This window comes from Onychomys torridus, chromosome 3 (genome assembly GCF_903995425.1).
Source record: "Onychomys torridus chromosome 3, mOncTor1.1, whole genome shotgun sequence".
Taxonomy (NCBI): domain Eukaryota; kingdom Metazoa; phylum Chordata; class Mammalia; order Rodentia; family Cricetidae; genus Onychomys; species Onychomys torridus.
Window position 1 is genome coordinate 157,948,202 of NC_050445.1, and position 140,685 is coordinate 158,088,886.

At 43.8% G+C, this 140,685-nt stretch overlaps 2 protein-coding genes across 7 annotated transcripts; both read left to right on the plus strand.

Moving 5' to 3' along the window:
- Nucleotides 1–2,595: 2,595 nt before the first annotated feature.
- Nucleotides 2,596–66,105, plus strand: Stk38l (serine/threonine kinase 38 like). Of its 3 annotated transcripts, XM_036181607.1 has the most exons (15): nucleotides 2,596–2,682; nucleotides 30,171–30,265; nucleotides 44,538–44,682; nucleotides 46,536–46,587; nucleotides 55,297–55,419; nucleotides 55,800–55,883; nucleotides 56,409–56,532; nucleotides 57,247–57,401; nucleotides 57,757–57,859; nucleotides 58,030–58,091; nucleotides 60,452–60,569; nucleotides 60,984–61,107; nucleotides 63,000–63,095; nucleotides 64,945–65,036; nucleotides 65,140–66,105. In XM_036181607.1, the coding sequence occupies exons 3-15, from the start codon at nucleotides 44,549–44,551 to the stop codon at nucleotides 65,265–65,267; spliced, it is 1,395 nt and encodes a 464-aa protein (XP_036037500.1). In that variant the 5' UTR covers nucleotides 2,596–2,682; nucleotides 30,171–30,265; nucleotides 44,538–44,548; the 3' UTR covers nucleotides 65,268–66,105. The 3 variants fall into 3 exon arrangements, with proteins under 3 accessions (XP_036037500.1, XP_036037499.1, XP_036037501.1); XM_036181606.1 differs by lacking the exon at nucleotides 30,171–30,265; XM_036181608.1 differs by lacking the exons at nucleotides 2,596–2,682; nucleotides 30,171–30,265 and adding an exon at nucleotides 43,937–43,984.
- An 8,681-nt stretch (nucleotides 66,106–74,786) lies between these two features.
- Arntl2 (aryl hydrocarbon receptor nuclear translocator like 2) lies at nucleotides 74,787–121,172 on the plus strand. Of its 4 annotated transcripts, XM_036181403.1 has the most exons (15): nucleotides 74,787–75,079; nucleotides 86,924–87,071; nucleotides 91,651–91,808; nucleotides 95,452–95,531; nucleotides 98,425–98,517; nucleotides 100,954–101,068; nucleotides 102,133–102,276; nucleotides 107,287–107,527; nucleotides 107,998–108,104; nucleotides 108,512–108,662; nucleotides 109,530–109,588; nucleotides 111,578–111,686; nucleotides 115,559–115,646; nucleotides 117,065–117,170; nucleotides 119,969–121,172. In XM_036181403.1, the coding sequence occupies exons 1-15, from the start codon at nucleotides 75,052–75,054 to the stop codon at nucleotides 120,103–120,105; spliced, it is 1,764 nt and encodes a 587-aa protein (XP_036037296.1). In that variant the 5' UTR covers nucleotides 74,787–75,051; the 3' UTR covers nucleotides 120,106–121,172. The 4 variants fall into 4 exon arrangements, with proteins under 4 accessions (XP_036037296.1, XP_036037298.1, XP_036037297.1 ...); XM_036181405.1 differs by lacking the exon at nucleotides 102,133–102,276; XM_036181404.1 differs by lacking the exon at nucleotides 98,425–98,517.
- Nucleotides 121,173–140,685: the final 19,513 nt, after the last annotated feature.

Sequence of the window (140,685 nt, forward strand, 5' to 3'; positions counted from 1 at the left end):
TTAGAAATATTAATGTTTGTGTGTATCTATCTGTGTGGTTTTTCTATGTATGCACATGTCGATGCAGGTATACATTCATGTGCAGAGGCAACTTCCTCAATAACTCTCCACCTTATTATAAAAACAGATTTATTATATGTGTGGTGTGTGGCTATGTTCATGTGAATGCATTTGCCTGTGGGAACAGGAAGGGGGCATCAGATACCCTGGAGCCTGAGTTACAAATGGTTGTGAGACACACAGAGTACTGGGAAGTGAACTTCCCTCTGCCAAGCAGTGATCACCTTTAACCACTGACCTACAGGGAAATCTGTTTTGTTTTGTTCCTGATACAGAGGACTGAACTCAAGGCCTTACTCATGCTAGGCAAATGCTCTACCACTGAGCTATACCCTTTACAGACGGAACCATCTCTTCAGTCCTCAATTGCTATATATTTTAAAATTTAGGTATTTTATTTGCTTATGTATACACGTCTCTCTCTCTCTCTCTCTCTCTCTCTCTCTCTCTCTTTCTGTGTGTGTGTGTGTGTGTGTGTGTGTGTGTGTGTGCACATGCATATGTGTGTAGGTGCCCATAGTGTCTGAAAAGGGCTTCAGAGTCCCTGAACTGGAATTACAGTGTGAGCCATCTGCTGCAGATGCTGGGAACCTAACTCTGCTCTTCTGCAAGAGCAGCAAAAGTTCTTCATTTCTAAGCCATCTCTCTAGCTCTTGTGTGAAAATTTTTCTGCTGCATATACTGTTTTGTTTTTTCAAGACAATTTCTCTGTGAAGCATGCTCCTAACTAGTCTTATCAATAAAAACCAGGAGTCAAATATCAGGGTAAAGGCTGAAAGATCAGAGAAGCAGAACTGCAGCCACCAGAGACTTCTTACCTCTCTGAATCCTCAGACCAAAATGGCTGAGATCCTGTCTTTGCCTAGCTTTATCACTTCCTGTCTCCTGTCTGTACAGACCTCCAGATCTCTATGGTTAACTGGTGGCTAGCTCCACCCTCTGATATATAAGCAAGCTTTATTTGTCAAAACACAAACAAAATACCACACAACACTGCCCTGGCTGTCCTGGAACTCACTTTGTAGACCAGGCTGGCCATGAACTCAGAGATCTACCTGCCTCTGCCTCCAGAGTGCTGGGATTAAAGGTGTGAGCCACCACCGCCTGGCCATGTACTGTTTTAATAGTGTAAAAACTAAGAGTATTTCGTAAAACTCCAATGTGTACATTATAGGACAAATTCGTCAACAATGATTGTGAATGATTCTATTTGTCCTATTCAAAGGCCAGTTTTATCCTATAAAGCAAACTTTTCCAAGACACTCCTCTGTGTCATCCTGTAGGAAAGTGGTTTTTCCAAATACAACAGCCTCTTCTCTGATGATCCACAGACTCACTTTCCCTCAGTCCCAGCTACCCACAGTCAACCATATTCTAAAACTATGAAGTGGAAAATTCCAGAAATAAATGATTCATAAGTTTTAAATTGAGCGCCATTCTGAGTAGCCCAATGAAGTTTTTCATCACCCCCACTGTGTTACACCCAGGAGGCGAGTAGTTCTCCTGGCTGGAGTGTCACTGCAATGTAAGCTAAGGTGCTGGCCAGCTATCAGGGCAGGGTGCTTGTGTTCTAGTTACTCCTGTTTCATCATAGACCCAAGTGCAAGAGCAGCTGGCAGTCTGCATATGCCAAAGACAAGCTGTAGCCTGCTTTTGTTGTCGTTAAGATTGGGTCTCATTCTGTAGCCCCAGCTGGGCTCAAACTCACTATGCAGCCCAGGCTGGTCTCAAACTTGCTGCAGCTCTTGCCCCAGCCTCCGGAGTTGTGGAATTACATGCATGAGCCACTGTACGTGGCTTTAGAGTATGTCTTTCCAATGTTGTTGGTTTAAATGTGGGGCGGACCAGATGAGGTGCTTATTGTTACTCTTACTATGAGGGATGTATGTTAACCACAGGTGTGTAGGGCACACAGTGTATAGTGTTTGTCTCTATGCTCACTTTCAGGCACTCCCAGGGTCCTGAAGCCTGTCTGTCTTTGATGAGGAGGGAAGGGAAGACAATGATGGCAATTTTCCGACCTAATGTTGTATGTTATGCTGCCAGCTGTTCTAAGATCTTAAAGTAAGTCAGCAAGTTTTTCAAGTATGCTGGCAGGTTTCTTGCGTTTTCCTAAATCCTAACTCCTTCTAGGCCTTCGGATCCAGTCCTGGAGACACGGAAGTCACAGAACTGCAAAAACGTGTGACCTCACCCTCTTAAGTCTAGCCATCTTCGCATTACCCTGAGGAGTGCTGAGGGCGGGTGAGTACCTCTGCATCACACCAGGCCCCTCTCAGGGTAAGGCAGAACCAGTTCTAACCAGAAAGGGCCAAGAGGCAAGGACGCCAGATAGCCTAGTAGTCACAGGCCTGAGAACGCAGGCGCCTGGACCAGCCAGGACTTCCGCTAGAGAAGGTGGGAGGGGCGGGATTGGCGTTGACGCCAGAAGACTACTTCCGCCCGGGTGCGTATGACGTCAGGGCCGACCCTTTAAAACCCTGGAGTCAAGCCTCGCGAGATTCCAGAGCGGTCGCTTTGGCCCCGCCTCACGGGGCGGGGCGGGGCGGGGCTTGGCGCGGTGGACGCGCGCCGCGGGCTGCGGTGGCTGAGGAGGTGAGCGGCCGCTGGCGACCCGGACAGGTGAGAGCGGGCACGGTGCGGGTGCGGGGCAGGGCCGCGGGGCTGCGGCTGCGCTCGCGGTGGGGAGGCACGGCGGGGTCGGAGCGGCACGGCCCGCGGCGCCCGGCCCTGGTGTCCCCGGCGGAGCGGAGAACCGCGGCGGTGCGCGGCGTCCCCGGGCTGCAGGCGGGGCCGCGCCCCCAGCGCCTGTCAGTCACCGGGGCCTTGGCTGAGGCGGGTGCGGCATCCTGCGCACCCGGAGCGGAGCCTCCAGCCCCGCGCCCGCCCCTGCTCCTGGCCCACCTTCCCGTCCGCTCCCGACGCAGAGGGCACGGGCGGCCGGCACAAAGTTGCTGGTGCACGGTGACAGCAAACTTCGCAAGCCGCTGGCCTGCGGGTCACCGATGCTACTTTTTACAGTACGGGGTCGCTTTTCGGATCCCGAAGTTTGGAGAAACGCTGTGGAGAGATGCGAGGTGTGGCTGGGCAGCGGCTGCTGCAGAAGCGCGCTGCTGCCGCCCCTCGGGACTCGGGGCAGCGCGGACGCGCTCTCCGCCTCCTAAGTGCAACTTGGGATGCGTTTTGCTAGAAGCCACTTATGGAAATGGCCCTGGTATTAGCCCCACGACTGCCAGGAAGCCAGACGAACAAAGTTAAGTGGGTTTGAGGTGGTGATTGACGAGGAGATTCTTGCCCTTGTTTGGCAGTGGTGGCTTAAATCGGTCAGTTCTCCCTTCAAGTCAAGATCTGCTGTTCTTAAGCCTTGCTATTTGCATACCAAGTTGTCTGTCTGCCTCTCTCACTCTCTCTGTCACACACACAGAGTTTTTCTTTTATGCCTCAGGATATATAAAACAATTAAGTTTATTACTCTCTCCCCCGTGACCAAGAGGCATTGTATCTGAGTTAGCTGCTCCGCTCCTGTGTCTTATTTGGGGAGAGAAATTAGTTCGAGATATGGTAAATTATGATATGGTAAATTGTATAAGTTTATAAAAGTACTTTTATTTGGAAAATCCTGATCCAAAAAGAAGTACAATGGATAAAAGTTTGGGATATAACCTCATTCTGCTCAGTGTTTTTCTCTGAGTTAGAGGACTGATTAGGTTTCTCGTTCTATGGGATGTGCTTAGAATGAGAAGCACATTGGGTGTAGTTTTTGTGCTCTTTTGAAAGGCCTTGCTGTTAAGGAATGAAACAAATCAGACCCAGAAAAGCCACAGTAAGTTAGTACAATACTGCAAGTTCCAGCATTTGTTTTGGAGTTTGCTTAAAAATAAGTCAAAGAATAGGAACTACGATTGTGCAAATAAGGTGTTCTCTGGTTTTTTTTTTTTTAATTATTTAAAACAATTTTTAAGTTTAAATATATTTTGATCATATTCTTCTCCTCTTCCAAGCCCTTCCAGATCCTCTCCTTCCTATTCACCAGACTTTTAAGATCTTTCTCAAAAGCAACAACAAAACCCGGCAGTTTTTATAATACTAGGTTTTAATTTCAGAAGGTGGAACATTAAGAACAAAGGAAAAGAGGGCTGGGGATTTAGCTCAGTGGTAGAGCACTTGCCTAGCAAGCACAAGGCCCTGGGTTCGGTCCTCAGCTCCGACAAAAAAAAAAAAAAGAACAAAGGAAAATGTATTTTATAGAAAATGAGAAAGCATTAGTCTCAGTTTGGCCATTTTTCTTTAGAAAAGTTTTGCTCCTTCAAATAACAGAGGCATCATTGTTGGTAGGGTTGGTAACATGCCTTAGCCTTCTCACAGCTGGGATCTCACTGTAATGTTAGAAGAATTTATTTACATAAGTAAATGCAGGGCCAGTTAAGCAAGCATATGACTGCTTGAGAATCCTAGCATTGCAGTCAAATCAACAGATGGGCAAGTTATGACTGGGTTAGATTTGACATATGCAGAAGCTTGCCCCTGAATTTTTATGAAATGCACCAGAGGCTGTTTCAGTGAGGTGATGACGACAAGCTTAAGGCCGAAGGGTTTTGTTTAAACCAAAACAACAACGACAACAAACCACAAACAGAATAAGCATACATCTCCTTTCATTCTTCCTTGATCCTCCAGCAGATTTGGTTGAGTCTCAAGAGAATACTTCGTGAGGCATGAGTGATGCTTTCATGTACTGGTTACATAGGACTCTGTCTCCAGGTCAAAGTTTTGCTGATTGGGAGGATATTATTGTTTGCAAGCATTGGAAGGGGATGAAAGAAGAGTTGGTTGCCTGCTATCCACAGATGTTGTGGTCTGTCCTGAGGCAGGTGGAGCCTTGGAGAGAAATATGACCCTGCCTCCAGTAACTAGAATATAAAATTCATGCTGAAGCTAAGGAAGGAGAGATTCAATCTTACCAAACAACAGAAGGTTTCAGGAGGAAAAGGCATTTGTAAAGATGATTTGGGTGACCTGATAGGATGGGAAGAGAGTAAGAGAATAGTTTATACAGAGCCATTTGCTGCCAAACCCATGTTTACCTTCAAGAGTGTTTCTGTTACTCCAACCTTGCTGATGGAATAAATGAGGTGCCAAGGTCGGGTAGACAGGAAGTGACAGAGTCACCTTGGCCTGGACACCTGAGTTTACCCACTGTCCCCATTTCCTGCCATTCAGGAAGGTCTCACTCAGGTCTGTAGTTGCAAAGAGTGGATTTTGGAAAAAAGCTTCTAAATTTTGCGATTGGCTTTCTGAAAAACTCCCAAGGTAATGAAAACCTAGGGAAATTTTGAGTTGTGGTTTTGTTTTAGTTTTTGAGACAGGGTCTCCCTGTGTAGCTGCATAGTTCCAGGCTGCCCTGTATCTCACTGTTTAGACCAAGCTGGTTCTAACTCACAGAGATATACCTTCCTCTGTCTCTCAGTGTTGGATTAAAGATGTGTGCCACCACACTCAGCAAGTGAGTTATTTTTGGCATGTAAAATATTTTAGTCCATTTTTGGAAGTTGCTTTTAGTGCTAGTTGGTTGTAACCATTGAGTAAGACTTTTGATAATTTTGAATTACTGCCTGTCAGCACCCATGTGGATTCAGAATGAGAAATTAGAAGCACACTCACCCTTACCCCACTGCAACATTTCAGTTGTTGTGTATTTTATCTTGTGTTTTAAAGGTTACTTGGCTTTAAATATTGTTTGGATTGACTTATGAAGCTGGAATTGAGTTGATAATGTTAGTCTTGCTCCTGGAGAAAGCTTATCTCAAGATTTGCACCTTGTATTGTGTTTCATGGTTCTGTGAAGCACTTTTATATATGTTCTTGCTCATTTGTGGATGTATAGGGAGGATAGGACTGTTACATCCATTTACAGGGAGAGAGAACTCAGATTTGAGTGACTTACCTGAGCTCTTAACATAGAGCCAACACCTAAACTTGAATCTAACATGCATGCTAGTTGTCTTAATAGATTAGAAGCCATTGTAAGCAGAGTGCTTGCTGAGAACTCTACAAAATTAGTTGATGAGACATGGTTCTTGGCCTCAACAATTAATCCCAAATAAACAATACTATCAGCCATCTGACTTAATTAAAACCAATTAGGGTTGGCTAAATATTATAGCACAGCATTTTCTTTAACAGTCATAGTTTTGAGCCTCGAGCATTGTTGTTTATTTTATCAAATTGTGAGGCTGGATTTTATTTTTCCATTTTTAATCATGAAATGCTCAGTCTTCAGTTCTTAGTTAAGTTGCTTTCTGCTGGTCCTAAGCTCAAAGGCTTGCCTCCTAACTAGAAAATCATGTTGAAGGAGTGGATGAAGCAGAACAGATAGAAACTGAAATAAAAATCCTAGGGTCGGAGCTAGGCTTGGTGAGGAAGGGCAATCTTACTTTTTAGTGTGTGTGTGTGTGTGTGTGTGTGTGTGTGTGTGTGTGTGTGTGTATGCATGCAAGTAAGTAATTTTGGCAGGGTTTCACTTTGTAGCCCTGGCTGGCCTGGAACTTGAAATGTGTACCAGCTGGCCTCAAGTTAAAGAGGTCTGCTTCTGTCTTTCCCCTGAGTGCTGTGATTAAAGGTATGCACCACTAGGCTTGGCAATGAGCTATCTTACAGTGGCCCTCTTGTAGGAAATTCAGTATGCATTTTATAGCATGGGAAGATGGGCTCTTTGAGAGATCAGAGAACCTCTTTAGTGATCCATTTATGGAAATATTATCTTGTACCAGTATCTTGTTCCATACAATTTAAATTTTAGAAGTCATGGGCATTTTTTACTTAGTTAAACATTGATGACATGCTGCCAGACCCCCATTATGGAAACACCATGCAGTATTTGCCCTGCAGGCTCTTTTGTATTTGTCCGAAGGTGCTGGGTGCCTGGTTTATAACACTAAGGAGTTACCGTTGGCTGCATTTTTTGCAGTTGAGATCCATTTCATTGCTTGTGCACACCTTTCACATCTGGTGAGGAGATTCTCCCCATATGTCCACCATTATCAAGCCAAACAGAAAAATTTTTTCCTATTTCTGTGCCTGGTGTGGAAAAATTGCAGTACTGAATTGCATGCATTTCCCTATTGGTATTCTTAATATGAGTTAGCACTCAAGGAGACTCCTGATGCTTCTAATCAGGTTAATTGTAGTTGGGCTTCTTGTCTAGCACTGTGAGGTCCTGGCAAAACAGACAGTGTGATGTATTACCCTCCCTTGTAGACGGATTCTATCTTGTAAGTGGTATGGTGAATAGGTACAAATAGCTACAGTTCAAACACAATGGGACATCTAGAATACAGAGGAAGCAGAGATTGCTAGTGAGTGGGCAGATTAGGAAAGTGTCTTTCGTGGACTCAACTTCGAATTGACCATTTAAGAGTAAAGGACATGCCAGGCAGAGGGATTAGCATAATTTGGGTGTGTCCTGATAACACCTGGTAAGTTATGTGCTAATTATGTAATTTTTTGTTGTTGTTGTTCAATTGGATTTGAGGCCTTTGAGCTTGGAGAAAGGTGGTTTTCAGTATCTCAGCCTTTTCTTCAATAGCCACACAACTTGGTACATTTAATTAAAGTTGTGCTTCAGTAATATTACAGTGATAGGAATATATAGGGAGTAAGCCAAGAGAAGAGAGACCAGAAATGAGAAGACCACTGAAGGGACTAAACACCTTAGGCAGTCATGATATTTTCAACTAGATGAGATGGAAGAGACTGGAGTGGTGGGCATTGTCCTTGTATTCAGGCCTAGGGTGTTCCTTCATGCTGAGGTACCTGCCTGTGCTGCAGGTGATGTGGGGTTACAGAGTTTTGGTGCTCTCTGGCTGGACAAGCAGCCAGCCAGCCAGGCGTCACTCTGTAATGGTGTCATAGGTGTGATCCTTTACAAGGGCACAGCTGCAGGAACAGTGAGATGATAAAGAAAAGGAGCCTCTGTTTAGGAACCATGAGGTTTTTCCAGGAAGGGGTAGTGTTTGAGCTATCATTTGATGGATAAGTAGGAGTTTTTAAGGCCAACTAGCCACAGGAAAACATCATAGAATGATGTAAGACAATGAAGCATTCGGGGTGCCATGGGCCCTGGGTTTTTTAGTGTTGGGACATGAGGCTGGGCAGGATAAATGAGCCTTTTATTTGCAGTGCTTTTTGGTGTTATTTTGTCTGGCTTGAACACCCTGACCTTTTGTAAGTGTTTTGTTGCCTCATATAGGCCTGATGGAAGAAGCATCCTTGCTGAATGTCCTCCCTTCTGCATTTGGAGTTTCAGCAAGAAATGCCTTTTACTTCTATTTTGGGAAATTAGACAGAGAAAGTGACAGCACCATCAGCTAGAGAGAGAAAGAAAAAAAAAGTTTACTAAATGCCTTTAATGAATGCACGGACTTACTCTGGTTCTTGTATAAAGAGACTGTCTCAGCAAAGCACAGCTTCAAGACCAGTTGTCCTGGGGAGGGGCTTTGTAGGAGGGAAGCATTATCTTTTCTCTAAGGCTTATGAAACACTGAATTTCTGTGGGATACCTTCAAGTGATGCTGCTGGTCATAATGAGTTCTGGTGCCCATTTCACTGTTGCAGCTAGAAGCTCATCAGTGTACTTTCTGCAGTGCTGTTCTGTTCTATGGACTAAGCCCAGGAAAAAATACATTTAAACAATTCTCTGCAGACAACCAAAAAGTTAATAGCAGACTGCAAGTAGGAAATGCCCATTGTGTTTCCAGGCTATGGGTCCTCAGCTGTGTTAGCTTTATTACCATAACTGGCTATAATAAACATTTACAAGGAATAGGCATGGCAAGGGGGAAGTGAAAGACAAAAGAGCAGAAGAAGAAGTCCTACAGAGCAATGGGGGAGGCCCTGGGTAGAGAGGGGCCAGTTCATGTGTTAGAAAAGACCAGGTACTTCTAATACCTTCCCAGGTGAGAGTTAAGGTCAGGTTAACTCACAGTTGCCTCACAGTGCCCTGTGGGGATCATTAGGGCAAACAGTGGCAGTGTGTTTTAACCCAGTATTTATAGATTCGATTTAAAATGTGCCCAATAGAGACTCTCTAGACTTGGACAGAATGGGAAACAAAAACCAGCACGTTAAATAGTAGTGAACATTGTAGCCACAGTTCTGAAATGTAGAAAATAAATTAGGATATGAATCCATAGGTGTTTGACATTGGGCCATAAGCATGTTTTCTGATATGCCTTTGCCCACACTTTGTGGGTAATTCCCATGCTCTCTTCTTTCCTTCTGCATGTAGCACCAGTCAGGTGGAGGTGGGGGCAAGAGGTAGGACTGTTTGTATGAGAGCAATTTTTAAAGATTTATTTTTATTTTATGTGTATGAGGATTTGCCTGTATGTCTGTGCACTATGTGTGTGCAGTGCCCTTGGATGCCAGAAGAAGGCATTGGATACCCTGAAACTAGAATTACAGAAGATGGTTGTTGGTCTCCATGTGGGTTCTGGGACCTGATCCCAGGTCCTCTGACAGAGAAGCCAGTGCTCTTTTTTTTTGAGACAGGGTTTCTCTGTGTAGTTTTGGCACCTGTCCTGGATCTCACTCTGTAGACCAGGCTGGCCTCAAACTCACAGATAACCACCTGGCCTTGCCTCCTGAGTGCTGGGATTAAAGGAGTGGGCCACCACTGCCTGGCCAAAGCCAGTGCTCTTAACTGCTGCGCCATCTACAGCCCTGAGTTAGAGTTTTTACTAGTAGAAAAACTGCATTTTCTAGCTGTTGTATAGTATAGAACCTGTTGGTTCGAGGAAGGAAATGGATGAGAGTCATCTGGAGCTTGTGTTGTCCTGTCCACAGAAACCCTGCCACACACCTGCCCCTGAAAAACAGCCCCAGGGCTGCCAGAGCACTCATCACCAGACTGAAGAAGGCTTTAGTTTTTCTATGATGACAGTAAGTTATTTCACTTCCCTGTGGAAAGGCACTCTGCAGTTCATATCTAGTCAGTTCCAATAGGGAGTCTCTCTCTGTCACTGCCACCAAATGGATTCTGATTTCTGTCTAAATATTTAAGCTCCTTCAGCTCTTAAGGCAGCTGGCTTTCGTACTTTTAAATGGTTGCTATTCTCTAGTCTTCTACTCCCCACTTGTCCTTCTCCATATGCTCTGGGGTTGGTGATCTCATGTGGTCTGATATCTTTAGTGGGCACTGTGCAATGATGACTTCCAAACTTCTATATCTTTTTAAAAACCTTTTTAATTATATGCCTGGGAGTGAGGAGTATGTGCATATGAGTATGGTTGCCCAAAGGAACCCAAAGCATCAGATTCCCTGGAGCTAGAAATACATGTAACATGAATCTTAAAAGTTCTTATTAATAAAAGCAAACCTGGAGCCAGGTATTGGGGTGAATGCTGGAAGATCAGAGAAGCAGAACAAGCCACAGCTACCTTACCTTGCCAGTTCCTTAGCTGATCCTGTTTCTTCAGACTGGAAGCCTCTGAGTCCTCATCCAGAGTGAATCTCAGCGGAACTGTTGCTCAAAAGCCTAAAAGCTTAACTAGCTCTAGTTCCTGGTCCTCACACCTTAAATACCTTTCTGCTTTCTGCCATCACTTCCTGGGATTAAAGGCATGAGTCACTATGCCTGGCTGTTTCCAGTGTGGCTTTGAATTCACAGAGATACAGACAGATCTCTGCCTACGGAATGCTAGGATTAAAGGTGTATATGCCACCATTTTTCTGGCCTCTATGTCTATCTAGTGGCTGTTCTGTTCTCTGACTCCAGATAAGTTTATTAGAGTGCACAATATTTTGAGGAACACAGTATCACTACAGATACAGGCAGTTGTGAGCGACCTGGTGTGGGAGCTGGAACCCAAACTCGGATCCTCTGCAAAAGCAGTACCTATTCTTAACCCCTACATCTCACCAGCCTGGTGTGTTCCATGGATAACTTGGATTCCATTTGCCTCACTTTATCTTCTGTCCGAGCTCTTGCTCATTTCAGTATGTGATGTTATTCTATCAATGTGCCACATTGTTCTTGTATTTTGAGATGAGATTTCATATCTGTCTGCCTCAGCCTTCCAAGGTAATCTGACCCATAACCCTGGAAATTATCCTTGGTCCCTCCTTATTGGTCACTGTGGCCCATCATTTATGAAGCACACCTTGCTACCTGCCGTTTATTGTCTTTGCTTCATTCTTAGTGCCACTTTCTTGATGTCAGCCATTTCCCATTGTTGTGTCTTTTCCTCTTCCAATCCTTTTGCTGCCATAGAATTCGAATTATGTGATTCTCACACTTAAGAGTCATAGGCAGGAGAGAACTCACTTCCACAAATTGTCCTCTGATTTCTACATGAGGTCAGTACCCCCTCAATAAAAAACATATAATTTAAAAAAATTAGTATTTCCAGTGATTCCCTATAGCCTCCCTGCAGACATTCTTCTCAGTTTTGGTTCAATTTGGGAACCTCTAGGTTATTACATCCATGTATTACTAAAGTTAGTGGCTAATTTCTCTCCATTTAATTCATTCTAGTGTCATTTTTACAGTATGACTTAATCTCAGATCTTGAGGGCTTTCTTTGAAAACAACTACAGGACATGACCACATGTTGAAATTTCTCCAAGTTTTATCACATTTCGTCTCTACTCTAGCCACACTAAACCTGGAGATTTTCTTACATTGTGCCACATACACTGTTTCCTATAACCTTTCCAGCCTTTGTGGGTAACCCTGTGTTCTCTGCTTAGGTGTCCCCTCTGTAAAGAACATCTTACTTTCCTCTTTCTGGCAGTTAACTGTGTGCCTTACCCCCCCAAACCTTGGTTTTTCTAAGTGTTTTATACATGTGCCTGCCATGGTGTTTTACATCTTAAAGCAATGGTAAATAACGTGCTGGTCCTTTATTTACTATTCGTCAGCCTTGAAACAGTGTTAACTGGAATTTTCTCCTGTGTAATTTGGCCTGTTCTTACCACTGAATTAGGTAATTTCTGGGGAGAGCAAAGTAGTATTTGAAGATGACTATCTTACACCTCTGTTTATAGCTAAGCATCTTTATTTCCCGTGTTCAAATATGGGTTCTGCACATTTCACCTTCTTGGCCACTCCTCTCTGTCTTTTTTTGTCAGTGTTTGATTGGCATTGTCATAAGGAAGGCAGGATGTCCCAGATGTTTAGAACCTGGATTTGGATTCCATGTGTAAGGCCTGATGCTCACCTTTTCAGATCTGTTTCTGTGAAGGTTTGTTTTAGGTTTAGAAGTCATCAGGATTTGGGGAATTTGTTTAACTTACCAAGTGACTAAGAGCCTGATGTATAAACAGGGTTGCTAATTAGCAGCTTTGTTCATATGAGTATAATGAAACTGGGGTCAGCATACTGCCTCCTACAGGAGAACCACAATCTAATCAAGTATATAATCCCAGGAGGAGTCACTGAACCAGGATAACCTAATGTTGCCTCTTTGTAAAGATACTTGGCTTGTCTCACTCTGAGTGTGTGCAGTGCATGTGTTCTTCAGACAAACTGTAGGGTACAAAGCAAAACCTTGCTTGCTAACTCTTGCTTCATCATCCCAGACTGACAGGTTTCCTCTGTTGTCTTAATCTCTGTTCTATGTCTGAGATAAAATACCATGACCAAGGCAACTTATAAAAGAGTTTACTTGGACTTAGGGTTTCCAGAGGGTTAGTTTGTGATGGCAGAACAAAGGTATGGTGGCAAGCAGCTGGAGATGCAGCTGAGAGTGCACATCCCAGTCTTCAAGCAGGAGGCAGTGAAAGCACACAGGGGATGATGGGAGCTTTTGAAACCTCATGCCCACCCTCAGCGACACACTTCCTTCAACAGGGCCACACCTCCTAATCCTTCTCATATAGTTCCACCAGCTGGGGACTAAGCATTCAAGTGCCCAAGACTTACAGGGGCTTCTCATTCAAACCACTGCATTTATTAACACAGTCTTTCCTTCAGCAAGGTTCTTGTTTTCATATGCCAGAGTCTGCATCCTTCTCACTGCTGTTGAACTTGGGATGCTCAGGTTTCTACAACTGCATCTTGGAATTACTTGATGTTGGTGACTGGTTTCAGCCACACCTTGTGGTTCATGCGGATGTTAACTAAATTTTCAAGTCATAGGGACACTTACTCTGCCTCTGTATGCTGTTACATGAATCTTAAAAGGTCTTATTAATAAGATCAAACCTGAAGCCAGGTATTGGGGTGAATGCTAGAAGATCAGAGAAGCAGAACTAGCCACAGCCTCCTCACCTCACCAATTCCTCCGCTGATCCTGTTTCCTCAGACTGGAAGCCTCTGAGTCCTCATCCAGAATCAATCTCAGCTGAACTGCTGCTCAAAGGCCTAATAAGCTTAACCAGCCTAGTTCCTGGTCCTCATGCCTTATATACCTTTCTGCTTTCTGCCCTTACTTCCTGGAATTAAAGGCTCACTTTCTGGGATTAAAGGCATATGTCACCATGCCTGGCTGTTTCCAATGTGGCCTTGAACTCACAGAGATCCAGACAGATGCTAGGATTAAAGGCGTGAGTGCTACCATTTTCTAGCCTCTGTATCTAGTGGCTGTTCTGTTCTCTGACTCCAGATAAGTTTATTAGGGTGCACAATATTTTGGGAAACACAATACCACCACAGTATACCTGACTATGGAGCCTGGCCTAGTGTTGGAATACTTCCTCTGGTGTAAATTGACCTACTACTATGTGGTTCTCAGGTGTGAATTTTGTAGATGTAGTGTGGAAAAGTTGGACACATCTAATAGGTATGACACTTTCCTTGTTTCTGAACCATCTCAGCCTGAAGTTTAAGAATATGAAAATTTGTGTGGCAGGGTAGCTATCTCATTCTTCTCAGTAAAAATAGTGCACATAACAGTTTATGTCTTAGTGTTTGCTTTTGTGTGTGTGTGTGTGTGTGTGTGTGTGTGTGTGTGTGTGTGTAAAAACAGGTATTTGCACAGGTTTGTGCAGGTGAGTGTATATGTATGAAAACAGGCATTTGTACAGGTTTGTGCAGGTGAATGTATGTGTGGAGCCCCAAGGATGATGTTGAGTGTCTTTCTGTGTTCTCCCACTAAACCTGTAGCTTACCAGTTCAGTTGTCCTGGATTGCCAGTAAGCTCTAGGAATCTGTCTGTCTTCTGAGCAGTAGGACTACATGTGTATGCTACTGTGCCCAGCTTAGGTGGAAAGTGGGGATCCAAACTCAGGTCCTTATACTTATTCAGCAGCCACTTTATAGATTGATCCATCTTCCCAGTGCCACATTTGATTTAAAAAATTTAAGTCAAATATAATTTACATTTTGTGTATTAAATTTAATTTATTCTTCTGTTATAGTGCTTCAAATTTGGACTCTAGTATGCTATTTTGAATTATTCTTCCCAGATTTAGGTAGGTAACTACAGTCAGTATTGCCTAAGTCATATGAGAGTCTTGTAGAACTTATGGACATTCTTAGGTTTGTTTGCTTTGTTTTTGTGACAGGGTCTCAGTACGCAGCCTAAGTTGGCTTTGAACTGGCCTTCCTCTTGTCTTGGCTTCTTGAGTTCCAGGATAATGACAGGTGTTTGCTCGCATCCACCTTGTATTCTGAGTCATATTTAATCATTCACCAAATACATCTAATTCTTAGACACACACACACACACACACACACACACACACACACACACACACACATCGCCCACCCAATAGAGTGTAGTTTGTGAAATCCATTCAGACAACTCACAGAGGTTTGTCCCAAAGCTTTGCTGACAAGCAAAATAGCAGCATAGGTAGCATCCTCCTCTCTCAGAATTCTAATTCATCCTTTTCCACCTCTTGTAAACTTCCATAATGAAATCTTCCTTGATGCCCGTTTATAAAATTTTAATGTGTCTTGGAGTCCCTATGCTTTGCATACCTCTCCCCTATTAGACCAAAAGGGTACTTTGTATCAGTCACCTGTATTCCAAGAGCAGTGCCTGGCACACAGTGCTGCCGGGTATTTGTTGAGCTAATTAATCAAAGCTATTTCACTAGAATTCTATTCTTGAGAGCTTCTTAAAACATGACTCACACTTTCCTTTAGCATCTGAAGCAGGATTTGCTTTTCTTTGTTCTGAACATTTTGTAATTTGTGTTCTCTGATTGTGTCCCACATTCCCATTTCCAGCTAGCATAGCAAGCTTCAGAATTCTGTGCTTAATTGCCATCCATTCAGTCAGCTCACTTCCTCCCAGTGGTCACGTTGATGCCTAGAATATTTCTTTCACTATATGAGACATAATGGGCTATTTTAGCAAGGCACTCCTATGTGTCTTCATTTTAGCTGTGGGAGAATTCTAGCAGATATCCTCAAAGTTGAGGTCCTCATCACAACAGCTCATTTCTGCATCAGCTTCTGTATCTAGAGTATCAGTGCCTCTGCTGCCTCTGCTCTCCTGCCATTGCTGCACCCAGTGCAGAGCCCTGCCCCATCCCGTTCTTCTGATGCTCAGTGGTGCCATGTTAACTTGCTGGTGAAGGGTCAAGTACTTTCTTTGTTGAATACCCAGCTTCTAGTCATGGTCTCCTGGGCTTGCTGGGTTTTTGAGGGAGAGGATCCAAGTCACATTGTTGATAACACCCTTCCCATTTGTTTGATTCAACACATACAAATAACAGATGCCTTCTCTGAAGTCATGTTCTTCCTTAGGAATTAAGTGACAGGCAGGTGTTATACAGGGTACCCTGCTTGCCATCATTTGTTAAGTAATGGATGTATTCAGTCTGAATGGTATACAGTGCTCATGGTCCTTAGTATCAGTAGCAGAAGCCATTCTCTGGGTAAGCACATTCTTCTTCCTCTCAGTGAGATAGTCTCACCAGCAAGGTCCCTCCCTCCCTGTGTGCTTAAGTACAGACAGGTCAGGCTCCATTTCTCTCTTCTCTATGTCACCCAGTTGGTAGAAGAAAACTCACAGTAGTGAGTTCCTTAAAAAACATGTCTGCCAGGGTTGGAGTCCAGGTAATAGTGATGGCTTTATTGAGAACTCAGTCATTGCACATTGAAATTAAATTTAAAGTATCAATTTCATAAAATAGAAATGTCAACTAAGGCTGTCTCTCAGTAGTGCAGTTTTTGCTTAATATGTTTAAAGGTCTTGATTTGAGCCCCAAACTGCAAAATAAGTCTTTTTTTTTTTTTTTTTTTTGTAGTTACATTTGGTAAATTCCATGTATTTTAATTGATTCAATATAAAATAGACAAATTAAAATATTTCCTTAGGAAGGGAGAAAGCACTGTAAAAACTTTTGCTAAGTATTGGTAAGTTAAATATTCTAAAACATTATATTTTGAAAATTTTGTTATTAATTTGTTTATTGAGACAGGCTGGTCCAGAACAGTCCTCCTGTCTCAGCCTCCCAAGTGGGATGACAGGCATGCACCACCAGTCAGCATTTTTCTTGTGAAAATGAGTATAATTGTTGAGTATTTACTTTCTAAAGTGGCTCTTGGTTGTAGAATAATATGAAGAGTTCTGTGTTTAGTATACTCAGAATGAAACAAGTATTTGCTCTTTGGTTTTAATAGGGTACTTCACATCCTTCTCATCCTGTGTTTAGGAAAGGTCAGTCAGTGAAAGATAACTAACATACACAGGAAGCTCCAGGACTAAAAAGCATGGGATGAGTGCAGGTTGGTGTTACTGTGTGTTTGTGTGAACACTGCTTCTTCCCAAGCATCCTGAAGCATGGCTGGCCCAGAAAGATTCATGATTTAGGTAAGCAGCATCTCTCAAAGCAGTATCTTTTAGGGCAGTTCTGACTTTGTCTCCAGTCTAAGCACCCTTTAAAAACCTAGTCCCTTTTCTCTGGAGATGGGAAATACTTGAGATTTTCAATTACTATCTCTTTGGCAGATGCCTAGAGAAACCCAGTTGTCCTTCCCAAGAACTCCAGAGTGTAGGGCTTAGCGTCCCTGCTGTTACTGTTGTGACACTTGAAGGGCCTCCTACAGAACAGTGTATCTCAGCAATCTTCTGTTACACCCTTAGGGCAGCACTTGACCTGCCCAAGTTGCCTGCATGTGTTACAGAGAGGCTGAGCTGAAGCTGATTTTTTTTTTTTTTTTTTTTTGGCTACATATTTGAGTACTTCTGCACATTTAGTGTTATCCTGATTATCATGAGGAGTGGGTTTAGGATGGCTCTGGATATCAAGGAATTTGGATCTTCATGGTTATAGCAGATATGACTATAAGTTGGTCTGCTTGGGCTCATGATTTGACACCTTATTGTGAGATTGGTAATAGGTGCCACACAAGTTCTGAAACAAAAATGAAGTTGGAGACATGAAAATCTAGCAAAAGAGGGAAAATTCATTATTTTCTGTAAATATTATAGAAGGAAAAAGAAGGAACATTTTTGATTTTGTATTTGTATGTATGTATGTGCTTGTAGAGGCCAGAGGTCAACCTTCCTCAGAGTTGCTCTCTTCTGTGTGTTAGGGTAGAGTTTTAAAAATATTTTTATATCTATATGTATGGGTCTGTGTGTAGGACTGTGCTTACATAAGTGCAAGGGGAGGGCCTTTGGAGTCCAGAAGAGGGTGTTGGGTCCCCTGGAGCTGGAATTAAAGATAGTTGCTAGCCACCTGATATGGGTACTAAGAACTAGACTCCAGTCCTCTGGAAGAGCAGCAAGCACTCTTAACTAATGAGCCATCTCTTCAGGTTCTGTGTCTAGATTTTTACGTGAGTTCTCAGCATGAAACTCAGGTCTTCATGATTGTATGCACATACTTTATGGGCTGAGCTAGTTCCCTACCACAATTTTTATTTATTTGTTGATGGTACAAGTGATTGAACTTGACTCTGTACTTACTAAGCACATACTCCTCCCCTGAGCTATCCCTCCAAGTCCTGAGGAAGGACCATTTAAAATTTATATCATCAAGCCTTCATGGTAAGATTCATTATAGCATGCCATTAGGTTTTTGAGGGAGGGGACTAATGACTGGTAGAAAATAAAGTTACATATTTAGGGTGGGTCACATTACAGGATTTAATAAAAACCAAGCTTAGAAGTTTAAGTGGGAATGACTTCTGTGGCATCATCCCAGTTTTAAATTAGGACAGTGGCTTAGAGATGAGAGATGGGACCTGCAGCATGGTTGGGGATGGAGGTGAGAATGAAGAGGATGGTGGATGGTAGGATGCAGTGGGTAAAGGAGCGAACAAGACAGACTGCTTCCCAGGCTCCTTGCTTGGGTGGGAGTGGGGACACCACCATGGGCAGGTAAGGCATAGCTTGACTCTCTGGAGAAGTCAGGCGTTTACCTTGGGTGTAATTAAATAGATGTAAGTTAACTCTTAGATGTTTCAGCTGAAACGTACCAGAGAATAGAGACACGAGATTGGGTGAAAAGATGGATCCAGAACATTTAGGGGAGTTCCTCAGCTTTGTTGAGGGTTGCTTAGCTTAGGGAAGGGTTCCACTTACAAGAGTCAGAGACATAGACCAAGGGCACTGTCACAGTCACGTCTAGTAAAAGTCTGAAGAGCTCTTCTTACACATGCTGACTGAGTTACTTTGTAATTTTTCCCAGGAATATGGCATACGATGCTCTTTAGGAAATTAGGAAATGTCAAAGCTATGAAGGAGAAGAGATGATTGGGGTACCTCATACAGCTTCTCTCTTGACCTTTTTCTTAGAAGAGGATAACAAATCCGTGTGTGTGTGTGTGTGTGTGTGTGTGTGTGTGTGTGTGTGTGTGTATGTATGTGCAAGGTCATGCAATATATACCTCTTCATTTTTGTTGAGACAAGGTTTCCCTATGTAGGCTGGCTTGAAACCTCATGAGCTTCCTACCTCAGCTTTCCAAGGCCTGGGACTCACTATGAACACCAGGCTAGCCTTGAACTCAAACTCATAGAGATCCACCTGCCTCTGCTTCCCAAGTGCTAGGATTAAAAGTGTACACTGCCACACCCAGCCTAATAAAGTATGGTTTTAAACACAGTGCTTTTAGTCATTTCACATATTAAAGAATTGTTGTGTCTTTCCATAAAATACCGCACATGCCTACATTCCTTTTAATTTTTAAAATTAGATTGAATGAGGGGTTAGAGAGATGGCTCCCTGGTTAAGAGCACTTACTGTTCCTGCAGAGGACCCAACACGTACATTGGATACCTCATAACCACCTGTAACTCCAGTTCCAGAGGATCCAACACCCTATTCTGGCCTCCATATGCACTACATACATATGGTGCATATATAGATAAGTAGGCATATGCCCCCTGACACACAAAAATATTTTTAATTATTGAATAAAAGAATGTTAAATGTCCCTTTCTGGTAATTTCCTTCATTCCAACCCCTGCATGCCCAACCTATTTCTGGCTGTAATGAGGCAAGCTATATAGCTATAAGGGAAGCCTTGCCATGTCTGGCCATGAAGAGGCACTTCTGTTATGCTTATGATATTAATGAAGTTGTGTGCTGGTTTCTACTGAAGCTGAGTTAATTTTATTTCCTCCTAAAAGATGGTACTGCCCTGTTGATGTTGTTAAAATCATCTTTCTGAGTCAGTAAGGTTGATGATGGAGCCTAGGTTGTGATAAATGGCTAAGCTAACAAATGCATTGTTAAGAACCCTCTGAAGAAGTTAGTCACTGGCCCCTACCATGTGAGATCACAGAAGACAGTTAACTCTTAACAGTTAACTGTCCATGCATTTGAGGCAACAAAAGGAATGTCTTTAAAAACATACTTTATTAGGCTGAGTGGTGATGCATACCTTTATTCTCAGTGCTTGGGAGGCAGAGACGGGGGCTCTCTGAGAATTGGAGTTTGAAGCCAGCTTGTTCTACATAGGGAATTCCAGTTCAGCCAAAGAAAAGGAGTTGGATCCTGTCTTTAAATAAAATTGTTGTCTCTAAGGGTCTCCTAGAGGAGAGGGTCTCTTGCAGAAGTGATGAAAGTGATCTAGAGAATGTGCTGCTTTCCTATGTGTACTGTGAAGTTTTCAGGTCACTTCTACCAAAGGAAATTTTTGGTTTAAAAAACAAAACAAAACAAAACAAAACAAAACAAAAAAACCACCGAAAATTCTTCTCTTAGTTTTATTAGTGAAAAAATACTAGTTTTTGAAAAACAAAAACAAAAACTTTTAATTCAGAAGTTTGATTTGAAATAGAAATTTTGTACTGAAAGCCTCTATGGAGCTCTGCCTATATCAAATGCGATGCTTTGTCACAGTCTGCCATAATCTTGAAAATTCCTTTTGTGTTACACGTAGAATTTTTCTCGCTTTCTATATATTTTTTCTTTCTTTTTTCAGCCCCCAGTAGAATCATAAAGGGAAAAGAAAAGAAAAAATAAAAGTGTCCATGTTTATACAATACAAAGTAGCCATTTAGTTCCTAAGAATTGTGGGTGGTTCTGAGGTTTCATGCCACTGGGCCAGTGATGAGGCTGCACAGTCATCCCTAGGACCATAGTGTCTGGGCCTCTGTAGCAAGCTTTCTTGTCAGACAATCTTTGGATCACCAGCCCCCAAATAACAACATGGAGACTTATTATTAATTATGAAAGTTTGGCCTTAGCTTAGGTTTTTTTTCCAACCAGCTCTTAGAACTTAAATTAACCTGTTTCTATTAATCTACATTCTGCCACATGGCTCATTTACCATTGTTCTGTCCATGTGTCCAATTTCTGCAGAGTCTCTGGCTAAATCCACGTGCTTAGATTGCTCCTCCTCTTCCTCCCCCTCTCTCCCCAGAAATCCTGCCCATCCTCTCATGCCCAGCTATTGGCCATTCAGTTCTTTATTAAACCAATCAGGAGGTGTCTTAGGTAGAGACACATCTCTACAGTGTACACAAATATTCTGCAACATTTCTCCCTTTTTGTCTACATAAAAAGGAAAGGATTTAACTCTAACACATTAAAACTATATTTAATAAGAACAGTTATCAGGTTAGAATTATATTCACAATGTCCAGTCCATTTGTATTTGGTAATTTTGGAGAAAATACTCTGTTATCCATCCTATCCTGATGAGTCTAAAGTTTTATACCTAAACCATTTTCTATCATAACTTGTATTACCATCCTAAAAATATCACTTTAGATCTCAAAACATTTTCTTAGATAAATAGTTTAAGCTTTTATGTGTCTCAACCTTTATAAACTTTGCATCTCTTTTTTAAGTTTATTTTTTTTAATTTGGTAGCAAAGAAAATGGTATAACAATCTAGTTTTCAACCCCCATCAGAGACTCAAGAAGGATAAACTATTACCTGAATAAATAGGAAATATAAAGCAAATAACTTCCAAAACTACAGAAATGACAAAGACAGCAGGTTGCCTGGACAGTCACACAAGCTTCCTCTGTAATGTAGGGGCATCCATCTTTAGCCAACAAGCCTAGGTTATCTGACAGACTTTTCTGAGAAGCAGGAATTTTGAAGGACTGTTCTACTTGTCTTGGTAAAGTTTGGCATTCGCCTTCTTTTGTGTTTTCCCTGTCTAATTTGGGCAGCATACTGTCAGCAGTTGAGGCAAGGGCAGTTTTTTGTCCAAATGGCCAGCTTTGCCACATAGAAAGCAAGCTCCATATGGAGGTTCTTTGATGCCCATCATCCTTTTTTGAAGTAAGTTGGTGCTGCCAATCACAGATGTGTCTCATTGTCATGAAAAGCCTTGTTATTAAAACATCTTAAATAATACATTCTGTAGATTTCTGAAGTGTTTGAAGATCATCTACCTATTTAAACTGTATCTCTGTTTGACCTTGAAAGCATACCTAACATGGCCACAAATTTGATTGTTATAGCTGGTTTAACTACTAACCTGTATTTCTTATTATCCTAAATAGAACTTTACATTTTTAAATGAGCTGCATAGGTACAATACCTTAAACAAGAGTAGAAACATATATACAGTGTTTTATAACAAAAATAACCTTAAATTTGTATCAATATACAAAAACTTATATCAATGTAAAAATATTTGAGACTAGTGTAGCTGGAGATTTCTTCAGTCCCAGTCCCGCCGGGGCCCGCAGCCACTCAGACCCAAGTAAACACACAGAGACTTAATATTCTTATAAACTGTATGGCCGTGGCAGGCTTCTTGTTATCTAGTTCTTATATCTTAAATTAACCCATTTCTATTAATCTGTAAGTTGCCATGTGGCTTGTGGCTTACCATTATTTTACATCTTACTTCTCCTAGCTCAGCCTTCCACTTCCCAGAATTCTCCTCTCTGCTTATTCCGCCTGTTATACTTCCTGCCTGGCTACTGGCCAATCAGCATTTTATTTATCAATCAATCAGAGCAACACATTCACAGCATAAAGACATCCCCAGCAGACTAGTAGTTATTTTTTAGTCTAAAAGTAGATTCAATAATTTACCTTTCTTTCCTATAATTCCCATATCCCCTCCTTGCTTTTTCTTTTTGGAAAGAAATCCTTGAATTCAACCTCCCTTGTTTAATTTCCTCCCTTACCATAACCAGTAACAATTTGCAACCAAGCCTCCTAAATGATGACAAACATCTATAATCCACCAAATGACTAAAAACTACCTACCCCCACCTCTTGGGAATGTGGGCCTTGTGTACTTAAAATTACTTTTTATTGTCTGGGGTGATGGCATCTTTAGGGAACCCTGAGAAAATTGAGAAAATGGTTAAGTCCTGGGAAAACTAGTATAATATTTGTTGTCTAGTCTCTATTATGATAGGAAAGTACAGGGCTTATCTGAAGTTCTGGCTGGAGTCATCTGTGAGGCTGGACCATCTTGGCTAGCGGCTTTAAAGTTGTTTTGAGGAAACTGCAGCAGAGGCCTTCGGAGAGGCTGGGTCACCTGGGCTGCTTGTCTTCATTGGTGTCTGTTTTTGTTCTTGTTTTTGTTTTTTCCTGAAAACACACAAACTTTTAAAGGTAGCAGACATTCTGTATTCACACAAGTATGGAATGTGCAGTGTGCACAAGTCAGCTAAAGACGATTTTTGTTTGTTTGTTTTATGTTTTAGCAGGTAAAAGGCATCTGTTAACTTTATAAGTCTGTTTGGATTGGATAACCAAACCTCTATCCATGCCATATGAAAGGATAGCATGTAATAATAAGTCATGAGGACTCCTTAGTCAACAAGATTTATCATGTCTCATCCAGTCTCAGATCTGTTCCCATAGTAAAGGAATCAGCTTACATATTACCTGTCTTGTAGTCTTGTGTTTTTTCCCATATCTATAGCTAAGATTTTAGGAGGTTTTCCCTAGTCAAATATGGTCTTTATTAATTTTGAAGAAATCCATAGCTTTTTCTTTCCTATGTAAACAAAAGTACAACCTCTCCCCCCAACAACACATTTTCTAACTCCCATTCAGAAGTTAAGACATTTTAAAAATATATAGGTTGGTTTAATTTAGCAGTTTCTATAATCCAGTGTCTCTCTCAGCAGCTATTGTTTTTTTATTCATTAGCATTTTAAAAATTCAAAGTCAACAAAGCACCATACAGGATCCAGACACCCTGTGTATTTCCTATCCTTACATGGCTTTTTTTTTTTAATATTACTTTACTCCCTCTTTAAAGACTTCACTTTGTTATTTTTAAACTTTTTGTTTTCCTATGACTGTCTGTACGCATTTTCTTTTCTTTAGTACGTAAGCACATTTTTTAAGCATACTATTTCTGCTCATGTTTTCTGGGTCTTGACCTGACTTTATAAGTACCTGTAACAGTTCATTTGCAGCATTCTCTGTGTGAACCAAACCTGAAACTGCTAAGTACTGGTCAGGCCCTCCACCATGAGGCTCCACTTAGCACATGGCCTAGCGGCTGGCTCTGCCCCCTTTGGGTCAGTGAGTGTGGAGTCTTATGCCTGCAGGTCCTGGCCTAGAACAGGTCTATCTGCCCTAGCTCTGGGGAGTTTCTGGGTCCACATTGCAGTAGGTATTTCTGTCTAGTCTCTTGCAACCAAATTGTGAGCCTGCTGCTCATAAACCTATTTAAGTGCTCAGTTGCTGGGCCTCATAAGAGAGCTGCGCCTCTGAACACCACAAGCACTGAACCTACTCGGAACTTTTTCTTTCAGCCTTTTCAGGCCTTATGTGGATGCACATGCCAGATGTTGGGCACCAATTGTAGCAAGCTTTCTTGTTGGACTGTCTTTGGATTACCAGGCCCCAAATAAGACATGGAGACTTATTAATTATGAAAGCTTGGCCTTAGCTTAGGCTTTTTTCCAACTCATGAATTAACTTGTCTCTATTAATCTAATTTCTGCCATATGGTTCATTATGTCTGTTCTGTACCATATGTCCGACTTCATCAGAGTCTCATTGGCTTCTCCCTGGCTTTAAATGACTAAGGTAATTCCCTGTTTATGATCTGCTGAACAGAAAATATGCTGCTGCTTCCAACCGGGTTCATCTGGGTGGCTCTGTAGTTTAAAATGCTTCCCAAATTATATTTGATAAAGCAAAAACCCTAGAAGAATCTCTGTAAATCCTCATGTTAATGTTTCCCAGGGACTGGAGAGGTGGCTCAGTGCTTAGACCAGTGCCTGAAATACAGAGCTACCAAAGAATAGTCATAATATTGCTGCCATGCTCGGTTCTTCCCTCTGTGGCACACAGAGCTTCTGCTCATTTATGTGATCTTTATTGTATGACATTTTATAGACTTCTGTTACATGGAAATTAAACCTTCTACACACTTCAATATTCTTCACATCTGTGACAATGAGCTATTCATGGTACGTATATTTTATTACCCATAATTGTCAGCTTTTGGTATCATTGTTTGCTATGACTTACTTCCTCCCCTAGTGAAAAAAAAAATGCATATAATTGACTGTTTAGCACACCTTGTTCTAGTTGGGGTCACCATTGCTGTGATGAAACACCATGATCAAAGCAACATGGGGAGGAAAGGGCTTACTTCCCTGTAGCTGGAGTTTTCTCCAGTCCTGCCAGGGCTGTAGCTGCTCAGACCCAAATCAACACAAAGACTTATACTACTTATAAACTGTATGGCTGTGGCAGGCATCTTGTTATCTAGTTCTTATATCTTAAATTAACCCATTTCTATTAATCTGTAAGTTGCCACATGGCTTGTGGCTTACTGGCACCTTACATCTTCTCATGGCGGTGGCTAGCAGCATCTCCTGACTCAGCCTTCCACCTCCCAGAATTCTCCTCTCTCCTTATCCCACTTACACTATACTTCCTCCCTGGCTAATGGCCAATCAGCATTTTATTTATCAACCAGTCAGAACAATACATTCATAGCATCCCCAGCACTTCCCATGTGACAGTCCATCACTGAGGGAAATCAGGACAGAGACTCAAACAAGGCAGAAACATGGAGGCCATGGAAGAGTGATGCTTATTGGCTTGTTCTTCATGGCTTGCTCAGCCTGCTTGCTTGCTTGCTTCCTTCCTTCCTTCCTCCCTTCCTCCCTTCCTCCCTTCCTCCCTTCCTCCCTTCCTCCCTTCCTCCCTCCCTCCCTCCCTTCCTTCCTTCCTTCCTTCCTTCCTTCCTTCCTTTTCTTTTTCTGTATTGCGTTAATTTTTCCCCCCAGAGCTGAGTACCGAACCCAGGGCCCTGCTCTTTCTAGGCAAACGCTCTACCACTGAGCTAAATCCCCACTCCCTCAGCCTGCTTTCTTATTGAACCCAGAACCACCAGCTCAGGGATGGCACCACCCACAATGGGCTGGATCCTCCCACATCAGTCACTAATTAATAAAATGTCCTATAGGCTTGCCTACAGCCAGATCTTATGGAGGCATTTTTCTTGTTGTCTATCAATCATCTGTCTGTCTGTCTGTCTATCTATCTATTTATCTATTTATTGTTTTGACATTCTGACCAAGGTTTCTCCTCCCTTTTCTCCCCCCAGTCTCTCTGTCCATCCGATCTTCCTCTTTTTTTCTCTCCAGAAAAGAGCAGGCCTCCCCAGCATATATGCATATCAACCAGGCATGGTATATCAAATTGCACTGAGACTAGTCACCTCCTTTTTTATTGCCCGGATGTGGCAATCTAGTAGGAGGATGGGTCCCAAAAGCAGGCAACAGAATCAGACAGCCCCTGTTCCCACTGTTAGGAGTCCCACAAGAAGACCAAGCTACACAACTGTCACATATATGCAGAGGGCCTAAGTTAGTCCCATGCAGGCTCCCTGGTTGTCATTTCAGTCTCTGTGAGCCCCTACAAGCCCAAGTTAGTTGGTTCTGTGGGTTTTCCTGTGGTGCCCTTGACCCTACAGGCTTCTACAATCCTTCCTCTCTTTCTTCCACTGGATTCCCTGAGCTTCACCTAATGTTTGGCTGTGGGTCTGCATCTGTTTCCATCAGTTGTTGGGTGAAGCCTCTCTGATGACAGTTGGGCTAGGCACCAATCTATGAGTATAGCAAAATATCATTAGGAATCATTTTATTGCCTTTTTTTTTAATGGAGGCATTTTCTTAATTGAGGCTCCTTCTGCTCCAATAACTCTAGCTTGTGTCAAGTTGACATAAAACTAGCACACTGTTGTTTTATTCCCATGTGTAACCTGTTGAAGACATCCCTGTCTTACCAGATGTGACTTGGGGAATCTGTAGTAGTAGCCCAGGGAGATCAAATGTATTTTGCTTGCTGTTTTTTTGGAAATAGGGTCTCCAGTTAACTCAGACTGTCCATGAACTCCTATGTATGAGGATGAGCATGGACTTCTGTTCTTTCTGCCTCAGCTGAAAGTGCTGGGAAGATGACCAACTAAGATGAGACTTAAACTGATATTCTGCTTGGGTCTTATGGTGTAAAGCCATAGACTGAAGTTCCTTGGTATCTTAGTGTTTACTATTGCTGTGAAGAGACACCATGACTATAGCAACTCATATAAAGAAAACATTTAATTGAGGTGGCTCACTTACAGTTTCTGAGGTTAATCATCATGAAGAGGAGCATGGCAGCATGCAGGCAATGTAGAGCTGGAGCTGAGAGTGCTACATCTTGCAGGCAACAGGAAGTTGACTGACTGTCATACTGAGGGAAGCTTGAGAAAAAGAGACCTCAAAGCCCACCCCCACAGTGACATACTTCTCCAACAAGGCCACATCTCCTAATAGTGCCTCCCTTTGGGGGCCATTTACTTTCAAACTACCTGACTTGGTGTATGTGACTTGTTGGCCTGTCCATATGTTACTTCCTTTAGCTTATAGCTCAGAGGTCCTGATTACCCTGTGAAGGATTTTCTTCTTAGAAGATGGTGACAGGGGTCTTAACAGTGTAACCACACAACAGGGATGATGCCCTGGCAGTGACAGTGGCCATGTCTTCAGAGTGACCATTACCTGTGTCCAGTATCCCACAGGCATCCTTTCTGTCCTTGAGAATGCCAAGACCTAGACAGGTGTAGTCACTTGTCTAAGATCATACAGCAGTAAGAATGGGGTGGGACTCAAACTCAGCAGTGGCCTTGTGGCATCTTAGAAACAAGACACCTTTTCAACTTGTGCTCTGAAGAAATATTCATTTATAGTTTTAAGGCTTTAACTAAAGATGTCATAGCCAGATAGTGGGAAAACACACTACAGTGTGGTGCTTAGGGCCACACACTGTCAGGACAAGAGCGAAGCTTGAAGCTAGTTGCTGGAGGGTTCCACATGAGTAGTTGTTAGTTTTAGTGAGTTGACAGTAACCTGAAAGATTTCAGATGCCCACACCTTTAACTCAATCCTCCATAGGCTATGTGCCATGGAGATTAAGCGAGGGGTGGTAGACAACACTGCAGAGGGCTTCCTGAGAGATAGACACAGACTCTCCCTGCCTCCTCCCCCACCCCCCCGTGTGTGTGTGTGTGTGTGTGTGTGTGTGTGTGTGTTTCTCTGAAGCACCATCCTGAACAAGAGATAAAAGCTCTCATTGTCCTCGAGCACATTAAGTAGCCCAGGCTGACTGGCCAGCAAGTCCCATGGATCTACCTGTCTCCATCCACTAAGTGTGCTGGGACTACGAGCCCAGGCCATGCTGTGGGCCTTCTGGGGATGGACTAATGCCCTCATGCTTTCCTGACTGAGTGTCTTCCCAGCTTCTGCAACATATGGACTCTAACATAACTATGTGGGAGTCACTAAACACATCTAAAAGTGTCTGCTTTCCTTGACTTTGGGTTCCTCTTCACCTTAGTTTTGGATTTAAAGCATCTCATTGGCTTATTAGTTTTCTTTAAGCTGATGTTACTATGACAATTGGCTGTTTCCAGGTACAATTTTTACTGGTTGTGGTTTATTTACTAGTTCATCTGTAGATAGACTTCATGAGTAAAAGTCAGTACTTAGTAAAGATTATGGGGTGTTAGCAGAGGCATGCTCTGGTTTCTCATCCCTTCATTTTAAAAATGGGCAGAGCTGGAAGGACCATGGCTAGTGTGGGAGTCCATTTTCAGGTTTCCTAGTGGCTTTACCCAGCAGGTCTGCATAGAGAGGATGATTGGACCACAGGCCTGAGTGCAGGTGCCCGAGATGGTCTGCACTTGGCTGTGCTGTGGGGGATGGGGGGTGGGGTGTCTTTTGCTCCACCCCTTGGCATTTCTATAAATACCCTAGGGCAGAGAGAGTTGGGGCCCGATAGAATAGGTTCCAGGTCCCCTCGAGGCTGTCCTGTATTTTCTGTTTCTCCCCCCTAAATTCTTCTAATACTTCCTGCTGCTCTTACTCAGGAGCACCCTGGGGGAGATGTGGGGGTGGTGGGTAGCCCCCCCCCCCAGGCTAGGAAGGCCAGGACTGAGGTGGCTCACTGAGGGCTTAGGCACATGACTCAGCTGGGTGTTCACATTAATGGAAAAGTTTTCAAATTGTACCATCAACTTTAAATATTACATTTTTCCTCTCTTGCCTCCTCAAGGAAGGAGAGGAAAAGTCTCCCCTTTCCCGCCTTTGTGTAATCAAATAAGGACTAAAAATGAACTCGCTGTGTGGAAGGCATCATACTGATTGAATTCCATATTTGTCTTGGAAGGAAATCCAGACTTCTGTATATAATGACTCGATTACACTTCTGTGTATTCTAGGGTGGGTTCTCTTAACACTCTCCTTGAGATACAAAGTCACCCCTAATTGTTTTGTTTTTGTTTTCTCTTAGCCCACAGTCCCTGTGTGTACAGTGTATCAGAGCTGTTGAATCTGTTTGCTCTGGAAGGACTTAATTGTAGACATTCTCAGAGTCCAGTATGATAAAAACTTGACAGTTAATGTGGGTGATGAAAGGAATACTAGGAAAACAAGCTGACTGCAGATGAGAAAGTTGGGAGTCATGACTGGGAAGCTGAGTCTGGAGCTGGGCATGGTGGCACACACCTGTGAGCTCACTTGCCTGTCGGTCAGGTGTTTAGAATCTCATGTGGCCCAAGCTGGCCTCAAACTCACTATGTAGCTGAGACCTTGAAAGCTTATTCTTCCCATCTCTACTTCTCAAGTGCTAGAATTACAGGTGCACACCACAAAGTCTGGCCACAAATAATATTTTTGAGGAAAAAATTGCTATTTTATTTTAAAAGTTGAAGCAAAAATCCATGTAGTTTGTCATCTATACCGATTGCTTCTTTCTGATGTGCCTTTTTATGAGGCAGCGATACAAGACACTTGTAAGGAAAAGACCTATTGTGTCAACACATGGAGAGTGTTCTACATGTGGTAAATACAGAAGTGTATTGAGTCATCAGAAATGATGTATATACGCTGTCACATCATTAAGATATGCTAGTCAGCAAGGAGTTGCCACCTGTATCATGTGGTAGGGACCAGACAGAACAAGCTATTCATTTTGTGTGCTTAACATCTGTCACTTTCAAAACACAGTCCCTGTTAATTAGGCACCTACTGTGTGCAAGATGTTGTCCTAGAAGCTGCATCCCATTTGATGAGCTGTGAACTCTAAGGCTATGTCTTTTTCCTGAAAGTTTCTATGTATCTTGAAAGATTCAGAGGAGTATAGCTGAGCTACACATTTCTAAAGCCTTTCCTCTGTGGAGAAAGAACAATTACCTTTATTGCACATTAATTATTCCTTACACTTTTAACACACTGTGCTCTCTTTTCTTCCCTCTAAAACCACAGAAGCACTTTAATGAGGTCTCAGAACTCTCCACTGATGCTGCTGTGGCTCAGGCCCCCAGCCTGCTGGACTGTCCTCACTGTCTCCTAACTACCATGTAAGCCTCCCTTCCTTCCCTTCTTCCTTTCTCTGTCCTTCCCAAATCCTTGTTAACTACCAAATGCACTTGCTTATACTGTGAACTAGAACACCCCTCTCCTCCTGAAGTCTCTAGCATGGCTTCCTTAATTTCCACAGTGGTACTGGGGCTCCTTGGCTTTACATTCACAGTCCTTCCCTGTCTGGTCCCTGCTGTTCTATCCAGTCCTATCTGGCCACTGTCTGCTGTCTTTCCAGTCTACCAGGCTTAGCCTCAGACTTACACTGTATTGGTGGTGTCTGCATTGTGCTGACTGCATTCTGTCCATATCATACAGCACATGGGGTGCATTCTCTAAATGTCTGTGAAATAAATGAGGGTACTCCATGTGGTCATGGTATAAATTAATGACACTTGAGAGTTTAACTGTTTTATAAATCTAATTGTTATTTTGTAGCAGAAAGTGAACTGAAATATCTTACCAACCCTTTCACTTTCTTAGCAGGTAAACTGAAAGCCAGAGTTGTTACTGACTAGGGGCCACATGAAGACTAACCTGCCTGCCCCTTGCTGTGACTGACCAAAAATCTGAAATATGCCAAGACATTTATTGTGATAGAAGTTACATCATTTTTTTAGGCCTTTGGGATTTTTCTGTTTGTTTTTATTTTGAGACAGGATCTTGCTATATAGTCCAGGCCTGACTCAGCCTTGCTGGGGTTATAGGCATGTGCCACCACACCTGTTGTATTACTGTCATTGTGGCAAAATACCTAATTAAGATAATTTAAGGAAGGGAGGGGTTTGTTTTGACCCACTGATTGAAGGTACAGTCCACTGGCAGGCATAGCATGGAACAGGAGCCTGAGGCAGCTGGCCACATTACACCTGCAGTCAGGAAGGAGAGAGGGGTGAAGGCTGGTGCTCAGTTTCCTTTCTTCTTTTTATTCAGTCCAGGACTTCAGTATGTGGGATGGTGCTGCCCACATCCAGGGTGTCTCCTACCTCAACCTAATCCAGAAACCCCTCATAAACATTTGTCTCCTAGGTGATTATACAGATGGTTGTGAGCCACCATGTGGTTGCTGGGAATTGAACTCAGGACCTCTGGAAGAACAGTCAGTGCTCTTAACCTCTGATCCATCTCTCCAGCCCCCCTCCCAAATTTTTTACAGGGAAAAAAATTAAAAACATGAAAATGAGGAACGTGGTGTTTTGCATGTACCCATTCCTAGCTTAAACCGTGTGAAACTGTGGTAGATCTTGATTTATCTACACTGTGTCGACTTCTGTTTTCTCTTTTCTTCCTCCTGGTTTTTAGGACAGGGTCTCACTATCACCTAGGGTGGCCTGGAGCAATCTGCCTTTCTTCTACTGCTGTAGTTTGGATATGGATTGTCTCCCTATAAAAAGCCCCATGTGTTGAAAGTTTGTTCACCAGCTGCTGAATCCAACTCTCACTGAGAGGTGATTGCATCATGAAGATGTTGACTTGATCAGTAGATCAATCCAGTCCACTAATGGAATCATAATTTGATAGCACTATTGTAGGAACATGGGACTTTATGGGTCATTGGGACAGTGTTCTTGATGGCTGACTTGACCTGGGGGGCCCTTCTCTGTCTTGCTACTTCTTAGCCTCCATGTACCAGAGAGCTCTGCCTCACTGCAGGCCCACACTGTTTGTCACAGCAGTAGAATGTTTACTAACATACTTACCTCTAAGAAAGACAGAGACATACTCCATTCACCCTACTGTGCAATAAAATATAACTGCCTTCTCCAAGCATAACTTGGTACCCGGTTCTTCATTTCAGAAAGTAGTCATTCCTCTTTGACCTCAACCACTCTTTAAGTATGCAGGGAACTATATACTGTTGATCTTGTTTTTATTTTATTTTATTTCTGAGCTGAGGATTAAACTCAGGGCCCTGTGCTTGCTAAGCAAGCGCTCTACCACTGAGCTAAATCCCCAACCCTTTACTTTTTAAAATGTGTGCTGCAAAGCTATTGGGTGTGTGCAGTGTAGTGTTGTGTAACCTCCCTGTGTGTCTTAGTGGAAAGCATCCTGAGACCTCGTGTAAGCGCTGCACATCCTGCTGTGTATGCTGTGTTTACACACATTTAAAGCACCAGCAATGTTTAAAATTATAAATGAAGTAACAACAGGAAGTAAGCTCAAAGGGTTAAATAAGCATACTTATTTTAGTGAAGTTAACTTAAAATCAACTTAATGGTGAGTTTTCTATTTACAAACTAAAGAAGGCCATATTGTGTTCCCTGCCTGAGTGATGTTCCTGAGAACAAATGGGTAGAGAAACATGATTGCATAGGCTTTTTGTTTTGTTTTGTTTTGTTTTTTCTTTTTTTGAGACAGGGTTTCTCTGTGTAGCTTTGCACCTTTCCTGGAACTCGCTTTGTAGACCAGGCTGGCCTTGAACTCACAGAGATCCGCCTGGCTCTGCCTCCCAAGTGCTGGGATGATTACATAGGCTTTAAAAGTTAGATAGCTATCTTGATCGGAGCACCACATGGTATGTATCCAGTATTACATGGCACCCTATAAATAGGCATACCTTTTATGTCTATTAAATGAATAAACTTTAAAAAGGTAAAATAACTGTAGAGTTTGCATGTAATTGAATTTTTTTTTGTAATTTTTTTTAAAGTGAGTTCTTTCCCAGTCCCTCTGGAGTAATTTCCCAGCTGTGTGTAGTTTTAGATTTTGCTTCTTGGAAGGAGACAGAATGTTCATTCTGTTTACATAACTAAAAATTACCCCCCTTTTTTTTAACCAAACCTAGTGCTGGTAAAAATTTCTGACTAAGTAATCTTGGAAAAAACTACTTTCCAGAAATAGACAAGCTCACACACTGGGTCTTCTGTACTAGTAACTTTCTGTCATGTTAGGAAACTGGGTGGATGCAGGACTCATATGAAGAGGGACTTGTCAGGATCAGGCTGTGGTAAGAACTTCTCTACCTAGTCTAGAGGGGCCGGTTCTGGCCAGTGGGAGACACTTCCTTTTAGATCACTGCCCGGTGACTACGAGTGCCCTTCCAGTAACCCCAGCATGCCCACCTGGCATTTAGTCGGGCTAAAGCAGAGCCAGCTACTCTATTTGTATCTGGTATTGTAGCTTACATGCACCTGTCCTATTCTGGAGCCCACCCAGGCGTTTGTTTTTGCACCCAGTGTTTATATGGGTTAGCCTTACTTCAGGGTATTGCACATTCAGCTGCTGTTCTTATTTCATACCCTTACACTCTAGTGCCTAGAACACTGTCTTTATGGTGTGATCCTTGTGTCCCTCTTACCTGCTTTATTTTACTGCTGTTGCCCTGGAAACCCACATGGCATGCACACACTAATAGGCTTGTTTGTTATCTAGCTGTATGGCCCAGGCTGGCTTCAGACACATTGCCCTCCTGGAGTACTGGCGTTGCAGGAGTCACCATCTCTCCTGTTAACTAGTGGGTTTTTAAATACCTTATTGTGCCGCCTATAATGTTAACAGATACTGTCAGTTTGTATGTAACTTAGAAAGGGCCTTTAGAAAACCATCATCTTTTGTTTGGATCCTTGTGTCTGGTAGCAGAAATACCTTGGCAAAGGAATCAGAGTCAGCTTGAGGCTAAGACTAAGGCTGAATGGTAAGCCATACTTTCTCCAAGTAAAGGCCCCAGAAGGCAGGCTCACATTTTGAGGGAAGGTGCAGCTGAGGGCAGAGAGATGAGAGGGTTCCTAACCAGATACATCATACAGCTGTGAAAATGAAAGTTAGTTTCATGTGGTAACAGTGAAGAAGGGTATGTATCTAGGTCAGTCATCCATGTTCTGTAGTTGCTCATACCATCTAGTCTTATGTTAATGCACTTTCCCTTCGTTCGTTCGTTCCTTCCTTCCTCCGTTCATTCGTTCATTCCTTCCTTTGTTCCAACAGAGTCTCCCTTATATAGCCCTGGCTGACCTTGAACTTACCAGCTTCCCAAGTGCTGAGATTAAAGTCATGTGCCACCATACTGGGCTCCTCACCTAATTTTTAAGAGTGTTATTACATTCTTTTTTTTTTTTTAAATCTTTAGATTTGTTCATTTTATTTTATGTGTATGAGTAGCTTGCTTGTGTTTTTGTATATATACATGTCTGCCTGGTGCCCCTGGAGGTCGGAGGAGGGTATCAGAACCTTGGAACAGGAGTTGTAGATGGTTGTGAGCCACCCCATAGGTACTGAGAGCTGAACCCAGGTCGCCTGCAAGGGCAGCCAATGCTCTTAACTACTAAGCCACCTCTACAACCCCTTCAGTTAAGTCTTACGAGGTTTTAGTTTGAAAGCTTGGATTTGTTGCTTTTCCGTAAGTTTTAAAATGGAAAGAAGTCAGATAAATAAAATTGGTTATAAAGAACTTGGTGTTAAGAACAGATTCTGTTCTGTGAGAGAAGCTTGCTGGTGCTGGGTTGTCCACAGTGGAAGATTGCCTGTTTTGCATGCCCCAGGCCCCAGTTGGTTCCCAGCGCCACAAGGCTCACCACAGTGAGAGTGCCGTGGACACTGGCTGACTATGCCCAGAGCAGGGCTCTGGTGCATTTACTGGTTCTGTAACTCTTGAAGTGACTCAGCCTGTCTCTTCATCCCTGAATTTGAAAGGCACCTACTTCACACACAGCAAAGATAAAAGTACACTGCACAGTGCTCATTAAGCTCTGTGCCTGAGAAGGCCAACTAACGGTTGCTGTCACTAGTTTATCACAAGACCTGCTAGTGCTGGGGAGTGCCCCTTTTAAATCCTCAAGTAGCAGTTTTAGATAGATGCACATTTCGAAGGTTGGTATTATTTACACATTGGTTTCTTGAGTAATGGATGGAAGTTTAAGAACTTACTGATTGTGCAGTGAAAGAGAATCAAAACCAGTACAGACTCCAGTTTCCCCACCAGCATTTGAGTGAAGGTTTTCATTTTTATGGAAAATATGAAAAAAACAAATGAGTTTGAGTTTGAGTGGAAGAGAATTAGGTTAGCTGTAAGAAGAACTTTCTGACCACAGGCTGCCAAACAGATAAGAGGAGCTACTTTCTCAGTTCTGGGCGACAGCACCTCCCAGAATGTTCCTTTTGGGCCCCTGAGACTACTTGGCTCACAGGAATCTGTCTAAAGGTAGCTCAGTCCTGAACTTCCCCTAGTTCCCTGACAGGGCATCTTTGCCAGGGTTCTATCTCCCTTCCAGTGGTGAGTAAGCTTCCTGCCCAGACAGCGAAGCATTTGGAAACCAAGCATAGGCAGTATCTATTTTAAAACTCTGAAATATTTCCAGGGATTATGACATGAAAGTCCATTAAAAAGATGGGCTGTGAGCATGCTGAGCACAACCTGCAGCCCCCAGGAGGATAACAGTGACAAGGAGGCTGCTTGGGTGATGGCCAGCAAAGTATTTTCCAAACTGGGATGTTGTCATTATTTTAATAAAGAAAAGGGCTATTGAGATGACTCTGGGTGAAGCTCCTGCCATGCAAGTGTGAGGACCTGAATGAGATCCACAGTACCCATGTAAAGCCAGGCATCTGTAATCCTAGGTTTACTACAGTGAAATGGGATATAGAGACAGGAGAATTCACCAGCTAGCTTGGCCTATGCAGAGATGAACAACAAGGAGAGCTTGCCTCAAAGTGGAAGGGGAGGATTGACTTTCACACCTACCCACAGTCAGACACATGATAACTTGCCTATGTTGGCTCAAATAAGTGAATAATAAACGTTTAATATCTGGGTTCCCAAATCTTAGTTTATAATGATTTTTACTTAATCTTTTAAGTCTTTGAATTATGTTTAGTAGTTTTGATGTGAGCCTGTGGATTTATAAGAATATAAGCCGGGTGGTGCTGGCGCACGCCTGTAATCCCAGCACTCAGGAGGCAGAAGCAGGTGGATCTCTGTGAGTTCAAGGCCAGCCTGGGCTACCAAGTGAGTTCCAGGAAAGGCGCAAAGCTACACAGAGAAACCCTGTCTCAAAAAACAAAAAAACAAACAAACAAACAAAAAGAATATAAATCTCCTGAAATATAAATCTCCATTCTCCTGAAATAACCAAGTTCTTTTGTGAGCTAAAACATTGTCTTTTCTCATGCTGGGAACATTGAAGTTGCTTAACAACTGTTAGCGTTATGGTGTGACTTCAGCTACTTAAAATGGGATGTGATAGTTACAGAGTCCAGATGAGCTTTTCCATAGAAAACAGGAATAAAAGACTTAAGTCAGGGAGGTAGGCTTGGTGGTGCAAACCTTTAATCTCAACACTCTGGAAACAAAGCAGATAGATTTCTGTGAGTTAGAGGTCAGCCTGGTCTACATGGAGAGTTCTAGGCCTGACAGATCATAGTGAGACCCTATCTTGAAGAGGAGGAGAGAGAATGATTTACAAATCATAGAAAGATACTTAATTCACTGTAATCAAGAAACACATACACAAAACCAAGATTCTCTGTAGTGGGGATCAGTGTGGCTTTCAATAAACCTCATGGTTAATTTTCCTTCTTTGACCATCTGGACAAAGTGGGCAGATGTTAGTTTTTTTGATCCACAGATTATAAGGTAAGAGGGGAAGCAATAACTTGGATTACATTGGGATCTTGTGTTAGAGCAGATAAGGACCACAGAATCCATGGGCTGGTCCCCATGTCATGAGCTGCTCTGAAGGATGGTGTAGTGTCTTGGGATTGCCACTGCCTTGTGCCCTTAACAGCCTCAATGGAAGCTTCACTATAGGCTACCACATAGCTTATTGTACCACCCTTGTCTGTGGGTCACATAGCCTGTTTTTCTATACCACATGTGTGGGTTATCTAGCCTGAGCCTGTTCTCCCATACTGCGTGTGTGTGGGAGCTACATAGCCTGTTCTACTATACGCCATGTGTGTGGGCCACACAGCTTGTTTTTCCACGTGTCTGTGGGCTTCACTTCTGGAAAGTGAGGGGGATAGAGAGGTGGCTCTGTCCCTTAACAGATAAGATAGTCTTTACATCAGTTAAAATGACAGTTTTCTGTAAGCAGAATTGGCTTTTTAAGGTACTCAGCTGTATTTTTCATATTAGAACCTGTACTCTAGAAAACTCTGGAGAGACTTGAACTCAGACACTGTTTTATGGAGGGTTTCCTGAGTTCTTAAGTTGAATTAAAGGGTGTCCTTGATGACAGCTTGCTGCAGTTTATTTTTATTCCATTCTAGGTGGTTTTTTACACACACACACACACACACACACACACACACACACACACACACACACGTTTGTGCTTCCATGTTGTTCAGGGCTCAGTGGTAAATTGATCAGATGGTCATTAGCACTTACTTTGTTTAAGTCTTAAAGACTTGTACTCTGATGTGTTAACAGGACAGAGCCTTCTGAATCTTGTGTTGGCTGAAGTTGAGAAGTCTGTGTGCTTAGCATGGTGTCAGTCACAAGTCACATGTGTCTGTTTTTAGCTGGCAGCAGTTTCTTTGGTCACTTGTGATAGCCAAAAAAGTCTCTTGGGTGAGTTTAAATGACTCAAAATTAATAAAAGTCACTGGTGGCTACTTAGGTTTTAAGCTATATACTTGAATTTTAGTCCTAATTTCTTGCTCCCATAAAGGACCATGTGTAGTTCAGAATAATTCAGTTAGTCTGATCTCCTTTGATTTCAGTTGAAAGGACTAACACATACACACAAATTCACACCCTCTTTCTTAGTGTGAATGTGTGCTTGTATGTGAGTGTGTATGTGTGTGCATGTATATGAGTGTGTGTGTTCATGTGTATGTATGTGAGTGATTGTGTGTGTGTCTTAGAAGTTAACGTTTAGGAAAGTGAAGAGTGTCCCCAGATGCCCAAGCTTCACATATAGCCTGGTTGAGTCACTGGTTCAGGCTGTTCCCCAGCTGGCTCCTCCCTAACCAGGATGTCACACCACCGCTCACCACTCATCTCCTTTCCTTGCCTGTCCATTCATTGGTGGTTCTCTCTTCACACCAGGCCCTCACCTTCTGGCACAGTGCCTGCATCTGACGTCAGGCAGAGCTTCCTTGGAGTACAGGACACTAAGAGGGCAGGCTCCTCCTCTGATCCAGAGCTTTTCTGTTTCTCTTTTCTCTGTGTTAGAACTCCCCTTGCCTTACACTGCTGGAAGGTAGTTGAGCTCAGGTTTGTGCTGCCCTAGTTTGTGGCTTTAATGTAAGCCTTTGCGTCATTGGCAGGGAAGACATGTGAAAAGACTGGTAATTTGAGCCCCGTAAATAAAATAGTTTTGAGGGTTCCTGTAAAAAACTGCTACCCTAAAAGGAATCTGAGATGTGACTGAAAAACTCACTTCAGGATTTTCCTCACTAGGCATCCTCTTTGTTTTTAGTTTTGCTCCCATGACACCAACTCTTGTCGTAATCCTTTGGTTCCCAGGACAAAACCCAGGTCCACTGCGGTACAGGGTGCTGGCTCTGGGCCATGGTGCAGGTTCATTCCTTCTCTTGGCCCCACTGCTGACACCTGGAGGAGCATGCTCCTTCACCTCAAAGAGCACCTTGTAACCTGTTCAATTCTCTGTGCTTTCATTGGCTAGTCATGTTGAACGCTTCTTTTTATGCTCTTTTTATTTATTGTCTTTATTTGGGTCTTTGTTTACAGATTTAATGTTAAAAAGCAGTACATGACATCTACATACATGGTATATTTTGGATTTTTTAATATATACTTAATGCTGATTTTGAACCGACTGAATTTCTGCCTTTCTCATCTACTTCTGGGCAAGAGACTGTGGCTGGCTGCTCCCTCATTGGGGACCCTCATTACCCATGAGGGTAATGCCCAGGAAATCCACAGAATGTCAGGGTGTCTCTGTAAGCACTGCATGTAGCTTCATTTAAAAATACTGCTGCATGATATAATAACAGTATTTCTTCAAAATTCATAGTAATAGAAAGTACTCCAAGAATTGTCATAGTCACAAGATCTGTTAAGGACTCCACTACTTAAACTGAACCCTAAGCAAAACTTTTTTTAAAAGCCTCAGAATCCCAGGGCTCAAGTTCTGTTTCAAGATTAGATGTGGAAAAGGCAAAAGTAGGGAAAGAGAAACAGCTGTCACACAGCTAACATCTCCTAAGCCATGTCTGCTGTCAGAATTGTGGGGGTGGGGGGAGAGGGGAATGGACAAAGAATCAAAGCTTTCCAGTAAACTTTTTTTTTTACGTGTAGACACTGGTATTACTATTACTTTTTTTTTTTTTTTTTTTTGAGCTGAGGATCAAACCCAGGGCCTTGCACTTGCTAGGCAAGCACTCTACCACTGAGCTAAATCCCTAACCCTGCTTTCCAGTAAACTTAAGAAACCTAGGCCGGGCGGTGGTGGGGCACGCCTTTAATCCCAGCACTCAGGAGGCAGAGCCAGGCAGATCTCTGTGAGTTTGAGGCCAGCCTGGGCTACCAAGTGAGTTCCAGAAAAGGCTCAAAGCTACACAGGGAAACCCTGTCTCGAAAAACCAAAAGAAAAAAAAAAAAAAGAAAGAAACCTAGATAACAGTTAGGATGCTCAGGGCAAAACTTGCCAGCTGTCTTACATCAGCATGTGTGCACTTCAGGATGCTTTCTGTGCCTTTCCTTTGGCAACCAGTGGTCATGAAAGGGAAATGTCCAGCTGAGAAGACAACACCCAAACAGTACCAGTTCCCAGATGCAAAAACCAGGCAAGAGCCAACTGTACTACTCCAGGACAACAAAATCCTTTCACAAAGCTAAAGAAGAATCAAGCTTTTCTTAAAACCTCTTTTAAAAATGCAGAGTGACACTGATCATGGAGTTACATGACTTGTAAGTAATGCTTGCTTAAGTCAGAAAGAGGGTGGAGGAGAGACACCCTTGAAGCAAGCAGACTGGCTGCAGCATGGTGTAGCAGGAATCTTACACAGTCTTATTAATAAAAAATCTAACCTGAAGCCAGGTATTGGGGTGAATGCTGGAAGATCAGAGAAGCCGAACAAGCCACAGCCACCTCGCCTCACTATTTCTTCAGCTGATCCTGTTTCCTTAGTCTGGAAGCCTCTGAGTCCTCATCCAAATGGATCTCAGCTGAACTGTTTGTTGCTCAAAAGCCTAAAAGCTTAACCAGCTCTAGTTACTGGTTTTTCTCGCCTTATATACCTTTTTGCTTTCTGCCATCACTTCCTGGGATTAAAGGCGAGTCACCATGCCTAGTTGTTTCCAGTGTGGCCTTGAACTCAAAAGATCCAGGAGGATCTCTGCCTCTGGAATGCTAGGATTAAACGCGTGTGTGCCACTATTTTCTGGCCTTTATTTCTAGTGGCTGTTCCGTTCTCTGACCCCAGATAAGTTTATTAGGGTGCACAATATTTCAAGGAACACAATACCACCACAGCAGGGAGGTGCAGAATGCACTCCCTACTCAATAGTGGTCAATCAAAATCTGGAAGCTACTAAATCATAATCAGACTTACAGAAGATTGGCACACAAAACAGAAAAGCAGTGTACTGATTTACACAGTAAGAGGTGGACTAGGGAGGAGCAGGATCTGCATGTTGTCACAAAGCACTCCATTGTTGCAGGCCACCAAAAAAGTCTGAATTAGGATGGTGCTGTTGCCAGGAAACCAGGTTAGTGCCCAGAGGAACAGTCACTCAACGTAAACATTCAGCTACTTCAGAATATGTTGGGGAGCATGGCTAAAGAACCGATCCCTGTCTCCCTGGGGCCCCCAGTCACGGCCAAGTGCTAGAGGAGACAATAACATTAACTGCCACAGCTGACCAAATTTCCCTTTAGGAGCAGGTTTGTGGGCCACAGGAGAAAGGAAGACAGCTGAGTAAAATCTTGGAAGACATTTTTATGTTAACATATAAACATGTGACAGAAAATAAAACAATTCCCAAGTCCCAAAGAGTGCCTGCATTAAAAATATAGAGAGAACAAATGAGGTCCTCAGACACATATCTGTCTATCTGGATCTTTATAAAGAATAAGCGGATGAGGCCTCTTTCCTCCCCAGAAGATGATGTAATGAACTTTACTCCAAAACCCAAAACAGATGTCAATGAAAAATTATTTTTAGGTACTTTATAATTGTTATTAGCATATTCTTTCCATTCTTGTTAGATACACGTGGAAGTCCATATGGCTTGATTAAAAACCAAGTCAGAGAAAACGCTGTCCATCACCTCTGTAATCAATGCCTGCAGCACTGGATAGATGTGCTGAGTGCCATGTGAACAATATTTGAATTTAATGAAGTTCAGCCCACGCATATGTCCCACCTATATTAATTTCATTTGGGTTCAAAGCTACAAAATCACCTGGTGCTGTGTTTACCTTTAGAAGGAAGTTTTCCTTTTGAGATGGGTATGCAGTCTTTGGTGAGATTAGCTTTTACAAGAAAGAATTCTTTTGTTCTAACCAGAATACAAGCAGTCTTTAAATTTTTTAATTATACAAAAAACTAAGAAATGCTCAAACTTTTCAAAGAATAATCTAGACCAGCAGTTGTTACACTGTAAACCCACACCTTTAACAGACTTAACGGTCTTTGTCTTTTATTAAAGCCCTTTCTCTAGCCAGAAAAAAAGACAGGATACAACCTGTAAGCCTAGAATTGCCAGACTAGAGTCCTTCATCTTCCTGTTCACTTAAACAAGTGACCCCCAATTCATCAGGGAAATACTGCCAACAGTAAAGTCCAGCATTCCTTAGTTTAGTAGATGGGAGACACGCACACGCACATACATCTATAAACAGAAGTGTGTCTCCATTACCAAAACAAAGGCAGAAAGCAGTGGCTTCATCTGACCCTGAATTCCACCTCAGTATCTTTAATGCTACTGGAATGCCCAGTAGTGTGAGGTCTCCTAATCCACCCTGACTGTGGTACTGATGCCTGAAGCTGCCTGTGAAGTCAGCAGCAGAGCACAAGTTGCAATCCCCTCTTGGGAAAGGTAACTGGGGTCAGACTTACGATCTGGATGGATTAGAACTTTTTCTGACCCTACTGTCAGAGAACCTTGCTTTTTTCCAGCTCTTTCATCCCTTCCTGCTGTTCTTATTTATGAGGTAGTCTCCATCATTCATTACTGTCTGCTCTGTGTCAGATAGGATGCGGTGGTGAATGTTCAAAGAGGAATTGGGGAGATAGTGCCTGGAGAAGTTCTAGTTAGAGCAATGATCAAGTGATTGGCAGTGACATAGTACGCCAGTTCCTGAGATGCAGATTCAGAGACCACCCACCAAAGAATGAGCACTGTCTTCTCATAGAGAAGGTTAGAGACAAGGTAGAGCCACAGACCATCAGCAGGTGCCCATACATCTGAGTGGTTTAAGAGAGGTCATGTGCGGGGGGACTGTAGGCATGAGGGAGGGCTTGGGTAACACTCAAAAGCAAGTTGGAATTGATGCCTGACTCCATAGCCTATTGCTGTGTGAGCTTCCTAAGCCCCAGGTCCGTGTCCTAAGGACTCCATTAGGGCTTCTATCCTAATGACTCCATGAGGGCTGCTGTCCTAAGGCCTCAGTCAAAGAATAAAATACAGTTGTCCTGAGACACCCATCCCTGGTGTCTGCCAGCTACACTTTGTAAGCTAATTTGACATGGTGTGTGCAGAAGAATCTGTGGAAGTTTTAACCAAGGGCTGGGTCAGCTTCTCATAACCAGAGAGTTAACCGGTCTGCAGAGCAGCTTTGTAGTGAGTTTGAGGCGCTCGCATAGTAGTACACTGTCTGCTAAAGTCCATGAGACAGCAATGAAATGAGAGTTCACCATGGTTAGATTACATACTTCCAGACGGTGCTTGATGAACAGGAGTTCTTTGTTTCTTCCCTACCCCTGGCTTCCAGCTCTGCTCAGGTCTGCAAGCAGAGTCCCATGTCTCCATGTCTTTGCAGGGAATGCTGATCATTGGGATGCTCACCTGGCTAGCCATCTCTTGTCCAGAATGGTCAGTTAGGACCTTCTTCTAGGTACCAAGAATCCTTTATGTATGAGCTGCTCTTGTCTTTGTGGCTTATCAAAGCCTGTGGTAAGCAGATGTTGCAGAAGTGGCCTGTAGAGTTGTCTTCCTGTGAAAGGCTGTTTTACCAAATTCCTTGCCTTCCTAAGGATTGAAATGACCTTCATACAGTGGTGCGTCAAAGTTGGCACTTGGATGCCTCTGAGCAGACGTATACCATTCAGAACTGATTAATTTATATTTACTGTCTGGTTTTCAAAGGCATTTGAGCTTTATTTGAAAATGAAATGTACCTCATAGTCTGGAAAAAAATGCTACATCTTGTGCCATCTCAGAAACAGAATTTGGAATGGAAAGAGCATTTGTGACTCCATCCCAAAAACACATACCTGCATAGAGTGCTGGTACCTGCATGCATGTTTGATAGGACATGCCAAATTTCAGAGGATTTATGCAGCAGAAGCTGTGCTTACCATCGAAACCACATTCTATCTTAAGAGAGATATTTATTGGGAATGTAACTATGGGCAAAATCTTATAAAGTTTGACAAGTGGTCAATAAATCAGCAAAATGGACTAGTGCTTCCTTCCTTGTTTTGAACCCTGCCATATACAGCCTTTTGTGAGCTAGTGTGCCTGTTAATGTGTGGACTGCCACCAATACATCTTTCTGTAATTAACTTCTGTTTTTTCCAGGACAAAATTAATTTCTCTGGCTCTGGGACCCATGCATCTTTGGGGGTAGTTAGTGCTGTTATTACAGGTATGAGCCACCATACCTGGCTTACATCTGTTTATTAGTTTTGTGTGGGAGGCCAGCACCCACCTTTTAAAGTGTTCCTATGAGGAGGAGAGAGGAATAAGAAATTTGTAGAAAGATAGTGGAGATGAGACAGACAGAAACACAGGATAGCTTTGGGAGGACCTGGATCAATACCCAACAGTCCCTTCCATCTCTTCAGAGTGGTTTTTTATAATACCAAGGGGCAGGGCAAAAGACCTTCGCCTTACTAGATCAAAGCACACTGCACAGCCAAGTGCAGACTCTTCTAAACACCTGGTAACCACGTCCGTGGTCAAGCCATCCCCTTTATGTAGCCCTGCTGGGTAAAGCAAGCTCACTAGGAAACCTCTGTGGGCTCCCACAGTTTTATATTATTTTAATTAAGAAACCTGGGTTGTTAACTAATAGTAGTAGAATTATTCTTAGTAGAAATAAAACATTTTTAGAGTTTGATAAAAGAAATGGGAAGGGTTTTTTTGTTTTGTTTTTGTTTTTAAATTGCTGAAGAATTTGCTTTTGTATGTCATTTCAGTTCCAGTTACTATGGCAATGACAGCAGGGGCAACAACCACCTTTCCTATGAGCAACCATACCCGGGAAAGAGTGACTGTGGCCAAGCTCACACTGGAGAATTTTTACAGCAACCTAATTTTGCAGCATGAAGAGAGAGAAACCAGGTATAGTAGAGGCAAACATTAGTGTTCTGTGGCTGGATGGACCCACCTGCTGTTAAGTTTCCTGCACTGACAGTACACCTGGTTGTTTGTTTCATTTGCTGGATTCCCAGAGTCTTGTGCACGTATGCTTGTATCACACATTAGTTGTGTTTAGCACAGATCTTTCCAGCATTGTGTTATGCCTTTGTGCTTTCCTTTAGAGAGATGGCTTTGGAAATTACTGACTAATGTAGAACATTAGTGGTGATGTGTTATATTAGTGGGAATAGAGAAAAAAGAACGGCATGTCCTTTGCCTCAGTGAGACTTGGAGTGTAGTAAGAGAGCTGGTGTGCACAGATGCTCTGTGAGAGAGTGGGGAGTGCAGTACGGGACCAGGAAGGACATGTGCTTTGACTGGTGAAGTGGGAGCATTTCCCAAATGACAGTGACATTTGACCAGGAAGAGCATTATTCACACTATTATAATAAGAGGAAGTAGAGGAGGTAGAGCCGGACGTACCAGATCCCAGCATCCTGGGCTGTAGCTGCTCTACCACATGGCAGTGTTGCAAGCCAGGCTGGCCTCAGGAGTGCTGGGATAGGTTGCCAGGCTGGCCTTTATCATTCTGGCAGTCCTCCTGCCTCAGCCCACTGAGTGCTGGGATTGCAGTTGAATGCCAACATGCTCAGCAGGAAAGTCTTACTTTTAAAAGCCGTTCAAGGGAAGCTATGAATGGATCTTCCTGTTCAGATATGATAGGAATGAATATAAGTTTTGCAGATTAAGGCATGATTTCATGCAGTATTGCTCTTGTGGAGACTGAGGAAGGGATGCAGTAGATTTGACAGGCAGTAAGTCTTTCTCTATTGACAGTCCCTCCTGGAGGGTCCTCCCGCTCCTGCTATTCTGCATAAAAAAAAAAACAAAAAAAAACTGGAACTCACCCACTGTGCAGCCCTGAAGACCCTGTGGTGATAGCAGGCACAGAGGCCAGTACTGAGTGTAAATCTCACTCTGAGGGCAGGGCCTGGGGAATAGTACATCAGTGAAATCCAGCAGCAGGCACTCAGCCTGAGATAAGCACTGAGAACTAGTCCCTGGTTTCACCACTATCACTGGGCTGCTGAGTCTCTAACAGGGTTCAGATACAGTGGTAATGGATTTTCCATGGAGAGAAAGGGGGTGATCTTAGTACTGATTTAAAAAGGAGCTTATCTTTGGTGTGTTCTCATGAGTAGCAGATATAAAGACTGTGGTAGTTAATCCTCAATCCTTGACCCATTTGGGTAAATTCAGGAGTGTTGATCCTCTGTTATGTAATCCAAAGGTAACTTAGGATGAGTTGTCCAGATATACAATTAGGAAAAAAAAAAAACAACACTGTAGACATGAAATACTATTCACTTAAGAATGAGTGCCAAAATGTGTTCCACAGCCCTTGTTACCATCTGCAACCCCATCCAAAATACTTGGTTTAACTAACCGCGTTTAAAAAAAGAAGACTGGATTAGCCACACTTGGCTGTACCTAGGAAAGCAAAAGTTCTGATCAGTGGTTATTATCCTATACATATATGACTTTTCAATCTCCAAAGAATTTTAATAAAATATATGCATTTGCCATCAGAGTGTTGAGTTGGAAAAGTCATTTTTTATTGGGAGATAAACAATAAAGCTTTGGTCAGTATGAAAATGCTAAATCTAAGTATCTCAATAAAGAATCCTGATCGTAGTGAATAGTTGAATCTTGGTTTAGTTTGAAAGATTTTCTTAGCATAACATACTCAATGATTGGCTTGATTAAATAACTGTAGTTCTTATATGGAAATAGGAACATATTTAGAAAGTCTAATTACTTTTTCTTTGGAAAAGGCAGAAGAAATTAGAAGTGGCCATGGAAGAAGAAGGATTGGCAGATGAGGAGGTAAAGTAACCATCTATACTAAACCATGTCAGCTGATTGTGTGGCTTGGCTCTGGTAGGTTTTTTTCTCCATCTGAATATGGCTTCTTACTGTGTTGCCATTGTGAGTACCTTAGGAGGAGATGGCCTTTGCCCCCCAAGAACATCACATTTTCTGAACACCATCCACAATATTCTGTGTTTGAGACAAGGGCAGGCTCTGGACATTATCCATCCATGGTATTCTGTCGGGGGGGGGGGGGGGGGCAGGGTTAGGTGCTGGACACCGTCCATCCACCCTCTCCTATGTGTGGGGGACAGAGGCAGGCTCTGGACACCGTCCATCCACTCTTTCCTTTGTGTGGGAGACAGGGTTAGGTGACCTGGACACCGTCCATCCACCCTCTCCTGTGTGTGCGGGACAGGGGCAGGCTCCGTTCATTCCTTCTTCTCACACTTTTTTTCCGAATATTTTTTAAATAGTTTACTCCCTAATTTAGGTTCCCTTGCATCTTGCTGATTAATGTCTTGAAGTGATCTCTTCCTCCTGTCCCTAGTTTTTCTTCACTCTGAAAACAAGTCTGGCTAACTGTCCTTGCCTGTGATGGCTTCAGTGAGAGTCATGCCCTCCTGTGCCCCCCTCCCGTGTACCTTCCCCCAGCCTCCGTTTGTGTGCTTGGTTCCCAGTTGATGGTGCTATTTGGGGAGGCTTTGCTGGAGGAATGTGTCGCTGGAGTCTGGCTTTGAGAGTTCCAAGACTTAGCGTTTCAAGTTTGCTCTCTCTGCTTCTTGCTTGTGGTTGAAAATGTCCTGCTTCCTACTTCAGCTGCCATGCCTTTGCTCCACATCATGGACTTTAACCCTCTAGAGCTGTGAGCACAGAGTCTCTCGTGAGACTTGGTTGTGGTGTTTTATCACAATAGAAGGGTAGTCAATACGATACAATGCAGCTTCTTTACCAGTGGCCTGTTTCTGAAGCCTTAGCTGTTAGCACCCCATCCAGCCTTGACCAATACCGGTTGCTCTGATTTCCCCGCTTTTCTGTGGCCCCTTTCGTGTGCTAGTTCTGCCTCTTGAAGCACTTCCTCCTCCACATCTCGCTTCACTGGGAAGTCCTCCCTAATCACTCAGCTACTTGTCCTGTATTCTACTCTGACACTGTTCTGTCCTTGTGATAGCCTGAAAACACTGTCTTCCCAGAGAGTAGAGACTGCATCCTATCAGCATCACATCCAGAGCAGGAAGAGGGCAGAGTGAATACTTTGGTAGTGAGTGAACAGTGGGCCTCCTTGCCTTCAAGGACTCTATGAGTTGGAAGAAGAGATTATTATGTGCTTTGGAAGGAAGAGGGGATCACACATGCATGAAAACCTGTATACATTATAAGGGCTGCTAGTATAGTTCAGTGCAGAGTGCTTGCAAAGCCCGCTTCCAACAGGTAAAAAATAGGTATGCATTATGGAGTATAGCAAACTTTGAAGGTACACAGACTGTAGACGGAAGTTTCTCTGTCTCACCTAGCCCTGCAGTCCAGACAATCTCTCCCACCCGAGCTCTTGCAGATGCTTATAAAATAATCGTTCAGAGGCTTATATTAATTACAAACTATTTGGTCCATGGCTTAGGCTCATTATTAACTAGCTCTTAGAACTTAACTCAACCCATTCCTATTAATCTTATAGCCATGTGGCTTCATGGCATTACCTGTTCTCTCACATCTTGCTTCTGGCGGCAGCTTACAGCTTCTACCTGACTCCATCCATCCTTCTTTGTCTCCATCTTCAGTTTGAATGTACCACCTAGCCTTATTCTGCCTCTCTATTGGCCAAACAGCTTTATTTATCATCCAGTGAGAGTAAAACATACTCCAGCACACAGAAAGATATCCCACAGCAACAACCTCTTCCCCCCAATACAAGGGGTCAGGGAAGGTTTTATGGAGAATGTAGCAATTTGAATCTTAACTGATGGATAGAATTTACTTCTCAAGTTAGAACTGTATACAGAAATAGTGACTGTGCATGCAGAAAAATAAGTCTGTTTTAAAGTAGGCAATAGGAAAGGGAAGGGAAATTGAAGGCATGGAAAGGTAGCTTTAGGGCAGCTAAAAAGAAAACAGCTTTATTTTCCGGATGAGAATGAGTTATATAGCCTAGGCTGACTGACCATTTAGTAGTCAGAAAGCTTGAAATGTGAACACTGACCACCAAGTGAGACTTGAAACCAAATGGACTAATGTACTCCACAGCTTCCTTTGCTATGTGCCTGTCCTTTTAGCTGATATCTTATGGAGGCTAGCAAAGGTTAAAGTTATTTACATAAAATTAATAAGTAACTTAAAACCCTATTTTATCTTGTTAAATTTTAGTGAGAGGAGTAATTTAAGGCCTGCATCCTAGTCCATAGAAAAAGGTGAGCACATCTTCCCTTAGTTTTCACGTTAATATTATAACTTTCTCATACTTAATGATTGTGCTGACAAATCTTTTTTTTTTTGTTTTGCTTTGTTTTTATTTTTGTTTTTTGTTTTTGTTTTTGTTTTTGAGACAGGGTTTCTCTGTGTAGTCCTGGCTGTCCTTGAACTCAGAGATCTGCTTGCTTCTGCCTCCAGGGTGCTGGGATAAAAGGTGAGAGCCACCACTGCCTGGCCAATACAGAAATCTTAAACATAGGATCTTAATTTAAAGTCAAGGGAGAGGTTACCAGACTAGAAGCCCCCAGCTGAGCACAGTGGAGACTCTGTACATTGAAGGACAGCCTGCACTATACAGCAGGACCCTGTCTCAGGGAAAAAGGGGAAAAAAAGAAAGGAAAGGAAAAGGAGGAGAAAGAGATAGTTTTTTTGTAATACGTTTGTTCCTCACACTTTGTTAATGAAGACCTGCCATTTGTCAGATACTAAGAGCTCAGGAAAACAGTTGCCCCTCTGTTAGCCCAGTGTGGCCAGGTTCCTGTTGTACAAGATCTGGAAGTCTGGAATTTTGCATAAAATTTTTTTAAGCTGCTTTAAAAAATATTGCCAAGTAATGAGAGAGTTTAAAAACCAACTTGGAGTCCAGAACTGCCTGGGAATGCCTGTTGGCTCTTGGCGCCCCCTGGTGGGCACTAATGATTTTTTTCTTAGTTCTTGTAAATAGCTTGTAGAAAATGTCAAATCATTTTGCTTCTAAAAGTCAGTGGCTTATAATATGTTTTTAAACATCCCACTTTTTTCTGTAAAAGTATTTTAAAATTCCTGTGTTTATTGCTAGGCTCTGTGCTTGGTTTTGATTCTGTTGTATATAAAACAAAACAAATTCTCTCAGTCTTAATGTTGGAACTGTCATTATATAAGGAGTTAGAATTTCTTGTTTCTTCAAATAAACAAATAAATAAACTTAAATTTTTCTTGTGGCTGTGGGGTGCATGTGAGGCCAGAGGACAACTTGAGGTGTCTGCTGCAGTACTGCCTACCTCCTTGTTGACCTGGAGCTCACTAAACAGGCTAGGCTGCTTGGCTAACTGGCCTCAGAAATCCACTGTTTCTGCTTCACCAATGCTGCGATTATAGGTGTACGCCACCACACCTGGCGTTTTGCATAAATTGTGGGGATTAAACTCAGGTTCTTATGACTGCAAGATAAGCATTTTATCCACTGAGCTACCTTCAAGTGCAGCTTTTCAATGAAAATTAACACCCTTAATTCATTCTGTAAGAGAAAGTCGTCTGGAAATGGTTCATGAGTGAGCTGTGAGATTGTTAAACTGTGCACAACAGTGGCCTACATGAAGTTGTTAGCTGAACTCTTAGAAATATCCTGAGTGCTTTATAGACGCCTGGGCATCCTGCAGATTGAGAAATCTGACCCACTTGAACAGGAATGGAGTCTCTAATCCCAGCATTGGGGAGGGAGAGGAAAACTACAAAATGAGATTATCTCAAAACACAGGGGAAGATATATGTTAATCAACACAAGTCATAAAAAAATGGATGTTTATTAGTGGAAAAACCAAAATAAGTGATTACAGCCACAGAAGAAAACCATGAAGCAGTTGTCTGCCCACATTCTTTTCTTAGGAGAGGAAAGGATGTGTTAGCACAGGGATCTTGGTTCAATACACACTCTGAATAGGTACAGTAAGTGCTTTTTATGGGCTTTAAAAATGTGATGTTGCTCCAGCTACCACTGGACTGCAGTACTGACTGAAGGGCTGAAGTCACTGACTAGGCTTTACTGGGGCCAGTGCTCTGTTGGGAATGATGTGATGCACACTGTGAGTCCCCTTTTGCTGTTGAAGGGCTGTGTTCTGGCAGACATGAGCATCTATCAGATACTCAGTGACTAATTTTTTTGGTGTTACTGTTCTTGTTTGGGGGTGTTTGTTGTTGGTGTTTTTGGCAAACTCTTGTCTGTAGATCATAAGCACATTTTATGAAGCTGCACAGTCAGGTTTCTTTCAGATGAGACATGTTTCTGTAGCCAAATGCTACTGTGCTATTTTGTAACCATGAAAAGGAAAAATTCAGAATCATCTTCCACATTCTTGTGTCCATTTATTGTGTGTAGTTAGAATTAAAACAAGCCCTTTTATTGCCATGAGGGACACAATGCTATGGTGTCACCAAGTGGCCTTTAAAGGAGAACTCTATTCTGGAACTTAAACAAGCAAAGTCTCAGAGCTGCAGGTGGTGTTTTCCTGTAAGAGAAGAAAACATGGGACACTGCTGTGAAATCTATCTTCGCTTTGTAATGATATGGGTGAAGTTGGTTGTTTTTGTTTTTTGCTCTGTGGGGGCCCACCACTCAGCTCCCAAATAAATACAGAGACTTATTCATACTTATGAATGCCTGACCTTAGCTTGGCTTGTTTCTATCCAGCTTTTCTTAACTAATTATCCCGTCTACCTTTTGCCTCTGGGCTTTTACCTTTCTTTATTCTATACACCTCTCTTTCCTTCTTACTCTGTTGCTGGGTGGCTGGTCCCTGGCGTCCTCTTCTCCTCCTTTTTCACTCCTCCCTCTTCTCTTTTTCTTCCCTTTTCTATTTAGTCTCTCTGCATGCCAGCCCTGCCTATCCTTTCTCTCTTGCCTAACTATTGGCTGTTCAGCTCATTAGACCAATCAGATGTTTTAAACAGGCATAGTAGCATAGCTTTGGAGTTAAACAAATGTAACGGAAAGAATGCAACACATCTTTGTGTCATTAAACAAATATTCCGCAGCATAAACAAATGTAACACATCTTCAACTAATATTCCACAACATTTCTCCCTTTTGTCTAAATAAAAATGAAAGGTTTTAACTTTGACATAGTAAAACTACATACAATAAAAACAGTTATCAAGTAAGAATCACATTTACAAGAATCAAATCAATCCATTTGTATTTAGCACATTCAGAGAAAATATTCCATTGTCTATCTTAGTGAGTTCAAAGTTTTACACCTAACTTGCTTTCTATCGTAACTAAGGAAACTTATAAATCTGTTTAGTCTTTAGACCCCAGAAGGATGTAATATTACCTAACAATAGAGACACCTAGCTGCCTGGACAGTCACCCAAAGTTCTTCTGCAATGTTGGGGCATCCATCTTCAGCCTAGAATATCTTGCAGACTCGTCTGTGAAGCAGGAATCTTGAAGGACTGTCCTGCTTTGTCTTGGCAAAATTCAACAGTCTTTTTCCTGTGTCCTTGCCACATTGAAAGCAAACACCATATGGAGTTTTTTCTTTGCCTATCATCCTTTTATGAAGTAAATTGGTGCTACCAGGAGCAGATGTGTCTCATTGTTATGAAAAACAATAGGTTATTAAATATCTTAAATGCCATATTCTGTAGGTCTCTGAAGTGTTTGAAAATCATTGGTCTAAATATACCTGTTTAACCTTGAAAACATAGCTAATGTGACTACAAGTTTGATTATTATAGATCAAATACTAACCTCATTTCTTAATTGTACATTGCATTTTTAAATGAGCTGCATAAGCACAATACCTAGCCAACTTTTTCTTAACTTAAACCATCCCATCTACCTTTCACCTCTGGGCTTTTACCTTTCTCTATTCTATGTTCCTTTCTTATCTTCCTTCTTTGTGGCTGGTTGTGTAGCTAAGTGGCTGGCCCCTGGTGTCCTTCTCTCCTCCTTTTCTCATTCCTCCTCTTCACTCTTCTTCTGTTTATTCTCTCTGACTGGCAGCCCAGTTATCCTTTATCTCCTGTCTTGCTATTGACCATTCTGCTCTTTATTTGACCAATCAGCTGTTTTAGACAAAGTAACACAGCTTCACAAAGTTTAACAAATGCAACATAAAAGAATACAACACAGCTTTGCATAATTAAACAAATATTCCACAGCATAAACAAATGTAACACCTCTTAAACTAACATTCCACAACATATAGATGTGATTTTAGCTGCATTAGACTATTTAAAGGTTTAAAGTTTTCCAAACTCCAAGATAAGTGCAGTCTATTTTTTTTAAGTAAACATATAAAACAGAATTTGCTATATCTTCATTTTCTTTATTGCCTGGTTCCTACCCAAAGATTCACATGCGCGCGCGCGCACGCGCACACACACACACACACACACACACACACACACACACACACACATCAAATTGGGGACTGGAGAGAAGGCTCAGCAATGAAAATCACTGGCTGCTCTTGCAGAGGGCCCAGATTCAATTAATTACACTTACATGTCAGCTCACAACTATTTGTAACTTGAGTTCCAGAGGATCTGACACCCTCTTCTGACCTGTGCACATCAGGCATGCACATAGTACACAGACATACATTCAGGCAAAGTATCCTTATGTACAAAATAAAACAAATTTAAAGTCAAAAGCTAATGCAGCTTCAATGAACTGTGTGAACTGAAGACATTTCTTTCCCTCCTACTTCTGCTACAAGTATTAGAATTCTGTTTTGATGATACACAGACTTCTAATTAGATACCTAACTCTACAACAGACAAACAGGTGCAGGACAGGTGAGTGGCTCTGCTTTGAGCTGTGTTTGGGGGCAGTATGCCTGAGCTAATGGGTTGTTAGGACTTGTGTACCTGAACTCAACCTGTAAAAGGTTGAAGGGATTCATTCAAATATGAGTAGGAGTTGAATACCTCCAGTGGTTTTATTTCCCACTGTGGTGCCTCTGCTGGGAACTATCCCTGTGCCATGAACCTGACTTTTATTAGATTAGGAGTCAATAAGGTTAGAACAAGAAAATGAATGATTTCCAATGCAGCCTTTGGGTATTTCAAAATGTTGCTTATTAATAGTTCCTATTTTGTTATCTTTGCTGAATCAGATTATTACTGTGATAGTATTGACTTGGATGGTTTTGTTGTGTTTTGAGCAGGGTCTCTATATAGTCTTGGCTGACCTAGAACTCACAGTTACCCACCTGCCTCTGCTTCCTGAGTGCTGGAATTGAAGGTGTATGCCACCATTCCCAGCTAACTTGGATATTTTAATGATACTTTGTGATTTTTATTTTGCAATTTCATGTCATTAAAAAGTTGTATGAAGTTTCACACAGTTTGCTGAAATTTATGCAAGAATCAGTTTTACTCTAAGAAATCCCCATGGAAATACTGCTGTTGTTTGACTTTTGCTGGTCACAGGTTTCAGTAGCTATAATAGCACCTAGGAAAGTAAAGAATTGGAGCAGATTTCCTGACAAAGTAAAAATAAGTGTCAGGAAGCAGAGCCTGGTGACAGATGCCTTTAACCTCAGCACTCAGGAGCTGGGACAGGGGGACTGACATGAGTTCCAGTCAAGCCTGGGCTACTCAGTGAGATCCGGTCTCAAAAATAAGTAAATAAACTCATATCAGAATACTCTGGGCATTTATATTATATAAATTTTATTTTTGTGAGTTAAGTTACCACTCAGAAGGCAGTGCCTTAACACATATAATAAACTGGTTAAGATGACGTAGTCCATAAAGTCTCCTTTCAAGGGTACAGACTTAACAATTGTTTTAGAGCCTCGAGGTAGTGGTACCTTTAATCCCAGCACTCGGGAGGCAGAGGCAAAGGCAGGTAGATCTTTGTGAGTTTGAGGCCAGCATGGTCTACAGAGCGAGGTCCAGGAAAGGTGCAAAGCTGTACAGAGAAACCCTATCTCAAAAAACAAAAACAAACAAACCCAAAAACAAACACACACACATACACACACACAAAAAAATTGTTTTAGAAATGTTTTCTTAATAGTGTTTTATTCTCCCCTTACTTAATAAATAATTGATGTTGGCAAATAGATTATAGACAAGCATATAATAATTAAGATAACATATCCATTCATTTATGTAAAATTTTATGTGTGTGAGTGAGTGTGGATTTGTGCATGAGAGTGCAATTCCTGAGGAGGCCAGAATCACCTGATGCCCTTGGAGCTGAATGTGGATTCTGGAAGCTGAGCTTATGTCCTCTGCAAGAACATCACAGGTCTTAGCCACTGAGCCATCTTTCCAGTCACTATGGCTTTGTTTCTTGTTGTTTGTTTTGTTTTTCCAAGACAAGCTTTCTCTGTGTTGCCCTGGCTATCCTGAAACTCACTCTATAGATCAGGCTGGCCTTTGAGCTCACAGAGAGCCACCTGCCTCTGCCTCCTGAGTGCTAGGATTAAAGGAATGTGCTACCATCACCTGTCTTTGTTTTTATGTGTATCATCTTTTAACATTATGCATGCCTTTGAAACAGCATTACTCTAAAATCATCTTTTTAAATTCTATTTTTAATAGAAAAAGTTACGTCGATCACAACATGCTCGTAAAGAAACAGAGTTCTTACGGCTCAAGAGGACCAGACTTGGCCTGGATGACTTTGAGTCTCTGAAGGTTATAGGGAGAGGAGCTTTTGGAGAGGTGAGCTGCTTTGTTCATGTCAGCACTTTTGAAAGTAGATGCAATAAATGTTTAAATATAGTTCCTAGGCTCTGAGGTCAGAGGTCATAGGTCAATTGGTAAGAGTGTTTGCCTAGTATCCACAAAGAGCTCTGCATTTGACTCAGTATCATAGGAACCAGGTGAGATGGCACACCTCTATATTCTTAGCACTTGGGAGATAGAGGCAGGAGGATCAGAAGTTCAAGGTCATCCACAGCTGCATAATAATAAGTTCAAGGCCAGCCTGGGCTACACTAGACCCCTGCTCCTCATCAGTTGGGGGGGCGTGTAATTTTTTTGACATCATTGTTGGTAAATTCCAAGGTTCATTAAAGGAAGCTCTTATGTTTGTGCTGTAGGTGCGGCTGGTCCAGAAGAAGGACACGGGGCACATCTATGCCATGAAGATCCTGAGGAAAGCTGACATGCTTGAAAAGGAGCAGGTGTGTCTCATACTCGCACAGTACCAAAGGCCTCTTGTGAGAGGACCCAGAGTAGTGTTAATGTTGAAAATTATAAAAAGAAGTCTAGCTTACTAGATAGTTCTAAATTTATAGTCTATTTTAGTGTTTTCAGTTTACAGGTCAGATTTCAGTTTCTCCAACTTTATAATGTCTGTGTTAGTTTGCTCAGTTGCTATTAGAAAGTGACACAGGCTGGGCCATAAACAGCAAAAGCCATTGCTTTTTCCTGGATCTGTTCAAGGTCAAAAAGTTCAGTAGGTTCCCATGAGCACTGCTGCTGACTCCTCCTGTAAGAGCACTGGTCCCATCACGGCACACCAGAGTCTGACTGCAGAGAGGCTTAAGGAGATAAGCTGAAGTACACTGCTTCCTTGGTTCTGCATACTTAATGAGAGGATCAACATCTGCGTTTCAGTACTTTCTAAAACTTCAGACTTCCTGCATGGCTGTTAGGGATAGATGGTTGGAACAGGTCAGTTACCTTTTCAAAACATGCTCATCCAGGTGGCTCATATCCGAGCAGAAAGAGACATTTTGGTGGAAGCGGACGGTGCCTGGGTGGTGAAGATGTTCTACAGTTTTCAGGACAAGCGGAATCTCTACCTGATCATGGAGTTTCTTCCTGGAGGTAAATAAAGAGGCAGGCAGACCAGCGCTCATCTGAATATGGAATAATTTTATCTGCCTATGCAGCAAGAATGTCAGCTAGCTTTACTAGTGAATTTTATTGCATTTATCCATAGCCATTGTTTTCAGTGCTTCCTTTCAGAACAATGGAAGATGATTTGGCCACAAACCGTGTAATTTAAAGGACTATTGGGATGGCATCTCATATACTGCCGTTCTGGGTTCACTGCAGCCCAGGGTAGAGCTAGGGCGGTAAGCCTACATCCAGAAAGACAGAATTCTGGTTTCCAGGTGTGCTCGGTCAGTCTTCATGCTTCTGAACTCTGCTCTTCCCCTGGTAACTTCACATGCACCCCACTGACACCATTGCGTGCACTTTGCAGAGTGGTTTGGGGTACTGGGCAGATCATGAAACTGCAGATCTGACATAGTCTGTACATAGGGAGGGAGTCTGAAGAGAGTCCCTTTAACTAGGTATGTGCTATCACACACTCATAATACCAGCACTGGGGTTCCAGACAGTTACTAACGTTCATGAAAAGTGGACCTGTGACTGAGGCGTCAGGTCTTTCATCTCACACCAGCAAAGACTAAAGCTGTAGGTGAGCAAAGCAGGAGGAGGATATCAGAAAAGTGAGAAATTGGGGTGGATGCAGGAAGCTGAGGTGAACCACCTCAGCTTGCAGTACCTTGGTACTTTGCCTTCCTTACACAGGTGACATGATGACGTTGCTGATGAAGAAGGACACCTTGACGGAAGAGGAGACACAGTTCTACATCTCAGAGACTGTCTTGGCGATCGACGCAATCCACCAGCTGGGATTCATCCACCGGGACATCAAGCCAGACAACCTTTTACTGGATGCCAAGGCATGTGAGGGGCAAGAGAATCCTTAGGCTTCTCGCCATGAAGAACTACCTGTTTTCTGGCTACAGATAGCAACCATAGTTTAGGTTGTTTTGGATTAACTAAGGTTTTTCATAGAAGGCATATATAAGTGACTGTTCTGGAATAACATCACGGGAAATGGCTTTAAAAAAAAAAACTCGCTCTTTTCCATTAAAATGGAAAATCATCAAACATGCATAATCTCACATTTTCAGCTATATATGTTTTGGGTTAAGAATTTTTTTTTATAAATAATTGCATTAAAGGAGTTTATAATAAGGCTTTTTTGTTTTCAGAGTTAACATAATTTGACCTGACTATAATTTGTTGTTTTAGGGGCATGTAAAATTATCTGATTTTGGTTTGTGCACGGGCTTAAAGAAAGCACACAGGACTGAATTCTATAGAAACCTCTCACACAACCCACCAAGTGACTTCTGTAAGTTTGTGTTTTCCCATTGGCTAAAATTGTGTGGTTTTGAAACTTTAGTTCTGTGAGGCAATGAGGCTCCCTCCTCCTCCAGAGTTGCCCACATTTTAGATGTAGGTGTGAGTTTCCGATTTTGTCAGTCTGCCCCTCTGATGGCAGTTGTGTCTTGTTGAAATTAGCGTTTCAGAACATGAACTCGAAGCGGAAAGCGGAGACATGGAAGAAGAACAGGAGACAGCTGGTGAGTTCTGAGGAATGCTGTTCCCGGGACCTAGAGTCACCAGAGGTCGCTGGGACTCTAGAGTTCACCCTCCTGCCAGTGAAGATTAAAGACTCAGACACTGTGGGAGTGAGCAGAGCAGCAGCTTGTTTTGTTAAGGAGATTTCAGGGCAGCGAGAACTGAAGAGAAGTGAGCGAAGCCCAGTAGTAGTGGTGAGGGTTCCTGAGAGAGGGACGGCTGTTGAGATTCCTCTGATGGGGCTGTGGCAGAAACAGGTTGCTAAAGCTGGCCAGTGCTCTGGGCTGTCATGGGCTGAGCCTGTGGAGTTCTCCACGTGCTGCCCACACATGTAGTTTTGGCTGAAACCCCCTCTGCCCGTCTCTGACTGCAGCTTTACTAGGTCCTGCCCGTGACTGTCACTGTTGAGCACTCAACCAGCCTGCTGCCCTCCACCTTGCAGTGATTACACTAAGATGTCTGTTCCCACAGCCTTGAAAAAGAAGCACTTGGTTAGCTGGCAGTGGGTTGATCTAGGGTGTCCTTCCTGAGGTAGGTGGGGTTTGCTTGAAGCTATCTCTGCCTCAGCTGTGAGTCAGAAGCAAGCAGATGTAATGAGCCGTAGAACCCAGCATACACTCTTGAAGGAGAGGGTCTCCCAGAGGCGCAGCGGCCACCAAAACTGGCCTTTCTTTCAGATCCTAAGTCTCTTTTACCAGGTACCCTTGGCTGTGTCCTAACCAGCTGCAAGCTCTGTGTTTCTCATCCTGGTGTTTCTGACTCGGCTGTTTTATCCCACACCTTCCTTTGAGCCCCTGTTTTCACTATGGCTTTATTCTCTCACTGCCTGCAGAGGAGACCTCTCTTCTGTAGCCAGTGTTCTCATTTCTCCAGGGTGGTGTGACGGTCTTTACCGTTAGCTTGGGGTGTTAGCTTGGGGTGTCCTCGGTGGTGCAGTGCTTGAGTAGGCAGACCTAAGCCTGATGTGTAGTGTCATCCATGCTGTTTTTCCCTGAGGGTTTAGTGGATAGAAGAATTGCTTCCTCCCCCTCCTCTCTGCATTTATGTAATTAACTGAGGTGTGAACATTTGCAATTAGGAATGCGGCTTTGACTTTGTTTTCCTGGTTTCTTATACAGTGCCCAACCCGTGCAGACACCTTGTCAATGTTTGTTCAGTTCAATAAGCAATGGCAAAGCTGCTGACTCCCCGTTCCCTGAGGACGTGCCAGAATCAGGTGACAACAGCCTGGCACCTCCAACACAATTAAATGACCTCTGGCATAGTTTAGTTCATTTGTTCATTTGCCTACGTAGCAGCAAACTTCATATTCTAGTAAACTTTTCAGAGTTTTAAAAGTGTGCTTAGCTGTGCATCAGTGAGGAAAACTTGATTCTGTTTTTGATTATGCCATTTTGAATCAGATGTTATACTTAAGGGAAGAAGTGAACACTGCTTAAAGTTTGAGGGTGAGTGTGGGTGCTCACCTGTGACCACTACTTAACAGGCTGCAGTGGGGCATCCTGAGTTCTGAGTCCAGCCTGGCTTCACAGTGAGACCCTATCTTAAAAAATACATAAAAACATGGCAGAGGATTTCTGGATCTCCTACTGAGAGTCATTGTAGGTCAGTGGCTTCCCAAAGATCAATGTCTGGGTCAGGAGATCCCTTCAGCCCACCAACTGCCGATCTCATCCCCTGGTCCTTGAAGTGACATCTGCTGTCACATTTTCAGTGATTTCTACAGTTATTGCCCCCTGTTGAAAGCTGCTGACTTTCAGAATGATTTTGTAGGGTTTGATGTGGACTGAAGAGGAACATGTACACAGCTCATGGTGGGACACACTGGAATTATTGGCAGGTAGCTTGCAGAGCATGTTCCTTTTCTTGTTTTACCTCAGATCAAGCTGTTGGATATTTGGGGAGCAGAAGCCAAGGTTCAGAGAGTGGCTCACATGAGTAGGAAGCAGCAAAGTCAGGCTCACTTTTCCTTCCTTTTGAAGTGGACAAAGGACCTCTCCTCGGCCTAGAACCCTGTGTTCTATACACAGTGCCTGACTCAGCATCTGCCAGTCAGCTTTACATGTAACACACAAAGTCACCAATAAGTGAGAACTTGTCCTGTGTCTAGTGTTTCCTCCTGTAGTAATCCACACTCATGTGATCCTTAAGAGGTTCAGAGCCAGGCGGTGGTGGCACACCCCTTTAATCCCAGCACTCGGGAGGTAGAGCCAGGCAGATCTCTGTGAGTTCGAGGCCAGCTTGGGCTACAGAGCTAGTCCAGGACAGGCTCCAAAGCTACAGAGAAACCCTGTCTCAAAAAACCAAAAAAAAAAAAAAAAAGAGGTTGAGAATGCCAGTTTGACAAGCTGCTCCTTTATAGGCATATTCCACAGTCGGAACACCAGACTACATTGCTCCAGAAGTCTTCATGCAGACTGGCTACAACAAACTGTGTGACTGGTGGTCCTTGGGAGTGATCATGTATGAAATGCTAATAGGTAGGTTTTGTTTATGTGCATGGTACGTATCTCTTTTGGTGCCATTGTTTAAACATACCATATTACAGCTATTAAAGACAAAAATAGAAGAGCCATTTTGAATATATTTCTCACATTCTTCAATGTTAAATACATATTGTTAAATCCCCAATAAACTGCCCGGGGAAACTACGGCAGGAAGGTAGTTATTTAGCTTGGCTTCCTTTATCAAATTCTACATGTAGGGTTCAGATAAGACAAGGTGTGGGACTTTAAATCCTTATAGACTTTGTTAGTAATTCTATATTAAATTGATGCATGCTAGTGTTACTTCAGAGCACCTTGGGTTGTTTTGTTTCTCATGGCACATACTTGTAGGTCTGATTGAACTGATGACAAAAGCTTATGCATTTTTGTTGTTTCCCTGACACCCAGGCTTCCCACCTTTCTGCTCTGAGACCCCTCAGGAGACATACAGAAAAGTTATGAGCTGGAAGGAGACGCTGGCATTTCCTCCAGAAGTGCCCGTCTCTGAGAAAGCCAAGGACTTGATTCTCAGGTTAGTGACTCTTAAAACTTCCCAGTGCTCAAATGATCCATTTCTCTGAGGCAGGGGAGGTTTTGCGGGGAGAGTGCCACTGATCTTGTCAGTTTAAAAAAAGGATTTACAAAATTCAAACTTTAAAAATATATTTTATTTATTTTTATTGGGTAATACTTGCTCACAGAGACTAGAAGATCCCTTGGAACTGGACTTATAGGCAGTTGTTAGCCACCTAGTGTGGGTGCTAGGAATTGAACCCAGGTCCTCTGCAAGAGCAGCAAATGCTCTTAACTACCTATTTCTCCTTCCCTACAAAATGCAAATATTTGAAGTTTGTGGAAAAATGAGGTTCAGAAGAGAGATCTTGTTGGACATACTGGTAGTATTATCAAAGTGTCACTTCTCTTAGACTTCAAGGACTCAGTGTGTCAGAAATGAAAGGAGACTAAATGTGTTAGAAGCAGAAGCTCCTGCTATGACAGTGCACAGGCGCCTAAGCAGAAGACTGCTTGGAGGAGGAGGAGTCTCTGCACTGCTGTGAGGGGAAGAAGGACGCTGTAATAAGTCTTTCTCTGTCCCTCCAGCCAGCTCCCAGATAATGACATGGAAACCTCTGTAGCAGGAATCTTAAATCATCTTATTAATAAAATCAAACCTGAGGCCAGTTATTGGAGTGAATGCTGGAAGATCAGAGAAGCAGAACAAGCCACAGCCACCTCACCTCGCCAGTTCCTCAGCTGATCCTGTTTCCTCAGACTGCAAGCTTCTGAGTCCTCATCCGATGGCTCTCAGCTGAATAGTGCTGCTCAAAGCCTAAAAGCTTAACCAGCCAAATGCTGCTAGTTTCTGGTCCTCACGCCTTATATACCTTTCTGTTTTCTACCATCACTGCCTGGGATTAAAGGCATGAGTCACCATGCCTGGCTGTTTCCAGTGTGGCTTTAAACTCACAGACAGCCACTTGATCTCTGCCTCCCAAGTGACAGGATTAAAGGCGTGTGTGCCACCATTTTCTGGCCTCTGTATCTAGTGGCTGTTCTGTTCTCTGACCCCAGATAAATTTATTAGGGTGCATAATATTTTGGGGAACACAGTACCACCACAGACTTCTTATTAATTAAAGCTTGACCCATAGCTTAGGCTTGTTCCTAACTTGTTCTTACAATTTAAATTAATCCATTTATATTAATCTATGTTCTATGCTATGGTGTTACCTCTCTTCTTGTACCTCCTGTTTCTTTTCCATATCTCTTGGCTTCTCCTGCATTTCTAGATTCCTCCTTCTCTTCCCTCCCTGGAAGTCCTGCCTATATCTCCTGCCTAGCTATTGGCCGTTCAGCTTTTTATTATGCCAATCACAGCAGTGTACAAATATCCCACAACAGGATATGAACTGTGACAACCCTTATGAGTAGCCAGCTGGCAGCATATTGTATAAAATTGTTAAACTGTACATGACCTTTGACCAGCAGTTTTATTTCTAGGAATTTAATAGAGCATATAACCATGTAGGGGCAAAAAGTTAGGCATGTTTCTTGTGTTATTTTAGTTGTGAAAAATTGGAACTCATATAAGTCTTGAGCAGCAGCGATGGATGTAACACTCCGATGTCTCCATACACAGGTCTCAAAAAATTACCTCACAGGAAAATACTGAACAGCATTGGGAAATTTTCTTGGTGTATTAAGTGAAAAAAAAAATAGTCTTTAATCATTATTGTGTCAACAGTGTTTTTAGTATTATTACAAGAGATGAAAAGAAATGGCTTCAGGATGTTTCTTGGGAATCTGATTGGTAGGCTTATAATAAACTCTAACTAAATTAACATACTTTCTGAAAATATTTGAAGTAATACATTAGAGTGTTTTAAGTGAAAAATGTGACTAATACTTGGTTTCCCTTTCTAGATTTTGTACTGATTCTGAGAACAGAATTGGGAATGGTGGTGTAGAAGAGATCAAAGGTCACTCCTTCTTTGAGGGTGTAGACTGGGGGCATATCAGGTATGTTCTGAGGCCTGGGCTGAGCAGTGAGCTTCTGAATTGGTGGTGAGTGTGCCTCTGATTCTTCTAGACCAGCGGTTCTCAACCTGTGGGTCAGGACTCTTTCACAGGGGTTGCCTAAGACCATCAGAAAACACATATTTATATAATGAATCATAATAGCAAATTTACAGTTATGAAGTAGCAACGGAAAGTTTTATGGTTGAGGTCTCCACAGCACAAGGAACTATATTACAGAGACACAGTGTCAGGAAGGTTGAGAAGCACTGTAAGGCTACACAAGAGGCAGAGGCTGCCTCAGCTGAGATGTCACCTGTTGTCACAGAGCAGAGGCAGCCTGCCTAAGCTCACAGCACAGTGGGGACTGGGAAGGTTGGGTCACACAGGCCCTCTTTCAGCTCAGTTGAGTCTTAATGAAGCTTTCGTAGTCATCATGCCTGCCTAGGTCTAGAAATTCTAGGTAGGACCATGGACAAGATTAACAGTTCCTCAGGGTAAGATGAAAAAATGTATAGTCTCTACTCGTGAAAGTACCGGGCACACAGTAGGACTTCTAGGGAAGGCACATAAGTTAATTATTCTATAAGTTAAGAATAATTCTCATACAGACATGGACAGTACCTGCTCTTTCATAATTTGGTAGGCTTAACACCTAGTAGATCCTTTAAACATTTTGTTGGAAAAATAAATAAATAAAAGCTGATAAGGGGCTGTTGAAGTGACTCAGCAGGAGAAGCCTGAAGATCTGAGTTCAGTCCCCGGTCCTGCGTGGTAGGAGGAGAGAGCCAACCCCTGAATGCTGTCCTCTGACTCTACACTTGCAGGGGTGTGTGTGTGTGTGTGTGTGTGTGTGTGTGTGTGTGTGTGTGTGTGTATGCGTGTGTGTGTATGTATGCATGTGTGTATGTATGCATGTGTGTGTGTGTATGCATGTGTATGTATGCATGTGTGTGTGTAATGTGTGTGTATTGTGTACGTGAACGCTGTCCTCTAACCTCTACACTTGTGATGTATACAAGTGGAAGTGTGCATAGTAAGTGAATAGACAAATAGAACTTAATGTTTTCAGTGATAGTTTCTTTGAACTGTTTCTATAGTTACATGTTTTTACTATAAGAAGGCATTTTTGTGGCGATGTATTTTTAACGTAACCTCTCTGGTTCTCTTAAAATTTATATGACTGACAAGTTACTGCATTCAGATTTTAATCACAAATATATGTGTATCCCCTCTTTTGCAGATAGATGTCTGTGTTCAGTAATCTTCACTAGATTGTAGCCCTGACTCACTTAGATAGAGCTCACTGTCTCCTACATACTCAAAACCAATATAAAATCTCAGTAAAATGCCTTCTCTTAGCCAGGGTAGTGGCACACACTTTTAATCCCAGCTCTCAGGAGGCAGAGGCAGCCAGATCTCTTTGAGTTCAAGGATACCCTGGCCAAAGAGTGAGTTTCAGGATAACCAAGGTTACACAGAGAAAAACCTGTCTCTAAAAAAACAAACAAAAACCCCAAATTCCTCTTCTAATTTTCCTTTCACTGTGTCTTGTTTTTTCACCTAAACAAAAAATAGCATGAAGGGTTGAGACTATCTCAGTGGTAGAGTATTTGCCTGGCTGTTGTTCAGTCTCCAGTACTGCAGGAGGAAAAAGCATGGGAAAGTCTTCATGCAAAAGTGTGAAACTTCCAAGTAAATGTAAACATTTTAGTAAAAAATTACAGTCAGCCATCTTGACATCCACTTAACTGTTCAGATCTATAGCAGGCGCCCTTGGGTTTCCTGTCCCATGCAGTGGTGGGCAGGAGTTCAAGAAAATTTACCATGGATGATGAATTGCCTTTTTCAGGGAAAGGCCGGCAGCCATCCCTATAGAAATCAAGAGCATTGATGACACCTCAAACTTTGATGACTTCCCCGAGTCTGATATCTTACAGCCAGGTAAGACCGGCTCCCAGCATATCCCATACTGCAGTCACCTGTGAGGTGACAAGTATCACTGATGAAATCCCTTTGCCCTTAGTTAACTTTTCTCTCCTTCTAGTGCCGAATACCACAGAGCCCGACTACAAATCCAAAGACTGGGTTTTTCTCAATTACACCTATAAAAGGTTTGAAGGGTTGACTCAGCGTGGCTCCATCCCCACGTACATGAAAGCTGGGAAATTATGAATGACGTCACAGTCACCCACAGCCAAGAACTCAGGTAGCTGCATCTCCAGGCTGGCTTGGCATCAACACCAGAAACTCCCAGGATGCTGGTGCTCACCAGCCCGAGGAACTTCAACAGGGTTGGATTCTGAGACTACCACAGGAATCGCTCGGCTTTTTTTTTTTTTTTTTAATATTATTTGTATTAACTTTATTATACAAAGGTACTGGAACAAAAAGAACGGACATTCCCTCCTAACTGCACTGCCTATGTGCATGTTGAGGTCCATTCTGCCCATGTTCTGCGCTTCCAACTGCAACACTAACCAGCCAGAACTGCATAGCACTGACGGCGCCGTGGCAGCCTGAGGTCACTCTTGGTGTCCCTGCTTCACTGCAAAGCTTGTGGGTCTTGAATCAGTAAAAGCCATCTGTAGCTGCTGTAGAACATTCACTGTGTTGGTTTGGATGCTGTGGGCTCTACATGAGGACAGTTTCTGTAATGGTCCTAAGGAGAAGGACGCTAACGTCAACGTGAGAATCTCCTGTCAGACTCTCACACAGACCCTGGGGTAGGGAAGGTGATCTCCTGTGGGATGAGGACGTGCCTCACCTTCACTCCAGCCTCTTCCCAGGCTGACTGCTCTGAGTAGTGACAACTGTTTTGCACACGTAGGGAGATATACCACTGTACTTGAGCAAACGTCAGTACTTTTCTTGTGATTCAAGGACTTCTTTTTTAACAAGAGGATAGGCATTATTTTAACTGGGTGATGGTGAGTTGAGTTTCATAAATGACCATGAAAGCTGCTTGTAGAACCTAGTGTATTTTTATTAAACTATTTTTTTAAATGTCAAACTTCTGATGATGTCAATGGACACGTGGAGAACAAGAGTGTGACTCACTTTGGCTTTCTGCAAAGTCGGTGTGTGTCATTGCTTGTAACCTTTCTTTCCTTTGGTAGCTTTAGTGCCATTGTTTTCCAATGAACCAAAGATCCTGAACAGTGGCAGTCAGTGGTGAGTGGAATTCCACTTTCCAGGGGGTGCTACACTCCATATGACAGACTTTTAACAGGCCGACCCTGTTCATGGTTAGTTCATCACTGTGGTTGAAGTCTACAGTGGAGTAAAGGAAGTGGGTGCAGACCAGGGAAGGGGGCAGGGGTCATGACTGGAGCCTGGGCAGAAAAATGTCAGCATCAGATTCCTTGAGTATTTACCTGATGATTGCATCATCTTTTCTTGCTCAGCATTTTGACTCTAAAACAACGTTCTAAGTAGTTGAGAAATAACTTCTCAGCAAATGGCTAATGTTTATCATCTGTGATGGAGATGGAATGAGGATTTATTAGGAGGAATGTCTCATGGGGGGACTGAGCAATGCCTTGTGCAAATTTCCAAAAGCTTTTATAACACTGCTGCTGATGACCCCTTTTTCATTAAGGCCATCAGCTCTTGAAGTATTTTGGTGAATTGCTGGGTCTGTGAGTACTCTCCACCTGTTCGTCTACTGGCTTACCTGTAGCCTGATCTGTGACTGAGTGTTTGGAGAAAGCAGACTGGACACAGTGGATATCTCATCTCACTGATGACTTTAATTAACTGCCTTAATTTATATTTGGTGTATGAGCTTCTCCAACTCACCTGTTTCAGAGGTATTTAGCAGCAGAGACTCCAGCTATAGAATGGGATTTTACTAGTATGGGGGTAACTAGGTTGGATACAGAGCACTGCGTTCTCTAGCTCAAGTATGATTAACTACCTGGCTTCCACAGGGTGATAGTATTGTCAAGTCCAGGTAACCACGGTAGGTTGAGATTAGTGTAAGGAAGAATTACCCAGCTTGTGTTTCTAGGATGTAGGGACAACACTTTGACCTCCCTGTTGTGACCAGGAGGAACAGGTTTTCTGGTGGTGGAGGGCATTTGAGAAGTTTGCTTTGCTGGAGTTAACACAATTCAGTCTTCAGGGATTGCTCATGAAAGCCTTTTTTAAGCTACTGTCTAAAGGCAATGAAAGACTGTGGCTGCCCCTTGGAAACTAAAAATATGAGTCATGGTGCAGATGAAGCAACTAATTTGCAAAGATCCCTGTGACTGACTTTTCTATTATATATCCCCCATATCTCAGGTGAACCATGTAATTTAAGTGACAAAAGTCTGTCTAATCACTGGGCATAGTGACATTTTCGCTAGTCTCTATTTTGAATCAAAGAAGTTTTACTATGTGGTTTGGGCTTTTTCTAAGGATATAGAAAGTGTGTATAATCCAGATTTATTGGTTTCCTGTTTTAATATCAGACTTTTACTTTTTCATTAAAACCTCTGTGTTAAAGCAGTTATTAACACTACGTCTACAGGTGTGTAAAACCCTAGGCTGTCCAGAAGAAGCAGTGACCACTTAGCTATAGGTGACTGGTTAGCTATTAGTTTAGTGAAAATGCCAGCTGTGGGCTATTAAAAAATTTTCTTTGGTCACTAAGGCTTAAGATGGGGCTCATTTATTCCCATAACAGCATAGCTTTCTAACACATGCATAACTTTGCACAAGGTGTGCATTTTTAAGTATTTTAAAGCATATTTTATGTTTGATGTTTTGCTGTAGAACACCTTTAGACAGTCTATGCTGTCAGGATAATGGTTACCTGTCTTTTGGTGGTCTACAAGTAAGTTACTTGACGATCAAAAAAGAGTTCCTGGCTACCTGACACACTCTGGTCCTTGAGTTGTTAAAATTCAGAAAATTCAAAAGCAACTGTTTTGCTGTGATCACAGTTATTTCTCATTTTATTTCAAATTCATTTTCTCTGTAGAAGTGCACTTATTTCTGGAAATCTTATGAAGCCAACACTTAATAAATATAAGACACTTGGGACTACTAGAAATATTTTAGATTTTTATTACAAAATGTGAGCAGATAATGCTGCTTTAAAAGGAATAAAGAAATAAAAGTGTATTGTAGCTATTTTTTTAAAACAATATAATTAAGCAGTTGTCCAGAACCATCAAGCTTCAGAGTCCAGCATTTCGAAGACTATTGGGCAGCAAGAATGCACAGCGAGAATAAAAACCATGTTTGTGAAAGTTCTGCTGTTGGTATTTCTTTGTTTTCTTGTTTGCAGATTGGTGTTATCCAAAACTTAAGAAATACTATTTTCTGAATGAAATTATCATATAGCTATTATACCTGAAGAGCATCATGAAAAGGTTTAAGTATTTGGAGTTTGAATCGTATTGTATTTAAACAATCAAAACAGTTGAACAAGTCTGTGTGGGAATCTGCCGTAGTCCAGCTCCGACCTGTTGAAGGGGTCTTAGGAGGAGGAGAGAGGAATGAGGAAATGATAGAAAGAGACAATAAGAAAGACAGAGACACAGGATAGCTTCGGGAGAGCCCTAGATCAATACCCAGTCTCCTCAAGGTGTATTCCAAAGGGCTTTTTATGCAATGCCACCATGAGGCAAAAGACCTCCCTCCCTACTTTCAAGATCAAAGAACAACATACAGCCAAGTGTAGACCCTTCAGAACACCTGGTAACCACGCCCATGGCAAAATCATTCCATTATGCAGCCCTGCTGAGTAAAGCAAGCTCAGGCTCAGACTCAAGAAGATCTTACTAGGAAGCCTCTGTGGGCCTCCACAAGTCTGGGTTTAAAGTTGTTCAGATCCATAGCTGGAAACATACACCTTTTTAAGTTGTCATAGATCTTATATGAAGCTTGTTCAGTGAGTCAGAACCTGAGTACATCAGTAAACTGAAAATACTCAAGAGTTCAGAGATGAAATCAACTCAGCCTCTGCCCACCGTGTCCCTTCCTATGGAAGTCACAACCTCAGAATTGCCACTGAGCCCGGAAAGAACCAGGCAGAATCCCCTGGGCCCTAGGCAGTACTACTCCAGCCGACTGTGCTCCACAGTACCTAGCGTGCACCATTTCAATGATGTAAGACTGAGAACACTGGAGGTCAGAGTTCAAGAACAAACTTGTAAACTCTTAAGTCCAACTCTCAAAAGTGTCTAGTGAGACAACTTACCATTTATAATTACACTTTGATTACATGATGCACTGTTAAAAACTATTCTGTAAAGAAATGGAATCACCAGGACATGAGACACTCAGAGCTCCACGACAGTACTTTTTGCTTCCAAAGCACACACAGAGCACACTCTGTTGGCAGATCATCTCCCTATGCTTTTAAAACCTCAGGAATCCAGAGGTGGGAATACAGAAGTGAGATGATGGTTAGTACTTGGGAACAGGAATGGCCACAGGTGGCACAAGGCAGGTAAGTGGTTTCACCGTTAAGGAAATGATCTCACACCACACAAGGTGACAAGTTCTCTTCCAGGATAGTCAGTTCATCAAAAAACACAAACTATATGAACCCCTTCCATTTTATTACTTTTGTCACTCATGTTGCTTTGTCCTTGGTCAGAGAGAGCTAGATGGCTCAAAGAAGTATCAGTCCTTATAGAGCTTGAAGGCTCAAGTTTTTAAGAGAGCCTGGAGGTGCTGAGAGATGGCTGAGCAGTCAAGAGTGAGTACTGCCCTCGCAGAGGACCTGAATTTGGGTCCCAGTACACATGCCAGATGGCTCACAGTCATTTATAAACTCCAGGGGATCAGATGACTGGCATCTGCAGGCACACATGCACATAATTAGGCATAATAATGCTTTGCTGGACAGTGCCCCCATGTGTTACTGGCTGTGATTGTATCAACTGTTAATTAACTGATACCTGGCCTGGTGGTTGACTTATCTACGATTCATGTTCTGGTACCAGGGTGGGCCTCACTATACATTCATGGGTACCTGAAACCAAATTAGGGTTCTTCTAAGGATCTTAAAACGTGCTCTGCAAGCCTGGCCTGGGTTACACAGACCCTGTCGTGAAGGAAGATGGGAAGGGAAAGCAACAACACTGGTCTTTAGTAGACAGCACTGCGCTTCTGTCTGTCATGGTCGGGAGCTGCAGGCCGGCTCCTCCTCCTGACCCACCTGTGAGACTGGGGCACCGAGAACCACTGTATTGGGCGCTCAGATCCAAGGTTCCTGTGCTCTAGGGAGTCCCTGGTCTCATATTTCCTCTTGTGCTCCTGTCTTCCCAGCTGCTGTTCTCCAAGGCTCATTCCCTCTAAAGTGCTTATGAACAAATAGAGTTCCTCAACCCAGTCAGGGGTGTGTGGTCTAACTGTTGACTCAGGTGCTGTGTCTAAATTGGGAAGGAAGGTGGTCACGAATCTTTTCATTGAAACATCTGTGGTCAAAGACGGCTGTTGAGTCCCTTCTCTAGGGAGAAACTAATAGAAAGGAGACTGCTGTTAGGCCTAGCTTCGTCTGTACTTGGTCTTGCTGGTATTGTCTTGAGCAAAACTGACCTTTCTGTACAGTTACACCTTAGGGGGAGCCGGGACACCATGGCTGCTTTCAGAGTGTCCAAACCCTGGAAAAGTACTGTATTACTTCAGGTGCACATGTGCTCTCTCTGTCTGTCTCTGTCTCTGTCTCTTTCTGTCTCTGTCTCTGTCTCTGTCTCTGTCTCTCTCTCTCTCTCTCTCTTTCTCTCTCTCTCTCTCTCTCACACACACACACACACACACACACACAAAAAAAAAAAAAAAAAAAAAAACCTTCTTGATGATTTCCTCATTCTATTAAAAGAAAAACTTAAAATTGTATGTGTAGGTTTGTATGTAAGAGTGCAGTGCCCTCAGAGACCAGAAGAAGGCTCCAGGCCTCCTGAAGTTCGCAGGTGGTTATGAACTGCCTAGGGTGGCTGCTGAGAACCTTAACTTCTGTCCTCAGGAAGAACCAGAGTTGCTCTTAACCACTAAGCCATGTCACCAGCCAGATTGTATCATTCTTGTCCCATCTATACCTGACTACAGTTTTCTCAGGATTTTATTGTTCTCTTGTTTGGAGAAATAATCTCTCCTTCCTCTACCCACAACCTAGCTGTAGGAAATTTCAATTTTTAACTAAGTACTGCATTTTGGAGTAGAGTACTCAGCAGCTGGGGCTTATCTGAAAGAACTTGGAGTGTGTCTCACCCTCAGACCAGAACCTGTAGGGCAGAGCTGAGACCAGATTCATCATTGGATTTGGGGCTACTGGGTTGTAGAAAGGCCACTGGTAAACTCTGCAGAGTTTGTGATATGTTCCTTGTTGGTTATTGTGTGGACAATTATGTAAAGTAACAGGTTTTGTGCAGTAGGTGAAGGGCCAAAGCACCACAGAGCCTAGCACATGGTAAGTGCTGAGTGGCCCTCCTTTGTAACTACGACCAGTTTCAAAATGTTTTGAATTTTAATACAGGGTTCGAACTAACTAGCTCTTACATATTAAGTTACCCCATATTATTTACTCTCTGCCGCATGGTGGCACCTTCATCGCATGGCTCCCTCGGCATCTGGCTGGTGATTCCTGACTCTGCCCTTCTTCATCCCATCATTCTTAGTTTGGTTGCCCCACCTATACTTCCTGCCTGGCTACTGACCAATCAGCTGTCTGTTATACCAATTTGAGTGACAAATCTTTACAGCATACAAGAGGATTATTCCACATCAGTCTTCTCTTCCGTACCTCCCTGTCGTAGGTCAAACCCAAGCCCATCTTTTTGTTCCAGAAGCCCATAATGGCTCTATAATGTAGACAGACTGAGTGAGGACTTGTGCTTCTATCTCTCCACACTTGTCCTCTCAATCCTCTGCACAAGCCCAGGAGTCTCCTCAGGGACTCCGTCCTGGACCACCGCTGGAAGTAGAAGGAAAAGGCCATCTAAAGTATCATTAGTATAGTTGTTTCTCTTCAACCTCTTAAGAGCTCGAAAATGGATATTTGTTGTTTTTATGAACCTTGGAAAATATCTTAGGTTTAACTATGCTGCTCTTTGACCCCAGTTGTTGGGAAAGGCCCCAGTCATGGTTGTAAAACCAGCTCTTCGCAGGTGGGCAAAAGAATACTGCCTGTGCCTTGTAAGCTGATCTTACAGGATCTTTAGTAGTGAAACAAAATGATTGCCCACTTGGGGTGAGCAAGGGTTCCAGCTCTAGGGGGAACCAGAACACCATGGCTGCTTTCAGAGCTCCAAACCTGGAAAAGTATTACTTCAGGTGCACACATATGCTCTCTCTCTCTCTCTCTCTCTCTCTCTCTCTCTCTCTTTCTTACACACACATACCACACACACACACACACACACACACTGCACACTCTGCACATGCACACACAGCCCTTTTTGGGCTCTGAGCTGGGGACCAATTGATGTTGATGATAAAGAACTAGCCAGGATTCTGTAAATTTGGTTTCAAATATCTACTTTTCAGAATTTCCCAAGGAGAAAGTAAAGGCTACTACTGGCTAGAAATGAGAAAGTACCTTCTATCTTTAAGACAGGATCTCATGCAGCCCTGGCCAGCCTTGAACTTTCTGTTCAGCTGAGGGTGACCTTGAGCTCCCCATCATCCAGCTTTCAACCCTCAGGCACTGGGATTGCATATGTGCACCGCCATGATGGTTTCATGGGGTTCTGAAGATTAAACAACATCCCCAGCCCTCCCCACATCCCCCACCTTCTAGGGGCTTATTTGAAAGTCCCAGCCCAAGCTGGCCTCCAAATGGACTTGACCCAAAGATAACCTTGACCACCACTCAATCTTCTACCCCTACCTCCCAAGCTAGGATTCCAAGTATGTACCCCAGCTATTATTTTTAAGAAATAAAGAACAAACCCCTTGTCTAGAAAGAAAGCAAAGCTTCCAGGCATAAAGAAACACAAGTAGAATATAAATCCGATAGTGGGGTGGGGAACACTAGACAGAGGGCAGTCGTCCCAGGAACCTGGCCTGGCCTGGGCCCACAGCTTCCTGCTGTCTTGAGGGAGTGGCTGCATTCTTCCCTTTGTTTTCAGGCTCCGGAGAAATGAATCATCATTTCAGGGAAGTGAGGCCTGTGGTGACTCATGGGCAAGCTCACTGGCTGCCATACAGAGGATGAACTCTTGCGGAGACCTAACCTACAATCTCCTCTCTGTTATCTATGAAGGACCTTGCCAAAATGCTCTTTTTTTTTTTTTTTTAATGGAGTATATTCATTGCACATAGCGCTGGGTTCCTAGGACACTGTCATCCAAGTACACAGATTACTCCGATCACCTCCTGACTGCTCTCACCTCTGCCATCAGTCCCTTTGTCCTGTAGACAGTCTTACTGTCTACATACACGTCATGAAATCCAGATTCACGTTATTTTTCTAAGCCTGGTTTCATTCATTCAGAACCATTGTCTCCACTTGTGTCTGTTTTCCTGAAAACGACATAATTTTGTTTGTTGTGGTTAAATAGAGTTCCACTGTATGTATGTACCACATTTACCCATTCATCTATTGACAGACACAGGAAAGCTTAGCTATAGGAGGGCTACAGTAAACATGGATGTTCCAGTGGCTCCGTGATGTGTTTACTTGGTGGTGGCTGGGTCATCTAGATGCTCTATTTTAGTTTTAAGGCATCTCTATGCTGAGTTCCATATTGGCTGGATCGGTTAGGCTCCCACCAGAAGTATAATGGGGGTCCCTTCCAAGGGTCCACACCCTTCCAAGGGTCAGTCCTCACTTGTTTTCTTAATGTTTGTTGTTCTAATGGTGCTGGAATCTCAGCATAGTTTGAATTTGCATTTCTGAACACTTTTTCATGTTTCTTGGACATTTGCACCTCATCTTTTGAAAACTGTTCATGAGCCCACTTACGATTGGGCTTTTAAAAAGGATTCTTTATGTGTTTGTTTTGCCTGCATGGTATTTATGTGTACCACAGGACGCTGTGGCGGTCAGAAGAGGATGACAGATCTCCCTGAACCTGGCGTTCTGGTTGTAAACCTCCATGTGGGTGCTGGGAACCGAACTTGAGTCCTCTGCAAGAGCCGCAAGTGCTCTTAACCACTGAGCCATTTCTCAAACCCCTTAATTAGGTGTTTTTACTTCTTGGCATTTTGTCTTTTGGATTCCTTGTGTGGTATACATACTAATCTTGTTAGATGTTTAGTTTGTACCGATTTCCTCCCATTTGACAGTGTTCATGCAGGAGCCTCTCCCACTGAGAAAACAGTAATGAATGGAAGGTCACTCAGCTACAGCAGCCCCGAGGGAGTGGCTGGGTGGCAGAGGTAAAAACGGCTGTTGGCATTTGGAACTTTGAGAGAAGTTCTGATGAGGCGGTGTCTTTGAGTGTGACAGGAGCGGCAGTTTGGGCACGGACTTGCACACTATAGTAACTAAGAAGGGCCACACCCTCTGCCTTCTGGACCATCAGGAAGAATCTGCCACTGAGTCCTTGGCGATCCAGGTGACTCCTGCCAAACCTTGGCGTTTTCACTGCTGTTGCTTTACCTAGGCAAACTGTAACCCAAGAATCCACCTCGCGACCAGCGGAGCTAGTCAGTGTGTTCTGGAGGTACCGCCCGCCGTAGGAGGAAGGGAGGTCCAGAGCTCCGAGGAGCCTTGATGACATAAGTGCCTACAGGACTCCGAGACCGCTGTCGACACTCACATCCGAACGTCCGCAGCTAGGCGCTTCTTGCACCACGCAGGGGTCTCCCCTGTCCTCCCAGGGCGCCCCACAGCCTCCCAGGGCGTGCTGGCTGCAGCTCCTTGGCTCGGGGCTGTCGGCTGAGGCTCCGCCTGTGCGGGAGCCTGGTCCCGCCCCGGGCCGGCAAGGGCTGCCGGGGCTGCGGTGGCAGAGCCCGCGCCCCGCTCCGGGTGCGCCGGGGTGGTGTCGGGAGTCGCGGGGCTGCCGGGCGCGTGATGGCGGCAGCCAGGGCTGAGGTGCCGGGTGAGTGGCTTGCGGAGACCTCGACATCGTCTGGGGTCCCCAATGGCGAGTCAGGACCACCACCCCATGCTGGGAGTCCCCGGATGGCAAAGCCAGGACTCTCCTCCCATGCTGGGGGTGCCTGCACGTCTACGCCAGGGTCTTATCTGATGGCAATGGGTCAAGGCGGTGGGTCCCTGAAGCCCCAGTGCAGGTGCACCGCCTTGGGGACTGAGTCCCAGGTCTGGGGTCGGGTCCCGGCGGCGCCCTACAGAGGGTGAGCTGTGTGCACAGTCGCCGGGCGTGCTCTGCAACCAGCGGCTCAGGTTTGCTCCTCTCTGGAAGAAGCAGCGGGTTCCAGAGTGCTGCCGGAGGCCCTCATTGCGTCCCAGTGGCCAAGTCCCTCCTGGGGAGCGTGGGGAGAGGGGGTACCCTCGGAATCTCTTCACAGCCTGGGTAGCAAAGCGAGCAATGGACGTGGGGGTGGGGGAAACAGTTCCCTTATCTTTCCCGCCAGGGATCGAACCCCAGGACTCCTGGCCAGCGCTGTAACCTCAGCTTGCTCTTTTTCGTTTTTTTGCGGGTCTTGTTGGGAGTTTTGTCTCATTTGTCTTCTCTTGCTCTCAGTGATAAAACTTGGAGGAGTCTTCCCTGGGAGACTGGCCATTACTTCACAGAGGATAATCGTAAAAAGCTGTTACTTAAGGCAGGTGGTAGGCAAGAGGTTTAAAAAAAAAAACAGTAAGTAAAACCGGCACAAACGTCAGGACGCGGTTGTTTTGATTGACTTGGCTGACTGACGGATTGATTTCTTGCTCTGTAGCCCTTGGCTGGCTTGGAAGTTACTGTAAGACCATCTCGACCTGCACTTGCGTCTCAAGTGCTGGCTTTAGGCTTGTCTCAACTCAACCGGTGTAATTTTAATAAAAGGTGGGGATTTCTGTCTGTGGCCTTTCAAAGGCTTGTATGACCTTTCTACATGGTGCTCACAGCCGTTTTGCTGATAAGAGGATCCCTTCTCTCTCTGAGCTCTGCTTCCCTCTCCTCTGGGTACCTCAGTTTCCTCCCTGTAAACTGGAGTAGTAACTACCTCAGCCTCTGCAGGTTTCGGCTGTGAAGATTAACAAACTACAAATGCATTTGGCATGCTTAGTCTAAGTCTCAGGAGTCTCCATGAACATCAACTAAACACTCCCTTTAGTTTAAGGACACTTGTCCACCACACTACGCAAGAATCATCTAAGTGTGGTGGCAGTTTGGCTACACTGTGGTGATGTATTGTGTACCCCAATAAAGCTTGCCTGAGGATCAGAGGACAGAACCAATCACTAGATTAGATATAGAGGCCAGACAGTGATGGCACACACCCTTAATCCTATCACTTGGGAGGCAGAGATTGGTCTGGATCTCTGTGAGTTCAAGGCCACACTGAAAACAGAGGCAGGTAGTGGTGGTTCACACCTTTAATCCCAGTACTGGGAAGCACACACACCTTTAACCCTAGGAAGTGATGACTGGGCAGAGAAAGGTATATAAGATGTGAGGAAACAGGAGAGAGTTCAGTTGAGACCCTCAGGGGTGAGGACTCAGAGGCTTTCAGTCTGAGGATTCATGGAAACAGGATCGGCTGAGGAGTGGGCAAGGGGAGGGGAGGCTGTGGCTTGTTCTGCTTCTCTGATCTTTCAGCATTCACCCCAATACCTGGCTCAGGTTTATTATTATTATTATTATTATTATTATTATTATTATTATAAGACCATTTAAAATTCGAACAACACTTCCGGGTGGTGGTGGCACACGCCTTTAATCCCAGCACTTGGGAGGCAGAGGCAGGTGGACCTCTGTGAGTTCAAGGCCAGCCTGGGCTACAGAGTGAGTTCCAGGAAAGGTGCAAAGCTACACAGAGGAACCCTGTCTCGAAAAACCAAAAAAAAGAGATTCGAACAACACTACACTGTGGATAATTGGGCTTGTTTGGTTACAAGAAAGTGAAAATTGATAACTAAAACCCAAAACAAAACAGGTCTTTTATCAGACACCAGGGCCATGCTATTTTTACCTTCAAGTCCTTCCATTTGGAACTGGGTGCTCATGGGAAAACAAAAATCTAAAAACTACTGCTGCTGGTGACAGTGAGGCAGCCCACAGTTTGGCTTACATTGTATGAGAAACAAAAAATCTTAACTACAGGGCTGCTCTGAAGGTGTCCACAAATTAGAGTCAAACATAATTGCTTGCTCACTTACCATTTTATGAGACCAGCTTGTGGGGTAAATGCTGAGATTAAGCCTGCTGCCCAGTGGTGTTAATCGTCCTGGAAGATGGTTCCAGAACATTTGGAGCTAGGGAGAGGGCCCACAACTGTATTGGCTTACATTCATGTTCATGACTCAGAAACCCAACTGGTGTCCCATCCTGCTTTGCATAAGCTGTTGTTCCTGGCCTGTGTTCTTGGTAGTTTCTTCCAGGAATGCCTCACACAAGCTAATCCAGGACGGGCTTGGTGCTCTCAGCGAAAGCTTGAGTTTCTCCTGTGCGTGGGATCTAGGTCATTAGTCAGCCCCTGAACCCACTCAGCATTATCAGAGACTCATTAGCCTGCATGGTTCAGGGGAAGCTGAGGTACCTGCCTACCCTGTAAGGTTCTTCCTTCCCTAGTGTCTGCCAATCTGTACTCTGCTCCTCCTCGATGTCAGTATCTCGCACCTCCTCTGTTAGATGGGGACAATGGGAACTTCTGCTTTATTAGAATTAGGTGAGATTGAGGTGCACAGTAAGGAGCTAGAGAGAAGGCTCAGTGGTTAGAGCACTGGCTGTTCCTGCAGAGGGCCTGAGTTCAGTTCCCAGCACCCACGTAGTAGCTCACAACCATCTGTAACTCCAGATCCAGGCAGTTTGATGCCCTCTGCTGGCCTCTGTGATCACAAAGGGCACCCATGTGGTACATATACATCCATACAGGCAAAACATTCATACACAAAACTCACACAGTTTTAGCTGTTGGGTATTTTTTCAGGGTATGTGGGGTGTGTGTGTGTGTGTGTGTGTGTGTGTGTGTGTGTGTGTGTGTGTGTGTGTTTGGTGGTGCTGCTCATCAAATCCAGGACCTTGTGCCTGTCAAGCTCATGTCCCACCAGGAGATCCATTCCCAAGGCCTGTGGAATCTTATCAGACTTGACTCCTGGGCCACAAGCATCATTTTTTCCTATTTGTTTATGGTGGAGATCTGTTTAGGAAAATCAGTGTTTACCAGCTGTGTGATTTTGGCCAAATTATTTAGTTTCTCTGAGCTCCAGCTTCCTTATTTATAAAATTGGGCTAAAAAATCCCTGACAGCAGGTGGTGGCTGTTAATAGAGGTAATAATTACAAACTGTGGAGTAGTCCAACTTCCATAAATACTTACTTCCCTTTTTCCCCATGACCTTTTCCCAAGACATTGTCTGTATCACAGAAGCCCTTCCTAATTCCTATTTTCACACTGCAGTGTTTTTATCTCTGGGGGCATTCCTGTCTGTCTGTCCTGTGTTGTTTGTGTTGGTCTCAAGGCTCCACCTTCAGCATGCTGGTCCTAGGAGAGCAGAGCTGGTCTTTACCCATCCTTTCCATCTCCGATTCCTTCTCTTATTAAGTGTCTAGTAGACACTGTAGCTCTTAAATGAGACTTTGCTTAAGGTGTGCGCAGGGCTGACTCGTTCATGAAGGACCCCCAAGTGCTCACTGTTGACTAGACAAACAGATGGTGAAAACTGGGGTTCTGGCTAGAGAGGTCAGCAGTGGCTTAGTCTGGGTGAGAGGTTACGTGCCTGACTTGTCTCCTTAGGAATGTGGCATAGAAGTGACTCAGAAACAGGTTTCTTCTGGCTCTCAGTTCAAGGGGATACAGCCCTCCACAGTGGAGAAGACATGTCAACAGAACAGTGAGACTACTGCCCACCTGTGTCCACAGAAGCAGAGAGCAGACAGGAAGGCCCTCCCACAGTGAATCACTTCCTCCAGTGAGGCTCCACCTCCCAAGGTTCCGCAATCTTCTAAACAGCGCCACCCCCTGGGGACTAAGTGTTCAAGCACACTCAAACCACAACAGAAATGGGCTGCAACATTGCATTGTGTTAACAAACAAAAAAATAACAGGCTAACCACTGAGAATGAGGCCCCCTCTCAAAACTGGGGGAACATTGTCTAATTTATGAATTAGGGAGCACTTTAGTATTTGTGGGTGAGTGTCTCTCAGAAGCGATGGTATATCTTTCAGGGGACAGAGTAGAAACAAAAGTGGAAAATGGCAGGTGACTAGAGGATGTTACACTTGGATTCTTTGATTTGAGTAGAATCTGGAAAAGGAAGGCCAGCTTTGCTGAGGTTGCCTCCATGTGTGGTGTTAGCTCCCCTGGCCATGTGGACAGTTAATCAGAAAGTCCATTTGAGGGGCAGAGGTTTTTCCAGAATGAAAGACACATGCATCTTTTATTTTGTGGTTCCTGGTTAGCAACAACATATTTATCACCGTGGAAGAGGAGTGAGCTGAACCTGGGGCTGAGGGAGAAGGCGGGAAAGCAGAGGAATGCCCTCGCAGAGGGTGGGCAGGGTGGCCTTGCCTCCCTTCCATACGTGGCCTTCTCTCATTCTCTTTTGTTTGCTGAGAAAGCAGCTCCTTGTGACTTCCAAGCTACTTCACACTGCGTCTTTCAAAAAGCATTCTCAGAATTATTTAGTTTGCCCTCAAGACAGCTTTTTGGGAAGCGAGTACTTGCCCCTCCCTGTCTATCTAGATCTCAGGCCACACTGGCTCACTGTGGTCATCACTTCTGCCTTCCTTGTGTGGTTCTAGGGTCTGGGCATATGCCAGGAAAAATGGTAAAAACAAACACATGGTACTCAAAGACCCTTCCCGTGGCACTCTGTGGACAGACCTGAGACCCTCAGCCTCGACTTCTAATATAAACGCATAATGAAGGCTTATAAACAAGGAGCCCAGGCCTTGAGGGTGTGCTCCTGATGTGGGAGAAGACCACGTGGACCCCCATCTGTGATGTCAGATGTTCCTGTATCAACTCAGTTTCGGGCCAGAGGCTGTTTGGCTCACAAGTTACTTCAGAGCAGTGGGTATGGGGCTCAATTACATCTGTAATCTTAGCATTCAAAAGGAGGGGTTACTACAAGTTTGAGTCCAAGCTAGGTTACAGGGTGAGTTCAGAGGCTGCTCTGGGCTATTCAGAGATATCTTTTCTCAAACAGGAAACAAACCAAAAAGCCCTAAATATTTATGAACAAAATCACCATAAGCATCACAACTCATCTTCATCTAGATTTTGTAGTAGAAGGCTGTGAGGGCCCTGTACTGCCGTGCTCAGAGGATGTCTGGGCTATGGGTGTCTTTCATAGTATTTCTATAGATCTGGGAACGGGAGAGGGGCTCCGTCAGGGCTTGCAAGTGTGAGGACTTTGCAGAACTCATGGGGGAAAGCCAGGCCTGATGGAAGGTGCCGAGGATGCAGAACCAGGACACTCCCACTCAGTCAACAAGCCTAGCAAACTTGGCAAGTTCTAGACTAGAGACACTGTCTCAAAACGAGGTGATGTCGCTTAAGGACACCTGAGGTTGTCCTCTGGCCTCCAAACACAAATGCACCTGAATACATACATACAAAATAGGCACCAGTTCCCTACTCCATCCCTTCATTTCTTCTTATTCAGGAGGATCTCACTACATTTCTTGGACTGTCCTGGAACTCATAATGTAGCCAAGCTTGGCCTTGAACTCCAGATCCTCCTGTCCCAGCCTCCCAAATACTGTGATTACCGGTGTTCATCACCACATCTGGCAGGTCAGGTGTTTGAAGCTAGTATGCAGAAAATGCAGTTGACATTGATTGAATACTTTGTAGACATCTAAAGGTACAGAAGATGGTCGGGGCCCTAGGGGTGATCTGATGAAATATTCGGCGTAAGACCCCTGTCCCCAGGTCAGCTTTCACTGTCTGTATGTGTACTAGCTCCTTGATTGGAGAATTAGACTTCCTGTTTGAGTTACATTTGTATTGCCATGGAGACAAGCAGGACTGGGCTCTAGCAGGCTACCACTGCTTTACAGGTCTCCCAGGCAACCGCTGACTTAGAGAAGAGACCAGACCCAGCTTCTTTGTGTCATGGTGCTTCAGGGTTCCCTAAATGTTTGCACTTAACATTCCCTTAAAGCGTTAGCACTTCTTTTTAAAAATTTTAATTATTTATTTATTGTGTGTGTGCACGCATGTACACACATGCCATGGCACACTTGTAGGGGTCAGAGGATAACTTTCAAGAGTCGATTCTTCACTGATGGTTCCAGGGACCAAACTCAAGTCTCATGCTGCTGCAGCAGGTACTTTTACCCACTGAGCCATCTGTCTGGTCCTTATTACTTCGTTTACACAGTTACCACAGTTACCTCTAGGACATGTGACAGAAAGCAAAAGGGCTGATGGAAAGGGGGCATCAAATCCACACCTCAGAATTCAAAATGCTTTGAGGGCAATCTATTTAGAGAAAGATGTAGAAATGATTTGTTATTGATTTCTCTAGGAGCTGACAATAATTTTAGATTCTGGGCATCACTGTTACTACGGTAACAGTGGTATTAAGAATGTAAATGATAGAGTTATTTTGTTGCTTTTAAAATGTTTATTATGCTGGGTTTGGTGACTCAAACCTTCAAGCACATACCTGCAGGTGCAGAACTCAGCAGGCTGAGGCCAGAGGATTTCAAGTTCATGGTCAAGGTCAAGTTTCGCTGTACACAAGATCCTATCTGAAAACAAAACAAAACAAACACTAAAATGTAGTTGGAGTTTTCCTGCCTGGCCCACAGTCAGGACAAATCTCTCTTACCCGCCAGGTCCATAGATACTCAGACCCAACCAAGTAAACACACAGAAACTTACATTGTTTACAAACTGTATGGCCGTGGCAGGCTTCTTGTTATCTACTTCTTCTATCTTAAATTAACCCATTTCTGTTAGTCTATACTTTGCCACATGGCTCGTGGCTTACCAGTACCTTATTTCTTTCTTGTCATGGCAGTGGCTGGCAGCCTCTCTCCAGCCTTTCACCTCCCAGAATTCTCTTGTCCCATCTATACTTCCTGCCTGGCCACTGGCCAATCAGAATTTTATTTACACAGAGCGATATCCACAGCACTTCCCCTTTTCTTTCTTTCTTTCTTTTTTTTTTTTAAGGAAGGTTTTAACTTTTACATAGTAAAATTACATATAACAAAACAATTATCAAGCAAGAATTACAGTTACAATATTAAAGAAGATATCCTATCTATCTTATATTTGTGAGTCCAAGGTTTTATATCTAATTTATCTTTTGTCATAACTGAGAAAATTATAACTATCTAGTCTTCAACCAAATCAAAGACCTCAGAAGGATATAATATTACCTGAGAACTGGGAGAAGGATGCAAGCAACTTTCGGGAGTCTTGCAGGGTAGACAGAGACAGCTGGCAGCCTGGACAGTCACCTAATGTTCCTTGTAAAGTTGGGGCATTTCTCCTCAGCCCAGAGGGCTAGAGTCTCTCGGTCACTTCTCTCAGTGTCCTGTAGAATGTTTGGCAGTTTCCTCTGTGAAGCAGGAACCTGAAGGACCATTTTGTCAAGCAAAGTTCAGTGGTCACCTTTCTATGGGTCCTGCATGTCCAGTTGATCAAGCAGTCCAGGCAAGAACAGTTTCTTGCCCAAATGGCTATTTTTGCCAAGGTGAAGATAAACTCCATATGAAGTGTCTTCAATGCCCATCCTCCTCTCTGAAGTAAAACGGTGCTGCCAGGAGCAGACATGTCTCACTGTCCAGAAAGTCTAACTTTTCTAAGTATTTTAAATGCCATATTCTGTAGGTCTTTGAAGTATTTGAAGATTACCTATCTATCTGAAATATCTCTATGTATACTTAGAAGACTTAACTAACATGGCTATGAGTATGATTATCATAAATGATTAATTATTAATCTATTTTAAATTATCCATTACAGTTTTAAATGAGCTGTACAAACATAATACCTTAAACAAGAGTAGAAATATACACACAGTATAACAAAATTAACTTTAAGTTTGTATCAATAGACTAAAATCTATATCATTATAAAATATTTTAAATGAGTTGTTGCTCTTTAGAAGTAAGTTCATTAATCTACCCTTTCATCCTATCATATCTATATGATATCCCCTTTTTATCTTTAGAAAGAGATTGCATTTATAATCAACCTGTTTTAAATAAAATATTGGTTTTTCTCTGTCCCACACCAGAGGGCTCTTCTGATTTGGGACACAAGAATCTCTTAACCTTTTCTTTTAACAATGTGCTTGGGTTTAGAGAAGGAGTGAGCCAATTCCATCTCCAAAGCCAGCTGGGAATTGGGCATAGTTTTTCTTACTACTTCCTGCTGGAGGGGGGCACTGTATCTTATGGGGACATAAAGAGAATTTTAGGATTATGGAGTAGTCCATGAGGGTAAACCTCTGAGCCAGTTGCCTTGAAACCATTCTGGATGTCAGATCATCTGGGCCATTGTGTCATTGGAGACCTTTCAGGTGGTCTTGGCTGATCAAAACGGATGTATCTTAATCTGGAACAAATCCATAGCCTCTAGCTTTCTGTGGAAACAAAAGCAGAGATTCTTTTCCAAAGCAACATATCCTTATATCCAAATTTCGAAGTCAAGGTACCTTTAAAATTTACATATTTGTTTAACTCAACAGCTTTTACAATCAAATCTTTTTCTGCAGTTAAAAATACCAAAGACAAGACAAACCAGATTCTCTGTGTGATATCCATCTTTGTAAGACTGAAACACCACTGTGGCTGCTGGCTCCACCCCCATCAGCTTCCCAACATGGCGGTGGTATAGTTTACCTCCAGCTCTGGGTCTGGAGCCATGTGTACCATCAACTATCAGAAGCAGTTCTATCAAAGCACTGCATAGCCCAGGAACTTTTTTTTTTTTTTTAAACTAGCAAAGGCTAAATCCAACATGCAGCACTAAAAGATTCCCACTGTTTCATATGGGGGGGGGGGTTCATTTTCTACTTTTCAGGCTCCTTCATATTTTGATAATAATTGATTATTTTTGAAAAGTCATGCAATTGTTTTTATGAGCACTGATGAATCCCTCTCCTGCCTCTGAAGTTAAATGGTATCATGGTAGAGCCATTAAACTTCATGGGTTCTGAACCCGGCGTGGCCACTGGGGCCCAATTCACTAACATTAATTATCACAGTGGCCTACAGTGGCCTCTGTTCACTCAGAACCTGAGGGAACTTGATTTATGGGTCTGGGTTTCTCCTCTCCTCTGACTCTGAGAGCCTTTTTGGGGAGACCCTGCTGAGGTGCCCTGCCATGCCTCCAGTCTTCAGTGTGGGGCTCACCAGGTCTGGGACAGGTTGGAGTGCTTCTCTGGGGTTCTGAGGACCTGCTTTGTGCTGCTCTCAACTGTTCTGGGGTTAGGAGGAATGCTTTCTCTAAAATCCATCATCAGAGAGATATTCTTCCGGCTTGTGTCACTGTGACTATATTCTGAGTCACAATTGAGTGGTTTCTCGGGACTCAGTTCCCTCAGTCATCACCCGTGTTTGCCCCTGCATCTCCCCTTTGTGAACACTCAGGCTGTGCTTTCATGGGAAGTTCTAAACACCTTCCATGCTGTACTCACTGGCTCGCAGTAGCTGTGTAGACAGTGCTGTTCTATTCTGTGCTCCATATGCATGTGCTGAGAATTTATGCTCATTGCCTGAGGGAAGACTGCTGAACCAGAGCTTGAACCCAGGCCATCCAGACCATGGAACCTTTTTGCCTGGCCTCGGATTGCATTCCTTCAATACCTGAAGTCCTTCCAGTGGTGCCATTTCTGTGACATGCTGATGTTTAAAATGGAACCTGTCTGTTGGCAAGGGGAGTGGAGTGCTGGCCTCCATGACTTTGAGGGATTCTGAACAATTCACCTGACAATTGAGTGATGTTGGGCAGGTGTGAGTATCAGGGTACAGCTGGAGGAGGAGAGGTGTTGGTCAGCAGGGAGTTGGCATACAAAGAGGTGCAGCTATGGAGGCCAGTCTGGAACCTGCAGGGTGGACTGTCCACAGGCAGGCTGAGGGGCTCTGCTGCTACTGTCCACTGGTGGTTTCTTCTCCAGGGAAGCCTCAGGTATGTCTTAGGCCCTTTGATGGATTAACTCAGGCCCTTCCAGTTGACCTAGGAGCATTTCCTTGCTGCTAAGTGCACCTGTGATGAGAATTAGTCACTTGGTCAAAGGCTGTTTGATTGTGTTGCTGAGAGCTGTGATCAGCAAGCAGACGCAGCAAACCAAACACCAAACACCCAGTCACTGTGAGCTCTTCACGTCTCTCTGCCTGTTTCTCGTGTGTCAGAGGCAGTAAGTGCCCAGAGGTTGATTGAGGAGAGACTGAGAGTAATGAAGTGGTGTTACCCAAGATCTCCTAAGCCTGCTTAGGGAAGACTGAGTTACAAAAGCAGAATTTAGCTAATGGTGTGCTTGAGGCAGAGGGGTACACTGAGCAAGTTTAAGATTGCTGAGGAAAGATCTCTGTGAAGACTTGTTTGCCAACATGTCACCAATTAGCTCCCCTCCCACAACAAACAGGCATGGCTATAGGCCACTGGCAGGACAGTAGGTGTGGCCTCTTTTGAAGTACTTGACCAAACCCAGTGTGTATGAAGCTCCCTGGTGTGTTTTTTACCAGACTAGCTCCTAAGCAGCTTGCACATCACACTGGTGGTGTGCAATGGGAGGGAAGGCCCAAGTCATTGGGAAATGAGATCACTGAAGCAGACTGAATGCAGTCCTGGTCACATCTTTTGCCTCCGTGACACTCAGCATCCAAGATGCTGAGTGAGGGTCTGTCCTCACTTCCTCCCACTGTCCAGGCTGTGACAGCCCCACTTGGCTCACACATGTTGCCTGATTTTGACTTTTCCTTATCCAAGGATCTGGAGGATCGTTAGATGGGATTTCTTGCAGCCCAGGCTGGCCTCAAACTTGTGATCTCCCTGGTGCTGTCTTCTGAGAGCTGGAGTTAGAGGTGCTTGAGTCCCACTCAACCATCGTTGAAAGATTTTGATGAATTTGTAGGAGCAAAGTCTTTGTGTCTCTCTGACATTTCAGGGTCTGTCAGGAGGATGGATGCTGGCTCTAGGATGTGCCAGTACCCTCCATACCGTGTTCCAGATTGCCTTCTAAACATTTACAGCAAGTTTTGCTTCTACCAGAGTCATGGGAAATGATGGGACTGCCTCCTTTTCTCCCCCTTGCCCTCCTTAAGGCACCTTGGTCTGTATTTTTCAGTATTAATTGACTGGTGGATATTACCACAATATAAAACCTGTCTATTTTCATTGTTGGGTTTTGTGGTACTGAGGGTGGAACCCATGGCCCCATGCATGCTAGGCAAGTGCTCTACCACTGAGCTATACCCCTAACCCTATATCTCATTCAGTAATTCTCATCAGCCCTCAGTTGGTACAGCCAATCACAGTCGTGCATTTCAGAGCTAGGAAGCCAGGCTGTCATTTCTCTGACCTTGTTGTGGTTTCCGGTCTCCCTAGCTCCCTCCGTTCTGGCTGCCTCTGGGCTTCATGCTCTCCATACACTTGTGTTACCATCTTTTAGTCAGGCGAGAACAATAAACTCACAAAGATGGGTGAACACACGTATTTCAAACTAATATTTGAATTCTCTAAATAACCTCTCATCCTGTCATGTTTTTCTTAGCTGAGTTTTTAGATATCAAGACAGAACTACTTTTTAATTGTGATATGGCAATGTATTAGATGAAAGTTAGTGTCTCTCTGTGCTTTCTCATCCACAGGTAGAGGGCTGATAGAGACCCAGAGCCTTGCCCTTATGGTTTCTAGTCACATGAACCCAGGGACAAAACTCACAGCTCCTGGACCTGCCAACTCTCTTGGAATGGAGTTTCCAAGGAAACGCAAAGGAAGTGATTCAGAGCCGGCCCAGTAAGTGTGTGTTCTTCTAACTCTGTGAAATCTGCCAGTCAGCGAGAGGCAGATTTATTTCTAAGTCTATATAGCAGCTGGTCACCGCCTACTGCCACCTGCCACTGACCTTACCTTCCAGGGCTGGTGATGATGGATGTCCAGGAGGCTCAGCTAGAATCTGAAGGAGATATTGGTGCACAATCAGTAGCAACACGTAATACTCATGGTCACAGCTCCCCTCCTTCCTCACCAACATACTCCACCAGGAGCAAAACATTCGTGAATGTTTGGCTTCTGGTTACCTCACTGACCACCCAATTCACCAGTTACAGAATAACCAGGCCTTGGTGATCTGTGGTCAGTTTAGTCATATGAAGCTCTTATTTCCATAGTTACTATGCCAGGTAGATGACGAGATGATCCCCTGGTTACTTGCTTGTTTGTTTTTGTATTGCTGGGAATGAACCCAGAACCCTAAGTGGGCTAGGCAAGATTTGTGTTTCTGAGCCACACCCCAGATCCTCACTGGAGGATTCTAGACAGGAGCTCCACCACTGAGCCACACTTCAGCCTGTCTCCCCCACCCATTACGCATCCTGTAGCCTGAGATTCCTTTACTACTCCCCCAAAGCTAGGATTGTTGGACAGATCCTAGGATGGCACTGTATGTGAGTGGGAAAGCTGGGGACCATTTCCCACCATACCTGAAATTTCTGAGCTAGAGAGGAGAAATACAAATAAGCCTTCTAGATCTTTTTAAGTCAGTTCTCATCAGGATCTTTCATCTTTTAGCTTTGATTTCCAGGACAATGGCACTGGTGTGATTCAACCATAAGCCTCAAAGTACTTCCCAGGCCAATTGCACATGCCTAGGAGGTTTCCTCCGTGCTTGGCTGTCTGTATGTACCCCATTTCTCTCCCCATTATCAAGGTGTACAGTAGAAGAGCAGCTGCCAAGGACAGTTACCTTCATCTTGAGTTATTAGTTGATAACAAATGATAGTTCCCACTATGTTTATTTTTGTGGAGGTTGGTGGTCTTTTTTTTTGCTTTTTGAGACATAATTTCTGTATGTAACACTACCTAGGCTGGAACTCATTCTGTAGGACTTGTAGCTCAGGCTGGCTTTAAACTCCATAATTCAGGAAGGGGTTTCCTTCCCCTGTTAAGCCTCTAGGAGTAGTCTCATAGACATACCTGGAGGTGTGTCTCCTCGGTTATTCCAAATCCTATCAGGTGACAATGAGCTTTACCATCCCAGGGATGACCCAAGGCCTCCTTCCTTCCAGGTCAGAATTCATGACAGAAACAACAGTAGAAAATCTTCCCCAGAGCCCTTTACCTATCTCCTTTAAACAAGAATGGAAGTAGTGGCTCCCAGTGGCAGCAGGCAAAGTAGTCAGCCTGGTCTCCCTGCTATGTCAGAGAGTGCAGTGTGTGAAGGAAGCAGGCTTTGCTCACTGTGCTCCTCAGAGGTTTGCCTGGCCCAGTTCTCCTTTGCTCCTACCATTTTCCATGATTTTTCAAAGTATAGTTCTTGCTAAGTGCTGGGTATATGTAATGGCTCACTTAGGGTGAGCAAGCCAGATCATGGACATGTGAGCACAGCCCCAGATTGTTTAGCCTCAGAGAACTGTCACTTTCTTATGGCACTGTTGGTTTTGGGTGGATAGTTGATTCTCTCAAAGTAACTATGACCAAGATCCTGTGCTATGTAACCATTCAATATTATTGAGAACCTACAATGTGGGGCTAAAGAGATATCTCAACATTGAAGAACACTTGTTGCTCTTTCAGAGGACCTGAGTTTGAATCCTAGCACCCACAAGTGACTCACAACTGCTTGTAACTCCAGCTCCAAGGAATCTGATACCCTCTTCTGGCCTCCATGGGTATCCCCTCCAACACACACACACACACACACACACACACACACACACACACACACACACACAGACAGAGAGAGAGACAGAGACAGAGACAGAGACAGAAACAAATAATAAAATATTTTTTAAAAGATGTATGTATATGAGTGTTTACCTACATGTATGTATGTGCACCACATGTGTGCAGTTCCCACAGAGGCCAGAAGAGGGTATCAGAATCAGATCCCCTGGAACTGGAGTTGCAGGCAGTTGTGAGTCACCTGTGGATGCTAGGAACTAAACTCAAGTCCTCTACAAGAACAGCAATGCTTTTAACCACTGAACCATTTCTCTAGCCCTCAAAACCAAACCAAAACAAAACAAAACAAAAACACCCTACTATGTGACATCTGGAGAGTAAAAGGCTGAGAAACCGATGAGACACATTGTGTTTCGAATGAAGAGCAATATCAAATGGGTGAGGATTGCTGAATGGTAATTCTGGAAGTGTGAGTAGCATAGACCAGCTGAGGAAAACATTAGAAGGAAGCTTGGTTTAAAAGGCCTTGGGAGCAGTGCAGGGCCCCAGAGTGAGGATGATGGTGGCTGAAGAGGAGGAGGCATGATTGTGGAATATTATAAAAACTAGACTCTACTGAGCCTCATGGCTGCTTGACCCTTTGAGGAAAAGAATAGGTTGAGAATGAATCTCTGTGTGCCGCCAGCCGAGGCCCAGCACATGGAGGGAAGAGCACGCAGGAATGGGGAAGGAGACTGAAGGAGGCAGATGTGGGGATGCATTTGGCTTGGAATTTCTTTAGTTGCAGTGGGGAGCATTCAGGAACAAGTCTGCTTCCAAAGGCTGGAGTGGGGAGGTATGAGAAACATTTTTATAGTACATAGTCAGGGAGCCATGCAGAGCCTCGGGAAGGGGTGTGTTCTCCTAGGGTACTCTGCATCTGGGGAGATAGGCACTGAGCAGGAGATCTGATGACACCAATCTTTAAGGAGAAGGGAAGCTGAGTAAGTTGTCTATGTGGGGAGCTGAGCATGGAAAACCAAGGAGGACGAGGAGCAGGAGGGAATACAGAAGCCAGGGGTAAGGAAGACCTCCAAGCTGGTGGGGGGTGCTCAGGGGTAGAGAGCTCACAAGCCTGACAACCTGCCTGAGATCCAGCCTCAGAACCCATGGAAAGTGGGAAGTGATCCGACTCCATAGAGCTGTCATCTGAACTCCATCTGTGTGCTGTTGCATGCACCACGATATGTGGCAATGATGACATTGGTGATGGTGGTGATGGTGATGGTAATGGTAATAATGATGGTGACAATGATGGTGGTGATGATGATGGTGATGGTGGTGATGATGGTGAGGATGATGGTGGTGATGATGGTGGTGGTGATGGTGGTGGTGATGGTGATGGTAATGGTAATAATGATGGTGACAATGATGGTGGTGATGATGATGGTGATGGTGGTGATGATGGTGGTGGTGATGGTGGTGATGATGGTGGTGGTGATGGTGGTGGTGATGGTGATGGTAATGGTAATAATGATGGTGACAATGATGGTGGTGATGATGATGGTGATGGTGGTGATGATGGTGAAGATGATGGTGGTGATGATGGTGGTGGTGATGGTGGTGGTGATGGTGGTGATGATGATGGTGAGGATGATGGTGGTGATGATGGTGGTGGTGGTGATGATGATGATGGTGATGATGCTGGTGGTGGTGATGATGGTGATGATGGTGGTGGTGATGGTGGTGGTGAGGATGATGGTGGTGGTGGTGGTGGTGATGATGGTGAGGATGATGATGGTGATGATGATGGTGATGATGGTGGTGATGATGGTGGTGGTGATGGTGGTGGTGATGATGGTGGTGGTGATGATGATGGTGATGATGGTGGTGAGGATGATGATGGTGAGGATGATGGTGGTGGTGATGGTGGTGGTGATGATGATGATGGTGATGATGCTGGTATGATGATGATGGTGGTGGTGATGGTGGTGGTGATGATGATGATGGTGATGATGCTGGTATGATGATGATGGTGATGATGGTGGTGGTGGTGATGATGATGATGGTGAGGATGATGGTGGTGGTGATGGTGATGATAAATAGTAGTAATTGAAATAGAAATTATAAAAAACCTTCCTAGGATGGTGGGTAGAAGCATGGGCTTCTCCTTGGTTTGTGCTTTGAAGACAGACAGGGTCTGGATGCACAGACCTTGAATTTGCAGTTGTTTTCCTGCACCAGTCTCCAAAATGTGGGGATTGCAGGCTTGAGCCACCATGATTTTAAACATGGAGAACTTCAGTGGAAACTGTGGGCTTTCAGAGGACCAGGTGGAAATGGAAACAGTGTCAAAAACCTCAGTGACAATACTAGAATTTGCACTGGTGTCTTTCGGAGCAGGGCTGTAGCACTTTCTAGACATAGTCAGGAGCTGGAAGGAAATGAAGTGAGAATGACTACTATGCAAATGTCAGTTCAGCTCTAGTGAGAAGAAGCCACACACTGCTCCCCAGGAGGGAGGAAACCGCAGCCCTCAGACCACAAACGTGGTGGAGGTAAGATGCTTTTACAAACACTTTTCTCAGACGCGCTGGGGTCTCACGTGAATGCAGCCTCAAGGAAGGGCATCCAAGTGTGGAGGGCTCCACACCCTCAAGTGCCTCTGGGCGACGGGGTGAGCATTAGCCAAGGAGGTTCTTCCTCCCTCCAGGGAAGCACACAGCCAGATGGAAAAGCGGCGGAGAGACAAGATGAACCATCTGATTCAGGAGCTGTCGTCTATGATCCCTCCACTCAGCCCTGCAACCCCAAAACTGGACAAGCTCAGTGTTCTGAGGAGGGCAGTGCAGTACTTGAGGTCTCTGAGAGGTAAGGACAAAGGCTGCTCCAGGCTGAGCATTGTCTCTATATCAGAGCAGCACTCTGTTACTTTGTGGCGGGTCCTGGCTTTGCTATGTCTGTCCACCTTACCTCACCCACACAGAATTATACCCCTTGTTTTCATGTGAGCAGATAGGCTGTCAGACACCAAAAACCTCAGATGGAAGTGGAGACAGGCAGATTAAGAGCTCAAGGCCATCCTTGGTTACATAGGGGTTCAAGGCCAGCCTGGGCTACCCGAGACCTTGTCTCAAAGCAAACAAAGTATAAAATGGATGCACACTGCCGCCTTGTGGTTGCTGTTTATATCTCCACCTGTAAAGCCAAACACAGAGCAAGAATTTCAGAGAACAGGGACCACAGAGCAGCAACCTTACCAGGCAGTGGTTGCTGGAGAGAGCAGAGCTGTCTGGGACTTCCTTTTCTGTGCTTGGAGATCCTGGTTCTACCAGTCTGTTGAGAAAGGAAAGTCTCTTTTACTCACTCCTGAGGCTTGCATAAGTTATTTTGGATTCCCTTGAGTCTTTAGCAATGAAACCTTTTAGGCTCCACCAAGGTCATTTGATTCCGTCCCAGAGATTACCCAAGTACCTTCACATTAGCCTTTTCCCAGGGGGACAGGGAGTGAAACCATGAGAAACCATGAGTCAGTCAGCTAATTCAACACACATGAATTGAACACTAGCTATAAACTTATTCTGTACTGGGGAAAGGGGTGACAGACAGATAGGTAGATGATAGATAGATAGATAGATAGATAGATAGATAGATAGATAGAGCCAAAGTCTCTGTCCTCTGGATGGATGTCGCTGTTGACTGGGGGGCCAGACCCACAGTTAGCTCATTGTCACCTGGGTGTGGGGACAGTGAGAAGGCTCAGTAGGTAAAGGTGCTTGTCAATAAGCCTGACAACCTGAGTTTGTTCCCTGAGACCCACATGGTAGGAGGAGGGAACTGACTCCTCCATACACACACAAATAAATAAATGTTTTAATATGTAACAAAGAAGTGCCTGGTGTGGGATGTGTCCCAGCAGAGGTGTGTATGTGCTGAAATGAACTATGGGAACTCAGCAGGGGAGACATTCTCTAAATCCATAGGCATTCTGGGAACAGAAATATACGATGTCAAGGAGGATCATGGCCGTCCTCAGCCTCCATTCGGTCAGCTGCCTGTCTACACAGCCTGACCAGGCCTGAGTCCGTCAGCACTTTAGTGACATGGCTTAAGACACTTGGGTCTGTGCTCCAGTGTGCTTCTCCTAGCACAGACAAACTTATTCTGCAAAAGCTTAGATACCGACCCTCCCAGGGCAGCCTGTAGATTGTGTTATAGACACACAGTCAGAGGGCGGCCTGTGGATTGTGTTATAGACACACAGAGGGCGGCCTGTGGATTGTGTTATAGACACACAGTCAGAAGGCAGCCTGTGGATTGTGTTATTTGGGTCCCAGATGAATTTCTGTAAGGGTTAATGGGATGTTTTTGCCCCTACTGCTCAGCAGTTATTTTCAAACTAAGGAAGCCAAGAACAAATGTCCCCCTGTCCCCTACCCCCACTCAGTGCCTGGTAAAATACACCCGATTACTGAAAAATTAATCAAGGGCTTGGGTGGCATGAAAATGGTTGCATTCCCACAAATGTTTCAAACACTTCTTAGTTCATTTGTTTGTTTTTTAATTTATTGATTTATTATGTATACAGAGTTCTACCTGCATGTGTCCCTGCACACCAGAAGAGGGCACCAGATCTCATTATAAATGGCTGTGTGCCATGTGGTTGCTGGGAATTGAGCTCAGGGTCTCTGGAAGAGCACTCAGTGCTCTTAACCTCTCTAGCCCTAATCTGTTTTTGTGTTATTGCAACAAGTTTTCATTTGGACCTTGAACTCAGTATGTAGCAAGACTGGTTTTGAACTCCCACCACTCCTATCTGTGTCCTGGGTGCTAAGATTATGTGCACGCGCCCTATAGCCAGCTCTAATAGCTTATTCTTATCAGTATTACTATTATTTGGCTTTGCAGTACAGAGTTTCCGGGAACTTGCTCTGTAGACCAGGCTGGCCTTGAACTCAGGGATTCACCTGCCTCGCCACCACACCTGATTTAAAAAAAATTTTTTAATTAAAAAATTGTGTGTGTGTGTGTGTGAGTGAGAGAGAGAGAGAGAGAGAGAGAGAGAGAGAGAGAGAGAGAGAGAGAGAGAAAGAAATGTGAGCAGAGACAAAAAGAGATGGTTGGACCCCTTGGAGCTAGAGTTATAGGCAGCTGTGAGCCACCCAGTGTAGTTGCTGGGGACCAAACTTAGGTCCTTTGTGAGAGCAGTCCATACTCTTAACCACTGAGCCCTCTCTCCAGCCTCTAAGAGCATGTTCTTAAGATCCTAGTATCCCCGTATGTGGCCAGTTTCCCCGTAGCCTCAGGCCTGCCTGCCTAGACAGCCCTGTTCTATTTCTGTGATACCCTCACTCACTTTCCTGGTTCGGAGCTCCCCTGTCTGGGTTCTATAACTCACTTTTGTGGAGTGTTCCATTGACATGTGTCACTGGCCAAGGCCTGTCTTGTCTCCAGACTATATCCTTATCACTCCGCAGGCCCTGGCTTCAGCCCCAGGGTTGGAGGTTTTGAGAATGTGGCTTCGGTCCTTTTCTTGTCATAGGCCAAACATGACCCAAGCTTTGCCCTAATGAACTCCTTAGCTTTTTGCCAACTTTCTAGTTGTTTCTTTTTAATATAATGAGCTCTGAACTAAGGTCTCAAATGATATTTCAGACACATTTTATATAGTGTCATATATTATCAGAAGTTTCTATATGGTCTTTAGAGGAATTTCTTTTTCCTGAGACAGGATTTCTCTGTGTAGCCCTGGCCATCCTGGAACTCACAGAGATCTGCCTGCCTCTGCCTCCCAAGTGCTAGGATTAAAGGTGTGCACCACCACCGCCTGGCTTGGGATTTTTTGTCTTTTTTTTTGTCATCTATTAATCTGTAATGTTTGTTAAGAGCTCCAGAATTTTCCCCTTAAGAGTAATTCACTTGAGCTTTAATAAACTAAGAAATCATCAAATATAGGTGTGGTTGCATTTTTTTCTCTCAAGCTCTTACTCTCCATGTATTTGAATATTAAAAATAGCTAGGTTTAGTGGTTCACACCTATACTCTCAGCATTCTGGAGTCTGAAGCAGGAGGATTGTTATGAGTTCAAGGCCAGCCTGGGCTGTAGAGACAGATTCTGGGGATGTAGCTCTGTTGGCAGAGTGCTTACTTAGAATGTATGAAGCTCTGGTTGGATTCTCAGCACCCCATAAACTGGGCATGATGGCACACACCTGTAATCCTAGCTCTCGGGAAGTGGAGGCAGGAAGATCAAGAGTTCAAGGTCATCCTGGGCTACTTAGTGAGTTCAAAGCCAGCCTAGAATACATGAGACCCTAGTAACAAAAAGAGGAAGAAGAAGAAGAAGAAGGAAGGAAGGAAGGAAGGGGAAGGAGGGAAGGGTCACAGGAGATGGGATGTTGCAAACCACTGCACCATCATTGTGAGAGCAGCAGCAGCTCCTGGACGTGTTTGCTGAGCAATCCCTAAATCTCTTCCTCTATATTTTCAATCACTTTGGCCTGTTTGTTTTTAGGCATGACAGAGTTTTTCTTGGAAGAAAATTCTAGACCTTCATTTATTCATGATAAGGAGCTCAGTCACTTAATCCTCAAGGTAAGTGGCTGGACATGGATTTGGATGGGGTTTGGGGAAGGGATTGAGTTCATCTCTGTTGTAGATATCAGAGAGCCTGTGTCTCACATTTCCTTAACTTAGACATTGAAGATAAGGAAATAGCCTGATGAACTAACACCTCACTAGTTTAGGATGATGGACATTTCCCAAAGGAAGAGCAGTACACATGTCCACTGTGGATCCCTCACACCTGAGACACCCCTTCACACCTGAGATAGCCCTCACACCTGAGACACTCCCTCACACCTGAGACACCCCCTCACACCTGAGACACCCCATCACACCTGAGACAGCCCCTCACACCTGAGACACCCCCTCACACCTGAGACAGCCCCTCACACCTGAGACAGCCCCTCACACCTGAGACAGCCCCTCACACCTGAGACACCCCATCACAACTGAGATAGCCCCTCACACCTGAGACACACCCTCACACCTGAGATAGCCCCTCACACCTGAGACACACCCTCACACCTGAGATAGCCCCTCACACCTGAGACACCCCCTCACACCTGAGATAGCCCCTCACACCTGAGATAGCCCCCTCATACCTGAGACAGCCCCCTCATACCAAGGATCAGTCATGGTCACCACCTCCTCAGAGCTACCCCCTGGAGTCCAGCTCTTGCAGATCTGTCATCTGAAGCTTAGGGAAGGAGTCATTCAGAGCCCTGCTGCCATGGCCTCATTTTCTCACAGGCAGGGTTTTGCAGACTCCGCAGTGGAAAATTTGGTTTCTGATTGACAGCTGCTATTACACAGGTTCATGCATACTTTTGTTCATTTTTCTTTAACTTTGTAAAAAATTTACTATTTTATTTACCTTAATCTTTAAGGTTTACTTTTTATTCATGCATGTGTTTGTGTCTGCGTGTGTATATGTGGTAGGAGGGTGCCCCCAGAGGACAGAAGATCTCTTGGAGCACAGGTTATAGGCAGTTTGAATCACCTGATGTGGATGCTGGAAACTAAACTCTGGTCCTCTGAAAGAACAGCAAGTGCTTTTAACTTGAATTGTATCCCCAGTTCCTGGACTGTAGGCAGACTTTTCTCTCCCACCAACCAGTTCCCAAATAACCACACAGAGTCTTAACATTAATTATAAATGCTCGGCCAATAGCTTATGCTTGCTTTTAACTAGCTGTTATAACTTAAATTAACCCATTTCTATTCATCTATGTGCTGCTCTGAGGCTCATTTACCTCATCTATGAACTTCCCATGTTCCTTCTTCCAAGCCTGGCTCCTCAGACTCTGCCCTTCATCCCAGTGTTCTCCCTGCTCCAAAAATCTTGCCTAGCTATCGGTCAATCAGCTTTTTATTAACAATGAGAGCAACACATTTTCACACTGTACAGAAAGATCATTCCACAGCACTGGACAGTTAATTTAAAACAGTTTATTTACTGATTTGTGGAAAGAGGGGGATTCATGGCATGTGCATGTGTGTGTAGATCAAAGAACAGCTGGTGGGAGCTGGTTCTCTCTTTCCATCATGTGGGTCTCAGGATTCAAATTCAAGTCATCAGCCTTGGCAGCAAGTGTCTTTTCCCACTGAGCCATCTTGCTGGCCAGGAACAATGAATTTTGTGGATGCAGAACAGTCTTTAAGTTGTATAATCATACAGAGTGCTTTGGAAGCACTAGTCATCAAGGGGGTTTCTTACCCATTGCTTCCATTCCCGCAGCTCTCATCCAGCATGTGTCTACCTAACTCTTCTGTTTGTTGCTGTAAGAATGAGTCAGAGCACAGGGAAGGTAACTTAGTTGGCAGAGTTCCTCCCTAGCATACACAAAACCCTTGGTTCTCGGCCCCAGCTCTGTGCAAACCAGGTGTGGTGGTGAGTGCTTGGGATCCCAGCACTCGGGTGGTGAAAGCAGGAGGACTGGGGATTCAAAGTTGTCCTAGACTACACAGCAAGTTTAAATCCAGCCTGAACCACACCAGACTCTTTCAATGTTTCAAAAGAGAGCACCACCCTGTGGAATACCACACTTGTGCCCCTGTGCAGCTCTCTCCCTTTCTGTAAATACCTGAGGGGTTTGCTGGCTGAGCAGAACAGAATTAGAGGATATATTAGAATATTTAAAATTTATTTTTAACATGTGACACCATAATTAAAAGAGAATAAAAAGGATTCCTATCAAGAGAGTGCAGCCTAGAGAAATGGTTTAGAGGTTAAAAGCACTGGCTGCTCTTCCAGAGGATCCAGGTTCAATTCCCAGCACCAACTTGGTGGTTCACATCCATCTGTAACTCCAGTTCCAGGGGATCTGATGTCTTCTTCTGCCTTTGTGGATACAAGGCACATATGTGGTTCACAGACTTACATGTAGACAACACACACACACACACCGCCCTTCCTCTCCCAATTTGCACAGCAGCTCTGTAAATGATGTATTTACAGGGTTTCTCTTTGTAGCAGAGTGGATTTCGGGAAGGGCGATTTTATTTTAAAATGTTATCAAAGAAGTAATGGATTTTACTGTAATGTTCTCACGTATATATGTTTATATTTTGTTCATTTTGCCTTTCCCACCCCAAATGGTCCCTACTTGTGTCTTCACATCACTTATATTCTGTTACCTCCTCTTCTTCTTCCTTTACCCTGTAATGTCTCCGCTTCCCTCTCATGGTCCGTGTGCCGTGACCCTGCACACACGTAGTTTGATAATGAGATACCAATCGAATATTCTATAGCTAAACTTTTCATGTCAAAAACTTTAGACTTGAATTTGACATTCTCTATACATCATATAAAAATGGAGGCTGAGATTTGCTATCTTAACAGCTCTGTGAGTTTTAGTGATTTCCTCAAAAGCTGAAGGAGGATAAGAGAAGTGACTCCATTTTGGTTTTGTTTTAACCCTAGACAGCAGAAGGCTTCCTGTTTGTGGTTGGATGTGAACGAGGGAGAATTCTCTTCGTATCTAAGTCCATCTCCAAAACACTGCAGTATGACCAGGTATCAAACCACCGTGATTTCCACATGGTCCGGGTTCTTTTTAACAAGTCCTAATCTGAAGCCGTATCTGACTCGTCCCTTCCCTTTGCACTAAGTTGGAGCTTAGAGAGAGTTGGGAGACAGTGGGAAGGGTGAATTCTTAGGACCATCATTGGTGTCTTCTTCAGACATTAAGAGGTGATGTCATTTTCTGAACCTTAGCTTTGTCCACTGTCAGTGGTATCTGAGGTCAGGATGAAGAGATGAACAAGATGTCATAAGGGAGTCTCTGCAGAGTGTTGGTCACCCTTCTCGGTCCCCTCCGACAGTCACACTATCGCTCATTACTAGTTCTAGGCATGGAATAAGAGCTTTGATTCAGCTGCTGACAACATACTCAAGTCATTTTCATCTAAGCAGCCTGCTACTTATCTCCTCCAAGTTACACTCCGCTTGCTTTAGGTAGCTACTCGGGAGCTGTCCCCAAAGCAGGCCTGCAGAGCACGCGTGTGGCAAGCACGGCTTTGATGGGGAATGCCTGCCTCTGGCTTCTGCTGTTTTCAATTTTAGCTTAGCAGGTAATGAGACAAATGGCAGAAGGGGATGTCTGAGGCTGTGTGTGGGAGGCTTGAGACAGCTGGGAACATAAATGATGTAAGAACAGATAATCCATCTTCTAACTGGAGCTAATTGGAAAATAACATACATACACACATATTCATACATGCACATTTGTACACAGAAATGCTTATACACACATGTGCACACATGCGTGCACACGAATGCACAGATACATAGGTAACTAACCATTCAAGACAACCTTAAATTCCAGATTAGTGACATGGGTTGATGTCCACTGGGACTGACTGCATATCTGCAGCCATTGAAGACTCTCCCTGCCTGCTCAGGAGCATGTCGGGTCTAGTTCTTGGCTTTTCAGAATCAGAAACCTGGCACTGCTGAGTGAGTTCTCGACATGGACTGGTATTAACCAAGCATACGGTAGACTGACTCAAAAGGCGGAACACTGGGTCTTTAGTATGAGCTCTCTAACTGGTTGGTCCACTGATTTTGTCTCCTGCAGAACATCCACTGGGGAACTTTGTGAGAGGATCGGCTTCTCATCAAAGTGGGGTGAAGGGAGTCTTTAGGGTGAAAAGAGGACAGGAATTTCAGGCTGTGAGTCAAGCATCTAGAGTCCAAGAAGCAGTTGGCTGAGCAGCCATAGCCACGGAATTTAGCTTAGAGAGGATGGGTGAGAGGCACATGCCTGAGAGCCCAGTCAGTGCTCAGAGGCTGAGGCAGGAGGAGCCTGAGTTTGAGGTCAACCTGGATTAATAGTTAGAGACAAAGAAAAATACCACTAAAAAGAAAAGAAATGGAGGGAGGGAGGAAGAGAGGGAGGAAAGAAAAACAAACCTTGGGCTGAGTTTAGAAAGGACAGTGGATTTTACAGGAGACATGCCTTTATGTTGGGAGTTGTAGAGTGGGAAGTGGGCTGAATGTTGGGTTTGCATTTTCTTCACATGTTGAGTCGTGATGTGGCAGATGTTTTGGGTTTCATCTCCTACTGTAATGTAATCCACTGCCTTGTATTGAAAGTGGTGAGGTTTGTGAGCTGGGAGATGCTCAGTCAGCACAGTGCCTGCTGTGAAAGCACAAGGCCTTCAGTTTGGATTTCCACTGCCCGTGTGGCTGGCAGTGGCTGGCTGTGGCTGGGTGCACCTGTAATCCCAGCACTGAAGAGGCAGAAAGGATGATCCCTGGGGCTCTCTGGCCAGCTCTTCTGGTCTTATCAGTCAGCTCCAGGTTCAGTGCACACACACATACATGCACACACATTCACACACACACACACACACACACACACACACACACATACACACACACAGAGGAATGGATAGACACACTCACACAGACACATACATATGCAGAAAATGAAGATGAATTTTAAATCCTAATGCCTGAATTGAGAGATATTAAGTAAGGTTTAAACAAGGATTTCCTATCTGTGCACCACATGCATGCATGTGTACCACAGAAGCCAGAGGAGGGTGTCAGATCCTCTGGGACTAAAATACAGATAGCTGTGAGCTGACCTATGAGTCCCGAGACTTCTGGAAGAGCAGCATGTGCTTCCTAACAACTGAGCCATTTACCCAGCACCTCAGATATATATATATATATATATATATATATATATATATATATATATATATATATATATACAATATATATATTTATTTAAGCTTAAGGAAAACCCACTTTTGGGGGTGGGAGATGTAGCTCAATGGTAGAGCACTCTCCTGGCACCCACAAGGCCCTGGGTTTGATCCCCAGCACTGGGGAGAAAATCAACCTCTAACAAGGAAAGGATATTTATCTTATGTGTGTGTGTGAAGAAATGTCTAAAAATGTCATAACTGATGTTAAGTGTGTGTCCACTTTTTTTAACAGGGCAGCTTGATGGGACAGAATTTGTTCGACTTTTTACACCCAAAAGATGTCGCTAAAGTTAAGGAACAACTTTCTTGTGATGTTTTCTCAAGAGAGAAACCTCTAGACACTAAAAGTGAGTTCTCCCCCTTCAGGGTGCTCATCTCTGTCATACTGGTTAATTTTTCTGTCACTGTGGTAAATTACCGTGGCCAAAAGCAATGTAAGAATAAAGGGCTTTTTTTTTTTTTTTAAGTTTACCCTTTCAGAGGGATAGGGTCCATCATGGTGGGAAAGACATGGTGTGGAGGCAGGGACAGGAAACAGGTCAATTACAGGGGGAGAGGGAGGAGAGAGGGAGGGAGAGAGAGAGAAAGAGAGAGAGGAGAGAGAGAGAGAGAGAGAGAGAGAGAGAGAGAGAGAGAGAGAGAATTCCTTTGTAGACATATACAATAAATGTATTCACATGAACATGATGTGTGGGAATATAAGATCACTTATAATTTTCAATCTAAATGAAACTTTCATTAGACAATATTATTTAGGTTAAAAAGTTGCTGGAGTTTTCTTTTTTGAATATGGCTCAGATTTTTCTGGTATGAAAGATCTTGTACAACTGGACTTGGGAAGTATATTTATTCATTATCCAAAGATAATTGACTTGTGAAAATGCTTAGTGCCAAACAATTATTTATGATGTAGAAACAGTGATTTAGGGGTAAAGAGGTGACTCATGGTTAAAAGCACTTACAGCTCTTGCAGAGGACCCAGATTCTGTTTCCAGCATGCTGGTACCTGCCTGCAACTCCAGCTCCAGAGGGTCTGATGCCCTCTCTTGGCCTCTATAGCATGCACATGGTACACATATATCCCACTCAGGTAAACACATACATAAAATAAAAATAAATTGTTTTTAAAAATTAAGGGAAGAAAATTATTTAGTCAGCTATTAAATTTTTTAATTTTTGGTTATTTGTTTGTTTGTTTGAGACAGAGTTTCACTATGTAGCTTGTGCTGGTCTGGAGCTCCCTATGTAGACCAGGCTAGCCTTGAACTCTCAGAGATCCTCCTGCCTCTGCCTCCCGAGTGCTGGGTTTAAAGGCATGCTCTGTGATTATTTTCTTTTTTAAGAGGGGGAAAGAAGAGAGGATGGGAGCATGTCTGTGATTCTTCTGTTCTTGTTCCTGCTGCTATGGAAGCCCCTCTGCAGGTTTACGGTCACGGCCACACTGGGCGACCACACATGCATTCTGGCTCCAGACGATCTTTCTTCTTTAGAATGAAGACCTGTAAAATCCCTGTCAAAGAAGAGCTTCGATGCTCACCCTGCTCAAAGAAGAAAGGTGGGGCTCCTGGGAGAGCTGGTGATTCAGCCTGGTGTGAAACACAAGGTCCTAACTAGTTTCTATACAAGAAAAAGTACATTTCACAGTCAAGGCAAGAGATAGGGTGCAAACATCTGAGTGAGATTGTTTTAAACCAAGATTGTCCATATTGGCTCACCACTAGGCGCACAGTCTCCTGCCCAGGATTTCTGTGGTGCCGCTGAATTTGTAGTAGGAAGAGCCTAAGTTCAATTTGGGCCCAGATCTGGTGGCCTTGAACCTCAGCACTCAGGAAAAAGGGACAGATAGATCTCTATGAGTTTAAGGCCAGCCAGGGCTACGCAGCAAGACCCTATCTTAAAAATAAAATGAAATAAAAACTCATGTGGTGATATATTATTATCCTAATAAACTTGCCTGAGGATCAGAGGACAGAGCCAGTCACTAGATTAGACATAGAGGTCACGTAGTAATAGCACACACCTTTAATCCCAGCACTTGAGATCATATTCCTTTGCTTGGGAAGCACACACATCTTTAATCCCAGGAAGTAATGTAGCAGGGCAGAGAAAGGTATATGAGGCGTGAGGAAACAGGAACTCACTCTCTTTAGGCTGAAGATTTTGTAGAGGTAAGAACTAGTGGCTGGCTGTTCCGCTTCTCTGATCTTTCAGCTTTCACCCTGATATCTGGCTTTGGGTTTTTTGGGTTTTTTGTTTGTTTGTTTTGTTTTTATTAATAAGACCTTCTAAGATTCGAATAACAAACTCAAATGATGACAAAGTTTGATCTCTTTTTTAACATTTTTTGTGGGTTTTGTTTGTTTGTGTGTTGTTTTTTGTTTTTTTGAGACAAGGTTTCACTTTGTAGCCCTCACTCACTATGTTGACCAGGCAGGCCTCAAACTCACAGAGATCCACCCACCTCTGCCTTCTGAAGCGCTGAGATTAAAGGTGCATACTACTGTGCCCAGCCCTCAAGTAATTTTTAATCTTGTGTGTGTGTGTGTGTGTGTGTGTGTGTGTGTGTGTGTGTGTGTGTATGTGTACAGTGCCCACATAGCGCATTACATTTTTTGGAGCTGGAATTATACTCAGCTGTGTGCTGCCTGATGTGGATGCTGGGAACTGAGCTTGGGTCCTTTGAAAGAGCAGCAAGCTCTGCTGACTACTGAACTACCTCTCCAGCCCCTTGCTTGTTGCTTTTTGAGAAAGAGTCTATGTAGTCCAGGCTGGTCTAGAGCTTCTGGCCTTCATCCTCCTGCCTCAGCCTCCCTAGTGCTGAGATTTCAGGTGTGTACCACCTCACTGGCTAAAAAGTAGTCTTTATATAGGACTGCATGATTCTGTATATTTATAAATTTTGGTCCAAATCTTTTTTATAGCCACATATGAAGGAAATCACGCATGTTGACATATTAAGCATTTACTCTGTTCATGATACTGTGCTGAGCATTTTTAATTCTCATGAAAGTATTCTGATGTCTGTCTTAGAATCAAGGAGGAGACACTTGAGAGGCTTAATAAACACCCAGTCACCTTCTTCTTGCCATGGCTCTGTGTGGTGCAGCACCTAAGGCAGGGCTGTCCCCAGTAATTGTTTTTTTAGCTATAGGGAGAGCAGTTATTTCTTGTTTTCATGTCTGAGAGTGAAAACATGTTGCTTGTCTTTCTGAATTCATAGAACATAGTGTTCTCTGCTTTCTTTCATTTTGCCACAAATAATGGGATTCTATTTTCCTCTGTGTGTGCACAGCACTCCATTGTTTATATACCGTGTCCCTTCTGGATCTGTCTGTTGATGGGTTCCTAGGCTGATTCCTATCTTAACTGGTGTGACCATGTGCTTTAAACATGAGCATCTGGGGGGTTTCTTTGAACCCTGACTTTGTTTCTCTGGATATATACCCAGAAGTGGGGTAGCTGGATCTCATGATGCTATAGCTTCTAGAATTTCCATACTGTTTTCCACAGAAGCTACCAGTGATGATTCCCTGTGACTGTGTGACTCTTTCTCCACAGCCTCCCCAGCACTTTGTTATTTGTCCTTCTGATTACAGCTGTTCTGACCGGAGTGAGTCGGAACCTTGCCACCCTTTGAGTTTGCATCCCTGATGGCTAAGGATACTGGTCACCATGTTATATATTTCTTGGCCATTTGTATTTCTTCTTTTGGATGGTGTCTTATGGTCACTGTTGCTATGGTGAAACACCATGACCAAAAAGTAACTTGGGGAGGAAAGGGCTCATTGACTTACACTTCCTCACTGCAGTCTGTCACTGAAGGAAGTCAAGCTGGCCAGGATGCTGGAGGCAGGAATGCAGAGGCCATGACACACGCTCGGGGGTGGGGTGGGATGGAGGGTGGGGATGAGGGGGTGCTGGTGCTGCTGGAGGGGTGCTGCTTACTGGCTTGCTCCCCATGGCTTGCTCAACCTGCTTTCTTATAGAACCCAGGACCACCAGCCCAGGGAGGGCACCACCACCCACAAGGAGCTGGGCTCTCCCCAATCAATCACCAATTTTAAAAAAATGCCTTATGGACCTGCCTACAGCCCAATCTTATGGAAGCATTGTGTTAATTGAGGTTCTTGTCTCTCAGATGACTTTAGCTTGTGTCAAGTTGACACAAAACTATCCAGCACATGTGGAGACTCTTTGGACTGATTTCTATTTTGTTAAGTTTGTACTCTCTTCATATATGCTAGATATTAATTAACCCTTTGTCAGACGAGTCACCAACAATAGTCTCTCTTAGCTTCTGTGTTGTGTTTTCTTTGGTTGACTATTCCCTATGCTGTGGACTAATCTTTGAGCCCAGAGATCCCATCTAGGAGATTGCCTGTCCCCATCTGAGGTACCTGCTAGTCTCCTGTTAGTCACTGTGGAAGTCCTACACTGAGGTCTTCACACATGTTTCCATTGACTTCTGGGTCGGGTGAGAGACAGGGCTTGAGTTTCAGTGCTGCATGTGGATGTCCAGCTTCCCCAGCACTGTGGATGAAGCTGTTGTTTCCATTCTAGTGTTGAGAATCAGCTGGCTGCAGACATGTGGGTTTTCTTTTGGCTCCTCCTTCTGTTCTGTGGCCCGTGTGTGCATTCTTTTGCTATTACCATGCTGGTCTGGGCTCAGCCAGCTATATTTTGAAGTTAGACACCTTCAGCTTTGCTCTTTGGCCCCTTTGTGCTTCTGTGAGAATTTTAGGTATTTTTTTCAGCTCTGTTGAGGATGTCATTTGTATTCTGATGGGACTGCCTCGAATCTGTAGACTGCATTGAGTTGAGCCAAAAGAACAAAGCTGGAGCTATTCTGATTTGGGGTTTGTTTTGTTCTTGCTTTTCTAAGATGAATCATTAGGTTTTGTATTTGAATTCTATCTTCTTGACCTTTTATTTTTATGTAAGCACTCATTGCTATAAACTTCCTTCTGAGTACCTTTGCTCTATGCCAAAGAGTTTGGCCCATTGTATTTTTTTTTTAATTTTTAAAGAATTCTTAACATAGAAGGTGTCGGGGGCCATTATGGCATCTTTTTCCGTGTCTACACTATGCATTGGTTGTTCCCATTTGCTCCTCTCCTCTGCATGCCCTTCCCCATGCTAGATCCCTTCCTCCTTCCTGTCAGGCCTCTTCTGCTCCCTTACCACAGGTATTTCCATTTCTGTCTGTTTCAAGAATGTCTTAAATTCCCCTTGGATGCAGATACACGGTTTTTAGTTCTTATTGGTTCATCCCATTGTGTCCAGCAAAGATACAGGATATGATTTAATTCTGCACAAATTTGTTAAGACTCATTTTGTGGCCCAACACACAGTCTATTTGAGAGACAATTCCACGTGTACTGAAGAAATGAAAAGTGTGAACAGCACAGAGGCTCAGAGGATGGGCTCTGGAGCCAGCCTGTCAACACTTGGTCCTCAGCTCCACCCTGAACATGCTGTGACTGTAGCCCTTGCCTGCTTCCAAAGACAAACGGAGACTATTAGAGCACCTCACAAAACTGTTAAGGATGTTAGACGAGTTATACAGAGTTACACATTCACAGCCGTAAGATCGTCGGGCATGTGGCTCGCCCTCTTCATTTCTACCCTGCTATAACTGTAACACTTCAAACAACCTACAGCATTTTCTGTTAAAAGAAAAACAAACGTTTTTAAAAAAGGTTTATTGTTGGGAGCAAACAAGATGTTGTGATGGGTAAAGGCATTTGTGGCACAAGCCCAGTGATCTGAGTTTAATCCCACATAAAGGTGGGGAGAGAGAATCAGCTTCTCAAAGTTGTCCTCTGAGCTCCACAGGCAGGCTGTGCCCTCACACATATCATACATGCGGTAATAGGAATGATAGAATCTATTGTCTTGTCAGTCTTCCTGAATCCTGCAATCGGAAATAATGACTGTCTGGTCTTCTGCAACACAGCAGAACATTTTACAGAATTTGTATTAGGTTTTCTCTGCTTTTTAACGTTGAAGTCACTTTTCCCAGGCGTGTGAGATGTGTGTACCGCCCATCTTCTGAGCCCGTGTGATAGTTCATTGTTTTCCTAAACTTTTCCCATATTTGAGCATATGATTTCTGTCTCATTTTTCATTTTGATGGGCTGGTTTAACAAGCTGTTTCATGGGAATTAATGGCTTAGAATTTTCTGAACAGTCAAAGTTTTGAGTCTTTTTTAAAAAACGTTTATTGTGTTTCCAAATGCTCATGAAGTATTTCAGTGGTCCTACTGTGACAATACACACAGTATTAATTAGTAAAATAGTAAAATCTACTAATCATCATCACAACCAACAATAAGAAATTTTCTTCATAATAGACAGACATGGCAGTGCAGGTCTGTAACTACTTAGGAGGCTGAGGCAATAGTATTCAGGAGTTAAGGGATAGCCTGATATACATAGGGAGCTAGGGGCTAGCCTGGGCTACAGGATGAATTTGTCTCAAAAAAAAAAAAAAAAGAGGAAGAGGAAATGGTGGTAGTAACATTGGTGTTCATGTTCTAAGTGTATTTCTATGGTTTTTCATTAGACCACAGAAAATTCTACACTGTCTATTGCACTGGATACTTGAGAAGCTGGCCTCCAAATGTTGTTGGCATGCAGAAAGAAAGGGACAATGAGAAAGATAGTGGCCCTCTTACCTGCCTTGTAGCCATGGGACGGTTACATCCATATGCTGTCCCTCAGAAGAGTGGCAAGATCAGATTGAGGCCAACTGAGTTCGTAACCCGCTTTGCCATAAATGGAAAATTCATCTATGTTGATCAAAGGTAAGCACTCATGCGGTGGTTGTTAGGAGCCACTGAGGCAGTTGAGGTTGTTTAAGGTTTGGCTTGGTAGCTCTACAGGACTTTTCTTCTAATTAGGGCTTGAGAATAGGAAGTATAGTTTAAGTGACAAAAGGATATGGTTGGGTTGGTGGTTTGGGTCAAGCTGGACAAACTTGGAAAAGTGTTTCTTAGCAGTGGTGCTGGGTCTGGACATGCTTCATGGCCACAGTGTTGTTGGCACCTTGGCAAAGGCATCAGCTGGACTTCATGGGGACTCACCTGGGTGGCCTGTTTTGCAGCTCTGGCCTGTGGCTGGGGAGATCCAGGGCAGCCCACAGGGGCCCAGTGGTCCACATGATTAGCTCTTCTCCCGGGCTGTTGCCCTGAAGTCCCACCTGCACTGGATTTGCAGCATTCTGGGAACCATCACCTTCAGCAAGTGACATGTTTATTTTCTATTTCAAAACCAGGGCAACAGTAATTTTAGGATACCTGCCTCAGGAACTTTTGGGAACTTCGTGTTATGAATATTTTCATCAAGATGACCACAGTAATTTGACTGACAAGCACAAAGCAGGTGAGTAATTCATTGAGTGAAGTGCTCTGAGGGGAACTTAAAATGACAACTTCATCCAGGTGTGATGGGTTGTTTTCAAAATCGTACTTGGGAGGTAGAAATAGAAGGATAGCCTGGGCAATATAGCAAAACTCTGATGAAATCAATAATTAAATTATTGTAGCATCAACTCTCAATCTCTTGTTCCTTATTAAATCCCAAACTCAAATTGATTCTCAAGGTGCTGGTTTTGGGTTTGGTGTTTGCTTCTGGTCTGGGATTCAGTATGGACCCCTGGCTGGCCTGAAACTGGCAGCTACCCTCTCCTCAGCCACCTGAGTGCTGGGAGTCCAGGCAGGGGTCACCACACCCAGCTTGCAGGCTTTTGATTTAAAGGCCACTCTGTTGATCTCTTTTTTCTTGGGAAGTTCTGCAGAGTAAGGAGAAAATACTTACAGACTCATACAAATTCAGAGCGAAGGATGGCTCCTTTGTAACCCTGAGAAGTCAGTGGTTCAGCTTCACTAATCCTTGGACCAAAGAGCTGGAGTACATCGTGTCTGTCAACACACTGGTCTTGTGAGTAGTACTCTGTCTTCGCAAGACCTTTGAGTATCTCTGCTTTTCCTAAGAAGTCATTAAAACTGCATGGTCCTTTGACCATATGGATGCTTAGTCTGGGGATAGATGCCAGGATCCAGCACAGGTGCCAGAATCCTTATGGGCTTCTCCCATGTCCATCCCCAGAGCATCATTAGTTACAACCCATAGGACAATGTAAAGTCATGTAAATGGTAGTTGTACCAGAACATTTAGGAATAATGATAAGAAAAAAGCCTCTATGTGTTTGGGAAAGATACAAGTTTTTCCCCTCAAATATTTTTAGTCCACAGTTGGTGACTCCACAGAACAAAACCCAAGTCTGTGGTGGCCAGAGTTTTTATTGATGAGGAATAATTATATAAATTATATATGTGTGTGTGTATATATATGTATTATATGTACATGTGTATACACATATATATACATACATCTATATATATGTATATATATATGAACATCATACCAGATCCTTTTGCTGGTCTGTAATGTTTAGTTTAAGTAGCACCAGGAGCCATGTGTGCCTGTGTTCCCTGTCAGCATCCTGACACAGCTGCAGACCTTGGCACTGGATGGGAACCGAGCACGTCACTGTGAGAACAAGACCCGCCAGGGCAACATCTGGCACAGATCCCAGTCTTATCCGATGGTGTGAACAATAAGATACAAATGAGTGGGAATGAGCAGGTCACATGTGTGGAGCTGGCAGATGCAGTCACGGGTGTGATCACATGCATGGAGCCAGGGCAGATGCAGTCACAGGTGTGATCACATGCATGGAGCCAGGGCAGATGCACAGGTTCCCTTCACCTCAGGGATGTCATGTGTGTTGTCTCTGACTTCCAGGGGGCGCAGCGAGACAGGGATCCTGTCCATGCTTCACTGCGGCAGCCAGTCTTCGGAAGGTAAGCTAGAGTTTCATCACCTGGAAGTATCCTGTGAAGATACCTACATGGTCTTCCTTCTAAGAGAGGTTAGACGACATTTGACTGGGCAGACATCGCGTGTTTGGTTACAGAAGAAGGAAGTCAAGGCAGGAGAGGTGACTCGCGAGTCCAGGCACTTGTCACACACAGATAGTGACCTGAGTTCAACCCTGAAAACACACATAAAGTGGAGAAGAGGACAGATACCATGGTAGTAACCTCTGAACTCCACCACCACACAAATGCATCATACATGTACATATCATATACACATACATACGCACATATACACCATCATACACGTCAAATGCACATACATTATATGCATGTACACACATCACACACACATTATACATATGTACACACACATCATATACACATTATACATTTGTAAACATATCATACACACATATAAACATACATACACATGCACACAAACACATATACATATACATACACATATACATGCACACATATATATACACACTATAAACACATATATACATGTCATACACACACACAAAAAAACAAAATAACAACAGAAACAAAAAACAAGGGTCTGTGAGATGTCAGGTAAAGGCTCTTGCCTACAAATGTGACAACCTGAGTTCAATTTCCAGGACCAACAAGGTAGACGAGAACAGACTCCCATACATGGCCCTCTGACCTCCAAGTGTATGCTGTAGCATGTGTGCAGCAACATACATCATTTGCACACACAATAATAAGAGACTATGTTCAGAGGGCACATAGGTCCCATAGGAACTATCAGGAACCCCTGTTATTCCCTTGAGGCATCACAGCACCAGCTCATACCTCCGCTGTGGTGTAACATGGCACCACACGTAAGTAATTGCTCACGTGAATACTTTCCCGCTGCCAGAGCTCCTCATGAGCAGGTCTGAGGTTTTCACATGGTCGCCTGCAGCCAATATTCCTCCTTGTCCACTGTGTTCGTTACAATCACCAGACACGAGAGACAACATGAAGGTGTGTTATGCATCTCTCTCTCTTAACCACAGGGATGTGCGCATGCATTTAAGTATCTAAATATGGTGCTGACACATGCATGTAATCGCAGCCCTTGGGAGGCAGGGTCAGGAAGATCAGGAGTAATCTCCTCAGCTACTTGAGATCCTATTTTAAAAAAAACAAAACAAAAAATACCAGGAGGCAGAGGCAGGTGGATCTGAGTTCAAGAACAGCCTGGTCCGCAGAGTGAGTTCCAGGACAGCCAGGGCTACACAGAGAAACCATTTTTCAAAACAAAAACTGCCTGTACTGAATCCACCAGATTTAAATGAATCCCCACAGGAGTCTTGGCCCTGGAGGAGATGGGAATGGAGGGGAGGGGATGGGGGAAAGGTGGAGGAGGGAGCGGGGAGGACAGGGGAACCCATGGCTGATGTGTAAAATTAAAACACAAATATAATAATAATAATAAATTTTTTAAAAAAGACATGAATTTTAAGTGAGAAAAAAAAGTAAAAACAAACAAACAGACCAAGCATCTGGGCTAGAGCAGGGCTGCTGCTGTAGAGGACCTGAGTTTGGTTCTCAGCTCCCACACAGTGGCTCACAACTGCCTAACTCCTGCCCCACAGGCACTGTATGCATTTGATGCACCTACATACATGCAGGCAAACATTCATGCACATAAAATAAAGACAACAGCACAAAAGGACCTATGAGCTATAAAATGGCATTGCCTGGCTCTGGTATAAAGGTTAAAGGGGAAAGACCATGCTGGAGGTCATGGGTGGTGGCTGTGGCCTTGGTGCTACTCACAGTGTCTCTAGCATTGGAAATTATATGATGAAAAGTTAGATGTTTTTTGGCATTTTAAGGTGTGGCTCATTCATTTCTTTTCAGGAAAAACTAGGAAGTTATTTAAATAGAAAGAAAGCCCCAGCTGGGCTGTGTGCTCTTTATCACCCTAACTGAGTTTTCTCCTGTGCTGTTGCCTAGACTCATTCAGACAGCCCTGCATCCATGTGCCCGGCATGTCCATGGGGACCATACTTGGTGCTGGGAGTATTGGAACAGAGATTGCAAATGAGGTTCTGAGCTTACAGAGGTAAAGTTTTATCACTGCAAATATTCTCAAATAAATGGGGTTGGGGATTTAGCTCAGTGGTAGAGTGCTTACCTAGCAAGCACAAGGCCCTGGGTTTGATCCTCAGCTCAAAAAAACCAAAAACCAAAAACCAAATAAATGGCTGTCTGTCTTAGTTACAAACCAGTACACAGATCAGTTGTTCTCGTGTGTGTGTGTGTGTGTGTGTGTGTGTGTGTGTGTGTGTGCATATGAGTTTCATACATACAGGGGTCAGAGGCATCAGATCCTCTGGAACTGGAGTTAAAAGCAGTTGGGGGCCACCCAGATAAGGACTTTTATAATATTAATTTGCCAAGTTATTTCTAAACATTACACCAAATACAGAATTCAGAAAGAAAAACTGATAAATTTAACTGCATGAAAGTTCAAAATTAAAGTATAAACTGTACCATTACAATGAAGTTAAAAACATAAACTGGAAAATGAGTATATTTTGTATAATAAAACAGATTATATTTAACTTATAAAGATTTTATATCATAAATATATTAAAATATATAAATTTTATATAGTTATTAAACTTCATGTATAGCATCAAGAAGAATTATTTAATAATTTTGTAAGTGGCTGGAGAGATGACTCAGTAGTTAAGTGTACTTATTGCTCTTGTAGGAAAATCCACGTTCAGTTTCTAGCACCCACATAATGGCTCACAATGGTCTGTAACTCCAGTTCTAGGTGATCCAGCTCCCTCTTCTGGCTGCTGAGGGCACTGCACACATGTGGTACACATATATGCATGCAGGCAAACACTCATAACAATAAAATTAAAATAAATAAAACGATAATTTCTTAGAATAGCCAAATTGTATTGAGACTAAATAGTGAACATGAAGAGAAAAATGTAATGGAAGTAGTCAAGAAACTTTAAAATTGTTCATTTCCACTCATATTTAAATATATATACACATATAATTAAGCAATGGGTTATGTACTTTTTCACTTAGATTATTAAAGATTTGAAAGTTTGATAATCTTCTATATTGTAGGGAGTGTGGGAAAAAAAAACAGATCCCCAATTCTTTAAGGGACTCTATCATCTCCTTAAAGTCATTTTTAGGATTGATTTCTTCTGCTTCTTCTGCCTTGGTATGTTCAGGTCTTGCAGGTGTAGAATCGCTAGGTTCTGATGGTGTCATATAGGTCTTCATGTTGTTGCCTGTATTTTTGTGCTGGCATCTACTCATCTTTTCCTCCGCTCGGTGCAGGAGGTATCTGTGTCTGAAGGTGCCTCTCTTGTTCCAATTGATAGTCTTGGTCCACTGGGAGTTCTTGGTCAAATCGGTGCTGTTGGGCTCTGCTTCTCCAGGAGCAGCTTAGTCCAATTGGTGTTAGTGGGTTCTGTCTCAGGGAGCAGTTGTTCCCAATTGGTACAGGGTGGGCTTATGGCTCCAGTGGTTGTTGGTGTTGCATGGGATGGTTTTCTTGGTGAGGGGGCAGGGAAAGAGGCTACTGTCTGGTCCCTGGGGTGTTCCCAGTTGGTGTAGGGTAGTTGGCTGTTCCCAGTTGGTATAGGGTGGGTTTATGACTCCAGTGGTTGTTGGGTTCGCAGGGGCTAGGTTTTTGTTGTTGTTGTTGTTTGTTTGTTTTTTTTTTTTAGAAAGGTAGCTGCCTGGTTCCTGTGGCTCCAATGGCTAAGATCCCTAATTATTTAGAAAATATAAATTAAGCTGGATTGTAGTGGTGCATGCCTTCAATCCTAGTACTTGGGAGGCAGAGCCAGGCAAATTTCTATGAGTTCGAGGTCAGTCTGGTCTGTAGAGTGAGATCCAGGACAGACACCAAAACTACAAAGAGAATCCCTGTCTCAAAAAACAACAACAAAAAAAAAAAAAAAAAAAAAGAAAAGAAAAGAAAAGAAAAAGAAAGAAAATATTGTAGCTGAAGTTTTCCTGGTCCTGCCTGGCCCACAGTCACTCAGACCCAAGTAAATACACAGAGACTTACATTACTTATAAACTGTTTTGCTGTGGCAGGCTTCTTGCTATCTAGTTCTTATATCTTAAATTAACCCATTTCTATAAATCTATATCTTGCCATGTGGCTTTTGGCTTACCGGTATCTTTACATGTTGCTTCTCATGGTGGCGGCTGCAGTGTCTCCTCTCAGCCCTCCTGTTCCCAGAATTCTCCTCTCTGTTTGTCCTGCCTATACTTCCTGCCTGGCTACTGGCCAATCAGCACTTTATTTATTAACCAATCAGAGCAACACATTCACAGCATACAGATATCCACAGTAAATATAAATTAGTGAAATAACTTTGGATGGATATTAGACAAGATGTATCAAAAGTATTAGGGTAAATTAGGCATGGTTGTGTACTCAGGCCAGATGATCCTTCTGAGTTCGAGGCCAGCCTGTGCTGCATTCAGAGACCTTATCTTTAAAACAAAATGTATTTAGGTGGGCCATAGTGGTGCAAGCCTTTAATCCTACCACTTGAGAAATAGAGGCAAGAGGAGCTCTGTGAGTTTAAAGACAGCCTGGTCTACATAGTGAGTTCTAGGCTAGCCAGTGCTACAGAATGAGACCTTGTCTCAGAAAAAAAAAAAAAAAAGTCTATTTAATGTGCAGCTCATAGCAAGCTGTCTGGGCCAACTGTGGAAGACTGAGACTGTTGATGGCTATGCTACTGAAGCTTCCACAGCTAGGTTGTTCCCTCTGGAGCGTCCATACAGTAGGGCGCTCTCAGTGTATGGAGGGGCAGGAATGATGACTCAGCAGTTAACAGGGCCCAAGTTTAATTCCATTTTAATTACAGCCATTTGTGCCTCCAGTTCTGGGCTTCAAAAGCACCAGGCATGCACATGGTGCACAGACAGACATACAGGGAATCACTCATACACATTAATATATAAAGGATAAATAGTATGTGTGAGTCCACACGTTGCTTGTTTGGCATCTTAGCCTCAATTACAAGTTCTCTTTCTTCCTTCCATTGAAGGTTTGCAACCAGGGGTCTAGGTAATAGTGGATCTGTTTATGTGTCTTACTTTAAAAAAAATTACATCTTGTTTACTTATTTTGTGTATGTGCATGTGTGTGGGTGAGTGCATGCCACAGCATGTGTCAGGGTCAGAGGATTACTTGTGGAAGTCAGTTCTCCTGTGGGTCCCAGGGATCAAATTCAGGTCATCAGGCTTGATGACAGCAGCCTTTATGCCCTTAGCCATCTCACTTGCCTGCATTTCACTTTTTAAGCATAATAAAATGCATATAGCAGCATCTGCTATTTTAAAATGGGCTGGAAATGTGGCTTGGTGGTTAAGAATATTTGGTGGTTATCTGGAGGACCCGAATGTAGTTCTCACCACCCACCCCAGGCAGCTCACAGTCATCTGTAACTCCAGCTCCAGGAAATCTGATGCCCTCTTCTGACCTCTGTAGGCACTTGCGCGCACACACACACGCACACGCGCACATGCACACACACGCACACGCACACCATACACATATATACATAGAAACAAAAATCTTAAAATGCACAGCTCAGCAGCACTTAGTGCATTGTGATACAGCCATCACCACCTACTCCTGAGGCTTCTTCATTTAATCTTCCCACTTCCTGGCCTGCTCCCCCACCGCCATAGCCACAGTCACGGCCATGGCCACGGCCACCTCCTATTTCCTATTTGCTTGCCTGTCTTCAGCACTCCAGAGTCAAACACAAGCCTGACACCTAACAAGCATGAGCTGGTAGTGAAGCCTTGGGTGTCTGGTCTAGAGTTCCTTGCTGTAGTTTATGTCAGTCACTTGTGATGCATTCAGAGGAGAAAAATTCCTTCTAAAAGCCTGCCAGAGGGATAAACATCTCTTGTCTCTCTTCTTAGGTTACACTCTTCATCCCCAGAGGATTCAAATGCTTCAGAAATCATGAGTGAGAGCCACGGTATAAACTGCAGGAATGCCAACGTACCTGTGAGTGACATGACTTCCTTTGAGAAAGAGGCTGTTCTATAAAAATAAATGAACCTTTCTGCTGAGTTGGTGGCCTGAAGGGACAGTGGAGGTCAGTGGTTACAGGAGCCATGGAGAGAAGAACACAGAAGGGCTCCAGATTGTGACTTCGATACCCAGTCTTTGTAATGTTGGGTTCAAAATTTGAACTCTGCCTCAGTTCCCTGACTTGTGAGGCAGGTATGATAATAACATCCCCTGGATGAATATGAGAATTAGATGATGGAATATAAACCAAAAACATTTTTTTGAGACAGGGTCCCATATATCCTGGACTGACCCCAAACTCACAGTGTAGCTGAGGTTGACCTTGAACTCCTGATTTTCCTGCCTCCACCTCTTAAGTACATTAACTAAGTATATTTCAGGCATATACCACCATACCAGATAAACCCCAAAACTCTTCAAATGGTGGTTGTCTCGCCACTAAGTGCTCAGTGGGTGTTAGCTGTTATGATTGTCACATTTTCTAACTTGGTGACTTAAGAACACTCAAGTAGATTGAAAGAGATTTAAATAAGATAAGCCATGAAATAAGTGCTTGGGGCTCTGTGGTTATACCGACATACGCTAGCCAATGGAAATGCAAGTTGCACCTGTAACAATCACAGCATGGGCTGATGGTGCATACCTGTCAGCCAGCAACTTGAGAGTGACTTCAACACTAGCTTAGGCAACTTAGTCAGACCCTGCCTCGAAGTAAAAAGTTTTAAAAATTAAAAAAATTAAAGGAACAGAAATACAGCTTAGTGGTGGAGCTCTTGCCTAGCATATGGAAAGACCTGGGTTTGATTCCTGTAACTGGGGACACTAAACCTCATGCTATCTGGGAGTCTGAAATGCATTATAATCCTAGTGTGGTGTAGACCAAACATCGAGAGGTGGGGAGTCAGCTCTGCTCTGATAAAACAGGAGGAAGACAATGAGTGACCAGGGGAGCAGGGGCCAAAAGTACAAACATCATATGACACTTGTATGAAAATATAACTGGCCTTCCTATTTATTTATTTAGTCATTTAGTTACACATTTAGCAAATGAAGTGATCTCATAGAAATGGACATATAAGCCATTGTAATAAAATCTTCCGGCCTCCACATGTGCATACATGCACACACACAGACATGCACACACATACATCACATAAAAGGATCTCAGCTTTGCTGAGATGGATGCCTCGGTTTGGAATCTGGTGGCAATAGAGAACAGCTCTTGGCTCTTTATGCTTCAGATGTGGAAGATGCATGCAGCGCAGGATGTGCAGCACGGGGTGGGTTCTTAGGAACTACTGATGGAGGTTCTGGTGCTGGCCCACTCTGAAATCACCCAGTGGTTCTTCTGTGCTCAAGGCTTGCTGACTGCTCCTGTCCTGCCTTTCCAGGTGTCCACGAAGGAGTGCTTTTCACGTAGTCCTGAAACAGGGGGCCTGGAGGCTGCCAGGCAACGCTGGAGCATTGAAGCTACTCACAGTCACGGGCCCCTCCTCAGTAAGTCATTCCTGTCACTGGCCACCACATACTTTCTGAAGTCCCTTTTTTGTTACTGTATTCTTATTCACAGGAGATGTTTGAGGAAGGAAATGGTTTTTAAAATTATGCTTTTTTTTCCACCAGGCATGGTGGCACTTACCTATAACACCAAAACATGGGAGGTTGAGGCAGAGAATTACTATGAATTCAAGGCCATCTTGGCTTACATAGTGAACACTATGCCTGCCAGGTCTTCAGAGAAAGAAAGCCACCACCCCCTCAAAATATCCCTAAGATTCCCCCATTCAGAATCCTAATACAATAATCATCAGATATTATTTTTTAAAATTTATTTATTTTTATTTTATGTGTATGTGTTTTGCCTTGTGTGCATGTATGTGCCCCCCAGCAATCAGTCACCTCAGAAAGTGTGTCGTCTCCCCTAGACTGGAGTTACAGACAGTTGTGAGCTGCCATGTGGGTGCTGGGAATCAAACCTGGCTCCTCTGGAAGTGCAGCTGGTGCTCTTAACTGCTAAGCCATTGCTACAGCTCCAATCGGCTATTCTTGATATTAAGATGTATGTCATTCACTGAACCTATCATGATGGATTCAGTCTTCAGTTGAGCCAACTTTGGCCTTTTCTGAATACACATAATTCAAATAAAAACTTAAAAGTATTTCCATCTAGGAAAAAAAAGACCATTTTCAAGAATTATCAAGAAATTTAAAGACTTGTGCTAAAAAATAAAATAAAAGCGTAGGGGCCCATGAAGAGATGGCTCAATGGTTAAGAGTACTTATTGCTCTTGCAGAGGTCTCTGGTTCTATTCCCAGCACCTACATGGTAGCTCATAACCATCTATAACTCCAGTCCAGAGGAGTCAAACCCCCTCTTCAGTCACCAGGCATACACATATATACTTGCAGGCAAAACACTCAAACATATAAAATAAATAAATCTAAAAAGTTTTTTAAAGTGTAAGATTTAATCACTCACTTTAAGATGTTCATGCAAAACCCAAATCATGCAAATGCAGTAGCTCAGGTTCATACCTCCTGATGTCACTGCTGTCCCTAATGCAGTAGCTCGGGTTCACACCTCCTGATGTCACTGCTGTCCCTAATGCAGTAGCTCAGGTTCACACCTCCTGATGTCACTGCTGTCCCTAATGCAGTAGCTCGGGTTCACACCTCCTGAAGGCACGCTTTCCACTCATCTCAGGTTCTGCTGACTTTGAAAACACCAAGAAAATTTAGATTACTTCTTATTGTATTTTAACCTTTGTTGTCCAGAACCTATTGCATCTCGAATCTAAATCTCACCTCGAGCTGCATCCTCATTCCCTTTTAATCCCTGGTTTCTCTCATGAAAATTTCAGAATTTTGGAATCTGATGCTTTCTCCTAGCTTCACATTTTAGCATTAAACAAGTAGAACCTTGTTCGTGGTACAGATTAAACAAATGACTATTGGGCTCCTGGATGCACAGCCTCTAACTCCCAACAGCCTGGGAGTCTGTGCCCTTCATCCATCAGAATAATTTTCTACTATGAAATGCACAAGACCCGCTCACTAGAAATATGTCAGGGCACTGGAGACGGCTCAGTGGTCAAGAGCACTGGCTGCTCTTGCAGAGGACCCAAGTTCAATTCCCAGCAACCACATGGCAGCATGGACATACATGTGAGCAAAACACTCATATACATAAAATAAAATAATATAAAAATACATCCAGTTTTGCAATTTTAAGACATGTATTTCACCTTCCTGAATTGCACCTGTGGCCTCTGCCTGGATTTATTTATTTATTTATTCATTCATTTATTCATTCATTCATTTATTTATTTATTTATTTATTTGTGGCCTCTGCCTGGATTTATTTATTTATGTATTTATTTATTTATTCATTCATTCATTTATTTATTTATTTATTTATTTATTTATTTATTTATTTGTGGCCTCTGCCTGGATTTATTTATTTATTTATTTATTTATTTATTTATTTATTTATTTGTGTATAAGATAGATGTTATAATTTCCTTTCTGTCACAGTGATATGATACCCTGACATGAATCGGCTTAGGGCAAAAGGGTTTATTTTGGCTCGCAGTTCCAGGTCATAGCCCATCACTGAGGGGATGTCCAGGCAAGAACGTGAAGCTTAGTCCAATCCAGTCACGAGCAGAGAGAAATGGCTGTGCGCTCACTTGCTCAGCTTGCTTTTTTATGCTGACACAGTTTAGGGCCCTGTCCATGGAAGGGTCTCACCGGCAGTCAGGGTGGCTCCTTAAAAAATTCCTCACAGGCCTTCCCACAGGTCCAGACACTCCCATCGAGACTCTTCCCAGGTTATGGATTGTAGCAAGCTGACAAAGCTAAGTGTCACCAGGCCTCTTGTATCTCAGGTTGGGCTCAAATTTGTATGTAGCTGAGGTTCACCTTGAACTTCTGGCCCTCCTGCCTCGTGCTGGGATTACAGGTGTGCACCTCTACGCCTGACTTAGACAATGCTGGGCATCATACCCAGGGCTTCGCCTGTTGACCCTCAGCCCTGCCGTTGGTTTGCTGTCTTGACTACAGTTATGTTTTATATTTATGTGTACGAGAGACTTGCCTGCATGTATGTCAGTGCACATACATGTTTAGTGCCCACTGAGGCCAGAAGAGTTTACTGGATCCCCGGAGTTACAAATGTTTGTGAGCCACCATGTGGAGACTCTGGAAGAGCGGCCCATGCTCTTAACCTCTGAGCGTCTCTCTAGACTCCGCCCACAGTTATTTTAACATGTGACTTCCTGTGTTCTGACTTACAGGTGATGGTGCCCAGCTGGATTTTGATGCCCTGTGTGACAATGATGATGCAGCCATGGCTGCGTTCATGAATTACCTGGAAGTAGAGGCGGGCCTGGGTGACCCTGGGGACTTCAGCGACATCCAGTGGACACTCTAGCATTTGAACTAAATGAGAATCATTTCAGAGTGTCCCATTTACGAAACACTCTGTTCTTCTACACTGTATCAATACTTTCTTTTGTTAATAGTCGGCCGACTTTTATACATCTGCACCTTACTCTCACGGGGCTGTGGGAGAGGGAGATGTTTTCCTCCACAGTGAAACAGTCAAGTTCATCATACTCTCTTTACTCAGTGAGCTAGCCTGGGGTCAGGCTGCTATATTTTTGCTAAAATGTTCTGACCAAAAAATGCTGCCAACCATATTGTTTGGGCTTTGCTTCTGTTTTTTGTATAATTTTGTTTTTTGAGTTTGGGAATTTTAATATACTGCCATTTTCCTTGTCTGTGGCCTATGAGACTGATAATGTGGGCTAGTGTGCTGAGGCATATTCCCACACCTCAAGCCTTTCCTTAATTGAATGAGCTTGGTGCTTCTGGGATGTGGTGAGTGCTTGAACATTTAAAAGGGCAGTGGAGCTTATGGTCATCCTGACGAGGGCACTGCACATTCAGCCTTTGTAGAACTTGGCAAGGATTGCTAGGACGTTAAGGCTCACTTGAGCACTTTACAGTGGACTCCAAGGGGAAGGACTTCTTAAAACACAGAAAAGGCCAAAGTTCCAGCTTTGTTTACAGAAGAGGGTGGACCCTGAGCCCTTGATCTTGGCAGTGAATCTTTGCAAGAAGATATTTAACCACTAAGGATTTTCACCGTAACTAGAACTGCCTTGCAGGTTTCCACTGTTGAAGCTGCTTAGTGATAGATTCCGTCTGGAGGATAAAACAGGCCCAGGCAGATCAAATGCCCTGTGGAAGGTCCCACCTTAAATTCATTATATACATTAAACGTTAAGTTGTTGATGTTTAATGTATGTAAGCCAGTTGCGTTTGTGAAGGCAGTGGACTCACTAGTTACCTAGTGACTGAGCTGACCTGGGAGACGGCTGTAGCCTGCTAGATAATTGGCAGTTAGTCATTGCCTGCAGCTGAGTCATGAAACAAATGGTAAATGTAGCTAGTTGTTGTTTTGTTGTATGGGTTTTGTTGTTTGTTTGTTTGTTTTCTGAGACAGTATCTATGTAACCCAGGCTGGTCTGGAACTTACTATGTAGACTAGGCTGGCCCTATATAGATACCATAGAGATCTACCTGTTGCTGCCTTCTAGATGTTGGGATTAAAGCCAAATATCACAATTCCTGGCTTAAATACAGTTCTTTAAATCACGAGGCAATGAAAAATCACTTAAAAGCTAATTTTCTAGTAATAATTAAAATTTTAGAAGACATTTTAAAACAGTAATTAGCTCAGAGATGGTTCAAAAGGAGTGTAAGAATTAAGATGATTTAAAATTCTGGCCTAGGAATGCAGGTTAGTTAGTGGAATGCTTGCCTAGCATGCAGGAAGCCCTGGGTTCAGCTACTACCATTGTAAACTAGGTATGGTGGCGCCCACCTATAATCCTAGCACTCAGGAGGTAAAGACAGGAGGATCAGAAGGTCAAGGCCAGCCTGCGATCCATGAAACCCTGTCTTTAAAAATAAATAAAATAAAGAGATTGTTTAAATTTCTATCTATTTGCCTTCCTGAAGAACCATACTTTATTTTATTTTATGTGTATGTTTTGCCTGCGTGTATGTCCCTGTACCTCTTGCATGCCTGTGCTTGTGAAGGCCAGAAGAGGGCATCAGATCCCCTGGAACTGGAATTGCAGACAGTTGTGAGCTGCCCTGTGGATCCCTGGGAAGAGAAGCCGATTCTCTTAACCACTGAGCCATCTCAGGCTGGGAAGGAACCCCTTCGAACTCTAATGTGGGTTCAGATCCACATCTTTCTTCTCGGTGGTGCTACATCTTCCCAGTGAACAGCACTCTGAGGCCCTCACCCGAGTGTCCTTTTGGAACCCTGGGTGCCAGTCATTCAGGCAATAGATGAGCAAGCGGAACTTCGTCAGGTCTGTGAGTGACAGGTGTCACCAGCCTGCCAGGTGCCTGGTGTTCAGTTTTGCAGTGACTGGGTACATAGGATGTGTTAGCACACTATCCACTGGAGTTCACACTGTGTCCTTGATGTTGAGGGCCAGCACCCCTTGAGAGGTGTTCCACTTGAGAGACATCCAGGTTCAGCATAAGCTATAGAAACCCTGTCCAATATGTGTGTGGCTGGTGGTGATGGGGAGTGGTGGCCAAAGCCTCAGCCTTGAAGAAGCATGAACGATGCCACTTGAGGAGTCCGGCAGACAGAGGGCCTGCCAGCACTTAGGGGACAGCACCGTGGTCCGGCAGTTTTCCAGTGTTGGAGGATAAGTTGTCATGGTGATGTGTCCTCAAGAGCAGGTGGACCTGGTGCTGTGCACCTGTAATCTCCGCACCAGGAGACTGAGGTAGGAGTACGGTTGTGGGTTTGAGGTCTGTCTGGGCTATGTAGAGAGCTCTAGATCATCACTGCCTCAAAACAAAGGCAGGTGGAACAAGCCCTCACGGTCTGAGAGGCAAGCTTCAGGGGCCGTGACCGCCTCTCACAATGGCGGTTTTTCCTCTCAGCCAGAGGACAGGCCATTTCCAAGATTTCGTGGGCAGATGGCTATGTTCATGCTCTGTGGACATCTTGACCCTTTTTCAGCCTAGTGAAATCTTTTTCTTCAGATTCCACTGTCCTGAGCCCAGAGTCCAGCCTCGCCAGCCTCACCCCATGCGTTGTGATACTCCTCCATCCTATGTTTAGTGTTTCTTCTTCCAATGTACCCCGTTTATGTTTGATCAATTCCATTGCATTTGAGTGGCGGATCTTTTGTTTGGTTGGTTTGGGTTTTTTGTTTGTTTGTTTTGTTTTGTTTTGTTTTGTTTTGTTTTTGAGACAGGGTTTCTCTGTGTAGCCCTGGCTGTCCTGGAACTCACTCTGTAAACCAGGCTGGCTTCAAACTCAGAGATTCTCCTGCCTCTGATTCCCAAGTGCTGAGATTAAAGGTATGTGCCACCACTTCATGGCAGAGTAACAAAGCTTTCATGGCTTACACAATATCACTTTTTTTTCTCCCATGATTTGTTAAAATTTTAGAAAGAAATAATTGTCTAAAAATTACATCAAAGTATCATTAAGACAGCACTGTAGTTTTGGTGTGCATGTATGGTCTTTGGGACAGGTTCTTACTATGTACCCCAGTCTAACCTTGGACTCATCCTGTATCCCAGGCTGTCCTAAAACTTTATGCAATCCTCCTGCCTCGGCTATCAGTTCGATGATTACACCACTGTGCATTGGCTCAGGTTAGGGCTTTTCAACCCTAAGAATTACAACTATACTAATGTAGCAGTGTTGGAGGAGAGCCTGGGAGCAGAAAACCCTATTAGCCTGAATTAGACCTATGACCTGGAGCTAATTTGAGAGTCTCTGTGCCTGTTTCCTCGGGGTAAGAGGTTAGATGGCTGGTCCTGGCTCTGAGCCTGTGCCTCTGACACACAGTATGGAGCCCACAGTGGACACAGGGCTGTGCATCCTGCCACCATTTGCCATGTTGTTCTGGGTCCCTGTGCCTGTGGCTGACACAGATGCTCAAAGATGGTATCACAAAGGGACATGGATATTGCATTAACAAGTCTGCATTCACTGTTCCAATGCTGTTTGGAATATATGGGGTTAGGGCAAAAGATTAAAATGAATTGTAGTTATATCTTTTAACTTTTATGTTATTTTTTGCTGAAACTGTGGTGATATTTGTAATCTAAGAAATAAAGCTTCCCTGAAGATCAGAGGACAGAACCAGCCACAGAGTTAAACATAGAGGCCAGGCAGTGGTGGCACACACCTTTAATACCAGTATTAGGAAAGCACACATGCCAACACTAGGAAAACTGAGATAGTAAGTGAAATGGCTGATCGGAGAAAGGCATAGAAGGCATGAGGAGACAAAAACTAGAGTCTTTCAGCTGAGGACTCAGAGACATTCCATCCGAGGAATTGTGGAGTTGTCGAGGTGAGAAGTGGCCGTGGCTTGTTTCCTCTGATCTTTCAGCATTTACCCCAGTATCTGGCTCCGAGTTTTTATTATAAGACCATTTAGGATTTGTGCAATATGAAACCCACAGTCCCAGCTTGGTCTCTCAAGTATTGGGAATGCACCCAGTTACCCTGCTGTTTTCATCTTTTTAATGTTGCTAGCATATGTTTCTGCTGGACAGCACCACACTAGGACATTGTGTTAGGTGGATATTATGAAAATGGACCACAGGTTGAGGGATGAGGTCACTCTTCCCCAGTCCTTAGAGGCCAAGTCAAGAAAAATCTCTGAGAATTCTGGGCCAGCTTGGGTTGCAGAGTGAGATTTTGAAGTTGCCATGTATTTTATTATGTGATGATAGCCTGAAGTTAAATAAAACTTGAGTTCAATATTGATACCATATGGTCAATAAATACATAAATTTATTAAGAGACAAAGACACCAGGAAATGTAGAAGAAACAAGAGTTGGCAGAATGAGGAGGAAGGGCTTGTTTGTAGTGTCCCTCTAAAAAAAGCCATACCTGCACTCCCAGTATTTATGAAGTTGAGGCAGGAGGATCACTGTTAGTTTGAGGCTAGTCTGAGCCACATAATGAGTCTGCGCCCCATTGAAATCAGAATAAATAATAAACTGGCATCCCAGTCAGTCTACAGGATCTCTGCAGTAAGGTGTGAAACCTCCTATGTCCCTGGGCCATGTCAGGCCACATGGAGAGCTGACTTGGTTTGCACAGCTGTAGAACAGGGTTAACAGCTAGAACTCCCCAGAGGCCAAGAAAGAGCTGAGTAGCTGCTAGGCACCTCTCTCCCTTCCTTCTCTGTATTAATCCCCACCCCACCCCCAACCCTGGGGCCTGGGAGAGGCATTCGAAGCTCCCTGCCTGGAATGCAGTGACCTTTAGCTGTTGAGTGAGAGATATTTGCCAGAGGAGTCTTGAAGGTTCTTCTCAAGCTGTAGAGAGAACTTCCCAGATGTGCCAGTCGGTGCAAACCTCAGAGAGCCTGGCTGGTTGGGGTGCCCTCTGACCTCTGGGGAGCTGTCATCACCCAGCTTCTTGAATGATGATTTGTATGCCATGTCCATCTCTTTCTAACTCTCATGTTCTTGTCTGCATATAATACTATTTTTTAAAGTCTGCAGTAGATAATGAAAAGTGCAAAATTAAATTATATTTTATATTATTATATAGTTTGCGGGCTTTTTAATTTAATAAACTTTCTCCCTTGATGTTGTAAACTAGTTTCTAATGGAGAAACACAGATTAAGGAAAGTCGGCAATAGAACCTCTGGGCGCAACAGTGCACGGTTGCTGTCCATATTCACGTGCCTAAACATTTAGATTAGAATTTAATCCTGGAATTCCCACTGGGCCACAGTAACTCCTTTTTTCTCATCTCTTCTTTCATGAAAGTTTTTTAAAATTTATAATTTTTTGTATTTACTTATTTATAAAATATAAAAACAAGAAGTAGTCATATGTGGTTTGAAAGAAAATGGCCCCCAAAGGGAGTGGCACTGTTAGGAGGTGTGGCCTTGTTGGAGGAAGTGTGTCACCAGGGAGGCGGACTTTGAGGTCTTATATACACTCAAGCCACTCCCAGTGAGACAGACTACTTCCTGTTGCCCGCATATCAAGATGTAGGACTCTCAGCTCCAGCACCATGTCTGCCTGCATGCCATCATGTTGCACCAGGATGATAATGGACTAAACCTCTGAAAATGTGAGCCACTCCAATTAAATGTTTTCCTTTATAAGAGTTGCCATGGTCATGGTGTCTCTTCATAGCAATAGAAACCCTAAGACAGTGGCTTTTCCTCACTTCATTGCCTTTTAAAGTTACATACATATGTGTATACATGTATGGCAATTAACTACACTGGGTTGCACTTAGGAATCTGTGTGTTTAGATCCTGCCTGTATTAATTAGGCTTCTCTAGAATAACAGAACTTATAAAATGAATCTCTCCATATACATAGAAAGGGGATTTATTAGAATGATTTACAGGCTGTGGTTCAGTTAGTCCAATAATGGCTGCCTATGAATGGAAAGTCCAAGAATCCAGTAGTTGCCCAGCCAATGAGGCTGAATGTCTCAGCTGGTCTTCAGCATATACTGGACTCCCAAAGAAGGGGGCTCTAATGCCCTGAGGGAATGGACTTGTTAGTGAGGGGAGAACAAGCAGGAAAAGAGCAAAAGCCTCCTTCTTCCTTATGTCCTTACAGCAGAGGGCACAGCCCAGATCTATATTAAAGGTGTGTCTTCTACCTCAAAGTGGGGAGAAGTGGATCTTCCCACTTCAAATTAAGCAGAAACTCCTTGCAGGTGTGCCTTCTTTTTACGTTTTAGTTCATTCCAGATGTAGTCAAGTTGACAACCAAGAATAGCCATCATACTGCCCAAACATCTAGAATTTGAGCAAACCCACTTCCAGTATGTCTGTGCTTGGAATACCCTGCCCAGTGCTACAGTTATATTCTCTTGTGTTGAGCGGGGCAGTGGTGGTAAGCCAATCATCATGGTGAAGGGGTGTGTGTGTGTGCTGGGGGAGAGGGGAGAAGGACCTGACCCATTGAGTCTGACCATCACACTGAGTTAGTCTCTGCCATGAAAAGGTTCCCGGCCTCCCTTACTATGACTTATTTCCTTACCAGATTACTTTCTTCCCTAGAGTAGGAGACTCATAACCTCAGACACCAGCCCAGTAGAAAAAGAAGTAAAGACGTTGATCCTATGGAGCTAGTGGACAGGGCTGGGAGTGGCCAGGGTAGCAGAAGTCTCAAGAGTGGTAGGGGTGGAGGACTGGGGGATGGGGTGGGGGAGGTGCTGTGCCCCCCTTTCCCACACCTTCTTTGTTTCACAATAGAAAGTAAAACCTTCACAGCAGTGGCTCCCAGTTTGTGGGTGGGTGGTACTTTTGCACCTGTCCCCTCAGGGTTGTGGCAATTTTAGAGACATTTTTTATCACCACACTGAGTTGCTAGTGGCATCTAGTGGCCAACATCCCGCAGCTGGAGAGATGGCTCATCAGTTACGAGTGTTTATTACTCTTGCAGAGGACCCGGGTTCTGCTCCCAGCACAAAAGTGGGGGGGTAATGTTCACAAGTGCCTAAACTCCAGTTCCAAGGGGATCTGATACTCTCTTCTGACCTCCTCAGGAATCTTCAATCAATTGTGCATGCATGTGCACACGCACACACACACACACATTTTCACTCATGTGCACACTCACATACACATGTATACATAATTAAAAAATAAAATTAGATATATTTTTTAAAAGCTCAGAAGTCTAGACTGCTTGGGTTTGGGTCTCCAATCCAGCCTCTGAATTGGGTAACTCTGTCAAGTTGTTTAACTTTGAGCTCCAGTTTCCTCTTGTGTAAAGCAGGGTGATGACAGCACACCTCTTCAGTGGGGTTAGGATCTGAGCTTGAAGCAAGAAAAATCAACTACAGGTTAGATTTAGGTCTCATTCCACAGAATATCAGCAACTCAAGAGAATCTATCTATCTATCTATCTATCTATCTATCTATCTATCTATCTATCTATTTATCTATCTATCTATCAATCTATCTTTCGAGCCAGGGTTTGTCTGTGTAGCTTTGGTGTCTCTCCTGGATCTTACTTTGTAGACTAGGCTGGCCTCGAACTCACAAAGATCCACCTGCCTCTGCCTCCCAAGTTCTGGGATTAAAGGTGTGTGCCACCACCACCTGGCATAAATAGCCAAATAATTTTAAAAACAATAAGATTCCCACCAATTTTAGGATCAGAATATAGGCAACTTTCCAAATACAACATGCTAGAGATGTTGGCCACTAGATGCCACTAGCAACTCAGTGTGGTGATCAAAAATGTCTCTAAAATTGCCACAACCCTGAGGGGACAGGTGCAAAAGTACCACCCACCCACAAACTGGAGCCACTGCTGTGAAGGTTTTACTTTCTTTTGTGGAACAAAGAAGGTGTGGGAAAGGGGGGCACAGCACCTCCCCCACCCCATCCCCCAGTCCTCCACCCCTACCACTCTTGAGACTTCTGCTACCCTGGCCACTCCCAGCCCTGTCCACTAGCTCCATAGGATCAACGTCTTTACTTCTTTTTCTACTGGGCTGGTGTCTGAGGTTATGAGTCTCCTACTCTAGGGAAGAAAGTAATCTGGTAAGGAAATAAGTCATAGGGAGGGAGGCCAGGAACCTTTTCATGGCAGAGACTAACTCAGTGTGATGGTCAGACTCAATGGGTCAGGTCCTTCTCCCCTCTCCCCCAGCACACACACACACCCCTTCCCCATGATGGTCAGCTTTGCCAATTTGACATAGTCTACTATTGCCTGGGAAGAAAGGCTCAATGAAGAATTATCTTGGTTGGGCTGGCCTATGGGTGTGCCTCTTATAGTGATATTTTATTTGTATTGAAATGTGATTTTATTTGTATGTTAATAAAGTTGCCTTGAGGTCAGAGCAAGCTAGAGCAGAAGCTGGGTGGTAGTAGTGCACACCTTTAATCCCAGCACTTGGGAGGCAGAGCTAGGCAGGATCTCTGTGTGTTCAAGGACACAGCCAGCATGGCAGACACACGCCTTTAATCTCAATAACAACCATAGAAGACCTGGAGGTCTGTACAAACAGGCAGTGACGAGGAGGTCATGTGGCTGGGTTTACAACCAATGAGAAAACAGAACAGAAAGTCTTTAAATAGACAGGACACACAGCAGTAGGTCTCTTGCGGAGAGGAGGAACCGCAGAAGCAGTGATGGGTAAGGTTTTCCGCTTTTGCTCTGACCTCGTGGTTTTTAACTCTGCAATTGGTTCTGTGTTTCTTATTTAACAAGACGGTTACATCCTCAGCCTCTGACATATTTTCTTAGTTAACCAAGGAGGAGGACCCATCCTGAATGTGGGAGTACCATCCTCTAAGCAGGGAGTTGTGAACTGTATGAGTAGAGAAATCCATCCTGAGCACGAGTAACCATGCACACATTCGTCTCTCTCTGCTCCTGACTGTGGATGCGATGAGATGTGTGAAGTTCCTGCCTCTACTCCCTCACTATGATGGATTATCACCTGTTCTGCATAGTGAGTTCCAGGCCACCCAGGCCTACATGGCAAGACACCATCTCAGAAAAACCAATCAGTCCATTGACAAACACAGCCAGCTATTACCACTGTGACACTTCACCTGAACACTGTGACACCTGAACACTGTCACTCTCCTGCAGGAGCTGAGGGAAGCAAGGCTGTGGCTGCCATCTTACCCCCGAGAAGTCATAACCAGGGGAAATTCTGTGAGACTTTCCCAGCTCTTATTCTCTTTCTTTCTCTCTCTCTCTCTCTCTCTCTCTCTCTCTCTCTCTCTCTCTCTCTCTCTCTCTCTCTCCACTGCAGCTAAGACCTGGGGTGAAAATGTCCCAACCCTGCTGCAGAAGTCCCCTGAGGTCTGTTCCTAGGTAGCCACAGCAGGTCTCACTGCCCCAACCTCTTTGAGGTTCCTACCAGCTGTTACCTCTCCTGACCATGGTTAGCATGGCCTCCTGGGAGCCCCACAGAGTGAGTGTCAGGGTCCACCCACCCTGTCCCTGGGAAGCACCTGAGCCTGTACACCAGTCACAGAACAAAGAGTTAAGGCCCCTCATCACTGCTGCTGCAACCAGGGCCAGACCCCACAAACAAGAGGGCCATCAGTCACTCCAGACCCCACAAACAAGAAGGCCAACATCAGCCATGCCTGACCCCACAAACAAGAGGGCCATCAGTCACTCCAGACCCCACAAACAAGAGGGCCAACAACAGCCATGCCTGACCCCACAAACAAGAGGGCCATCAGTCACTCCAGACCCCACAAACAAGAGGGCCAACAACAGCCATGCCTGACCCCACAAACAAGAGGGCCATCAGTCACTCCAGACCCCACAAACAAGAGGGCCATCAGTCACTCCAGACCCCACAAACAAGTGGGCCAACATCAGCCATGCCTGACCCACTCTCATCACTGAATAGAGACCAACACACTCACTAAGGCTAACCAGGGTGCACCCCACACTCTGCAGTCCACATGAGTGTCTCCACTTGTGAGTCCTATAGGGACAGTGAGTCTCTTGAACCCCACCATGTGGCTTGCATGGTGCTCAAACTCACTGTGTGAGGATTACTGAGGTAACAGTAGGAACCTAGAACACGAGAACACACTCGAGCAGGTATGCAGTAACTATGAGGGTCCTACCCGTCAGGTCTCCCAAGCAGAGAGACTTTATGGACTTCCGCCAATGCTGCTTGTGAGTTGTGGCCTTGGTGAGTCTATTGCCATCCCCACCCTGCTTTTCCTCTTGCTGCAGGAAAGTAAAACAAAGAAAAATGGCGAGTGGAACTTAACGCTTTTCTTTGTGTCAGAATAACAAGACCACCTGAGCTCCAGATGTGCTCTTTTTAGGGCATGTCTGCCAGTTGTTAGGCCCTGGGCCTCTGGATTTAATATTTTTTGAATAATTTTTAATTTATTTATTTTTATTTTATGAGCATTGGTGTTTTATCTGAGTATATGTCTGTATAAGGATGTTGAACTCTGGAACTGGAGTTAGACAGGTGTGAGCTGCCACGTGGGTGCTGGGAATTGAACTCAGGTCCTCTGGAAGAACAGTCAGTGCCCTTAGCTGCTAAGCCTCTGGAATTAATATTTTTAATCTTCTCCCCAGCCTTTTTATGATGTGAATTGGCAAACAAATGAACTATTTATTCATTTATCTGTTTTCATTTATGTAGCCTGGGATGGCCTTGAACTGGCTACGTAGCCAAGGATGACCATAGACTTCTGATCTCTCTTCTTTCCTCCATCTCCCAGGTGCTCACTGCCACACCCAGGTTATGAGGTGATGGAGTTGGAGCCCAGGGCTTCATGCTTGCTAGGTAAACACCGCACAGACAGAGCTACAGCCCCAGGCCAGCAGGTGAGCTTTGGACAGAAGTGTCTGCTTAGCATAACCAGCTGCAGCTGAAGTTTGCATCCAGGAAGGCTTTCTTCACCTTGCAGCCCTAAGATTGTCCCAGGTCCCAGCTGCCCCACAAGCTTTGTGTGGGCAGTCAGCTGCATGGCTCCATCTGAAGTTACATTCTCCTCAAGCATCATGTTAGTCTGAAAGCTTTTATTATAGTTCGTGTCCTTCCACTCCGCCCTCAGAAGCGGAGGCTGCTGCTGCTGCTGGATGAGCCCTGATGGTCATAAAGATATTTCTTGTAATTTCAGTCAAAGCAGATGCTTTGCTTGGGTCTCTGAATAAACATTTGGATAAGCAGGCATCCTGTGCTCCAAACAGGCTTCAAAGCTACAGAGAAACCCTGTCTCCAAAAAAACAAAAACAAAAAAAACAACAACAACAACAAAACAAAACAAAACAACAGCAACAACAACAAAAAACCCAAAGACCAGCGGCTGCTGGTGGAAGGTTCTAGTCAGCACAGTGACAGAATGTGCAAGGCCTTTTCCATCCTCCCCCTCTCTGCTCCCTTGTGGGAACTTTTCCTGCACAGAGAAAACTTACCTTAAAAGCACTTTTGCCTTAGATGGAGGAGTTACTTAAAGAATGGAGGAGTTAAAATATCTGATATTAAAGCCACTGAGCAGTCAGACATGGTGGTGCATGCCTAAGAGCCCAGCACTTAGGAGTCTAAGGCAGGAGGATTGCTATGAGTGTCAGGCCACCTGGTCTACATAGTGAGACCCTGTCTTAACTAATAAACAAAATGAAAGTTCTGTGCTGGTGAAGTTCTCCTATATTCCCAGCATTCTGGAAGTGGAAGCGGAAGGTCAGGAGTTCAAAGTCATCCTTGGCTACGTAGTGAGTTTGAGGCCAGCTTGAGCTACATAAGACCCTGTGTCAATTAAATGATTATAATATAAATCAATCAAGTAATCCATTGGCAACACAAAACTTGTCACTCCTGACTTTATTCATTGTCACTCTGGTTCTCTGGCCTGGATCCTCACTGCTCCCATAATGGACCCACGAGAGCTTATGAAGCCAGCATGTCCCCTGGAGAACCAAGAGGAGGTTCTCCATGATGAACCAATTTCTTGGGCTTCAGTGACTGGCTACCTGTGTATAGTGATATTTTATTTGTATTGAAATGTGATTTTATTTGTATGTCAATAAAGTTGCCTTGAGGTCAGAGCAAGCTAGAGCAGAAGCCGAGCAGTAGTGGGGCACGCCCTTAATCCCAGCACTTGGGAGGCAGAGCTAGGCGGATCTCTGTGTGTTCAAGGACACAGCCAGCATAGCAGACACACGCCTTTAATTTCAATACCAACCATAGAAGACCTGGAGGTCTGTACAAACAGGCAGTGACGAGGAGGTCATGTGGCTGGGTTACAACCAATGAGGGAGGAGAACAGAAAGTCTTTAAATAGACAGGACGCACAGAAGTAGGTCTCTGGCGGAGAGGAGGAACCGCAGAAGCAGTGAAGGGTAAGGTTTTCTGCTTTGGCTCTGACCTCGTGGCTTTTAACTCTTCAACTGGCTCTGTGTTTCTTATTTAACAAGCAGGATACATCTACACCTGTGTCTAAAATTTCTAGCCAAAGCTGGGCATGGTGATGCATGCTTTCGGAGGCCAAGGCAGGAGATCTCAAATTAAAGGCCAGTCTGGGATACTCAATGAGACCCCATTAAAACCAAAACCTCTCTAGCCACACCACACCTGCAGATTTCAGACCTCAGAGCAGGGCCCTTGCCAGCCTTTCTCTCTCACTTGTCTTCAATTTGTTGGCCAGTTTTAGGTCACAGTCCTGACTTCTATCTGGACAGCTTCCTCTCAGCTGATTTTACCAAATGTTCTGCTGTTACCTGTAGGTGCCAGGAGGAGGAACATGGGGTTAAACCAGGTCTCACAGGTCCATGGAGGTCATTGACCTGGAAGTCAGCCTGTTTGTCCTGCACTGAGGCCATTACTGGTGTCCTGCTCTGCTTCCAGAATTCCTACCCTGCCCTACACTGGTTTGAGGCAAGCACTACATTTTCTTAATAACCTATGCTTCTTAAGCCCGGGCTGGCTGAGGGGCAGCACATGACCTGGCCTTCTGATGTGTGATGGGCATCCCACTTGTGAACTTGCCCCATGGGACTTTATAAACTAGCAGAGGCAATGATGCTGTGTGAACTAACATTTGTCTGTCATCCCAAGTCTTCTTAGGAATTACTGTTCAGAAGCAGTAAATCACCATGAGCCAAAGTTCTCAGAGAAAGCTCTGCCAGGCACAGCCCAGTCGCAGGCAGGGATCCCCTAGTTAGCTGGGTGCTGTTAGAAATAATCTCACCAGGCTGGTGAGATGACTCAGTGGATAAGCCAGACAATCTGAGTTTGATTCCCTGGGCCCCACATGGTAGAAGGGGAACACACCCCTAGCAGCTGTCCTCCATATGTGTAATGTGTTCAGTTAGAACCTCCAGCTCACTCCTACAGCTCCTGTAGGATCAGGAAAGCTCCATTCCTGTCTTTCCAAACCCTACGCACTCAAAATCTCCAAACAAAGGGAAGGCACCAAGATGCCCAGTTCGGCATTCTTGGATGCTATGGCAGCTCCTCTCCTGAAGCTGCCAACCACCTAAGTCCCAGCCTAAAGCATTCAACTTTGACCATTCTTGAACACAAACCCAGCTTGTGGCGGACACATCATCACCCCTTACCTACAAGCTATATAATCTCCCTACTTTAGTTCGAGCATGTGGCTTCTCTGGCCTCTATCTCTGGGACTGGGGGACCCACCCAGGAGTTGCTTTGCTCAAATGAACCTGTTGTTATTCTTTTTTAATTTGGCTTGATCTGGCTACTGTGTCCGTGGAGAAACCTTTTATCAGGGGACAGAAAACTCATTATATTGTTGTATGAGAATGTTTCCCTCCATGTTGATAAATGCAATACAAATGTCTGTGAGAGGTGCATGGCTGTAGAGAATTCAAGCATATGAACATGTCATATAAAAGTGAGGAAATGGGAGAAAGTTAAGGCATTGTGAGTCTTTGTAGGCAGAACAGCTTTCCTGGCTTTGTGTGTTCAATGCCACAAAAGTGTGTCCTTAAATGGCATTACCCCCATGGAGACATTTCCTAGGAGAAGTGAATGAAGAGTTTTAGGATTTTCCTGAGACATTGCTCTGTCTGAAGGGGTTCTTGATTTTGGTAGACTCCAAATTGCCAAGCCAGTCCTCAATCATCTTTTCTCCTAAGGATAACAGAGGCATGAATGCGTCTGCCTTTCACTTTATTACCCCTGTGGGTTCTCCTCCCAGACATTCAGAAAGCAGTCCGTTTTCACTGTCTGTTCTTTCCACCTCCAAGAAAGGTTGGTCCCTGGGGAGCTGCAGGGTCAGAGCCCCTGTGTGTCTCTGCTCACATTGTCATCTGCCAATCAATCCATAGCCTTGGTTTATGTGTACTTCTATGTAAAAACATATTTAGTATATCTGTATCCAGGGCTGGCCTTGAACTCATTACATAGCCAGAATTTCTGACCATCCTGTTTCTTTCTATCTCCCAAATGCTGGGATCACAGGCCAGTAACCACCACACCCAGCTTAACACACTGTTGATTCATTGGCCTTGAACTCAGCTGCCAACAATGCTGAGTGAAGTTTTTCTCTGCCTTTCCACCCCGAGGGATATTAGCCAGCAGCCCAGTGCTGAGCTTCCAGACACAAAGCTACAGAAAACAACAAGGAAAGCAAGGCACTGACCAGACCTGGAAGAGAAATGTATTCGCAGCAGGAAAGCTGAAAGAAGAAAACAGAGCATGTCACCAGGCTCCCCGAGCCAGGGGTCCAGTATTTGCTTCTTAAAGCACCCAGGGTCTTTCTTTTGAGAGTCATTTTGCAGATATAAAATCTGAACAGTGGGGATTGATGAGGAACAGAGAACGACCCTTGTCCTTCCACCCAGCCACACTCTGCCAAGTGCTCTCATTCTTGGCCTTCTCTTCCTGGGCCTGTCTTCCTGAGCTGGTGTATTCCTAATGGAAGCCTCTCCCTCCCTGTTGTTAGTAGCTAGTCCTCTCCATGGTGGATATTTGTGAGCCAAGAGGAACTGGATATAGTAAAGCAGTTCTAACAGAGAAGTCCTCACCACTGTGTTTATAAGAAAACCTTTGGTTTAACGGAAGGACTATAGCAGGGCAGGAAGGCCCTCAGAAATAAACTTATTCCTCACATCTCGTTGTAGAAGGAACTGGCCAGCTAGTTTGAGATTTTGATACTTTCTTCCTAGGTCTGTCTGTGGTTGTAAACTGGGCTCTGGAGTTTGATGTCAGTGGCCTTAGAGCCCACTGTCCCTGGGCATTTCAAGGTGATACCTCAATGTCCCAGGAGAGGCACCTCGAGTCTGGCCCGTGTACTAGAGCAGAAGATTCTGGAGCTGAACCTCCAGCATGTTATAGATCATCCCTGACCTCAGAGCATGGTTTCTAGGGACTGCCTGCGTGGGAGGTGTGTCCCATGATAGTCTTCTGCATGGCCAGGATTCTGTAGCATGGTTATTCATTATTGTAGGTTGTTGTTTGGCTCTTTTTTTTGGGAGGGCACCACCCAGCTCCCAAATAAATCACACACGAAGGCTTATTCTTAATCATGAACACCCAGCCTTAGCTTGGCTTAGTTTCTAGCCAGCTTTCCTTAACTTATCCTGTCTGCCTTTTGCCTCTGGGCTTCTCCTGTTCTCTTACTTCTGTAAATCTTACTCTTACTCTGTGGCTTGTGGTGTAGCTAGGTGGCTGGCCCCTGGAGTCCCCCTCTTTCTCTGGCTTCTAGATTTTAGCTCCCTCTTCCCAGATTCCTCCTTCTACTTATTCTCTCTGCCTGCCAGCCCTGCCTATCCTTTCTCCTGCCTTGGCATTGGCCATTCAGTTCTTTATTAGATCACCAGATGTTTTAGACAGGCACAGTAACACAGCTTCACAGAGTTAAACAAGTGCTTCATAAACAAAATAACACACCTTAAAATAATATTCTACTACAATCCACTGTTCACAGGCTTATCATTCTGAAAAATCGAGTTCTATGCAGACTCTGCCCAGATAAAAGCAGTTCTCCCTCTGGACTTCTGTGGCTGTGTGCAAGCTCTGAAAAATCTTCACATTAGATTAGAGCCCAGCTAGAGAATGGAACTCGCTCTCACATATCCCCTAAAAAAGTCACAGATATTCAAACATCAAAGAACAGAAACCTGACTCCAGCAGTTTCCCCCCACGCCCCCCCCCCCCGAATTTAAAAACTGCCCGCATGAATTGTCTGAAGAGCAGAAAGAGTGAGAGGAAATGGTGTAGGCTGGCTGCACATCCCCCCTTCCGCAGAAGCCCTGTGGGTCCGCCATGCCTCTGGGCTCCCTCTGCCCCCCTCCCCAGAGGGACACAGCTGAGCAAGGATGGGAATTGTTGTAGGAAACCATAAAAAGCTGGCCTCTTCTTATTTAATGTTCATTTTAGTTTATTTTCAACATCTGTTTCCCCCATTACAGCACTTGTTAAGCTCATCATGAAGATCCCCAGCCTTCTGAAAGGCACATTGGCTGGCTCAAAAGGCATAGTGCCTGTGTGAGGCCTTTAGTAAAACAGATAACATAATTTATGCTTTTATCAAGATTATAATAATCATGTTACCATTAAATTTTGAGTGTTATGTGAGTGGGTTAAAAGTGTTTTATTTTTATGTGTGTGTGTGTGTGTGTGTGTGTGTGTGTGTGTGTGTGTGTGTCTACGTCATATGGCCAGTGTCCTTGGAGGTCGTGAGGAAGCACCAGAGCTCCTTGAGCCGGATGCTTGTGAGCTGCCCAACACAGAAGCTGGAATCAGAACTTGGGTCCTTTGGAGGAGCAGTAAGCACTCTTAATTGTTATTCAGCTCTCTGGCACTCTCTCACTTTTTTGTTTCCAAGTTTTAATTTACATGTATTTACTTTGTATGTGTGTGTGAGCATACATGTCACAGCATGCATGTAGAGGTCAGAGGACAATGTGTGGGCATGGTTCTCTTCTTCCATCAGGTGGATACAGGAAACTGGATTTATGTCATCAAGCTTGGCAGCAAGTGCCTTAACTGGCTGAGCCACCTTGTTGGCCCTGGGTACTGGTATTTTTTGGTTTTTGGTTTTGGGTTTTTTTGTTTTGTTTGTGTTTTTTTTTGTTTGTTTGTTTGCTTTTATTTGTTTTTCATTTTGTTTCAGGGTTTTTTTGTTTGTTTGTTTTTTGTTTTTGGTGTTTTTTAAGGCATTCTTTTGCCATGCAATCCAGGGTGACCTTAAGCTCAGCCCAGGCTGGACTCACTTTTAGTCTCCCTGCTCCCTGAGTGCTGTGAGGTCAGGCCTGTGCTTCCACGCTCAGCCAGGGTAAGTGTGTGTGGCCAGTTCCTCTTAAACAAATCTACTGTGGGTTATTTTGTTCCAGTTGTCAGAACCAAGGCTGGAGTTGCCCCAAAAGAAGACACAGGATGGGGGGTTCCTGCAGGAAAATGTTTGGAAGCTCCTGGAGGAAGCAGGGTTGGATGGAGAAATATCAAGTGCGAGTTCAGGGCCGTCATGAAGAGGATGAGAAGAGCCCTGAAACATGTCTTAGCCTCAGGTACACACAAGGGCACCCTTCTTGGAGGACTGTGGGGCAACAGTGGTCTCTGTCCTGGGTGGTTCTGCCCAACATGAGATTCCTCCACCCAGAAGTCTTTGTTCTGTCTGTCAGCATCATGGTCCAGTGGCTCCTGGTACCCTAGCCAGGCTCTTCTCCTTTGGCAGGTGGCACTTCCCAGCAGACCTCCCCCATGTCGTAATCCTATCTCCTAGTCTGCTCCCTGAGGATGGAAATGTGCTGAGAAATTATGTTGTATTCTATTTTGAGAAAGAGCCAATCTGTATAGTTCAGACTCCCAAGTGCGGGATTCTAGATACAAGCCACCACACCTAGATAAGACATTTCTTGGGTCTGGAGAGATGTCTCAGTGGTTAAGAGCACTGACTGCTCTTCCAGAGGACTCAGGTTCAATTCCCAGCACCCACATGGCAGCTCATAACTGTCTGTAGCTCCAGTTCCAGGGAATACTGCCACAACTCTATCTGATGGGAATGGCAGAAGTCATAAAGCCAGCTCAGCTGCTTGACAAAGATCCAGCAGAGCTGAGCCACATGAGGGCCACCATGCCACCTTTGGTTTTCATCTCCACCTGCTGCATACTTGGGAGACTTTTAATATTTGTACAATTTGGGGATATTGTGATACAGATATAATAGGATGAAAGGGTAGATTAAGGAACTTACTTCTAAAGAGCAACAACTTGTTTAAAATGTTTTACATTGGTATAGACTTTAGTCTATTGATACAAACTTAAAGTTAATTTTGTTATACTGTGTGTATATTTCTAATCATGTTTAAGGTATTATGTTTGTATAGCTCATTTAAAATTGTAATGGATAATTAAAAATAGATTAATAATTAATCATCTGTGATAATCATACGCATAGCCATGTTAGTTAAGTCTTCTAAGTATACATAGAGATATTTCAGATAGATAGGTAATCTTCAAATACTTCAAAGACCTTCAGAATATGGCATTTAAAATATTTTTAAAATTTAGACTTTCTGGACAGTGAGACATGTCTGCTCCTGGCAACACCAATTTACTTCAGAGACAATGATAGGCATTGAAGACACTTCATATCTTATCTTCACCTTGGCAAAAATAGCCATTTGGGCAAGAAACTGTTCCTGGACATGCAGGAACCATAGAAAGGTGACCACTGAACTTTGCTTGACAAAATGGTCCTTCAGGTTCCTGCTTCACAGAGGAAACTGCCAGACATTCTACAGGACACTAAAAAAAGTGACCAAGACTCTAGCCCTGTGGGCTGAAGACAAATGCCCCAACTTTACAAAGGAACATTAGGTGACTGTCCAGGCTGCCAGCTGTCTCTGTCTACCCTGCAAGACTCCCGAAAGTTGTTTGCATCCTTCTCCCGGTTCTCAGATAATATTATATCCTTCTGAGGTCTTTGATGTGGTTAAAGACTAGATAGTTATAATTTCCTCAGTTATGATACAAGATACGTTAGATATAAAACCTTAGACTCATAAATATAAGATAGATAGGATATCTTCTTTAATATTGTAACTAATTCTTGCTTGATAATTATTTTGTTATATGTAATTGTACTATGTAAAAGTTAAAACCTTCCTTAAAAAAAAAAAAGAAAAGGGGAAGTGCTGTGGATATTGCTCTGTGTAAATAAAGTTCTGATTGGCCAGTGGCCAGGCAGGAAGTATAGGCGGGACAAGAAAGTAGAGAATTCTGGGAAGTAGAAGACTGGAGGGAGACACTGCCAGCCGCTGCCATGAGAAGCAACACGTAAAGACACTGGTAAGCCACAAGCCATGTGGCAAAGTATAGACTAACAGAAATGGGTTAATTTAAGATAGAAGAAGTAGATAACAAGCAGCCTGCCACGGCCATACAGTTTGTAAACAATGTAAGTCTCTGTGTACTTTCTTGGTTGGGTCTGAGTGACTGTGGGACTGGCGGGTAAGAGAGATTTGTCCTGACTGGGCCAGGCAGGAAAACTCTTAACTACAATATTGGATTGATAGAAAATTTCTTATGAATCATTTATGTCTTCTCTCAGGGATATTGCTCATAAGCTTCCCCAGGAAAGTCCTGAACATACTACCCCTCCCACTCTTAGGGAGATATCCTTATCTACTTGAAGGTCTTCCTTATGCCTTGGAGGTTGTGACACATAAAGAAGCCAGAGGTTCTTCATGAGATTATGAGACATTCTTGAAACATCTGTCCCTGTACTTATGCAGGAACAAGATACTCAAAATTAAGTAAACTTAAAAAGATCAATAAGATTCGGTGGGCTAGAGGAGTTGGCCCCAGATCAGATTGCAAGCCTCTTCCCACTGTACACTCAGGCAATTACGTGGCATATACCGCAACAAAGTTAGATTAGCTGAAGTTACCTCAGCCCTACACAGAGACTTACATTGATGAGCAAAGAATAGAGTGGAAAGATGATAAAAGAATGAGCTATCAGGACCTCCCTTTCTTAGAAAAGTTAGCACATGCAGAGTCACTGTGGTGTCATATGGCCGCGGAACAACAGAATGCCAGGATTCGACATATAAACAAATTCTATAAATATATAAAATAAAAACATTGTATTGTACCAAAATTTGAATAATAACTGCAGCAGCTTTGGCCTGAGGATTTTTCTTGGGCACTCTGACCTTAAGAGTTAATAATACACTGCTTGGGACATGGCAATCTCCCTAGGCTGGCTTGGAAAATTTGTTTTGCTCTAACATCCTTGAATCAACCAGAGCTACCAGCCTGAGAACAGGTTGTCATATGCCTCTAGATTCTTAAAAATTGGGTTATGGGGTAATGAGTAAAAATGATAACTCCGTTTATCAACAATGTCAAAACTTGAGGGGAAATAATTGGAAAAGACAACCCTGTTCTGTCATAGTTTATTAATGATGATTAAAAGATGAACAAGAGGAAGTGAAATACATGTCCAAAAACATGATATGACCTGTGTTTTGGAACAACATGAATC

Bases quoted from the DNA above. Each gene is read 5' to 3' on its own strand.
- Stk38l (XM_036181607.1), top strand. From the start codon at position 44,549: ATGGCAATGACAGCAGGGGCAACAACCACCTTTCCTATGAGCAACCAT. The intron at 57,402-57,756 runs GCATGTGAGGGG...TTGTTGTTTTAG, and splicing joins ACCTTTTACTGGATGCCAAG to GGGCATGTAAAATTATCTGA. The intron at 60,570-60,983 runs GTAGGTTTTGTT...CCTGACACCCAG, and splicing joins CATGTATGAAATGCTAATAG to GCTTCCCACCTTTCTGCTCT.
- Arntl2 (XM_036181403.1), top strand. From the start codon at position 75,052: ATGGCGGCAGCCAGGGCTGAGGTGCCGG. The intron at 98,518-100,953 runs GTATCAAACCAC...TTTTTTTAACAG, and splicing joins AAACACTGCAGTATGACCAG to GGCAGCTTGATGGGACAGAA. The intron at 111,687-115,558 runs GTAAAGTTTTAT...CTCTCTTCTTAG, and splicing joins GAGGTTCTGAGCTTACAGAG to GTTACACTCTTCATCCCCAG.